Below are 144,179 nucleotides of genomic sequence, written 5' to 3'. Positions count from 1 at the left end.
CTTTACAGGGAGAGTGATTAGGCATTGGAACGGCTGCCCAGGGAGGTGGTGGACTCGCCGTCCCTGGAGGTTTTTAAAGTGAGGTTGGACATGGCACTTAGTGCCATGATCTAGTAAACAGACTAGAGTTGGACCAAGGGTTGGACTCGATGATCTCTGAGGTCTTTTCCAACCCAGTCGATTCTGTGATTCTGTGATTCTGTGATCTAGGGACATCTCTTGAAATGCAGCAAGAGGAGGCAAACCCTCTCACTCTGTTGCCCTTGTTTGCTCAGTCCTGTTGATTTCCTCCAGCAGGTTCCTGCAATGCCAGCAAGCAGTGAGTGAGCAGAGCAGGATGAGGTTTCTACAAACATGAGCAACAGACTGTGAGTGTGTCTTCCCTGCTTGGGAACATTTCCCCTTGGCCTAATTTTGAAGCACAAATTCAAGATCCTTCTTTGGACCAATATTTGTGGCTCCTCCAAGGTCTGACAGGTGGTGTCACTGGACACATATCTTGAACCAGATGAGTTGTTTCTAAAATGTTAAGTTTATGATAGTCGAATACTTCGCTGCTCCATGGTGTTTCACATGATGAATGAAGAGAACTAGGTCAGTTTCTTCTAGGAACAGGAGAAAATTATTGTGGTGCTTAGTCATTTCAGTGAGCGAGACTTGGTAGCGCAAGAGTCATTCTTGTCATTGTCCCAATTCTCCTCAGCTAACATGAACTCAAAAAAATATTCAAAACAGATGCAGACACAGGATTCATTTGCCAAACTTGCTGGAAAATTGGGAGATCTGGTTATATTGGCTATATCTGTCATAATAAAGTAGACGTCTTTGAAGACAATGTTTGTTACAGTTTGGTTCTAAAGTGTTTTTTTTTTTTACCCTTTTGTGTATGTGTGTGTGTGTGTGTGTTTGTTTTTAAGACTTCAATGAATCTTATTAATATGCATACTATTCTGAAGTAGATTAGTTCTTAGTTCCAAATATAGGATTTCATCTGGTACTCTTCAATATGTTTGTGTGGTAGTTTGAACTGGGACATATATAATTTCTTGCAGTAGGCTGCACGAGTATTTGTGTTCATCTCTCCGTGCATCTGTATTTGGAGGAATGTGTGAAGAACCAAGTTCTATCTTAGATCTCAAGGAAGTGAAAGTGTTGTTGTGTGGTTATGTGATCTGTGCAGTACCAGAGACTGAACCCTGCTTGTTTGCTTGATGAGAAGATGCATAGGTGGAGGGACACATAGTTGGCAGTGGATTGTTAATAAATTTGTACTGAATGTATGCTTTTTTCTTTTTTTTTTCTGAGTCAGAAGTACATCTGAGTAAAGCTTTAGGAATCATGTAGACTTTATAGGGCTTTGGGTGGATGGAAAACCCAAGGGAGAGGAAGAGGTCCTGGTCTGAGATGGAAACTCCTAGGGAAGGGTCAAAAATTAACTTCTGCAGAAGTCTTGTGAAAAGGAAGAGGTCTCTTTTGGCAAAAGCCTCACCATACATAATTTGTTATCAGGTTGATTCCAATGGGAAAGAGGGAAGACTATATGTCCCCAACAGATAGCAAACAAAAACAGCTGATCATCTGATAATTTAATTCATGCTTTGAATACAAATGTTAGAATAAATTTTGTAGGCAAACATTCAGTAAATGCCTTCGAAATAAATTTACCTTTCAATAATAAAATACAAAGATATTGCTCTGAAAGATGTAATGCTAAACATCTGTAAGAGTCTTCAAAGTTCTGATCATCCACTGTTTTTTCAGAAGAGGGCAGAATGTCAGTACGTCTGAACTTTGGTTAGCTTAAATAAGAAATATTTGCTAATGAGAGGAAAACATAATAAGATAAAAACATTATTTCTTTAAATCCAGCTCCTCTCTTTTCATTAAAATTTAATCAATCTACATTTAATCTCTTAAAAAAAAATAAAAGAAATACACTGCATTAGAAACATTGAATCTGAAATTTTCATTTAGAAAACCACCAATCCAGTAGCTTCTGTCAGTTTTACCTTTACAAAAAAGAGATCTGTTTTCCGATTAGGAATGGGTACAGGAAATATCTTTTAAAGGACAGCTGATCTAACCTCCAAAAAGCTAGTAATTTGAAAAATATGAACGGTCTCCTAAGGTTTCTTCCAAGAATGACAGAAGTCTAGGAAAGAACTTTCAGCATCCTGATGGTGGAATCTAATTTCAACTTGAAAGTTATCATTGTTTCCATTTAACTCACTTTTTTTGGGATATTTTCTATGCACAGCTTAATAAATGTCGATACTGAATGAGTTTTTATTCACTTAAAAAAAATAAACTTTATTTAAGCTTTTTAATGTGAAAACATGTCAAAATGAGAACAAAGAGTGTCCAGTGATTATTGGAGAGGATAAACCATTGGCTACATTTTATGAGAAAGACAAGAAATGCTAGTCATCATGAACCTTGAATTTAGAGTAGTTGTACTTTAACTTTGGTTTACCTTTCACTCCTATCCTTAAAGCTCATCCTCTGCCTTCTGTCTCATTAAACTCCTGGTTTTCCTTTCCTGCTGTCCTTTCCTTTCCTTTCCTCCTTTCCTGCCCTCATTGATGGGCAAACTATTTTAAGCTTCCATAAGGCTGGACACCCTAGTGTCCAGTAGCATATTAGACAGAAGTTATCACTATGTACACATTATGTACAAAAGAAGCTCTACCGACTCAAGGTATTCAAAGCTGTGGTTAATCTGGAAATAACCAGCCAAATTAAAAATACCATAAGACAGAGAATAAAATGCTACTGACATCTGAAATGAGCTGTTAGGGTGAAGAATCTTAGGAGGAACAAACCATACACTTCAAAGGCACTGGCCTTTTTCACATTGAAAATATAGTAATGTTTAAAGCTCTGATTAAACAAAGGTTATCTAGGAAGCCAACAACTGCTATATTTCATTTCTTGATGACACCATCATAGACATCTTTGTGTACTATCTGATGCATATTCGGGGTGAAGAGCAGTCTGAAACATGCTAGGAAAATTCTGTGCCCAAACTTTTCATATAACACGGTCAAACCATAAGGTCTGGATTGATCTGTCTTGAGCTGAGGCACTTGTCTAAGGCTTCTGCCCATAGGGAACGGTGTTTGGATTGTGCACGAGCAGCAGCCCTCCACCATAGCAGGATGGAGACCAGAGGAGGAAAGCAAACATGAATGGATGATCAAAAATATAGATCTAATTTATTGTCTTGCTCCAGGTTGCAGTGATCTGTCCCAGGACTGCTTGACAGATACCCCAAACAGCCCTCATTGCAGGTTTTTTTTTCATGCTGCAATGTCTCTCTTCTTATTTCTTTGCCTTCTTCAACTTTGCCCCAGTGTCCTTCTTGAGCAGAGGTGTCAAACTCATTTTCACCGCGTGCCACATCACCTTTGTGGTTGCTTTCAAAGGGCTGAATGTCATTTTAGAACTGTATCAATGTAACTACTATGGAAGGATTTGAAGGAGAACAGGAGAACAAAACTGGATCGTTTATTTTTCCCGCTTTTGTTTTAAAGTACTAAAGATAACTATTGAGGTCATAATTCTGAAAGATTTACTCATGGTGAGTTGTACTTTTTCACTCAGGTATTCCTTTGAGATTGACACTCATGATCAGTGAATTTACCTCAGAGCTGTAGGTGAACAAAAGACCCTCTGAATCCCCAAGTAGGATTTTGAGTGGTGAGCTTCATGTATCAATGATAAGATTTTTACAGTCTGTCTACATATGGAATCTTTTTCAAGTACTTCAGTACTTTGTGCTTGTAAATTATGTACAAAATACTTCTAAAATCTTTACATATGCAATATTTACATTGTAAAATGCCTTCTCAGTTTTTCCAAAAATAATTGTGTGATGACTTTGAAAGGATAAAACATGTCTTCTAGCCAAGAAGGTAGAAAAGAGTCAGTTGTTGCACTTCTACAAAAGAGCATATCTGAACTAAAGTATGTTACAACAGATGTATTTTCATTCATAGGTAGAAATCCAACATATATATAGCAGTATAGAGCTCATATAATATATGGAACAGCCCTGCCCAGTATCTTTCTAAGTTTTTTCAAGGAAAAAGACATCAGCTGAATGGAAGAGATCTATGCTATTTTATATGAGCAGAGTTTTCCTCTTATATCTGATAAGTAAGACTTGAAATAAGATTCTAATATTAAAAAGTCTTGAAAACTCATCCACTAAAGTGTGTCCTTTTGAGACATCAGCGGTAGCCCAGAGGCACTGTGATCTTTCTGTTAGATTCTCATCTCCCATCCATTGCCTCTCAATGGATTAACCCATGTAGGTAGGCACCAATGTGTGGCTCTGCTTCCACAGCTACTGTCATCTCACAGAATTCCTTCAGATACCTCATTTTTTTGTATTAATTGAGCAGCCATTATAATCACTTCTCAGGGGCAGTTAATTTTTCCTAATTTAGTTTCCACTTTCTTCTTTCTGCTTTTTCTTGTTTCAGGAGGCAGTGACTTTAAATGTAGCAACTCACCACACTGAACTTCTCCACTGTGTCTTCTGTAGGTTGAACAGAGCTGCTTTCTGACCAGTTCCTAATAAGTCATGCTTCTTCTTGAAGTTAATATTTAATTCAGTTTATATCTATTGACATTAACAATGCTAATATCCACTTACTACTCTTGAACATAATAAGACTTATTATGTATTTACTTGTTTTTCATGGGTCCTACTCAATTCCCTTAGGATGTCCTTGAAACAACCTAAATAAATCTATGCCAATAATGAAATTTTCACCATTTTGCTTTCTTCTCCCTTTCAATAAATGTATTAACAAAGAATCTTTATACTCATATTGTCACTGAGTATAGCTCATCAATCACTATATTCTGTAAGTTAATCTGGGATGCTCTGGTAAAAAGCTTGTTAGAATCCAAATTAAAAAAAAAAATAAAAAAAATCAATCTTTCTCTTCTTCATTATCCCTAAGCAGTTGAAGGATGTGACTCTAACTCAGAAATTGAAAAGTTAAATATGATATCCTGTAATAGGCTTGAAACACAAAGGTTGATGAAACGTAAAATACAGACAAGTTTGTAGAGCAGTTTGTAGTGGGTTTTTCTGATGCACAAATATATTGGAAGGATCTAATTAATTGACCTGACCTTGGCATAATGACTATATATTCAAAAATGAAGCCTGTTTCATATTACAAAAATATAGCTATATACAGCCCCTTCTTGAAAACCTAGTGTAGTTAGGGCAATACTCAGATGTCATTTTTTAGCATTAGAAACTGAAAAGAGAATCATTAGGATGAATATTATAGATTAACTATTTTTCTACATAGTGGCTTCAAATCTGGTGTGCTCATCATGGTTGTTGGAGTGAATTTCATGTGTCTTCTCCTTTTCTGGAACCTGCCATGAAAATCAGAGAAGAGTTCAGTTGATAAGCTATAGAATTCTTTTTGTCATAAAAGGACACTTAAGTGCACTGCAAATGTAATTCTGTTTGCATATATTTATTAACATTGACCCAACCTGACATGAACTACCAGTTCTGAATTCTGAGGGATGAATTCAGGGTTTTCTTAATAGAAGAATTCCTTAACACTAGTGTTAGCTATGAGGGTGCAAAATTAATACCTGGGATTTTCAAAGAGCTCTAAAGAAACAAGGTGACCATCTCTAATGAGTTACAAATGGTGTTTTATGCCATATGTCAATGTCTCTTCCCATTACCTGACAAAGCCCACATAGAACAGAGTATTTCTGAACAGTCCTACTGATACTACATGGCATTCAATAGAGCAGGCTGTGATTTCTTCAGCCACACTTTTAAATTTTCCTTTCCCTGGTACTTTTTATCATTTACATATGACAGCCTATTTCAGGTCTTGCTGAAGAACAGTGTTTTGACTTTCCTGAGGTCAAACAGTGAATGACTTGCAGAGCTGTCATTAAAAGTTGGGTTTTTTTTTTTTCTGGTTGTCATTGCTACAGCTGATCTTTTGGCTCAAAACTTCCCCTAAGATTGCAAACTTTCTCTTACCAAAAGCCAAATTGTGTGGTTCATACTGGAGTTTAATCTGATAAAAACCTAATAAAATCTCCTTTTGAATTCACAAATTTTATTTACAAGAAATGTGTATCATATATTTCTTCTTGTCTTGCCTTTTTGAATTTGTCCTGGCATAAATGTTAAAATTCACATTGTCTAAATTAAGAATCTGTCACCAGTCCCTAATGCAGGGAGGGGCAGAAAGCCTGCAAACAGTACAGGGAGATTCTTAGGTCAGCCAAGAGTAAAGGTACATCTGAGTTTCTGCTCTGCACTTAGAATCATAGAACCATTTTGGTTGGAAGAGACCCTTAAGATCATCGAGTCCAACCATAACCTAATACTGGCACTAAACCATGTCCCTAATACCCTCATTTATGCATCTATTAAATACGTCCAGGGTAGTGACTCCACCACTTCCCTGGGAAACCTATTCCAATGCCTGACAACCCTTTCCCTAAAGAATTTTTTCCTAATATCCAATCTGAACCTTTTCTGGTGCAACTTGAGGCCATTTCCTCTCATCATATCCCTTGCTACTTTAGATTGCAGGCATCCAACTCAGAGATGTATGTGGGACTCAGCTGATCAAATCTAGATCTCTACAGTATAGAGCTCCACATTTGAGGTAGGCAATGAAATGTCTTTCATAATCAGTGGGGAATACAGAGACTTTCAAGGTTTTAATTCATGTAACCTAACACAGATCTGGAAGGATTCAGATAAATGTCAGTATCTAGAGTAATTTCTTCATTGAGCAGAAAGGGAGTCTAGCAGGGCTATTTCAGATGTACTTGTTTCTCAGCCTTATTGTTTGTGCCTTCATGCATAAAACAATAGTGCCACGAGACCTGTCTTCTTCTGATAATCCCAGATCTTTGAACCAGATAGCAGAAGTGTTTCTGCTCAGCCTGAGAGAGACTCACCCTACAGATACCAAAGAAATTTCATTTAGTATGAAATTCTAGATGACACTAGAAAAGCAGAACCATTTAGCCAAAACCACAAATATAACGTGTTTAAATTACAGGAAGGAAGAGGGTGCCCAACACAGAGAGCACTGAAAAGAGAGATAAAGAGCTCCATTGAGGTCACAATTTGTTGTCTCAATTTCTGCTTTTTGTTCAAGGTTAGTCCAATGTATTATAAATGGCATGACTAGCTAGCAAGTCCAGAAAAGATCCTGAAGGTGCCCTTGATAAATTCATAGCCTGAGCAACATTTTTGGGAGCTGACTCTTGTGTGCAAACTACAAACCCCAGGAAAGCAGGACTGCAGTGTGGTGTGCATCTTCCAACATAATGAAAATAAAGGAAGGGTGTATATTACCTCCCAATAAACAGAGTCATCAAAGCAATTCTGGTCAGATGCTTGTCCCAAGAAGGGCAACTTTAGAATACCACCTGCAAGAAAAACAGCATCAGAGGTTAAAAAATGGACAAAATACCCAAATAAATCTTCCTCAGATATTCCCTGAGGAGTCATCTAAGTTTTCTGACTTGTTTTCTAGTTTGTCAAAATGCCCAACCATCTTGGGACATCAGACCACTCATAATGAGAGGTGATGCAGGTTTCTTCATGTGACATGAATAAAATCTTGTTTTTAATTGCTCAAACTTTTCCCAGATTTCAGACTGGAATTTTCTACTCCAGCTTGATTTTTTTGTTTGGAAAGTATCCACAATCACATGGAACATATGACACGTAAATGAATATGTCTCAATCTCAAACTAGTTTCTGTTCAGAATCCAGAGAAGAATTCCATCCAGAACATCATCTTTCCATTTCTATATATACAACCCAGTATCTTTGAAACAGGTATTCAGTAAGATATCTAGGCCTTCACTTGAAGAAAAAAATTATCAGAAAGCTGCTTTTCCATATTCAAGTTTCTGCCCATGTACTATCATGCGTTATTTCTATTTTTCTATTTTCGCATGATACACATGAAGTTCTTGATACATTGAAGTTCTCCATGGACGAACCTCTAAATTCACATTTATTTCAGTTGCTGTACTGACCTGTCAATGCTCCACCTGCCAGTGCAATTCCAAGTGAACTGCCCAGGGCAGCAGCCTGCATGCCAGGAGTAGAGGTGAAATGTTGCCTAAATCCAGCAGAAAAACAAACCATTAACAATCAAAAAACTGTTAAACTTTGAAAATGATAATTGGTCTTACAACACTGTAGTTGGTGTCTGCTGGACAAGATGGCTCACAGGAAAATATCCTGGCATTTTTGTGTACAAGACAGAAATCATGTGGGATTGATTTTTCTTTGGTTCTGTTTTAGACTACAGATGAAAATATGTTCTTTGAAAAGGTTATTAGTATCTTGTAAGCCTTTAGAAATTGCTCGCCTTTCTCAAAAAGACCACCATCGCATCTTCTTAGTCTTTTAAAATAGTGAAAATAGACCAAATTACTGACTTTCTTGGAAAACTTACAGTTACCAGCAGTATAACTGTAGAATCATAAAAATTATTCTTGTATGTTTGAATGTTTCTATATGTTGGTTTTTATGATGTTTTAAAATTTATTTATTTTTATTTGAGCTTTTAATTTGGAACAGCCTTGGGATATGAACAGTGTGTTAAAGGCAGGACATCAAGAAAGGTCCCATTTAAACCAGAACATGGTGTCTGACATCAAATCAAAGATGCATTTTCTGAAAAAAAATCATAATTAGATCCAAGGAAGGTGGAAATTCCCTTTCTGTTTTCTCTCTGTAACTCACCTATATTCCTCTTTTATTGCAGTTACCACGATGCCAGTGATGCCTCCCAGTATTCCAGGTAAACCATGTAAATTGTGAACTCCACAAGTGTCATGAATGTTCAGTTTGGATGCCAACAAAGGCTGAAATGAGGGGAAATACGAAGTTTATAGTGAGTGATAGTCTTCCATTATCTATAGAATGATATGCAAAAGAAAGCAGTTCAGAAGTTCAAGAAACAATTTAACTTATTTAATGTACAAAAGGTTTAGCTATAAAACCTGCCCTTTCACTCTGAAATTCTCTATATGCGGAGAAAACCAAGTAAGTACTTATAATGGTACAAATGTCCAAGCCTCCATCAGAAAAATAATGGTACAAAACATGACACTCCACTGATATTCCTAATATTTTCAGCCACTGCAGCAAAGGTTGAAAGGGGTGGCTAAGTAACATGTAAACACCTGTAATGAGACTAGTAGTCAGGTATTTTCTTCCAGAATGTTTCTCCATGAGGAAATGGCAGTTTAGACAGTTCTAGTCAGAATATTTTGCTTCTAAATTTTGCTCACAAAATGCTTCCATTTTATACTTCAAAAGTATTTTCAATTACAGATCTATTTAGAAATATTAGAAGACTGAAATTTAATTAATCTTATTTCACTGATCTGAAAGACAATTCTTATGGTGGAGGTTGTTCATGAAACGTGGGCTTGGAACAAAATTCTGGCAGTTGCTTGAAGAGAAATCCCAAATTTGATGAACGCTACTATCTTCATGATCCTTCTCTGTTTTTAGCTAGATGATAGAATGAAATTAGCTCATCAGCATATATTTAAATCACACTGATTTCAAAGTAACAGTTATCTAGAATTTATGCTCTATACTGTATCAGCCAGTAAACTCCCTGTCTAGCAAATGAAGGGAGCTCCAGTAAAGGCAATAAAGCAATAAGTCAATGAGAGCAGAGGCAGGTCCTCAATACTTACAGTGAGGAAGTGGAACCCAAGGACAGAAATGATTCCAGCGATGCTCCCAATGCACATGGCAGCAAAAGGGTGGATTGGCAAGTCAACACAGGTTCCAATTGCTACTCCTCCTGCCAGAGTGGCATTCTGAATGAGAACCTGTGAAGAGAATACAGAGGTGGAGATGATATATGTGGAACAGAGGACTATTTTAGAGCTGAATGACTTGTAAGACTTGCTTGCACACAGAAGTTTTCCTTTTCTTCAGGTGGGGTTTTTCCAATGGAGAAAGATCAGGAATTTTAGACAGTTTCCTGCCACACTATCAGAGTGTTTGTTCAAAGCTGGTCTAAGGCAGCAGAAAACTGGTGCCAGTTTAATGAATTCCAACTTTAGCAAAGTCACTAAAGCTCATCTGACCTCTTGAGAAGCCAGGCTGAGACAGCGAGACCTGTCTCCTACAATAGCAGCAAATGCTGCAAGCTCATTAAACTGTGCCTGCACACTGGACTTAAATAAACACTGCTGGAAAGAAGAGGTTGAAACTTGGGGTTGGACTTTAGGGTGAGGAGGTGAAAGGTTGGAAAGCTGGTCGCCTCAACCTTTATTGGCTTTGCCTGTTGTGTAGCTACACTGTGAGATTGGCAGGGAACAGGTTGTTGTCTTGAGAGAACTATTTTAGCTATCGCAATATGTTAACTTATGTAGGATCTTCTTTGGAATAAGACTCAGAAGCCCACCTGAATGTTGTAATAATGTCTCTATGATCCAGCAGGTTCTGTGGACAAGAAAGAACAAGGGAGCAGGACCATCACTGTAATGTCTGAGAGAACTTTACTCTCCAGATTCAGGGATCCCATTGAGAAACCACATCACCTACCTAAAGCAGGGTGGGTTGCCTCAGGACCCAATCTGACATTTTTAATTTTAGAAGTGTAATAGCTTTAGTTTTGCCCACAGTGTGAGCAAAATCTCCAGAGAGCTCACAGACACTGGGAATTTGCTTGTACATCCTTATTATAAAGTGATGAAGGTATTTAACAGAGGTAGTGATTTGATTCTTACTATGCTGAATTTGCCTCTTTGATCTAGCAGGCTGGAGAGGGCAAATGTTACGACAGTACATGCAGCCAAGGAATAGTAAGTGTTGACAACTGCTTGAATCTGGTCAGTTTGATTAGATGCAGTGGCAGAGTTAAAACTTGGCCAAAAAATCCAAAGGAACAGGGTACCTGGAAGAACATAAGACAAAACGAAACAAAGACTGTTCAGTCACAAGGGGTATTTCAATGTGAAAGATCCAGCACAACAGAACCAGCTACAAGAAATGCGGAAGGTGATCAATAAGAAGCATGTAATACCCCAAATGTTGGAAAGCATAATATAATATGCAGAAGTTTTTGACACTGGCAGCTGTCATTTTGACACATGGTATCTATAAAATCTTACTGGAAGATTTTAACACACTGTGACCCCTTGTCATGTCCCATTCACCGTTAGAGCTCACCACCACTGTGAAGACCATACCAGGATGAGATGCATTAACAAGACAATTCACATACAAATAATTAAACATCTATTGATACAACTGATAGTTCTGGCTGGTAAATTGATGTACGAATATCTCTCTTGAACAGATATATGCATGGTTTCTAAAACATTCATTAGCACAACTAATTTTTCTTTATGGTCATTTTCTATAAAAATGCTGCTCATAACAGAATATTTAACAAAAAGGTAGTCACTACTAATGCACAATGAAAACACGTCCTTAATTTAGTCTTTCCTGTCTTTAATCAGGGAAAAACTTAAAAAATATGTGTACTAAAAATATTTGGTATGCATCAGACAAATAAAGGAGTATGTCTCTAGGAGTATACTTAAAAAAAATGGATTCAGCATAATAATAAGCCACCATAAAAACATAGGGATAAAAAGGGATGAATTGATCAACACTCACTATTACTTCACTTACCAATCATGGCAAATATGTCCGAGTGATAGGTAGATTCTTCATTTGCATGTTTGTTTTTTAAACCAGGACGATACAAGACGAAGGTTACAGCCAAACCAAAATAAGCTCCAAAAGCATGGATAGTCATTGAGGCTCCAAGATCTGTTGCCTGTAATAGGGACCCAAAATAATGTCACAAATTTCATACAGCATAAAGATGAAGATTTGATGCAGGAGAAGTCTGGATGACTTTAATGGTTTATTTTCTATGGTAGAAACCAGAATTGAGAATATGTAAACTGGAACTATTACAAAGTGAAAGCATTTGTTAGAAACAAACAAATTGCTAAATAATTGTACCTGAAGTACTTCTGTGACTAGATATTCATTGCATGTGAAGATGGTGATCTCCAGAATTGTCAAGATCAGCATCTGAACAGGACTTGTTTTCCCCAGGACTGCTCCAAATGAAATCAAAGCAGCTGCTGTACTGAAGTCTGCATTTATCAAGCTGAAGTTAAGAAAACAAATGAAACCAAACAAAGCAAAACAAAAGCGCAGGAAAAAAGGAAATCAGTTTAAATGGACTTGAAATAAAGCTATGGTATATAGCCTGTCATATCATTAAAATGATAGAGCTTTAACTTTTCAGATATAAAATCATCAATATGCTATGAAAATTAAATTGAACCTTTCAGGATGGGTTTTGTGGGGATTTTACCAGCTACTGGGGAAAAAGTGCGGGGAGGTTACCTCCTGCTTATACCATGTATGTGCTTAGCTGGTTGAAATTATAGTGAAACATGAGATGTGCATTGCAGATGCTCAGGGATGTTTCCACCTCCTACTGTCCCTTGGACTCCAAAGAAGACAGGGAACTTTTAGCTTGAGTCAGATGATTTAGCTCATTTCAAAGGCCTTGAATGTCTTTCTGTCACTGTGTCATATTTGTACTAGTTGTCAGGAAGAACCAGTGTTAACAAGCTATGGCAAATGGCAAAGATAAATAAGAACAGAAATTTATCAAAATTTCTAGCACGGAGATGCACTAACTTGTGGATACTTCTGAAATGTCTGTCTGTAAGTATTAAGAAACTATTTATTTCTGCTTGCCCCTCAATGGTGTTTGGATGCTGTTTCTTTCAAAATTGTCTACTAATTGTCTCAGAAAACAGAACTGCAGATGTGGACCTTGGTAGAAGAAGAACAGATGAATGGGAGAGGAAGTATTACTGGAGCACAAGTCTGATGAGAAGCGGTTGAGTGAGCTGGGGCTGTTCAGCCTGGAGAAAAGGAGGCTGAGGGGAGACCTTATTGCTGTCTACAACTACTTGAAAGCAGGCTGTAGCATGGAGTGGGTTGATCTCTTCTCCCAAGCAACAAGTGATAGGACAAGAGGAAATAGTTTCTCCTGATATTGTAAGGGATAGAAATGTCAGTTTTGGTAAATTCACATGTACCTTCTGATATCAACACGAATTTTCCCTCTTTCCATGTGCCAAAATCCTTGCATCAGGGTTCCCCACTGGAGACCGAAGGCAGCAATGAGCATGTTGATACCAACACTGCTGAATCCATATTTCTTCAGGAAGATCATCAGGAAACCAAATCCAATGAATATCATCACCTGGACATCCTGAAAGACTGAGGGGAAAACATTTCTGTGTCGTGACTATGAAGAATGACTATGAAGGGAGGAAAGGTGGGAACAAATGAGGATTTAATAGAAAAGAGTTCCAAACTCATGTCATTAGTGTGATCCATCCTTCACCACTTCATGACCAGTCTGCTAGCGGAAGATTGAGTGTTTGGAATACGCAAGAGTCACTTATTGATTTTATCCCTTTCTGTGTCATTATGGAAAGAACACTAGATCTCTATACTAGAAAACTTAAGTTGTCTGGAAGTATTCTCTGGGTGTGAAGCTACCTGGAACATCACAGTTTCATGTTCTTACAGAGAAGTTCTCTTCTCCTCAAATAAAGGCTGACATATCCAGCATGTTCTTGCTAACTCCAAAATTGTACATGGGATTTGTTTTGTAGAGTGCTAGTTGGCCCAGCGCAAAGGTTCACTTGTGATCTCTATGAATTACTGTATAAGAGATTGATTTCTTTACCTGGGTAAAAGGAAAAGGCATTTAAAATAAGGTCTAAGCTAGTGAATTAATATTGCTAATCAGCATATACTTAGCCCTCCTTCAAATATACTTTCTTTTTTTTTTTCCAAATATGAATTTCGTTAAAAATATTGCTTTTTTATTTTTTTTTTTTTTAGGCTTTTTAAAACAAACTGAATTTATCAACATAACATGAGTATCTTATATTTTAAAATACTTTATTACTCTGCAGTGTTTTATATGTTTTAATGAACTCTATACCAAACAGGTTTGATTCCTGCATCTAAAGCTTTTTCTTTGATTTTATTAAGAACCTCAGTATAGACAAACTATTTCTTTTCATTTCTATTTCATTGCCTCCTACATGCAAATATGTGGGAAGAACTTGAGACATTGACCTGGTTAGTACAATATTTGGCTTAAAGTTACATTTCCTAATTACATAGTTTCAGCACTCCCATAGTTTTGACATATGCATTACCATGTTTAGCCACAAGAGGGTCCAAAAATCTAAGTTGTTACTGGAGGTTCCTAATAAACTCTATTACATTTGCACTGTCATAACTCCAACCCTAAAGTAGCACTGAAATACAAGCATGCATGTAGTAAGATCCTTTACACTGGGCTACACACCTCTGAAAATAGTGCGGAAATGCAGGTGGTTTCTAGAAATCCCCAATCCTTTTGCTTCCTCTTTAGTCTGGACATTTTCACATTTACTCCCTGACTTCAACAGCCAGCAATGGGATTTTTTAGGCCCCTGCAAGTGCTTTGGAAGCTTCCAATTTTCCTTTGTATTGCTCAGTTCCCAGAACTACTAACCAAAGTCTTATGCTGTGCTTTCCACTTATTTTAAAGACACGCAATTGGTTTAACTTTGTTTGAGCTTCTAATTTTGATATATTTACATATTTTATATTGCAATGCTGTGCGAAAATAACTGTCTCACTTAGAGATCAACCTACCCTCTTGCCACAGATGACTTAGCAAGAGATAAAAAAGGTATGTCTGGGGAAAGTATAAAAAAACACACTAATACAACCTTCCTAATCCTACCAACAGTGAAGTTTTTAGTGTCTTAGTGGATGCAGAACCCCAAATATTGCTTAAGTTGCCCATATTCCTGTGTCGGAGGCAATCAGCTGGGGCTGTTTAGGAAAAGGATTTAGCATGAAATCATTTGACAGGTACATCTGTTTGTCCATCCTCCCTCCTGTGCCATAGAAATGCAGAGTTGTGGCTTCGTGCCTGACTTGGTTGTGGTGATGAACTGCACATCTAGAGCAACTCTCCTCTAAATGCCTTGGAAAACAAAGCAGTGGTTAGTGCTGGTGAGAGCATATAGCCTTTCCAGCCTTCCTTGACCATCACCTGATGACCTTAGGTACAGATGATCACACAACTTTTTGTTTTTTAAGTAGGACAAAAATATGTTGGCAGGTCACATGAGGAATATCTCAAATAAGGGAAGAAGTAACCTTGTATCTCCCCCCCTGTTTTTTGAGGATGAGTGTAAACTGAATGTCTAACCAGCCTTTTCCCTCTGTTTTAAAAGTAATTTTCTATAATTAACCATTCACTGAGTAACCTGTGGGATCAGCATCTTCACATCTGAGAAGTGGCCCAGGTTATTTCTCTGACTTTTGTGAAACTACTTTATTAAAAGCTTGTTAATGTTCCAATGTAATACAGAACTAAGGGGAAATCCATTAAAGCTGCACTGTAACATGTAAAAAAGTAACCTTTTTTTTTACTTTAGCAGAAGAAAATGGAAATGTATTCAATAAACTCTTAGCACAGGAAATCAAAGTGATACACGACTCTGACAGTTTTCAGTTTACGTCAAACTTGAGCTTCATGCACAAAATGAGACGCACATTTGAAAATGAACCACTTCTGCTCTTTTCATTATTTAACCAGCCTATGCCATGGACTTTCTGATAAAGTTTTTGTTTTGCCCATTCAGAGTAGTCAGCTCCAGGTAAGAAAGTTTTCCCAGTCTTCTAGAGGAGCGGATGGTTTGTTAGCATTCAGTGTATTACTTGTTCTTGTTTGCAATCTCCTGTTTCAATCATTGCAGACAAAGCATATTAATTATTCTCATCAAAACAATCCCACTTGTGTAAAACTTCTCAGTAAATTGTGTCTAGATTAGTAAAAGGTGCTTTCCCACTGAAGTAACTTGACTCTACACTTGAGCAAAAGAACAGGTTTCAAAAGCACCTTGATGACTGAGGAGTTTAATTCTTAATGCCCATCAACAGGGCTTCTGCATGATCAGGTCTCTTTTGAAAGGTGTTTTTATTTATCGAAATCTTACCCCAGCCCTGAAGATCAGCAGCAGTTCTGTTTGAAACAAACAGCTGGTTGACATGTAATCGTGAGTCCTGCTAAGGGTTAGCCAGGGTACAAAAATGTTTTAAAGCTGTTTGGACTTAGACAAAATACTTAAAGTCTTGGCTAAAATTGATTAATTCATGGATGTTGAGGACAAATTCACAAGCTGACTGAAGACCCCCAACTAATCTATCCTATACATTGTGCTTTAATTACCTCTTATGTATCTTTTTAAAGAATAGGTCTGGACAAAACAGTACTAGCCATGGTAACTAGCCATGTTTAACAAAGCATGGTACCTCTATTCTGTGAGACAGGAAAATAAAGATTGGGGAAAATGCTCCAACAGATCCTGGACAAGATTCTAAAGGATTGTCCAAGACCAACATACTAATTCCACTGCAAGGTCTCCAAATGTAGTCACTCTCAGTGTAAAGATGCTTCTGACATCTAGGTTTATATTAAAACTATGATTTTGTGCTGCCTAAAGGAGTAAACTGCAGAACCGTGAACAAGAGTGGCACATAAGTTTTCCTAAGCCATAAGTCAATAACAGGACATTGTCTACAGGGTACCAGCAGTAAAGAAATCCTCTAGGAATGCTTGCAAAACTACCATGCACCCTTGTCCTCCCGTTCTACTGGCATGGCATACCTGAAGTTGTTCATCCAGTTTGCCATGCCTGTAATTGCATCCACCAGAAACAGATATATTACAAAGCTGTGCTTAGGGAATGATCTCAGCTCAGGCCCCCTTACCTGAGTGCAAAACTATGGTGATTCTCAATCGTTGTTTTCATCTTTCTTCAGCCCAAAAATACTGAAACAGCTTGGATTCATGCTGCTGAGGTATGTAAGGCATATAAAAGCAGTGCCTGCACTACAATTCTGAGAATATAAATTGATACCTGGGTGAAACAACCCAATCTATGAGGTACAGATGCGTTAACATCCCTGGGGACAGCATGGGAAGCAGTTTGAACCCATTGCTTTGTGAACTCAGGGGAAGTCCTGGCTCAGGATATGTACTAATACGTCTATACAACCATGGTATTAACTTTCTGCTGGGTCCTTGGGCAAAATGTGCTTTTGTATGCAATTTGTAGAAGGGAAGTTTGAGAGTAAGACGACCTAAAAGCGAAAACTCAGGTATTAGGAAATCCTGCTTTTTATTTCACTTGCTTTTCTCTGTTTTGTTGATGATATTTCTGCCCTCTCTCTGAGGCCTTTTTAAAATTGAGATAGTAAATTAAAAAAAACCAGGGCTCCACACAATAGCTGGGAGAGGATTTTGTTAAGTGTGAGAGCAGCTTATTTCAGGAGCTACCAAGGAAACACTGTACCTGTGGTGATGCGTGTGGCACAAGCAATCTCCATCCAGAAGACTCACAGTTTACAAAGAAATATGCTATGGTACTGTAAGGGCCACTGAAGATTATTAGATTACTGACATAAGCATGACGATCCCATGTACCTCTCTTCACTTTCCTTGGTTAGGGAGACTCCAAGAAAATGTAGAGCCAGCAAGCATGATATTCAAACTGGAAAAGGTCATTTTCTCTGTTTTTGAGGTGCAAATAGACCTTAATCTAAGTCTGAAGGACCCATGTCCTAGATAGCATCCCTCTGGCTTACCAAAGTATACGAAGATGCCCAAAACACTGTTCTGTGGCTGTATTTGTTGTTGTCATGTTGGTTTGGGGTACACCCAGATAAGAGGTAGGTGGACAGGTGTTTTAGGCAAGAGCTATGTTAATAACAGTGCCAGAGTAGAATTTTCTGTGCTGTCAAATTATTAGTGTGGTCTCTGGCCTAGTTTTTGCTTGGGCCAGCGATCACCTCCTGCATGATGGTGGAACAAAGGTCCTTTTCAATATATCCTCTAAATAAGGCCACCTAATTTAGGAGCTGGGATAGTTCAATATCATGGACATGGCCAAACTGTGTCTCAGAAAGAGAATGGGTTTGGGCATAGCCCTAGTTCCTCTGTCTTTAGGATACTGCTGCATCTCAGTGGAGTTAATCTAAATGTGAGCAATTAGACCCTGATGTTCTTCAGCTAACTTGCATCTGGACCTGAATAATGTTGTGTATTCACTGTTCTCGAGTGGACAGTGGTCTGTGTGAGAATACACAACACAAGACTACTAGGGAGTGAAATGACCCTAAGATCACATTCCTGTGTGACAGACACTGAAAGGCCAGTTGGAATGAGACAAAAAGAGGGATACATTCAAAATTACATAGGTACTACACACAGGCAAGTGGTTCTGTACCATTACGATCATCATTAAGAGGATTGCAATCAGGGCTACAAATCATTAAGATATCAGAGCCAAGAAAATGAACAACAGACCTTCAACACTGCGATCAAGACACAGGCTGCTCCTCTGCAGACTTATTTTTCTGTTTATTTACAACAGTCTGATCATTGCATGAAGTGGAGGAGGGTGGGAGAAGTCAGCAGCTACTTCTCAGGCCAAAAACTTTCTCCCTGAACTTCATAAAGCATTTGCAGAAAAACAAATCAACAGAAACATTTGCAGGCTGAACCATTACTGTCTGCAACTAAACCATGGCTTTGAAAGATAGGAGAGGGTTATCCACCTTGTGACAAAAACTATTCCCCTTCGTGCAGTCCAGTTTCTGCAAACACATTTTATAATGATGACATTTTTGTAGTGTAATGCTTTCTCACAAGACAACCTATTGAAACCTGGATCATAGTAATGAAATGTTCTGTTCATTTTCATTATTTGATACAATAATCAGGATAGAAGGTCCAGCAAGAAGCATTTACCATCCATCTCTGGAAAACACTAGAATTCTTCAAGGCAATTAATATTTCTCCAAGTTTTAACCTTCTATGCAAACACTAGAACTATTTTCAGGACTGTTCTCTCCCCAAACAGCTAACTCCTCAGCAGTTAACAACTTTCAGAATCTTAGATGCTCAACTTGAATTTGCCTTTGAAGCCTTTGAGGCTGCTTTCATATCTCATAAAAAGTTTATTTGCCTCAAAGCATGCCTTTCTTTTCTAGCTATATCACTAAGTCTCATAAGTTATTCAGAAATCCTGCTTAGGATTCATTTAAAGAAATTATAAATTCTATAAATCTTAGATGACACTTACATGGGTATAAAAGTAAAGAGTCAGCGCTGTTCTTGTATTCCACGAATATCCCAAACAAAACAATGACGATCACTTCCAGAAGAAGAGCCAGGATCGAGAACTTGAACCTCATGTTGGTGTCAAGGGCTGAAGACATTGCAGGAGAATGAGCGGCTGTCAGAGCCTGATAAAAGACACTTGCTTTCAGTAGAGCTGTCTAACTCAGTGGATCTGGGTGATATAGAAAAAAAAAGAGAGAGACTGGTGAACACACCGTCACACCCACTATGGGAGGGAAACAGTATGGGTCAATATAACAATTTCTAGTTCCCAGGCTATTTCTGCGCATGAAATGCTGGTTTACATGTTTTTTCAGTTTGTAATGCAAACCAGCTCATTTAGCTGGTTTTAGATGTGCTTCTCACTCTTATATGTATTTCATAAAGGAAATAGCCTAAGGAAAATCTCACATAAACTGGTTTGCTGCACATAGTAAGGAACACAGTGACAGTCAGTTGTGTTTCCTGTAGTCAATTATTTATTCCAATTATAGCTTTTCTTTTAAAAGGTAAATAATTTTTCATCTTGAATGAAACATAAACAGTGTCCTGTCTGTTCATATAGGATAGGTTAGGCAGAGAGAATCTCTTTCAGCAGGCTAAAGAAGTACTTGTTCTTATTTCACAGTGAATGAAGTACTTATAGTGAATAGGTTATCATTGTGAACTTATTTGTGAAATAATTATAGTTCTTCATAAGAAAAAAAAATATTGTTAGTTTTTAGAAAATAAAGCTCTAGATTATTAAAAATAATTTGAAAAGACCTTTTTTTAAAAAAAAAATATTATTGCTTTTTGCATTTTCCTTAGCTCAGACAATGAAAATAAGACAAAGACCTAACCTCTTAAGTGGCTTTAAACAGCTCAGTTTGTAAACTTTCAAATTAATAAAGAAGCAAACTAAATTTTACTAAGATTACTGTTGGATGATCACTTGTTCTTAAGATTCACTTTGCTTGTCAAAATTTGTCTTGACTCTGAAAACTTTTGTGTATAAAATATTTTATTGACGTGATACTGATTAACTTGGCCTCTGTTCATTCAATATTCAGAGGACGGGCCAAAATTGTATTCTAGAAGCCTTGATTTAATGAAAAATTCTATCTGTTAAGATAAAAAAGGAGACAATATTGCAGTAGAAAACAAATTGGTAACGAAGTGGTAGTGCTAGGATACAGCAATAAAATGATATTTAAGTATTTGGGTATAAAAATCAGCATAATCTATGGATGCTGGGAGGTGATGCTACATGATAGGGCTGCTGTCCTGGTGAGACTACTGTTGGAAAAGTGCTCACATGTCATTTAAAGAACTCTTTTTGCTCTATGGCCTTTTCTCTTGTTCTGAGGCCAATTTAGGTAGCTGGCAATCTTTAGCCTGCCCAGCAGAGTGGCTGACATCAGACACCTTTCAGGTTACCTGTTCATGGTAACTCCTGGACTAAGTCTACTTGCCCCTGTTGTTGTAACCTTAGGGAGGATAAAAGCCCTGGCACCACCCAGTTCTTCTAGTATAAGAGTAGAGTTAAACCATTGACCAAACAAAGTTTAAAATTATCTCAGCTTTTTCTCCATGAAAAAAGGTCTGTGGATTAGGAATGGAAACCAACCTATTTAGCAAGAACATAGCAGTCTATCACAGAATGAAATGTAAGAGTGGCAAAGCTGAAATAAGGATATACGTATTTTTCCTTTTGTAGTGATTGTATTTCATTTGAACAGCTCAATGAGAGGAAGCAGAGCTTTGTTCAAAAGCTATTGCTCAACCTTGCTGTACCACAGGATAAGACGGATGACAACATTTGAATGTAAGGACCTGTGAGCTCCTTTATTTACACAGAAAGAGACTAAAAAGGAATAAAATCATAAGTAAAGTTCATTGTTTTCTCACCACAGCTCAGCCATGAATAACTTGTGTTATTTGTTACATAATGTTTTCTCCAGTGAATCTCTCACATGATGTGTGCAATCCTTATATTAAGCCCTTTGAGAGGGGCAGAAAATGCTACCTTTTGATATTTTATTTGGGAAAGTGCCTTGTAATAAATGTTTAAATTCTAAAATCGGTTAAGTCAAGTTCATTCAATCAGGACTTTCTCTGAGATTACTACTTTATATCTTTATATCTTAAATTGCCCACAGGTACATACACACACAGATGGACACAGACACAAACATCTATAGTGAAAGACTATTCATGCGTATCTAAGTCAATCATGTTATATTGCCTTCATATTTAATGGGATATTATATGAAACTCAAGAAAATGATTAGTCTAAACTGTATTAAAAGTTGTCTTAGGAAAAGACGTTGAATGTTTTAAGGATTCTTATTTCCTTTCATTGGTTACAATGCAAGACTTTGGTGAGGAATTCAGATTTAAGCATCCAGACTTGTCTCTGGAAACCTGTCTGAAGATCAGACTTCTCAGCCAAGAGTTTCAACGATTTGCCAAATGTAGCCTAGTCTGCTCTGTTGTAGTTCATGTGGCCTTTGCCACGGATGAGACAGGGATCTGTTAACTGAGTGTACAAACAAAAGCTGTGTTCCAACACGTGTGTGTCAGAGAGCTGATGTACTAGTGTACCTCCCCCCTTTTTTTTTCTATTTTCTTTTCTTTTTTTTTCCCCAGAAAGAGCAACTCAGCTATTTTCCTGGTGAGGCGAACTGAGGCCACAGACAAAGGACCCCTATATATATATAGGTGATTTACATGTGATTAAGGACTCTGAAGAAATTGTATTCCAATACTTATGTACTCTAAATCTGTTTTTATAAATAAAGGAAACACTTCTCACCATTAACGAGGCTTAATTTGTCAACATTCAACTTCAGCTGTTACTAACTTTAAGCAAAAAGGATTGACAAGGAATTGACCCTTCCTTCCTGCCACAAGGAAGAGGATGATTTATCCAGAGGGTGGAGCTGGGCTACTGCATTAGCAAAACCATCATCATCAGAGATAAAGAAATCATTATCCTGCTCTGCTCAGTGATTGTCAGGCCATCCCTGGAATATTGTATTCAGTTTTGGTCCCCGCTATACAAAAAAGTGTGGACAGGCTGGAAAGGGGCTAGAGAAGGGCCACAAAGATGATCAAAGACTGGGAAGTCTATGTGAACTGGGCTTGTTCAGCCTTGAGAAGAAAAGGCTTAGAGGGGACCTCATCACCATGTTCCAGTGTTTAAAGGCTGGCTATGAAGAAGATGGAGCCTCTCTTTGTACAAGGATTGACATGGAAAAAATGAGGGACAATGGGTTGAGGTTACTCCTGGTGAGATTCTGATTGGACTCAAGAGGGAAATTTTTCACTATGAGAACAGTTAGCCCTTGGAAATAATCTCTCCAGGGAAGTGGTGGATTCCCCAACATTGGACGTTTTTGAGATTCAGGTGGACATATGCTATACTTTTCTCTACCTAATCTAATAAGTAACGCTTATCTTTTAAGTCAGGAGAGAGAAATAGAAACCCCCAAGAGCAATTGATTTAAAGGAAGATGACTAAAATGGACTAAATAGACCAAGTGAATGAATGCAAGGACTGGGTGCTCAATGACCCTTTGGTCATATTTGTTGGCTAGCCCAGACTCAAATCAGCTTCATTGTGCTTCCTAGAAGAGAACTGATGTCAGCTGATGATGTTATTTAAAACTCTGAGTTCAGTTCATAGAAGTCTGAGCTATGAGTATCCCTCAGTGAATAATGTGGACCCGAAAGCATGCCAATCTAAGCTACTTCTTGGTGTATGCTGTTATTGTGGACATAGCTACAGGGACCAGAAAAGTAGGATAAGGTGCAGCTTGCCTATGCACTGTGACAGAAATATTTCTTAGATCTCTTGAACTTTGAGCTGAGTCAGGTTTTTTTGAAAACATTGACATTTATCCTCTTTCTGTGGTGTCATGGTAGGAGAGTTTTTTCATTAAACATTAACTTCAATGCTTTGAGTCAGCAGACACCTACCCCATCTCAATTTGAAAACTTAACCGAGTAAATGCAGTTTGTCCATGCAGTCCTTAAATAGTCTCCTTCACCTTGAAGAGCAAGGTGACAGTAAGTGTGTTTTCTGACTCTTTGGTTAGCAACAATAAAATTGTCTTGACTGGATCCATATCAACCTCATGAGCCTCTTGCCTTATTTCTTACAAATGTGGGGAACATAAGGTCACTAATGCACCATTAAAAATTTATTACAGAGAACACTAAGATGTCCATCAGAACAGGGAGGCAACACAATGGAGAAATAGCAATTACAGCTTAAAATACGTTAGTTTATTTTACCTTGTTATTACAGGGTGTTTTGCTGAAGTAACTGTTTTGCTTTTCCATTTCAAAGCACACAAACTTTCTTCTCTATGGGAGACCTTACTTGAATACTATACAATGATTTTTCTCTCTCCAGTACACTAGCAATTGATAGAGACTAAGGCTAGAAGGAATTACTCAGTCTTTTTGTTCTCCCCTGTAAATGAAATGGGTCAGAGAATTACATCCAGTTAAGCTGTGTTTGACCAAAGCGTACCTTGTCGAAGAGCAGCATGATGGGCTTAAAGACTTCATGGTTTCATGTTCTGCTTTTATTGCATGACTGTTGTAAAGAAGGAATAAAACACAGAAGCATAAACGTTTGGTTGAGGTATATCCCAAAGTTGCAGGAAAGCTGTTTACAAGAGATAACGGGGTTTGTTCTCCCTTACACAAGGGCCAATTCGTACTGCTCTTATGATAAAAAAGGGACTACCCCAGGGAAAATGGATATTTTACACACACCTTGAAGTTGTCCTGAGAAAACAACAAGAAATAATCTAAACGAGATTAATGTTTCAAGTCTCCGATGCTTCTTGCAAAAGACTTTAATGGTAAATCATGTGTTTCTATTGTCCTTTCTCATGTTTCTCTTGCTCCTCATCAGTCCTCTGTTCTTAATTGTGTCTGTGCACTTGAGATGGCTCTTACAGAGGTGCTGTTCCTGCCAGTGTGAAGTCTGTTTCTTATGTCTTGCTCTAAAGGCAAGAAGGTTTCTGTAAAAGCACAAGGAGATGACTTCAGACAGGGCAATGTATCATCTCAGTTGTCCTTCCTTACTGAGCACTGTCTCTAGGTTTCAAAATCCAGTCCAGACCTGTGAATACACCTGTATTTGTGTTCACTCTTTTCTTCATATCTGTCCAGAAGAGCACTAGACAAGGGCACTGGTCAGGGAAACTGAGGGGAAGTCTTTTGTTCCCCATTGACTTTTTATGATACAACTCTCCTTACTGGTATCAGCAAATGCAAATGCACATCAATCTGGGCAATCTCCAAGTTTTCTTGCATTGCAGACATTCTACAACATCACTTGATTTATATTTGTTGCCTTCAACGTGTTCTTTTTATATTAATGTTAATAAAACCAAAAATATCCTAAAACATATGACAAGTTTTAAATGGAAACAGTTTTATTCTACCAAATCAAAGGCTTTGGCAGAAGATTGGTAGGAGGGATGCTGTTGAAAAAAAATAGTAATTTTTCAATGTTGCTTACAGAGTTCCTTAGCTGTGCTAGCTACAGAGTTATTGCCAGCATGGATTTTTGAGAATTGTTTTCCACTGGCAAGGAAGTTACATATTTTTCTGAATTACCTTTCACCTGGAGATCACGTTTTACACAAAGTCTTCCAAACAGTTTCTAGCAACCTCTTGTATGTTCATCTGTCTGTTGAGATAAAATTTAAGTTGACTTTCAGCTTCATCATCAGTGAATCTGCACAGATTCTGTAACATACTGATTTCACTCATTAGTTTCACCCTTCCTAGCAAGTAACGCGATTTTTCTCTACCAATTCTTTTCTTCTCTAACAGGTATTTTTCCTCCCTTGCTTCCCTTGCTACCAAATGCCACATTGTGGAAAGTATTTTCTAGACATACAAGACATTTTTAATGGTCTTATGCACAGATCGCATATACCACTTTTATCATTTAAGTGATCAACTTAAGTGCCTCAGTTTGCACATCAGTGGGGTTCTGTTTCCCTTTGAGAAAGGCAAAAAAACCCGTGTTTTTGAGAAATAGTGACTCTAGAGAGCTATGACATTAGGTGATGTAACTGTAATGGGAAGTGTATTCATCTATTTGCCTTGTTTGTGACAAGTTACTTACAATCCCTGTCTTGTGATCCAGGAACCTCTGTTGCTCATACCAAGTTTTTTACAGATATTTTTCAAGGTCAGGCTGGATAGGGCTCTGAGCAACCTGATCTGGGTGAAGAAGTTTCTGCTCATTGCAGGGGGGGTGAACTAGATGACCTTTGAAGGTCCCTTCCAAACCAAACTATTCTATGTTTCTATGATTCTGTGTTTCTCTCTCCACTAAACCTTGCAGAGTACACAAATTGTAGAGAAATCTTAACTAACCTACATAATGCTAAGTTTGCTACAATAATTGCAATGCATGCATGAAGAGTCAAAGAGGGTGGTTAGGGAATATTCCTCAATGACAAGGTATGTTGGCTTCACTTTTGTACAACAACCCACCTATTGCAGCCAGATCAGAGGGTGTCTGTAGACTGAGACTGTAGGAAACAGGCTCCAGGGAGCTGATCCCAGAAGACCTCCTGCTACATGTGGCACTTTTGTCATTTATATAAACATCACCCTCTCAGAGGCTGAGCTGTAATGTTCTCAGTGGCACAGCAGTAAGGTGTCGTTTAGTGGCAATGCATGAAGTGATTGGCCTGACCTACATGAAGACTTGTTAAGTCAGAGAGATAGTAAATATTTGATTTTGATGGCTCAATGAGCACTGTAAATTCTCAGACCACAAGTTAAAAACCAACATAAACTGTGCATTTTGTGCATGCTTTAAAAGTGATCCACAAGTTCTAATCATTATGACCTTGACAAAACTTACAAATGTAGGTAGAACAATCAACACATAAAAAAATTCCTACAAGAAATTCCCATATTTTTTTATTTTTCCTATATAAAACTGACACATCCTTCAATTGTCTGAATATTGGGCAAGTAGGGACTTCTTTGTAACTTGAACAATGACCTAATGTAAGACATGATTTGTGACCTTCAGAATTATATTACATTACTGTTTTTGAGTTACCAGGAAGTTGATATTAAATCACTGAATACCCAGAAGGAGTCCTGTGCTACTGAACTGACAGGATTTATTTATTATTTCCTTACAATGGGTCAAGCACAAATTCAAGGAGAAACAGCAACCCAACTTACTATCTAAAATGCAATACCCCTTCTGGAACAAGCCAACACTGGAGGCACTAAAATGAATTGAGAGCAAATGAGTATGGTCATGTGAGGAAAAATAATTTCAGTGGAAAAGTTCAGTCTCTGAAGTGTTCATACCCACTTGTGAAAGATACAAGTTTTTATGCCATAACTCATTAGATGCCACATTCTTAGACACTTTCCACATACACCTAAGACATGCTAACCAGCATTAAATAACTCATATAAGACTGGATAAAAATATTTCATACTAGTTTGTTCAACTGATCTGTCTGGATAAATCTGCCTGGCTCCATCCTCATGACACTGACTCTTTATATATTTATAAACATTAATGAGGTCAGCCCTCAGTCTCCTCTTCTCCGAGCTAAAGAGCCCCAGCTCCCTCAGCCTTTCCTCATAAGGGAGATGCTCCACTCCATCATCTTTGTTGCCCTGCGCTGGACTCTCTCCAGCAGTTCCCTGTCCTTCTGGAACTGAGGAGCCCAGAACTGGACACAATATTCCAGGTGTGGCCTCACCAGGGCAGAGTAGAGGGGCAGGAGAACCTCTCTGACCTACTGACCACCCCGCTTCTAATACACCCCAGGATGGCATTGACCTTCCTGGCCACAAGGGCCCAATGCTGGCTCATGGTCATCCTGTTGTCCACCAGGACCACCAGGTCTCTTTCCTCTATGCTGCTCTCTAACAGGTTGCTCCCAAACTTATACTGGAACCTGGGGTTGTTCCTGCCCAGATTCAAGACTCTACACTTGCCCTTGTTATACTTCATTAAACTTTTCCCCGCCCAACTCTCCAGCCTGTCCAGGTCTCTGGATGGCAGCACAGCCTCTGGCGTGTCAGCCACTCCTCCCAGCTTGGTGTCATGAGCAAACTTGTTGATAGTACACTCTACTCCCTCATCCAAGTCGTTGATGAATATATTGAATAATACTGGCCCCTGTACTGACCCTAGAGCCACTCCACTAGATATAGGCCTCCAACTAGATGGCCTCATTGACCACTCCACTGGGCAGTCTATTCCAATGCCTGACAAATGCAAAACAGAAAGAGAAAAACAGAAAAAGAAAAGTGTCATTTGATTTGAAATGATGATGTTATTCGATTTGAAATGCTAATTTCTGATCCTGTGGAAAAAATCTCAAAAATATTATTATAAGCATTTTAAAGAGCCATTTTCATTTGCATGTGTTGAGCAGTGAGTTGCCCATCAGTAACAAAATGGCAAGTTAATATGGGTCATTTCTGTGTCAATCTGTTACTTTGATTTTTCCTAAAAATTGTCTTTCTTCAAGACTTGTTATTAATGCAGGTTTCAGGACATCTTTGTTAGTCTTAGGAACCAGCCCCATGGCCCCATTGCACAGACCCTTGACCAAATGACTGAGCCCAGTGACCAGCCCATGAATGTTCAGACATTGTTGGTGGGTCAGCGTGGGTAGGAGTGTCATTTCCTCACTTGTATCTCCCAGTGCCCCACGTTCCTTTGACTTGTGGTTAAATTGAGATATTATTATATGGGAGGTGTGGCTACTAAATGTGATGTTATAATTAACAGGTCATAGTTCTTCATAGACTCTTTCTCAGCATTCACTAATTAATCTTCCTTGCCCTGACTACATTAGTTTATCTCTGTGATGCAGTCGGTGAGACTGAAGCACGGAGGCTGAGTGTCTTGTTTGCAGCCTGGAGCAGAGACAGCAGCTGTCGAGTATCTTCTGTTTTTCACAGTTTAACTGTGGCCTTTACACTAAGAGGAACCCAATTTTTGGCAGCTTAGCCAAGAAGAGGTGGGAGCAGCCCAGGGGTGGAGAACATCCTTGTCCTGTCCCTGCTCTGATGGCCATTTGCTGCTTCATCTTGCTCAAGCATCTTGCTATAGTTTTTTTTTCTTGGGCATTAACTGGATATTCTGACAACACAAATTTCCAATGGCATGTCAAGGTTTCCAAACTTTGCTTTCCATTTAGTATGAAGTCTTAGCTTTAGCTGCATAACCTGCTGTTTTGTAGGTGTGATATGTTAAGGACATGAGTGAGGCAAGGTTTATTGAAGAATTGTTCTATCATACTGATAGATGGAGAAAAACAGGGAAGAGATCCATGACTCTCAGCAAGACTTTGTAATACTGAAAGTGAAAAACCTTCTTTTTTGCTTAAGCTGGAGATTGATTTTTGGACAGCCAAATTAAATAATGTGATTACTGCAGTTGGTGCATTATAAATATCAAAAATGTTATTTCTTCACAAGCCATAAGACTGTTAGAGTTGCTCCATAACATTTGTTCAAAACTCTGTCTAAAGTACTTGTCATGTAAGTTAACTGAAGAGCTCTTACATCATTCTTCAAAGATAAGACTTAGACTTGTACCGTAGTAGTTGCTCTTATCATTACTCAGCATATGTGCTTCTTGTGAGTATATCTGGAACCAGAATAGAAATGGTAAGAAATTCTCAGTGTTACTAGCTTCTTGCCTGAACTACACCGAAAAAGTAGCACAATTCTGTAGATGTAACTCCAGCACATACCAAAAAGCACACACTCGTACGACAAAGGAAACATATCTCAGGGCATGAGTATAAAAAACAAGTTTGTGAAAATACAGAGAATGATGAAAAGTGTTATTTGACATGCTGTATTCCAGTGAATGTCATATTACTTTTACCTCACCTGTATGTGGGAAACTCATATTCAGAAACATCTCAGCCTTTCCAGGGATATGAATGACTAAGTGGAGTGACCCAAGCTCTCTTTGAAATCTGTACTGAGAAAAAGGATCATCCAGGTACCATTTTATTTCACCTGCTATTTCTTCTCTTCCACATCAATAGGGAAGTAGAATATTTTGAAATTCCCTATGAAAGTAAGAATGTTAATGCCTGGATACACTTCAGTAGCCCAGCAGGTTGCATGATGCTCCAGGGTGGCACCTCATGATGCAGAAGATCTCTTCCAGCTTCTGTTGCTGCCACCCTCAAACAGCATAGCTGGCTCTTTGGGGAGGGAGGTCTCTCAGAAATATCTGATAATAAAATAATTCCTCTCTAAATATTCATTGGGCCAGCAAGAGAGGGAGGAAAAATAAAGTGTGCGTGTGGAAGTTTTAACCCCCAACTCCTTGTATAATCAGAAATAAAATATTGGAAAATATCCCATAAAACACCTGTAAGAGAACTCTGGTTTTATAGAATAGTATTTTCTGAGGAAGACATACATTTCTCAGGAAATTTTCACCCAACTTGTGTTTGAATTTCACTTTCCATGAATATTGCTGTGGTTGTAGGAATCTTACATAGTGGCATACAGTCATGATACTGAAACTGAGCTGCAAGTAGAAAATAAAGGTTATAGAAATTACCATTGTTATAATAGAATATGAACATAGAATATGAAACAATGGAGGGAAAGAATCTGCTACCAAATTGTTTCTATATGTAATGATCATTTATTTATCCAGTATTAGCTAAGAAATTCTGCACAAGCAAGCATTAAAAACAGGTCAGGGCAGGTCCAGATCTTCAATTTCTAGTAAAAGACGCATCCCCTCATTCGGCTAGCAAAATGAAAAACGGTGCAGCTGAATGTCTGGATATAGTTTACCCTCCTGTGTTATAAACTAGAATTGCAGTCCTATGGAAAATGGATTTTTACTGGTCTAAAATAGCAAAAGAAGGTGGTTAAGTGGGATTAGTCCTGCTCAGGGCTGGTATATGTGACTCAAAACCTATGGGCATCCTGAGGAGCAGGTGGTGGTCTGGTAGGACACCCTAGTACATCCTTTATGGCACCAGGATGCGTCAATTGCTCTGCAGAGTTTTGGGATGAGTGTAATGAGGAACATCAGTGGGAAGGGCTCCTCTGTGCAGTGAGAAGATGCTGTTCCACATGTCTCCTTGGTTTTCAACATCTCTCAAAGTTTTGAACTGTCAGCATAGAGTTTCTGCTTCCTTTGTATCTACCTTTTTATTAAAGTTAGAAATTTAAAGATAAGATAAAAGCTATAATATGTAACTAAGAAATCTGTAGGATAATTCTATAACATAATTTTATCAATATAATAATATTGTCAGTCAGAGGAATGATTATGATAATGCCCCTCACTAAAAGAGTCAAAAAGTTTCTTCAAGTAACCAATACCACTGACAGGTAACAAATGCAAGTCCTCAGTTCTGGCTCTATACAAATACACGGTCCTTTGAAATCATCCCTTGCAGTGTAAAGAGCTTGGAAAGATATGAAATTAAAACCTTTACGATTTTTTAAACCCTTTACAAGAGCTGCCTGCAAATAGAGGTGAGAGAAGGCACATCTAAGGCCTTCACCTGAACTTAATCCTCTAGGAGAGATCACAGAGGTGTACAGTGCTAGGAAGTGGCACTGAGATGGTTGTTGGGAAGTTCTGGGGAAAATCAGATATTTTATAGGGATTTTTGGGAGATTTTTGGTAGCCATATTTTATTTTCTACATACTACAATACTAGTCCCAGGTGGGTGGCAGACTTACTCATAGAGAAGATGGGAAGGGATATCTCCACCTCTTTCTTTACAAGAATGTTTTTAAAAGGCTTCCTATTTCTTGACTATTGGTGCCATATGAAAAAAAGTCATTTATCACTTGTATACACAGATGTATGAGAAACTTTGTGTTTAGGCCACAGGGCAAAATTTGGCAGATTCAGTGTTTACCTCCTTATTTTGCTGTACAAAAATATGTATCACTTTTTGCTTTGTCTTTCTTTTCCAGTCTCATCCCCACTCACATAGAGTATCAGAGAGTCTTGAAATATCCATAAGGAATTTTCCAAATGAAAAAAAAAAGACATTATAAATAACTTCAATGAAAAGCTCTGTTTGTGAACTGGTGGTAAATCATGTATTTATTTAGCAAAAATGCATTGCATTTCTAATCAAAGAAAAGGTAACAGAAGAAAGTGGAATTTAACATATTTTGCAAAAAACCCTAAAGTGATATTAAAGTGTGTTTCCCATTACAAAGAAATGAATCAGTGGACGATCCACTGAAAGGAAAACCATGAAGTAAGACATTAGTAGCTTAAGCATGATTCCTACAAAGTCTGTAATAACATCAGAGGTTGTTTGAGCTACTAGACTTATATAGGACTGAAAGAGTGGTGAGATTTCATCAAAAAATGTTACCTATAGGTCAGACTGAGCTGATGCACTGAGAGTGAATACACTTCACAGTGAGTTCTACTCTTTCCTAGTAAGTCAGTGTCACGGCAGCTGTAATAACATCTGCCAGGACATTATATGATTTGAGTGGTGCATCTGCAGGTGGCGGGACACTTCTCTCTCACCAGTGGATGGCTACAGCTAAACAACATTTTCAGATTTCTGCAGTTTCCAAAGAAATCTTGATGCTTGCAAGGATTGGCTGAAATACAAGAGAGAGAAACAAAACCATGACATTTTAGTTGAAAACCAAGTCCTGGTCTGATACATCTGCATTTTCCAAAAATTTCATATTTCAGGTCTATATAGTCTTGGTACGATTGCTTTGCTGTAAAAAAATGCTTGAATATTATAGAAAAGGGAATGCAGGCAGAAAGGCAGTATCCTACTCGCCCCATCTACTCCTACACTTTCACTCACTCCACATAGAAATCTGCAGAACCCAGGGGCCTGTGCACATCTTCATGCACATACAGATGTGTGAAGCCTGACAGTCTTTTCCTGCCCTTAGATATAGATGTACATTAAGACATTTTATTTTGAGCTTTCCAGAAGAGGGCAGCAGAAGATTGACGGTGTGATAATGCACCTATTGCTCAGGAGCAACATAATTTACCCATTATCACAGGATGGTTGAAGTTGGAAGGGACGTCTGGAGGACATCTAGTCCAACCCCCCCAATCAAGATCGTGCCTGTTCTAGTGGGATTTTTAACCATTGCTATTTCTAGGGAGATTGGAAATGGGCAGTTTCAGGATCTTTCCTCCAAATTAGCAAGAAGTAGCTATGAAAAAGTAAAATGCTACAAAGGAATAACGTTACTATCTGAGGTAGCGTGATGTTTGCTGTAAGGATGACAATACATTCACTTACTGCAAAGCCCTCTGTCACAGTGGCCAGGACAGTCTGCACATTTTGGTCCATTTCTGTAAGGTGTAGCTATTTGCATTGCATTATTTCCTCTGAAATTTGAAAAAAATACAACACAAAACAAGATCAAAGTGCAGCTCTGAGCCATTGACAGGAATTTATGCTACTTATCACAGTGAGAGGAATTCAGAAGTTTTTGGATAAAATTATTTTCATAGGAAGTTGTATTTTAGTTTCAGATATTTGTAGAATACTAGACCTTTGATTGTAAATAGGAGGGACAATAAGGCTTGGAGAAAGAAAATTCATCAACTATTTACATTTATATACTATCATAAGTTTAAAAAAATCTTCTGTGCTTCCTAGTTCTGATTTTTCAATGGCTTTCAAGTGATTGTGGCTTACAAGCACATAACCTCTGCAGCTGCCTTCTGACATGCAGCTGTTTCAGATGTACTCTTTGCCTCTGTGAATATTCATTTGCTGTTGGCTTACACTTTACATCTGACTTTCTTGTTTGTAGTCCAAATTGCAGGATGACTTGTGTGTGATGCCTGATTCTAACAGAGGTGGAACTTTCTTTGTTCATAGGCTAAAGTTTCTCTAATATCTGTTTCATTGTGAAATAAAATAAATTTTGCTATTTAACCTGATGTTAAACCCACAATTCACGTTGGTATTTTCAAAACTATAAATGGTTAAAATGAAACATAATAATTTTATCCTACGCATGGCAAATAGACTGTGGGAGCTTTTGAAAGCTTATCTAGAATCATTGCACCTTAAATGAGTGAAAAAGCAGTACGTACGGAGGGCAGTATTGGCAAACATAAAAGTAGTTGAACTGGTTCTTAGGACAGTAGGCAACTGCACATCCAACCTGGTAGCTGCTGTACCATATTAGCTGTAGGAAAACAAACAAACAAACAAACAAAACACATTATTTCAGAGTCATGTTTTATTGAATTCTCATTGAGCAGGTCAGAAAATTGCAGAACCAGAATATAATATTTTGTTTCTTATTATTTTTAAATCTATTTAGCTTTTAAATTGTCAGTTAACTGAGAGAAAGAATAAATAGAAAAATTAGTTAACCATGTCCTCCAGTTTCCAAATGGTTTTGAACATAGTTTCTGGCAGGACAATGAAGTTTCAATTCAACTATTTTCATATTTCTTCATCACGTATTCCAATCCCTATACAGAAAATATTTATTTCTAAATTAAAGGTATTGAATAATTTTTTTTCCCTACAGAATAATATTTTTCTTCTGGATAGCTTTTCCAAAATACTGGTTCAATTGCCTCAAAATTAGATGAAAAACAATTGGAATTTATCATTCATCTCTGGATCAGAGTGTGAATTACAGATAATGATTTCATGAGTGTGACAATTTTTTTTCTGATTATAAATATCTCCCAGCTCACTTAAGTGTACTCGCGTAATTCCAGTGCATCATTGCAGTTTGTTTCAATTCTCCATACCTGAGTATAACTTGCAACATTGACATTTTTCGAGGTTGCTCCAAATCCATACTTGAAATTGGAGGACTGGCTGTACCAGACTCTAATTGCTTCAGCCCACGTTCTTGGATAAGATGAGAGTAATATATTCTCACCACAGGTGACACCTGAAGTAGAAGTAAGTGTATTGTGTTACTTAAGAGAGAAGTAAGATGTAGGGTGGGAGGTATGACAGAGGTGTTGTAGCTACTCCATAAGTAAAAGATCATAGAATCATAGAATAGAATCACAGAATAGTTTGGGACCTTCAAAGCTCATCCAGTGCCACCCCTGCCATGAGCAGGGACATCTCCACCCAGCTCAGGTTGCTCAGAGCCCCGTCCAGCCTGGCCTGGGATGTCTCCAGGGATGGATCATCCACCACCTCTCTGGGCAACCTGGGCCAGTGTTTCACCACCCTCAATGTAAAAAGTTTCTTCCTCATGCCTGGTCTGAATCTCCCCTCCTTTAGTTTAAAACATCACCCCTTGTCCTATCCAAACAGACTCTTCTAAATAGTCTGTCTCCATCTTTCTTGTAGGCAGGTTTTGGTGAGATTTCAGTCACAGATACTTATTTGACCACAAAATGGTACACAAAAACGTCTGTACAAAAATGTCATATCAACAGTCATCTATTGCACTGTCTTGTCTCCTGCAGTAGCCAAAAGTGGGCACTTAGAGAAAAGTACAAAAATAGGGCAAGTACATAACATCCCTCTCTCTCAAGTTCCAATAATTTGTCTTTCAGAGTATTTCTCTGGCAAAGATAGTGTTTCTGTGTTTAATAATCCTCAAAAGATATTTTACAATACATTAAAACTTATTTCTAGTTCACGTGCAGAGGGGTAATCTGCAATTTGCATTAACCCATCAGCTTAGCCTTGACATTTGTCACATACCATTCATGACTCTCTGATCTCTTGGACTGACTTTCATCTCACACTTATTTGCCCATTTCTGAGCATTTCTGGCAGTTTTCTCACTCCACACCTGAAAGACACAAAGGAAGAAGTATACAGGTCACAGGTAGGTTAGTGAACATCATGAAGGAGAAGAAAACAAATGGGAAGTGACTGAGATGTTGTGCACTGAATGGTCCTGTGGACCTCAACAGAAAGCAGAGGAGTTGTGCCAATTTACACTACTGGGGCATGTGCATCACATTTCTTTAGCACTGAAAGGTTGCAGAGCAGGTTATTCTGCACAGTATCACACAGTCCTGATCTCCAGACAGTCCTTATTAATAAGACTTCTATAACTTACTGTTGCTTTCTTTTGCCTATGTGAGTTAACTTTGAAGGCTGCAGTGTGCTGAATGATATAAAACTAATTTTAAGCCCAGGTGCAGCTGAGATGTAGTGATAGACAACAGCTGGACTTTGAGGATGTGGAATGTTTGCAAGACTTAACCATAAAGCACTGACCAACTCATCTGCCAATGGGATGGGGATAACAAAGAATATCAGGGGTGACAGGGATGGGGACAGTAATGGGCAAAGCAAGTTCATCTGAAGACAAATGGTTACGAAAATTTAGGTCTGTTTTTCCCCCCTGACAATGTGAAATTGAGAAACATATTGTTGCTGGTGCTCCTTCTCTTTGCTTTATCGACTGTTTCCTTCATCCAAGGAGTGTGTTTCTCTTCTAAGGGAGATGCCCATCCGACAGACTGAAGAGTCTTATCCATAATCTGAGAGCTATCACTGCATTTTGTACCTTATCCCTGGATTAAATGCTTTACCTGGAACGATTTGCAGTTGCTGTCTATTGCAATGAGGAAACATAAGGCAAGAACTTGTGATTCACTGTATGGGTTATGTTAATGTAGGTTTGACAGCAATAAACAGATACAGTTGGGGCAAACCTGTGTTCATGATTCCTGCAGACAAACAACTCTAAGCATGGAACAGTTCCTGAGGTTTTTTTAAGTGAAGAAACTAATACATATTGTTTAGGAGAAAGGTTTCAAATAGCACTTGTGGCACATCCTGAGACCTTTGCAATGATTTTACAAGTGCTTGCAGCATCATGATGTGCAAAATTAAGCATGAATCCTGCAGAAACTAAGGCATAAAATTCTGATCTCTCCATCTCAGTCCCAGAGCATGTTTCCTCCCATCTCTGTTCACTGAGTGTGGGTTTTTTAGAAGGGTAAAAATCTTCTGCTAGTGATGTGGAAAGCAGGTTAGTAGGAATGCATATCTTACCATCTTCAGCATGTTCCTGGCTGTGGGAAATACAGATCTCCGTATTTCATTGTGATGATTAAGGATCTGTTTTTGGTTTTGATACTTAGAATAAGGAAAGGAGGAGGACATGTCCATTTGTTTATACTGAAAACCCTGGAAAACAATAACAATGAAGGTTCCAGTTAACCAAAGTTTAATAAGCAAGATAAAACATGAGCTTCTCGTCAAAGTAAAGGTTCCTTCCTTCCTTCCTTCCTTCCTTCCTTCCTTCCTTCCTTCCTTCCTTCCTTCCTTCCTTCCTTCCTTCCTTCCTTCCTTCCTTCCTTCCTTCCCTGGTTTAAATGGTAGTTTTGACCCTACATGAAACTTGTAGCTAGAAATTCTTCCTTCAGATGTCTCCACATCAAACATGGAGAAAGCTTAGCTGTGGAACCAAATTTCAAGACTGACTTTGACCTCTTGTGTGCACTAAGAAAGTCCTTAGCTCTTACCACTTGTAAGCTTTGGAAGTATGTGAATCTGGATCAGAACTTAGGAATGTTTGCACACCATGTTCTGAAACACCTAAGGTCAAGAAAGCAATGAATGGCTTAGATTGTCTCTTACATAGTGATGTCAGATCATGAGTCTCTGCAGAGAAAAAGAGTTGTGATGCTTATCTTGGAGTTTTCAGACTAAAATATCCCTCAGGAAAGGATTCTTCCCACTTAGTGTCTGAGGATGAGACATCTCAGTCTAAGCTAGAGACCTTCACACTCTTCTTCATTACTGGGCAACTTAGGGCATAGTTTTCCCAAGATTTGTTGAAGAAATAGATGATCAGCATCCCTCAAATACTGTTTTTTTTGTTTTTTTTTTTTTCATTCATTCATTATTAAGCAGATATTGATAAATCACTCACATTCAAATATCTCCATAGTAGATATCTACACATACAAGATTAATCTTTTCTAAAGAGAGCTGAAGACTAAATTTCTAATACTTAGCTAAACTATTTTAGAATAGCATCAGTTCATATTTTTTAGGGAAATGTTCTTTAAAAATAATTCTTTGAAGGCAATAGTATTTTGATAGGTGGAAGAAATATTTTAATACGAAAATCTGAGAAAACAAAGAGTTCATTTTCATTGTGGAAAGAATGTGTTAACTATAATTTCAAGCCTTATTTGTAAAGCTCTAGAGATCACTAAACCACATTATGCCACCTCAGATATCTATACAATGTGCTCAGATATGGCTCTTTGAATAGGTGAATGCTCCTACCTGTCCATTAATTTGGTGTAGCAAAGCAGCCAGGAAAACGATTGCAGTTAGTAGATCCATTTCTACAAAGAAAAAACAAACAAGAAAATCCATTAATCTCTGTTGCATAAAGTTTGTTGTGTAATGTGGTGTGTGAGTAAGATACAAAATTGTTGCAAAGTCAAGCCTGCCACACAGAAGATTATATTAATTGCTACCTAGTACAGCTGGATGTACTGAAATTGTGCAAATGAGTGTATGATCATGTATGACGACCACTATCTAGTACAGAGAGACTTCATCTTGCATTGAAGAACGGATCATTAAGTAACATAAAAATTGTGTGTATTTTGTAACAGAAGGATCAACCCCCTCTTGACTTGTTTATTCAACATATCTTGAATTTGCAGCATTTCCTTCATCTTTGCCTCCTTGTATTAAAAAAATATAAAATAAAATAAAGCCCATTAATGTGTTTAGTAGGGTCACATCAGTGTCCTGCTCAAGCAAGCATCATCTGTATTGGGAATTGGTATTCTGGAGTGGAACAATGGGCACATCAATAGTTGTCTCCATCTCTTTCTTGCACCCTCTTTCCTCATTAAATCAGCATCATATTGGCTCAAGCAAATGGTGGTGATCATCCTAATGTTATATCTGACACCTAACAAACAAAACCTTCAGGAAACAATTTTGCCTATCGCCCTCTGGTCGCTAAGATACCTTAGAGAAGCAAATACCACAGTATGTACACAGACAGTCTGAAACCTACTCATACTCATGGCATGTTTTTCTGTACACACCAGAAACAGCAAAACTTATATACCTTTGTATTTTTAAAGATATATAGGAAATGAGTTTTTGGTAGGTAAGAGTAAAGGTGTGGCAAAATCCTGAGGAAGAGTAACTTTGATCTCAAATGGTTACCTTAAAACAGACTGAAGCAACCGAGGAAAATTAATGTAATAAAAACTGTCAAACACAATGAACCTTACAGCTGGCCCTTCAGAAAGATCTTCAACATGAGCAATACAGGTCAGTGGTAGAGATCTAGGAACCCTGCTTGACAGGGAAACTATTGTGATAACACCTGTTAAAACCATAAATATACAATGAAAATAAAAGCAATCCACCATCTCTGCTAAATGATTAAATTAACATGTTGATGTTAAATGAGTAGAATGAGTTAAGAAAGTCTACAGAGAACTTTTCCTTCTGGCAGGAACTGAAGGAGGGATTCACATCTCTAAGAATTAACAGCAAGTTACCAGGATCCTGGAAAAGCATTTTATTCTTCTTTCATTAAGTAGAATGAATATTTCTTGTTCCTGGAATGACGACTTGGAAGACAAGGCACTTATAGCATTATTTATATTCTGTTCATTGTTTAACACCTGAAATAGTATGTAAATTTTTGATCTGATCTCCCTTTTATTTGTGTTGGGTTTATGTTACTGAAGTCAGTGGATTTACTCACTATCTAGTTCTACCTGAGTGAATCAGTCTTCGTCTGTAGTGTCAGAAATTGCTGCTTATTATAAGGAAAATAATGATAATAACAAAAAGAATAGTGAAGGAGGTCCAGAAAGAGTGTTAGTTTTCTTTTCAGAAGCTTTGGTGTGACTCCTTCATCTACAAATAGTGCAGCAACTCCTGCACTCACTGAGGAACAAGTTCTATACAATGTGATCTCTCACTGGGTACAAGAAGGTCCACCTATAACCCTTGTTTGGAGCTACATTTCCAACCTAAATTCAACCCTGGACAGAAGGCATGGGAAAGTCCTGCCTGAACACTGGAAAACACAAAGTTTATCAAACATCTTTGTTGACGAGACCCCTTTTATGTTCACAACTTATGAGTATTCTGTACCAGTCTATGGTAGGAGTATTCCAACATATATGTCAGACGGTATAACATTGTGGTAAAGGACTTGATGTAACTATGCTCTTGCTGATATTTAGCTTTGAAGTTGAGAGTGACTTCCTTTGAATTTAGATGCTAATAACTGCAAGCATTGCTAGAAATATTCAACATTTTTACAACACAGGATAGATTTTCCACTAGGACTGGAGGACAATCAATCAGAGAACATAAATGTACCATGTGACTTTTACATACAGCCAAAAGATCTTAGGGCTAATAGTCACAGCAAAGTGTTCATGAGCAAATGTAAGACATGAGTCCATATATTAGAGGAAGGTAATCAAGCCACTGTTGGAACAAGGTAAGTTCTTTATTTTTTTAGATGCCAGCTCTGCAGAGTTTCAACCTACCTCTAAGGAAATTAAAACAAAGAAGAAAAGTGAAAACACTTGCATTAGCAATGCAAGACTAAGTTATTCTATGCAATGTGTTGTATTCTTTCAGGAGCTCACAAAATAATGAGCTTGGTGTATCCATTACCAAACTGATACTAACAAAAATGGCAGCACAACACTGCCATGTAGAGATGTGACTTTGAATCCAATGGGACTCATAGTTACATTATGGTAGCATTGTGCCTGGGCTAAGAAATCTTACTTCTTAGGAAGTCTATTCAACCGATGAAAACACCAAGAGAATGTGATCTGTTGACTATAATGCTCCTGGTACTAGACAGGATGCAGCTAAATTCATCATTTGCTTCAGTACTGTATTTTGTGTGATATTAATCATCAAGACATATTCTATCCCACTGAAGACTGCATGTCACTCAGATATTCAGTCTTAAGCTTGTTTTCCCATGACTGCATAAGAAAATCACTTGCATGAGGTAGAGGCAGGGTTCTCCCTGATATTAATGAAGAATAAATTCTTAAATTGAAGGACTAGCTTTGGCCACTGATGACTTGTCCTTACATGCAGAAACAAGATCTTTCTGGGACTCCCCTGTTAAGTGCTGCAGCTGGAAACATATAACATTCTTAGCTCCAGGATTAAACCTAATTAAAATATTACTGCACATCTTCAATTGTTAGATTGTACCATTAAATCTGTCCCTTGAAGTAATTGTATTTGGCTTTACTTTCAAAGTAAAAAGATACAGACCTCAGATCCTTCCCTGTCAATAGTATTCAATCCTCAAAATTGCTTCTATGCTTCTAAAGAAACAAATGCTAGCAATACACTTTTAGGTAGCTCTGCTTTAAAACTGGACCTTTCATGCAAATTTGATCAAATGTAAAAAAATAAATCTCTATCTAAAAAGCTAGAAATAAAGTTCAATTTGAAAAATATAGTCCAGACTTTTTGTGTTAGTCCTGGTGCTTCACTCCACAGCAAAGCCTTTTTCCTGCCACCTGGTAAAGCTTTCAGGTAATAGCTGGTTTAAAAGTTTGTAAAAGTGGGAATATTTGTCTTTTCAGTTCCTTTGATATGTTCTACCTTCTCTAAGTTATTTTCTTTAACTTTCATTTTGTAAAGAAATTTTCATTCAGCATTAAGAAAATACAATCAGTGTACTGCATGCTATGAGATTGAATAGACATTTTAATAGCTTTTATACCTGAAAGCCTGGACAGATAGTTAACATTTCTAGAGGGTAAAATCATGAGTTCAGCTGTACTAGTATATCCCAATACTCAAGTGAAAAAAATTCAACATGAAACTAATGAAAATGACATCAGAAAACATTTCCCGTGATTGACCACCCTCTACAAAGTGGATTAATGTATGTTCACATTTGAATAATGAAGAGAGTCAGTGTTTTGTTTTGATGCAAATCAATATGGGAATTAGACTTCACTGTAGCCCTTTCACACCAATACAGGTGGAAAGTGTGCTTTCTAAGCAAAATTTATTATTAATTTTTAAATTTTTCCTCTGGGATTATTATAAGCAGACATTTTCTGTTAATTATCACACTTCATACAACTTAGACATTAACTACATTAGCCTTTGTAGCACAGTGCTCAACCAATACTGATCAAGTGACCCTATAGATAAAAGCTCTAATACTGAAATTAAATTCTGCATACATTACCTTTGTGCAGCCAGAATCCTTCTGTATCTTAAGAAAAGTGGTAGGAGTGAGAGGCTCTCCTCACTCTAGGCTTGCATATATATATATGTGTTCCCCTCTATATCTTTGTCAATATTTATTGCTCTTAAATGACATCAGCTTTGGGGCTGCACATTTTAGAAGAAAGGACTTTTCTTAAGAAACAGGTGACTGGAAATGAACCAACCCAACTACATTGTTCTGGCATTTTTTGCTTATCTCCAGGGCCAGGAGAGACGCTAAAAGGCCTGTCCTTTAGCAGCACTTTGACTTGGCCAAAATACTTGTACTCTGATCACCACACTGCAGTGCTGATGTGTTAACAAAAGGAAAGATCAGGTTTAGGGATGGTTGCTTTGCTATTGTCTTCTTTGGCTCTGGTAAAAGAGTGAAATAAATCAACATAAGTCAACAACTCACTTCATAGCCACGCGTAATGGGCAACACAGCAGTGTCTCCTTCCAAGTGGTTGCTGAACTTGCATTTGCTACATAAAATTTATGTTGCATTAACCCACTGAGGCCAAGAGGCTATCTCATTAGGCATTATTATACACACGATTCATCCCATATGTCGCTGAAGAGTAACCTGCTTGCAGAATGGTTACAGGCATGTACATCTTCCCCTCTCAGTCTGAAGGGATCTGTGGCATGTTTGCATTTTCGCTCTGGTGCAGCATCATTCAGCTCATCTTCCCTTTTTTCAGAATTTATTTATACAGTAATATGATTTATAAGGTAATATCGCAAAGTCAGCTTCGACAGGTCCTCAATGCTCAGCTGCTCTACTTAAATACAACCTGTCTTCTTCCTTCCATGCTGCCTGCTGTCTTTCAAAAGTCATAAAGTATCTGCATATCTCCTCATTCTTTTCTTGCAGCTCCCTTCCTCACTGCTGCCTTTGCTGTGATGATTTCACACTGAGCATCATTTTCATTATGCTGAGTTGAAGTTGCTGTCCATACAACAACTCAAAATTGCTTCATTTTTTTCCCATTTTCTGCTGTATTTCTTCAGCTATAAGCTGTTGTTAGCATTTTAATATTGTATTATAATTCCTTTCTAATACAGCTGCTTTTTTTTCGTTATTTGTATAGCGGGCAGCACTACGGGAAGTCACGTGTGATAAGGTCTCCCACATCCTTCCGTGTTCTGAGATAAGAGTAAGAATGCTTTTTTTTTAATCTGAAGTGCTTGTGGCAACTTTGATGAGACCAGGGTTATCACCATCAGAAAGCCTAGCAAACTATCTACCATAGTTATTAGGACTGCACTTCTCTTAACTACGAAGGGAGACAGTCTAGCACCTCCAGATACTCAATATCCTGGGAGATAGTTTCATTATTTTACCCAATCCACTGTACTCAGTAATTTTTTTTAATTTGCTACAGTCACCTGAGCTTTATTTGTACTGTTAAAATGAAATAAAGCTACTGCAAGCATTTATTTAAAGCGTGCCACACCTGTTTAAACAGTGAAATTCATTTGTTCTATAAAGAATGTCTGTCAGATATGCTACAATTCATGGGCTATGGGTAAAATAATTGGGAAGAAAACAAAGATTAATAAAACTGACGTCCGGAACCCTGGTACAAGAGCAATTTAGTATATCACTTCCCTTTTCCTCATGTGGATTCCCTGAAGGGGTGGAGTAATTTAAATTAAAAAGAAAAAGTCCCGTGGACTTCTGCGAATGCATGTATTTCTTCAAAGATAAATCTATGTAAAGTGCTTAAAAAAATAAATCTTATTGAGATTGGACTGTGGAAGTTCTTCTTCCAGCCCTTAAGTATACCTGAACTACAAAATCTGATTTGCGGTCAAGCAATGAAGGCAAAATTGCAGTTTCTTCAGTTCTTCAGTTACACTGTAGTTAACGACAACTTAGCTAGTGACTTTAATTAAAATCCATGCTGATCTGTGTGCTTCAGGCTTTTCATAGGTCTTTTTCTTAACTGTACAAAACACCTTGCAAATCTCATCCTTTTAGCTAACTTTGTTTTGCAAAAAAGAGCATTATTAATTTCTACCACACAACTCACCTTCCACTCCAGATGTTGGTTAAAATTATCGTGAGGGAGATAACCAACAGGGTAATAATTTGAATAGTTACTGTCAGATGGGAGTAAATGACACACAAAAAAGTAAAAGCTAGCCCAGGCAAAGGCAAGGCACACAAACGCACAAGCTATGAGTGTCTTTGAAGGCTGTTGGATTACCAAGGGTTTGAGATGCTGGGCATAAGTGACTTGCAAATTATAAATTTTGTATACAGCACCATGATAATACTGTAGCATTCTTTTTGAACTTATGCTTATAAATATCTCAAGGGCAGGTTTCAAGAGGATGGGACTAGACTATTTTCAGTGGTGCCCAATGACAGGATGAGGGGCAACGGGCACAGACTGAAGCACAGGAGGTTTCATCTGTATATGAAGAGAAACTTCCTTACTCTGGGGGTGCCAGAGCCCTGGATCAGGCTGCCTGGAGAGGTTGTGAAGTCTCCTTCTCTGGAGACATTTAAACCCACCTGGACACATTCCTGTGTGATCTGCCCTGGTGAATCTGCTTTAGCAGGTGGGTTGGACAAGATGATCTTCAGAGGTCCCTTCCAACCCCAACCAGTCTGGGATTCTGTGATTCTGTGAATTGGAGGAGGGATGTGTTGAGCCAGCAGGGACGACAGATAGAGCGAATCCAAACTCCTCAGAGAAACACAATATCTGTCCTCAGTCTTTGGCGAGCAAAGCTCCTCATCATGGCTTTTCTCCACAGTCTTTCAGTCCAAGCAGGTGGACCAATTGGATTGCTGCCCACCGTGGCACAGCTGTAGTCTTCAAGGGTTGAAATTTGCTTTCACTTTACAAAGGTGACATTTCAGGCACTATTGCCTACAGGTGTTTTTTCAGGTCCACTGTTGGACGCAGATCTGCAGGTTGACAACGAAGCTACTCCTCGTTCACTGGGCTGCATTGACTTGTCTGGCTGAAGTTAAGCCTCTGATGAACATGGCTTAATCAGATCTGCAGTGCTGAGGGATGAGTAGCAGCTGGGAAAGACATAAACCATCGCCTATGAGCTATATTTGGAAAGGGACTTCTTCTCAATCCTGAGATTATTTTGGTCCTGTCCTAGTGGCTGCTACTGAGCTTTGTGTTAGGTTGTGCAAAAGTAATCATGGTTTTTGTGTTGTTGAAATTTGCCATTTGATATTGGAATACATTCTTAAAGAAATGTGGTTGTGTTATACATTATTTTAATGTGTTTTTCTCACTTTATGTCTTGTTTTGTTTTGTTTTGTTTTTGTTTTTTTTTTTGTTACTGACTTATTACTTGCTGTTTATTTTATATTTATGGAAATGATGTTAAACAAAAAACAAAGTCAAGTGATTTTCTTTTTTGAGTTCAAAATGGGTTGTAAAGCAGTGAAGACAACTTGAAACCTTAACGGCATATTTGGCCCAGGAACTGCTAATGAACGTAAAGTGCAGTGGTGGTTCAAGAAGTTTCACAAAAGAGACAAGAGCCTTGAAGATGAGGAGCATAGTGATCGGCCATCGAGAGTTGACAACAACCAAGAGCAGACATATGATGTGAATTTTGGGGTTGTCCCATGAAGAGACAAGAGTTGGACTTTATGATCCTTGTGGGTCCCTTCCAACTCAAGACATTCTATGAACTACTCATTTCTGCCAGAAACAAATCCTCTCATAAACAGATTTAATAGGCAAATATGTTTGTATATAGCCTACAAAATAGGAACGAGTTTCCTGATCTCTTGATTTGAAGTGAAAAGAGAGATTTTTAACTTATTGGGACTTGTAAACAGGAGTTCATTACTCTTATATTCTTCCGTAGAGAGATCGGCACCCCAGAAGCAGAGCACAAGAGAGGGATCACAGAAAGCAGTGGTGGTCTTGTTTGCTTTTGTTTTGGTTTTATGGTTTCTTTTTCTTTCTCCAAGAAGAGAGATCATCTTAGAAATCAATAAAATAAGAGATAAAATTGTCAGTATAATCATCTTAGTTATTCCCCCTACCCGCAAAGACTAGCCAGGTTAAACCTTTAATTTCCCATACAATTTGATTTATTTTTCTAAAGTACTAGCCTAGTCCTTAGTTATAAATAATATTTTTTTAAAAGAATTACAGCTTCACAAGTGAATTCAGAAACTTATAATAAACCCAGTATAATGTTACTTAAAAAAATCTTAATAAATACCATTTATTTGTTTTTAAATGGACAAATATTATTCTACCTTATTTGGCTAATCTATCACTTCTTATGATCACCACATTAAGAAATCCCACTGAGCATGAGTTAATTTGCTAGGTTTGTTGAATAAACACTTGGCCACCAGATTTGAAGTGAGATTGTTTTCCCTTAGCTTGCCTGACAAGAAGTGAAGCATCTACTCGAGACTCTTTGCCCAGGCTCTCAGCTGTCAGTGGACAAGGCAGATGTAACCAGAAGGTGGTTTCTCCCATTGGAAGTCAAGGATCTCAGACAAATGAGCTGAATTAAGAACATTTGAAGCAGGAACTAAGCACACTAAGAAGTGTGTTATAATAGAATAATTTAAGAAATTATCAACTAGAAAATCTGATAGGCCTATTCCCTCCTTTCTGCCCCCAGAACAGAGTCTGTTATAAATAGGCTGAGATTGACACAAGATTTCCATGTGATTCTTAGAAGTTTTCAGCAAGGAGAATTTGTGGTTTCCTTTGGTAATAAACTTCTTTCTTTTCTAGTCTTACCATTCAAACACTGCTTTGAAAATCTATTGTGTGAAATTGGCTAAAGAAAGCTTTTTGAGGAAGTCATTTGCATGAAGTCTAAAATGGATTAGAAAATTATTTAATTACTAAAATAATGCACTTTTCATATCCAAGCTCAATATATGCATGTATTCATTGTCTTTTCAGTCTTTTTGATTGAAATGTGGCAAAATTGAGCAATGTAAAAATGTAGCCTTGCTCATTTTTAACTGTATACAGATTGGCACTTCAGCTACAGTTTAGATCTAGTAATTAATTAGAAACACTTTCCAAATCTATACTACGGGATATCAAGGTTCTGCCTTCAGAAAAGAAATCTGGGGTAAAATTCATTCCAGCTCCTGGGACAACTCAATAATGAAAGCACTTGCATTTGAGCTAGACTTTTTCTTGTGGATAGCTTAAATCCTGCTTTTCAAGTCACCTTTAGGAAACAATATCTTTAATGTATTTAAAATGTTAGATTAGGATTAGAGAAACTATCAGATACAGGTCAATGAGACAGATAAGCTACGTCCCTTCAATCATATATCTTCCATAAAACAGATAAACTAATGTCTGTTTTAAGTGAATATTAACAGAAATATGGAAGGATACAAAGAAAGCAAACACAGAAGACTTCTGCATGGAAACCTCATGCGGAACAAGACTTTTTTTGCAGATATATCTTCCTTTGTGAGAATTTTGTCTAACCGAACAAAACATAGCTATGCCCAGTTGATGTTTTAGAACAAACCCGTTATTTGAAATAAATCTGGACAACAGGAAATAAAGTAAGGAAATAACAACAATATTTCTCAAAATTCAGATTGGCTTTGGATGTAGATGATTTACAGAATGAACTATTTTTGGAAAAAAAAAAAGGAAATGGAAAATACATCCCTTTACTTTCAACTAATAGAGAAAGACACAAAGCAATACAGAGTCCAAATTATAATAAATATGTCAAATATAATGGCAATCTGGAGATATTTGTTTCTAACTCATGAATAAAAATGGTTTTAAGAGCTCAGCTTCAGTTTACATTGGTTAATGACTTCAGCCATAACTATGTCTGACTAAAACAGGCTATACAAACAATTGAAGTTTTTAATGCATGCCTTTCTTATTTGCTACAGGTATTTGCTGGGAAAAGGTGTTTCTCTAAACTAACTATAGTGATGACGATGTGGGACTGCAGCCATGGATTCTTTAAAAAAGTGTCAGCCCTAAATTCTTTCCATATGTAAGCATTATAACCTTCCCATACACTTGAAGTAGGAGTGTACCAAAGACTCATTGTAAAGGGCACAGAAAGAATGTTGGTCTTGTATCAGTGACCACCTGGTAAAAAAATATCTTGAACTTACTGAGACTGAAAAGCATGTAAAAATGTAGAAGAAAACAGGAAAATCTGATTTGCAAGTCAGTGAGTCCTGCACAGACTCAACCTGTTGGACTGGTTGCAGGAAGGAAAAGAGAAACACTTGGAGCAGTGAGAGAAGTATGAAGATAATCTCAATTTAAAATCACAGTGTCCCAGCATGAAGAATCATTTGGAAATGATATTGCTGATTAATTGCAGTTTGACTCATAATAATTACTGAACTAACTGTATTTGCCTACAGCCAACCATGTTTGTGGAGCAGCTCCTCAACTTTTTTTGTGATAGCACAGAGGTTGATACTGTGAAATGGGAACTACTTGATAAAAGGTGGATCTAACCTACATAACCAGAGGGCATATTACATACCCATTCATGGTATATTTTGACTGAGAGGGCTCTCCACACACGTTGCTGAAGCTGAGCCATTCCACAGCTTGACATGCAGGAATCAGAGGGCTAGATGGAAAAAAAAGGCAAGAGGGAATATTTAATCGTATGAACAAGACCCTGAGAAAAAGTACTGTAAAGTGAGGTGTAGATTTCTGGCTTCTGCATCTTGTAATGTCATTCCCTTTTAGAGAGACTTGATCTGATAAAAATGTATACACAGTCCAGGAAGGAGAACCTGGAACACTCTGTTCTTTAATGAACTGCAGAAAAATAATTGGTAAGGAAAAAAATGTTTCCTGGCTGAAACTGATACACGTCTTTTACAGGTTTCTGATATTGGAAAGTATCCAGTTATTCACATTAGTATCAACGATATCTACGCACATGTGCTTACATTAGTGCTTTCCCATGGTCAAGGCGGGGAAAAGCAAATACATACATTTCTCCATAAATCAATGTATAGACTCTTTTGAAAGAAGTAATGAGATATGGTTTTGTATAACTAAATGAGAGTACCTAAAATGAAGGTTTCTGCATCTGAGCTAGTAATCCCAACACAGAGAAGGATATCTTCCAGGTTAGTGGAGACCTAAGTCTAAATGCAGCAGCCTATATGGAAGCACTTGGCACCATTTCATATAAAGCAAGATGTTCAAGACAATGCTGCAGTGGTGAAGATGTTACAAAGGACATACTGAAAACCCACACCCTTCCCAAGTGTACCTGGAGGACTGGCAGGACACTTTGAGTCATCTCAGCAGGTTCTGGACACCCAACTGTATTAAATGCTTAGATGAGTCAATGAGGGGTGTCTTGGGAGACACTTGCCTCATGTTAAGACATCTACATTGCAGCAGGCTTATTGTGTCTCAGGTTCTGTTGTCTTTGTTGACCGAGCTCCACCAATGAGAGGAACCCAGAGTAGTTTTTTAGAAAAGCTAACTTTGTAGATTCAGGTGAATCTCCAAATGAAAAGCATGTGAGATCTGTAGCACTCAAGGCATCCCTGTTTTTTAAGTGTGTATGTCTGTACCTTTTATTTCATGGCTTACAATACTGTTGTTGTGATTCAATGTACCCACTGTAGTCTTTTAAATCACTAGGATATATTTCAATTTACTAAATTGTATTTATCTATAGTGTAGCTGCCTTCATCTAAAATTAGTTCTCTTTACAACCACTGGAGAAAAACAGTCACTTCTGAGATGGGATGTGCATTGCCTTGAATGTCTCACCCCAAACCAGACCACACACATCTGGTATTAAAAACATTTATTTTTGTCAACTAACAATAAAAGTGATTTGGAGCAATTAGTATACATAACAGATATTTCAGTCCAAGAGAACTGAATCTTACCTCCGACTCTTCAGCAATGGAGGGTAACAAAATGTGAGTAGCTGTTACTTATGAGCAAGTTTAGTTTGGACCAGTCATCCCAAAATGAATCTGTAGAGAGAAGAAAAGGTTGCAAAACTGAACTTGCAGCAGCCAGAAATTATTTTAGAATCATAGTAAAAAAATACTCCCTGTCTTCTGTTTTCCTTGTGTGACCGATGTCCCATAAATCACGTTTATACTAGTAAATTTATCTTGTTCAGAACAATTATCTTCAGAGATGTGGGCCTGATGGTTTTGTTTCACCTACTATTCTAAATTCAGGTACATTTAGTAACTATGTTTCATTTAAGTTTCCAACTTTGACCCGTGTTCTTACATTCTCCAGTATCCTATTGGTATCAAAAATGGATCAAGGATGGACATGTCTATTCAGTTTGCCTGGTAGATATTGAGACATGGTAGAACCTTAATAAAAAACATAAGGAGCAGGAATTTCTGAGGAGAAGGGGAAAGAAATGGCATGTAAAAAGATAACCATGCAAAAGGAAGATACAGGTGTACTCTGAGCTGTGCAATGGGGCATCACAGGCCGTTGAAGGGCATAGGGACTGTTGAATTCACACTCCTCTGTAGTTCTGCTTTGTAGAGAACACCTGGCAGTGAGCTGCTTAGTTGGTTAGAGCTAAATTCTGCTCTCTTGTATCTATTGACCACACAATCAGCAGCTAAACATGCAATTTGGCAATCAGCTCCTAAAGCAGCAGACACGCTTTTCTCCTCACGTCCACTGCTGGCAAAAAGTCACCATGAAATGTTCCTGGTTATATGACCTGCAGGTGCAAAAAGAAGTAGGTACAAGCTCTCTTTTCCAGTCCTCAGCTCTTAACAGCTTAGTACCCTTGGCTAGTGTTTTGCTTACGCTTAGGATTTTGGGGATGGGAATCCTGTCCCTTGCTGTATCAGTACAGCTGCAGGGCACCAGGAGAGACTGGTTTTGTGGTAACACCTGTGGATGTGGATTTGCTGAGGCTGCAGCTGTGTGCAGAGAGGAAATGAGTAGGGTAAGGAACAGGGCTAGCAACTCATAAAACCCAAAGTATGAGGGCAGAAGTGTATGATCAGCATTATGAGAACAGTGCAGCAATAGCCTAGGGCCACCCGTTGCATGTTGAAGCTCTTCCAAGTTTGATTTCTTATCCATCCAGCTCAAACCAAGAAGTCAAAGGTTCTTGCCAGACAAAGAGCAAAATTGTGATCTAGAGAGGGGGAACACATCAGCTGGAGTCAACCTAGAGCTGGAAAAAAAAATCTCTGATGTTGGAAGCAGCAGATCTTTGATGTCCTGCCCCTGACATCAAAGGTGGAGATATTGAGAGTATGCCACTTTTTAATGTCAGCTTGGACTGTGAAGTCAACTAGGCTGACATTCACTGATGCTTAGAGAGTAGAGCCTACAGAGAGAGGGTAGATAGTGGTGTTGACAAGATGCACATTTAATCTTCACAAGGCATAACAAGCTCTCTGTCAACCTAGAAAATATATGAACTACATACTAGTGTCTTCTGAGGAAAAGGAATACCTTATCTGGGTGGTCTAACCTAAAGGAAATTCTGCTCTAGTATGTGACTGGATGTTTCAAATCTGTGTGTTTTTAGTCCTGTGAAAAATTGCAAGAAAAGAATTTCAGAAAAAGGGGCAAGATGACTTGGCACTCAGAGAGAGCAGAACTGTAGTTTGACTGAGGACATAGTGACAATCCAGTTTCTCAGAGTAGAAAGATTCCAGTCAGTCCACAGCTGTGAACAAATGTTTTACTGGTTTTGGCCCAGAATGTTCATTTCTAGAAGTAGGAGAGGGTTTATTTTCTATTCTCATTTGGAAGACTGTGAGCTATATGAAGAGCACTGTTTTAGTTACCCTGAAACTATTGAGAGTTTGGGTCACATTAGTCAATAAATTTTGTCTGGAAGTAATTTTTTAGAGCTGGATACACACTCTTCCTTTCTCCTACTGGAAAAGGATTAAAGTACCCAAGCAGGCTACGTGAAATGTGGCTTAATTCCCCCCATTTTAACAGAGAAGACACAGCAGCTCTTTAGAGAGCTCCCTAAAAGGTGTTAGTGCATTATTTTGAGGAGGCTGTTCTCTCTCGATATCAAGTCTGCAGCCTTGTGTTTCAGACACTCCCCTAGGAAGCAGTGTATGTGTATTCCAGCATTGCTTTAGAATAAGCAAACCCTGCACAGATACAGGTGCCCAGAGTGACTGTGGATGCCATGTAGGTCTTTCCTGGCCTCTTTCCTCTAGTGCTGAAGGTTATGGATCTCTCACAAACCATCTGCCAGCCCCACACAGAGGCACTATAGGTACTGAGTAATCTAATATGTCATTAGACACTTGTGTTTGAGCATCTTAAACACTTCCAGAAGTCATTGGGAAGAGGAACGAGAAGGGACAAAGAGGGTATGTTCAAGCCTCATGTCACTCGTAATCCCTAATGATATGAGGATTAGGGCACTCCTCCAGGAGGGACATGTTCTTCAGCATGCCCAGAGAGGGGAGGGATCCATTCAATTTTCCTTCACAACAAGTGAAGTATTTCATTCATGTAGCTACTAACTGTGAAGGAGCTGAAGATCCAAGGACTACTTGCACTTTGTCTCCAATTTTCCCATAAGTGACCGAAATTAAGCACCTTGTTCCCAACTGAATGGAGCATTGGAGAAAGTGGGAGAGAAATGTTTTATTTATTTATTTATTTCAAATGAAGTTCCACCTCTAGGTTCGTGGTTGGGCTGCAGGAAAAGAGCACAAGAAAAGTTAAAATTGTTTTAATCATCTTTACAGGATCAAACACTTCATTTCCAAATTCTGGGCCTTAATTTTGAATTTGTCTCTCTTAAAGACACTCTTCAATAGACATTTACATGTTTTACTTAGTTTTTACAGTCACAATTTGACACTGCAATTGCAAGGTTAGGGTATTGCCTGATAACAGGTTCTCGTGTTCTTTTTCAATAATGCTTCAGATTCATATTTCTCTTTGAGAACATTTTGTTCTAGTACAACTCTGGACAGTTTTCAATTCATCTGTGGTAAGAGAGGTTTGAGAATAGGATTGATTTAAACATTTGTATGGGTCTGGTAGGAGAAAGGAACAGTTTGTATACAGATCTAAAAAATAGCTACCAGACAATTATTTTAATCACTTTGTCAAAGAAGCGTCTCATAATCTTGGGCAAAATTGTACTGGGTACAAAATATAGAGAACATATTTTACTGCTTTTTGGGAGCACTTAAGAGCAGTTATGGGAGTCCCAAGATGGGGACTTTTCAGGCTTTTTGTTTAAAGTGCAATTAAAATTCTAAAACTGCCATTTAAAACATTTGGGTGAAAACTTAAATAGTTGGTTGTAGCTTTCTGCTAAAGAAGCTTGTTTTTTCACCTTTTTCTTACTTGTAATTTTTCAAGGGTTGTTGCTTTGTGGAGGAGAAATATTGATTTATGGATAATTTCTATTTTGAAATATGAACTACAGTGTAGGGGCCACCCAGAACTCTGTCTTTGATAGTGATGATGATGATGATGATGAAGATGATGATGATTGTTGTTGTTGTTGTTGTTGTTGTTATTATTATTATTATTATTATTATTATTATATTGCGTGTTGAATTTTATCCTGACCTAATCATGTTGGTCTGGTTACTCCTTCTCCTTCCCCCTCAAAAAGAAAGAAAAAGTAAATCTCTTAGTTCAAGTTACTCAGAACACTTCCTGCTTTTTATTTATTTTTTATTTTTTTATTTTTTTATTTATTATTATTTTTTTTCCCCTGAACAAAATCACCTTGAGAAGCTGAGGAAGGTCTTGACATATTGTATGGGCCAAGTGTATCCTCACTAAAACTCCCGTTGCCTGATGTAAAGTGCTGCTCTAGATGGAGAAATGATGCTACTGGGATTATCATAGAAAAAACCCTGAAAATTTCAGGTGTCTGCAAGAAAGAAGCCACTTTTTGCTTCCTGCAGCCATGTAATATTTTAAGTTTTCATGTAAATTACTTAGCCCAACATAAAGTTGAAGTTGCACGTCACTGTTCTAAAAAACTCTGCCAGGAATTTCCAGAAAATGCAGCATAGTTGTTACATACTGAGTCATCTGTGCACTAATATTTACATAATGATATATTATAAATTTATTTGGAATATCAGTACCTTAACTTAGGACTTACTAATGAATGAAATAATTAACTCACAGGTCTTGTTAATAGGATGGTGGTTAATACATGTCAGAGAAAAACTTGCCTTTTTTGATGTCTTATCCACAATTTTTGCCACATTTTGTTCTGTCTTGCTACCCTCCAATTCACGTTCATATACCTTGTTATTCTCATATACCTTGTTATCCTGTTGTCTTATCTTTTACTAACCCAGATAACATTTCCAATTTATTAGGCCTTCTTTTTGAATTCTAGTCCCATACCCTGAGTAATGTGGAACTTCAACCAGCTTGATGCCAGTAAAATTTTTGAGAATTGAACTCCTTGTTCAACTGTGCAAGTAAATAATAAAAAATAGTGATGGCCTCACACAACATGGGAGTCCTCAGAGCCCTTACCTGATATCAATCCTTCCTATCAAAGTGAGATGTGAATTTAAACTTTTCTGAGTTTCATCTAAGTGTGTGCTCCCTTCATGGAGATTTAATCTAAACCACTTTTTCTTTATGTGTCATGATACATAAGTCAATATCAAAAGTCTTATTAAAGTCAAAATATATCTTGTCTTTTGCTTTCAGTTTACTCATTTTGCCAGTTATCCATGTTACAGCTGAGGGATAATGCTGCCCCTTTGGATCAGACATTTGAGATGTAATTTAGACAAACTGATTGTGTTTATTGATTAGTAAACAGACTTTGAGGTAATAAGCAAAGTGGCCAACTATCTTGGTCAGTAATCTAAAAAAACCCCAAATAATCCATAATCCAAGTAACAAAAGGCCAAGCTACTGATAAGAGTTGACAGTTATACAGCTATGCAGATGTTTATGTGCAACTATGAAACTGTAATTTTAGCTCTTAAATCTAATTGAAGATCTAGACACAGTATTACAAGCCTATAAATACTGCAACACAACACTATCCCCCTACCACCCTGCCAGATGTTGACGTGATGTAAAGTACAATGGGTTGTCCAATAGGGGACCCTCAAGTGTCCTGGTGGCCTTAGGTCCACAGGTCGCCGTCAGTGATGTCTGTATGTGTCCATTCTCTTGCTGCCAGAAGATTCACTTACTATTGTTCTTTAATTTTTTTCCTTATTTTCTGAGTTTGAGTCCACCATTTCTCTGCCTTTACACCCCATTTTCTCTGCTTAAGCAAGTCTCAGATATGGAGTCATTCCCTAATGACATTTTCCTCTTTGCTCCTAGTTTTGCTTCTAGTATCCAAAACCTGATATTTCTGATAACGCTCCCGAGGCAATCTTGCCCTTACATGGTATTACTGATATGGTAGGTGTGGATGCCATTGCAACCCAAAGCACCCCTGTCATTTTCCAGTTTTACTGGTTGTATTTATTTTACCATATCCAGTCACATAATTATTCTGCTTTAATATTGATTATTCTGCCTCGCTCCAGTCGAACACAAGCAGGTTCTTATGTGTCAGTAGCCTGCACACCAGAACAGCAAGTAACTTGCTTCACATTTCTACTTGTGTACGTAAAGTGAAACGTAAAAGTTCCCTTATAAGGACTTAGCTACTGTGAGACCTCTTCATCTTTCTTGATGGAAATTTGAAATATTAGATGTCTTTTGTTCTCAATGAAGCCTTTATGGACTCATGCATTGCTTTTTCAATAATTTGATACAGAATTCTTCCCTGGATCAAACCAAGTCAACATGGTCCAAAGGTACAATGATTGAAAAGATCCTTTTGTTCCCTTTTTAGACAAAAATACCACATTCAGCTCTAAATTACTTCTTCTGTGAGGTGATTGCCTTCATGAAGATGGTTGTTCATGGTTCAAAGATTTGTTCAATTAGTTCCTTAAGTATCGGTGGTGAATTTCATCAGTCTCAAATACACCTCTGCCATCTCATTGCTATCTTTAATCTTACAGATAGATTCATCCTGTCTTGTATCGTAGTGAAGATGATTTGCATGGAGATTTATTGCATTGACCCTGTGCGTGACTAGGTGGTTAAATTCACTGCCTGGGGCATCCCCATATGTGTGTAGCTTTAGGAGAGAAATAGGAAAAAGCTTTTACATTGTGACATTCTCATATGACAGATCTACAGATTATAGTCTCCTGGACTTTTGTCTTGCTTGTCTTTTGCTCTGTGGAAAGCAAACACTTTGGGTCAGTGAAGTACCACTCCCACACAACCAGGAAGTGTTTACCAGGAAACTTTGTGTTTGCTGAAGTATTTTTTCTTGCCAAAGTAATTTTTCTTTCATATTTCTTGTTGTACAACCAGGGCATTTTTCATCTGCTCCAAGAATACTTTTACTGCCAAGCAACAAATCACAAGCTCTGTTCAGCTTATCAAATAAACAAGTTAATGTATATTTACTTTAAAAGAATGTCGTCATCTGAAAGCCTGGATTTAAGAACAAATTACAAGTCCTTCCCTTGATTTTCTTTCCTAAACCTGCATTTTCTTTCTTTGTCCCTGACTTCTCTGTGAAAGACCTGAGCAAACACAGGGAAAACCATGAATAGTGACAACCATATTGGTCAAATATGTGGGCCAGGATGAGGGTCATGTAGTTTGGAGGGAAGTTCAGTGGATGCCTCTAGCTTCCTAGTTCTCCGTTTGGTCTCATGTTACAATCTCTGTCTTGACTCCATTTGCTCTGGCATCTTTAGTCAGGCACAAACTGTTCAAGTAAGAGATACAAAATTTAAAGCAATTATTTGTTGATTTATATGATTTTTATCATATGCAAAGGTAGCTATGGTCTGACAAGCTTTGAGGCTAATGGGCTCATGATCGTGCAGAATCTTTGCTGGCAGAGTAGTCACCAAGGGGACTGTTTGGCCTCCTCACCTCCTAGAAGTGGTGCTGAGATATCAATTTCCACCATTTCTGTAGACACCTATGGCCCTGATGACTTGCCCTAAAACCTACTGATTCCCAACTAGCTCCTGACCTGCCTCCCTGGCTTTTTTCTCCCTTTTTTTCTTTTAGGACTTTATACATTTCCATGTTGATGTTTTCCTCTTGAACTGCTGAGCTACTAACAACCCTACCTGAGCCATCCTGCCTCTCTATTTTTAATTTTCTGTCTTTCTACAGACTTTTCCTCTGCTCTTTCCTAATGGTAGGAGTCAAAGGTATAGTAGGAGTCAAGGCTATGTACTTTGGCCATGGACACCAGGAATGCAGTCAGCTGAACCCTGGCATTGGGATTGCAGAACAGCGGGATCAGACTTATTGTCAGTGTAAAATTCAAAGCTCAAACTATTTACATATATATTTGTATATGTACCTTTCTATTGCAAGTCTGCAATGGTGGTGGCATCCAGTGGCAATAATTTTTATAGGTGAATGAAGCTTTTTAGACTGGTTTGCTCTTGCTGGCACCTTCATGTTTGCAGCAGGGACAGTTCATTGGTTGAGGGTGAGGATGCTCAGTTGTCAAATCTGTGCATCAATTTAGACACGCAAAGACAGTTAAGCCAGCTGAAGTTTCTTGTGCAGTGGAGGAGGAGGCTAATTCAGTAAACTTGTGTAGTCCAAATATTTTTTAAGGTGTCCCTTTTGTCTTGTCCTTGTTCCAATCAAAGGGATAAATGACAAAGGGTATTCGCATCACGTGTACATGACACACCCAGCGAGCCATGCCAGACTCCATCTGCATAGAGAAGCTTCTTTGCAGGGCACCATAGGGCAGCAGATCAGAGATCCTTCCCTGACTCATCCCATGGAGGACCGGGTTCAAAGTGCAGCAAGCTGTGGTATAAGCTTCAGTTCCATGTGGTGGATCCTCCAAAATGTCTCAGGGACCACTTCCAGCCTAAGTAGAGATTTGGCACTGACCATTATTTGTAGCATAGGTGAGGTGTTACCTTTGGGCAGTTGGCACAGAGAAGCACTTTGCTCACACAGCTTCACCTCCAGCCCACAGGAATGACCAAACATGGGGAATGAAACCCAGGTCAGACTTTTTAGGACAGAAAAAACAGAGCCCACCAAGAGCACTGTAGAGTATTCCTGCTAATAAGCAGTTCCAGACAGTAACTCTCCCATGAGCATGGTGTCCTGTTGCCCTCTAATGGAGAACAGCTGCCCATATCTCAAAGAAAAGGCCCTGATGAGACCTTATTAAGGGCTTTCAGTAGTTAAAAGAGCTTATAAGAAAGATGGGGACAAACTTTTTAGATATGATAGGACAAGGGGTGATGGTTTTAAACTAAAGGAGGGGAGGTTCAGGCCAGACATGAGGAAGAATTTTTTTACAATGAGGTTGGTGAAAAACTGTCCCAGGTTGCCCAGAAAGGTGGTGGATGCCTCATCCCTGGAGACATCCCAGGCCAGGCTGGACGGGGCTCTGAGCAACCTGATCTGGGTGAAGATGTCCCTGCTCATGGCAGGGGTTGGCCTGGATGATCTTTGAAGGTCCCTTCCAACCCAAACTATTCTATGATTCTGTGACTCTATGATTTTGTGATCCCTTTTCCGAGCAGAGTGGAATGGCCATAGACACATTTTGCACACACACACCAATTTTCTGTGTGCTTGTTAAGATGAGTTTAGTAGAAGTGCTCAGGGTGTGTCATCTGATTGCAATTTCAAATCTACACACATTGACATGCAGACAGAAAGGCTTTATACCTACACAGGTGTATTATATTAATACAGACCTGCTCCCCCTAGGGACAGCTGTATGACTGTTGGACAGTTTCGTGTCAGTACAACTGAACTAACAGTCTTGACTTGTGCTGCTTCATTTTTTCATGGAGTAACGACAGTATTTCTAGGAGTCCCTGCAAATGGGTCACTTTATTTTCAAGTATTTTTTCCTTAGAGAAGATGCTTTTAATTTTTCTTTTAAGGCTTATAAACCACTGCTGTGCTGAACAATGAAAAGTAACTTAAACGATAAACTTGGAAAAAACTTTGAAACTCCAAATGCAGAATCCACAGATGTAAAGAATTCCACACAGCTGTTTACCTAAATTGAATTTACACATATTAAATTTAGTCTCTGATGAAGTGGCTCTGGGAGCCAATCTCACCCCCTACCCCTTCACAGGAAACTGGTCTTTCAGAGTAAACAACAAAATAACAAAATCAAACTTTAAGCACAGTATTATATTTTAAATAAAAACAATGCAGATCCAGTCATTTGTATGTTGCAATATGATGAACTGTATGATATTTTATTTCTCAGTCATTATCCATGTAACCTTAAAGACATATGAGGCAAGAATTAACTTTTAAGATTCTGTTCCTTCAGAGATAAAAGTTCAAAAATTTTGTGGGGGAATGGAAATCACAACCATAAAACAGGCTCAGTGAAAGAAAAGAGAGTCCTAACACAAGATATTTATTTCTTTAATTGATCATTAACTTTTTTTTTTCCCTCTGTGGATGTTTACTGCATGTCATTAGTACTACTGGTGTTTGCCGATAATATAGAGTTATCTTATCCTATACAAACAGTGATTGTTTTGTAGCTGGGCTATGTTTCTCATGAAAAACCTTGACTCATGTCTTTCTTCTGAATTTCCTTGTCTTTAATTTCTTGTTATATTATTCTCTGTAAACATAAATCCGCACTGAACATGTGTTGCCTGCAGTTGTTTTTTATACTTTCTTGTCTGCTATTTGTAATAGCAAGTCTATTTATTGTCACAGAACCATAGAATCATAGCATCCACCACCTCTCTGGGCAACTCTGGGCCAGTGCTTCACCACACTCATTGTAAAAAATTTCTTCCTCATGTCTGGTCTGAATCTCCCCTCCTTTAGTTTAAAATCCTTACCCCTTGTCCTACTGTAACAGGCCCTGCTAGAAGTCTGTCCCCACCTTTCTTATAGGCCCCTCTTAAGTACTTAGCATCAGTCTTTCTTCCAGACTCTACACTAAGCTTCAGGTTTGCATTTAACTAATACTATCATTTCAGGTGGCCTCTGGGCTTTGATATAGTGTTTAGTGTCATTAAACAGACACAGAGTGTCCCCTATTCAAAAACCACCAGTAGGCGAGACTCTTCTACCCTGACATAGAGGTTTGTAAATTATGTATTTAGGTCTAAACACCCTTTATGACGATAGACATACTTGCACAGGATGTTCACCGAAGTCCAAAACATGGAGAGTTTACACCACTACCTACAAGACTAGTTTTGTGGCATATTGACAGTAAAGGATGCTCTTTTGGTAGTCCCCAGCTCTCCCATACCCATTGAGAAAGTTTAGTCATCTAAAACATAGCTCCATATGGTACAATCCCACCAAGATTATACATTCAACATAAAATGTGTTAACACTTGGTAACAGTTAAGCAGATAGTATTTTGAAGTTTCAGGAGATGAAACATCAATTTGTAGTACACCAAGATGAGCTGTGTCTGAAGGTTTTTTTAAAGTAAGAAAGAAGATGAAATCTAAACCAACCGTTTTTTTAAGAATTAAAAAATCCTCCAGGTTGTCTAACCACAGTAAACTCTTTTATTTCCAGGTGAAAACATCCAGTAAGATAACTAAGAACTGATCTGGGACCTGCAGTTTCCTTCAGTTTACCAGCACAAATTGCATGTATCTACAGCTGAAGAAAAGGTAATTTTTAGTGACACTAAAATTTCAACTTCAGATATGCGGTTTTCCACCAGAGGGCACTCCTATATTTTTGATGAACGCAAGTTTCTGAACAGCATCGGCGGGTTTGCATAGCGTGGTGTGTACGGTACAATTCTATTTGTGACATGGCAAGCAAAAAAATGCAGGATCTGATTCACCTCGTCTCACATCTGTCAGCACTTTGCATCATCTGGCACCCACAACTGTCAATTGGTCATGCACAACAAGGCTTCGGCATGCCAAATGTGTCACGTTTACACACATAAAATAAATAATCAGTTAATATACACCGTGTCTGCTATGGCAAGGATGTGGCCCGGTTTAACCCGTGATTGAAGGGATCTGTGTCTTCCTCCTGAGGAGGAAGGAGGCCACTTGTGTCATCCAGGGTTGCTACCAAATTTCATCATTTTCTATGGTATATTCCAACCCATGTGCTGCCCCGTGAATTATATCTTAGTTTGTGGAAATACACATTGTTATAAAAATTAAATCACTTTGAGAGTTGATGCTGCATGGGTTGTTTTTGTAGTTTTGATGCTTGAGAATGTATATCAATATACTATAAAACCCTAAATATATCAAATCTGTAGAGACTGAAGAACCTCTTCATTTAGCTGGACTCTCTCCCTGTCGAGAGTCATGTGTTACAAAGCTTTTTAAGTCCTTTTTATCTTTTTAATCCATTTTAAGAAAGATTTTATGGTAGTTAAGGTAACATCCTTAGATGAAGAAAATCCATGTAGTTTGGTTTTATGTGACAGAAGGGAAAGTGTAGCTTTTCCACATGAGGTAGCCAAAGCTTTTTAAAGAGCAATGCTACAGAAAATTAAAAGTTTGTTTTATCTACCCATACAGACGAGACTAAACCACAATTCTTAAGAGGCTCTGTCAAGCCTGAATTACTTCCTAAGGATTTATTAAAGATAGTCTTATTCTTTAGTTACTGAAGTAATTGGCAAAGGCAGTTTAAGGAGGAAATAAAGTCTTCTGGTAATTTTGCCAAAATATATATGAACAGAGTCAGTAGAGATTGAAAGTATAATACACCAAATAATTTACATGTTCTGGGACCATGTTAAAAATGTCAGATTCTCACAGCAACTCCTAAACTAAACAGGTGAATACTTTTCATTTCCTGTAAAGCCAGTGAGAAGGAACAGCTTGAAATCAGACTGTCACACTTGTCTCATCTCTGCACCGAAGAAGCATCTATGTTAACCTGAACCCAGTTGAGACAACAAGGGAGAGCCAGACTGAGCTTAGAGATGTAAGCATGCTTTTTTTTTTTTTTTAATACAGTTTTTTCCTCTCAGTTTTGTTTTTTTCTATAGACACTGTTTGCATGTTTTTTCTGTCATAACTTTTCCCAGCTGTTTATAGCTCTGGAAGAGGTGCTTACAACATCACCAGCCTTTACTGGACCTACAGATGTCTGGTGGTTGTGACCCGCCAGTCTCGTCAAAAGCTGAGAAAATGACATAGAGAAGCTGGGCAGCTTTTAGTTACAAACACACTTTATTACAATATGACTTCCTTGGCTACATCACTCTGTGGTGACGTCTCTCCACCCTGCTACCTCCTGTGCCCCAGCTAATGAGTCAACCACTGTCTGTTCTAGGCCAAACCTGTAGTCCATAATGTAATCAAAGGGACATCAAGAGTATAAGGTCTCCTATGGATTTGTAACATTGCTTCAGGAGGAGACGGATTCAGGATTTGAATATGGGGAATCTCTAGCTAGTTCATCTAATGGAACCAGTCACTTCACTTCTCTAGAGTGTTTCATAACTACGTATCTTAATGTGTTGCTTAAACTTCTTTGAACCCACTGCAGAAAATCTCTCCATGTTTAACCATCTGCCAATATCTCCACTATTCAGTCTCTGAATTTTCAGCCAGAACCCTTATGCTCTGCAGACCCCCCACCTCCCAACACTACCCCAGCCAAGCCTGCTGTCATAAAAGTTAGGCTCACTATAACTAGCTTCCACACAGTCTCTTGAGTTTTCAGATGATGATGGAGATCTGTCCCTGCAAGAGTGTGATCTGGACTGTTGGATCAGGATTCATCTTAACAGGCTCCATGAGCTAGGTCTTTTCTTCAGAGCAACTTTCCTTATGCTGCCTTTAGAGGTAATGGAGACACTTCAGGGCTGTACTTCATCTTCTCTTGTTACAGCAAGTGTCTGAGGTAGGCTTGGTAGGCAGCTAAGTTAAATGACTGCCTTGTCAACGTCAAGACCTTAAAAAAAAATACCATATGGCTCAAGTCATCAACTATTCTACATCTCTTTGAAGACAAGGTTGAGAAAACCAGCTGTTTCAGGAAGAGATGTAAGAGGGAGCTCTAAGGATAAAAATGCTATCTTTACAGTACAATTTGTCTAGGATAACCTTTTGGGCCTCAAGGTCAACTGGTTTGGTTCTGGTCAGGACAGCTGGACTCTTGAACTACTATGACCTCTTCCAAACTACTGTAATGAAGGACCTTTGGCTTTATTAATCTCTCAGCCATATCAAGGCATATTTGGAGGGTAATGCTAGTTGGACTAAGCCAAAATAGTGTCAAGGACTAAGATTATAAAGGTACAGAAAAATATATGTCAGTGCTCAAGCCTGCGTACTGCTCTCTGTAGCCTATCAATATAGATAAGCATGGGAAAAAGAATAGATTGCAAGGGTCTGGAGGAAGATTTAGAAAAGATCTAAAGTTAAGGTTATATCCAGGTCACATAATGGAGACAGAATTTACTCTTTTCATTGTAGAATACCATCAGTGACTGACTAACAGTGTGTGTGGATCCTCTAAAATTCACAGGGAATGTGTTAGACAGCAACAGATGCATATAAGGAAGATCTATCGGAGATAGTTCATGTTTATTGGAATCAGAAACACAAAGTCACTAGAAGGAAAAGCTACTCACAGTTGATTTATCTTCTTATTAGTGTGTTATCTCTGGAGCATGTTTGACAGTGTCTCTGCATGGTCTGCAGGAATGATTAAAATATGCTGTTTTCTCTGTGAGAAGCAATGCAAAATTGCACCTCTACTTCTTCAGCTGCCTAGCTAATCACAACTACCTTCAGAGCTCTGGTGTGTACATGTCACCCATTCCTGCCCTAGATCTGAGGTCTATTTTTAGTGTGAACAGCAGTCGTTGATGTGTTTTCCAGTTGCAGAGTCACACTAGGTCTGTTCATGAAGATGGGCAATACTACACATGTCATATTTACTCCATACATGTGGAATATCCAGTCATAGTGCACAACTGCTATTTTTGGAAGATGCCTCTTGTTTCCTCAGAATTGAGCTCATACACTTGTCCACCTGCATGGTGCACTTATGTGACACACTTGCTGGAAGCAGTGGCATGAAAAATATTTGCTCTTCATTTGAATACAATACATAGCATAGAGTCATGGAATGGTTTGGATTGGAAGACACCTTTAAAGATTATCTAGTTCTTACCTTCCTACCATGGCCAGGAACATCATGAGAGATAGCAAAGTTTTTATGGCTGTTGTGGTTTAGCACCAGTAGGGAGCTAAGCCCCATGCAGCCACTCACTAACTCCCCCTCAGTGGGATCGGGGAGAGACTCAGAAGGGAAAAAACATGAAAACTCATGGGTTGAAACAAAGAGACTTGAACAGGTAAAGCAAAAGCTGCACATGCAAACAAAACAAAACAAGGAATTAGTTCACTACTTCCCATTAGCAGGCAGGTGTTTAGCCATCTCAAGGAAAGCAGGGCTCCATCATACCTAACAGTGACTTGGGAAGACACTCCAGACCTTCCTCCATTCCTTCTTCTTTCCCACAACTTTTATTGCTGAGCTTAACATCATGTGGTGTGAGATATCCCTTTGGTTTGCTGGGGTCAGCTGTCCCAGCTGTGTCTCCTTTGAACTTCTTGTGCACACCCAGCGTACTCACTCGTGGGGCAGCGTGAGAAGCAGAGAAGATCTTGACATTATGTCAGCACTGCTCACTAACAGCGAAAACACCAGTGTGTTATCAACACTGTTTTGGTCACAAATCCAAATCAGTATCATAGGAGCTGCCATTAAGAAAACTAAATCTATCCCAGTTGAAACCAATATAATAGCAAACAACTTCACTGATTACAAAGATGAAAACTCATAGCAATTGCTTTGAGCTGCCTAAAACTATCCCTTCATTTTTCTGTAGATCCTGTTGAGTACTCATCAGTCCTGACATAATGCCTCTAAGAAACGATTTTGAGTTTCCTGTGAATTGTTCCACAGAATTACAAAGTTCTCTCCTGTCTCTACGTTAAAGGCTGTCAGCATGATTGAATTGGCTGTAGATGGCTAAAGTAATTCAAGATGAATTTCACCTCCCTGTATTGATGTTCCTGATGTTTTAACAGGCAAGCTCATTTGCTTTGGTTGACCCAGGAGCTGCAAAAACTTAAAATTGCGTATCACTTCCTGGTAGGACAAACCTCCTCCTACCACCTGCTCATGGCAAAACAGGTCTGATAATGCAGTTCATAAAGGCAACAAAGACAGCTTGGGCTCAAGGGAGATTCTTTATGCAGAAGATGAGATCAGGCTCAGACATCAAGCTGCTTGGGGCGATGTATTATTAAATGCTATCTACTGATATGTTACTTTTGTAGAAACTGATTAATGACATCCTGCTTTATTATTCCTTATCTTTTATCTTCACCTTGTTTCCAGATGTAGCTGGCAGTACACAGCACTAACCAAAGACACGTGGCACTCATTAGATGGCGGCTGCTCCTCACAAGTGCCATCAGGCATGCGATTCCTATTCACAATTTTGCTAACAATGCTGGTTAACATGTTGCTGTGTTGCTGCTCAAGCAACCTAAACAACATGGTCTTGTCAGTCTTGAACTAACTTATCTTTTACTGATCATTTTCTTTGACACAATCCTCTGATAAGCTGAGAGATAAATACATGACAGACTCTGCAATGTATCCCCCGGGCACTAAAATCTTAGCAGTAACATTGTAGAGGGGTTTCATCTAACGAGTTCTTCTTTTGACCTGTTTTCCATTTTGTTAGTGTGTGGCTGCTGCAGACCTTAAGGCACATTTAAACTAGAAACAAATTCTTGTATAGCCATTTCCCACACCTCGGGAAATTTTCTGTATTTGTGTGAATGTGGGTGTTTAATACTAGCAACTCAGGACTTAAGATCCTGTTTATTAGCTTTGATGCTGTGATTATAGGAGAGGAGCGAAGCCCTCTAAGAGAAAACTAACTAGAGGTGCAGTTTTCTGCTGTGTGAGTGTACTCATTTATCTTGGCAAAGGTCAATCAGGCACTGGGACACTTTCAATTGAAGGCAGCTATAACTATCTTAGTTGCTGCTTATAGCATCTAGATGTGGATTTGGTGGGGAAGGAGAAGAAGGGGTGAATTAAGGAAATGAAGCTCCTTGTTAGTGCTGGCCAGCCCAATGGTACTGGTGTCTGTTGTGTAACTGCACAGTGTCTCCTTCACCCTGAGACTGTGCCTGGTCCTGAGGGCAAACAAGACCTCTCGCAAAGGCTGTGAAACCCATGCAGGTCAGGAGATAAATAGCAGAGCAGCTACACTCCATGGAGGTGTGAAGCTGAGCTACCTGAGCTTACCTGAGCTACAGCCAGGATAAAATCAGTTCCAAAAATATCATAGAATCATTTTGATTGGAAGAGACTCTTGAGATCATCGAGTCCAACCATAACCCAACTCTAGCATCAAACCATGTCCTTAAGAACCTTACCTATGCAAATACTAAGAGCCACAGAGACTTCAGTCATTAAATTAACAACAGTAAGGGTACGATGTAGAGATTATGGCTTCTTTCTGGAGAGCATGTCATGGAAAGGGGATGCTGTGAGGCAAAAAGAAAGCAGAGAGAGAAGGAACTGAGCCACGGTGTCACAGCAGGCAAAAGCATAGGATTCCACACACTTTGCCAGTGCTTTATCTGTCTCCCACTCATAAACCTAAGTGGGTGACTAGTTCAGTTAAAGATCACAGTACTAGGACACAAACAATGTTTTCATTGGCATATCATCATGAGGAAAATGGTTCCGTTTATTAATTTCAGTGGTACACAGGAAGCATGATAATGGTGCTAAACTAAATTGCAGTAATATGTTCATTTCCTTTTTAGATCAGGACAATTTGTATACTTCTCTGCACACTTGCAATGGTTTGATGAATTATAAAGAATGAAAAACTTGAAAGAAAACATGTGGTAGATGAACTGGGTTTCAAACCATACTGAACATTACAGATTGCCAGGCACTGCAAGTCCACTCTTCTGCATGTCCTCACCTTAGCTGACCTCAAATGGGAAGAAGACTGATTTAATGAAGTGAAAATGAGTAAGATGCAGCTTTTTAAAAGTGTTATCTCTTTTATATGATTTTCCAAGTCAGAAGGGTAGGACCTTCAGTCACACCATACACCTTACTAGTCTAAGCTGGGCAAGGGGTTCAAATTTCTACTAGTCAGTCTCAGAAGAAAAGTTTCCCAAAGTCAGCCTCCTGGGAAGAAGCTAACAGAAAAGCTTGTATTTCATACCTTTTTGGACAAAAGCCTCACCAAAAAAAATAACACTGGGAAATTAAACCTTTCAAAGTGCATGTTTGCTTGATTTCAACAGCAGAGAGTGAGGGATTACGCTTTTTTTAGCTCCTGCACTTACACGTTTGTGCTCCTTAGTATATGACTAAGAAACATTTAGTGTCTTTTCCTGATCTTCCGTCCACATAGTCACTTGGTTAAGAAAGAACCATAACTTTTGTTCTACTTCTAGCCTGTGCAGTTCTGATGAAATCCTGAAAAACCTTGAGAAAGACCAGAGTAGAGCAGAGAGGAAAAAAAAAAACCCTTGACTGAATTATTTTTTCAAAGTCACGATTTTAAAATAAACCTGTATGTTTATGAACTACGGCTCATGATTTTTGATGTTGCAAAGCAGTCACAGAAGGCCTCATCAATGGAATTAATTATCGATAGCCAGAATGTACCATGGTTGACACAAAAAGGTCTTCGGTACAAACCATAAATATAAAAAAGTCAAAAAGGCAGAGGGCCCAAAAATAAACATTAAAAAAGTCTAAGTCCTAAGAGTGTAGGAATCTGAACCCGGTTATGGCAGGATAAGCTAGAGCTGGCAGTGAATAGCTGCCCACTATGGCTCCTCCAGTGTCAGTTCTCTCTCCACATTCCCAGTGAAAAAAAAGAGGTAATAGGTCTCCTTTTCATCGTGGGCTTTGTTACCTCCTGTTTGTTACAGGATAAGAGCACAAATATGGCAATTATTGCAGAATACTTGATGTTGCAAGACTTCTGCAACAGGCTTCCCTACCTTTATTTGCTCAGGTCTTTATTCATATTGAGAAGCACCTTTTTGTGTGAGTATATGATATCATGAGAAATGGCTCTCAAAAAATTAGAGGTTGACTAGGGAAAGAGATCCTCTCCATTAAAAGTTGTCAACCGTCTTCCAGAACTGATGCATCTAAGCATTTATGTTTAATATAAATATATTAAATATAAGTATATTTAGAATTTAGAATTTAATATACATATAAATAGAAGATACTTGCAGCCTCACAGTTGTAACAAAAAGATTTGACTGTTTTTTGATAAATGATTTTTTTATCGTAGACCAGCTCCCTGAAAAATGGCTCCCTGCAAAACAGCCAGAACAGCATTAACAGCAAAAGTTATGGAAAAATCGACAGAAATGTTTTGATATAATACTACTACTAAATAAAAACCTTAGGAAAACAGATTATAGGCAGAGTAATAAATATACTTACAGCAGTGAACAGTCCCTGCCATTTAAAGCTGAAAAAGTAAGAGGTTTATTCTTGACATATTACAGCAAGTGCTGATTTGTGGACAGGTTGAGACCCAGATTAAAGAATCCCTACAGATAGTGCTGGGAGAAATACATCTGCTTAAATCCAAAAGTGTGGTCCTCTGCTAGCTCTCTGTCATGCCAAGGGAAATCTGTAACCCTTATGTATTCCACAGCATGGAAAGAGCAGGAAGATTAAAACCTTGTTTCCTATTAAACTGAAATAGGGCACTCCTTGCTTGGTGTTTTGTTGCAATTTGCATCTAATTTGGAGACTTTTGCCTCTTGTGTAAGGCAGCATGTGGGCAGCCTGGTTGCTAAAAAGAGGATTGTGTGTGCCACAGCTGGATTTCAGGGTGTGAAACATCAGGTTCTGGAGCATTTCTTGGGCAAACTGTTCTCTAGCCCTGATAAGACCGGAACATGCATCTTCTGAGTATATACCTGTTATTTTCTTTTATGTCTCAAAATGATAAAATGATAACCTACAAATATGTAAAACTCTGTTGATTATTTCTGTTTCCTTTAAAATTTATCATTCTCACCTGTCCAGCAACTATGGCTATTACAGAGAAAATTAATGAGGATTCTCTCCATACAACTAAAAAATGCACCTTTCTGCTCAGATGATTAATATTTGAAGTACAACAGTCACAGTTCTTTTAAGGTCATTTTAAAGTCCATTGTATTTTTGTGATGTCTTTACTCTTGCAAAGCAGAATAAAAACCTGGCTGACGCAGAACAGTGTGAACAGTCTGCTACTGGATATAGCATAGTATGTAGCAGATGATGACTCAGCCTCAGAGGAAATCTGTTTGATAAAACCAATCTTACATATGATAGTTTAAAAGTTAGACAAACAGTATGGAAGGACAAACCAGCACTGTCAGGAATTAACTGGATGAAGAAAAACAAACCAAATATTTATTAGTCTTGTGTAAACTTACAATTCCAGTTAATTTTTCTGAGTTTATATAATTATGTCAGAGAAGATTAAGCAAAAAGCACGTGCTTCTGCAAATATGCAGGAAAAGATACACTAAAACTTAATGTACTTGTCTAATACAACAATCAAAATCAGAAGTGTGAAATGGAACTTCCTTATGGTAGTAGACTTCCAGTCGTTGTAGCCTCTCTCTTTTTAGTTATCATCCAGTTAGGTTTAGATAAGGAATGGAAAGTTTCATCTACCACGAAATTTAAGCTACTTGTGACATGCATTTCAAAAAGTCAAGCTGTCCATCCATTTCTTGCTTAGGACTTTCTTCAAGACTGGATTTGAATACTATGGAATTTTCCATGTTTGTACCAATGCATTCATGTATGCTTCCATAGCAGGATGTTGGTAGTGATTGCAGAGCATACATTTCTTAGCTTACTCAATTGTTAATAACTTATGTTTAGTGTAAAAAAGGAAAAAAAAAAAATAGATGAATTGAAAATACTATGCAGGATGTTAAACTTCATCAGCATGTTTTAAAACATTAATATTTGTTAACTGTATTATCTAATGTTGATGTCTCTTGCAGCAAGTACATTTTTGCCTTAGTGATACATGCCAGGCAATGCTTTGCTGAAAACTGACAGGCAGACTAAAAAAATACAGCTCCCTCTTCAAATCTCAGGAAAGTATAGAAATAAATTCACTGAAGACATTACATTACCAAAAGTCAATTTCCAATATTTTAGATTAATTTATGAGATTTATTGGTTTGTCATGCCTGCTCTCAAAGGTATCCTTGTATTTAGTTCACATTATTGTCTGATTGCCAGCTCTATCTTTTAGAAAATTGTGGGGTTTGCTCTTTGGATATTATTTAGAAATGAATAAAAATGTGAAAGCAAAATTAACTAAAAAATAAAAAGCCCGTGTGAAAATAGTCTTGAAAAGAGGCAACACAAGGTCATTTTTCTCCTACTGTTAATTACATGATATACAGTTTGGAAGTTATAATAGGTCTCACCAATTTTTGGAATGCATCTCCATTTACCTACAATTTGCTTCTCTTATAAAACTATTGGATGTACAGGTGCACCATTAAACAATATTTTCCTGCCACGTGTCAACCAATGCAAAACCTTTATTGCTTTAAGGAAAGTTAGCTCTGCAGTGAGGGTGTTATTTAAAAATTAGAGATCCTTCTTGCAGTTACTTTGTTCAGATGCTCACACACACTTTGCTTCTTTCAACTCCCTTTCACAAAGAACATTCTTTTTGAATTTTGGGAAATAGCTGTTTCATCATGCAGTCAGGAGAGTGTCTAAGTGAGAGGCAATCCACAGTTTCAGGAGGGATTTTTCAAACTCACTACACATAACAAGACTTCACCATTTTCCCATCCTCACCCTTGAAACCGTTGTAACACGTGAAAATGTCAAATCAGTCAAGGCTCTAGGCGCACATGTAAAAGTCTACTGAATATTTTTGCTTTGCAGGTTTCGAGAACATTTCTTCAAGTTCTGAGAAATAAGTGAATCAAGGCCTACAGCATGTGAGGAGTGTAAAATACACCCGTCTTACAGCTTTCAGAAGGCTGCATAAGTTCTAGCAATATCCAGAAGTTTCATGACTAATGATGATACATTTTCAAAATGGCATTCAAGTTTCTGTTTCAGCGTTAAAAGGATGTCGTGACTGTTGGATATCAGATCTGGGGAAAAAACCCACATGCAGTTCTGCCTGCCACAGGATTTTTCTACTTGCCATTAAAATACATTATTTTTGTAGTGGTGACAGACAAGATACTGCCTTAGGTGAACTCTGCATATGATAAAGTTTCGTTGTTCCTGCTGTACCATTGTACAAGTGAGAGAACTATTGCAGTTTAGGGGTGGAATGGGAAATGACCCCTTTCCACAGGTCCTCCCATGGCAGCTCCTTGTCAGCTCTGGATCCTTGCTAAAGGTAGGAAGGGTTTCAAGGGTTTCACCTTGAAAGGTGAAATGATCCAGGAACAGAATGTTCTAGGAGGAATGCATGCTCTGATGTGGGGACCCCAGTGACTACAGGGACCTATTTGGGACAAAGCACACTGCCTCACAATACGTTGTGAAGTATATCCTATAATGTCTTTAAGTCTTTTACCAGCATTGTCTGGTTGCAACGTGACTGTTTGGTACCAAAATCAGTCACTAAATGATTTTCATACCATAGAAACACCAGGACCTGGAACTCACGTAAAGCAGTGACCATAGCCAACTGCCTTCTAAAATACGCTTAAATGAAAAAAAAAGTGTTGCTGAAGGTTTACTTTTCACCAGTTTGCTTTGTAGTGAGAGAATGTGTCAGGGGAATAGGATACTTAATAGAATGCCAGACTGCAGTACTGCCAACATTTATGTAGAAGGTACCATAAACACTAAGTTAAACGTTATTTGGGATATTTGAGGAAAACATTCTTTGCTCCACCCATCAAAGGCATGTCCCTTTGGAGAGAAAAAGAATATAAAATTCCTTGAAGCAAAGAGGTACAGATTAATGTCTCCGTAGCACAGTGCAGGAGAGCTTGGGTTTCCTGCTCCAAAGGTTGTTTATAACATCATCAATCTATTAATTGTTATTACTCTCTCCAGATCTTGTCTCTCCTAAGTACCAGTTATTTATTTTATACTAAACTATAATGAATTCAAATTCTGGCAGATTTCTTAGAGCGTAATCGACTCTTGATGTTCATTGGATGTAATCTGGGAACACAGAACATGTTTTTGTCCAAGAAAGTGCCCTAAATGTGCTTGTGGCAAATGATAATGTGGATCTGACCCGCCTTTACTCAAGAAAAGCATTCAGTGAAGGCTTTCCATATCACTGGCAAAAGCTATCTTCAACCATGATTGCGACTTGTGTCTGGGGAAGGTCTTGGACATCACATGTGAGAATGGTGAAGGTAGCTCTGAATGTGAGTACTGCCTGCACAAACATCTAACCACATTGCCAAAGGTCTCTGTCTCTGCCCGTTACTCAGGAGCATCATGGAGCTAGATATCCCATTGCTGGTGACATCCAAGGCCAGGCTGGATGGGGCTCTGAGCAACCTGAGCTGGTGAAGATGTCCCTGCTCATGGCAGGGGTTGGACTGGATGAGCTTTGAAGGTCCTTCCAACCCAAACCATTCTATGATTCTGTAATCTGTGTGTTCAACAGTGTGTATACGCCATATGTTATTAGTTTCATCTGTACCACATCTCTCTAGTTTGCAAATGTCTTTTATGGCTTTGTCAAACAAACTACCCAAGCCAAAATGACATCCACTCATCCAAGTTACTCATTGAAGAAGAAAGTTTGTTTTGGCAAGATCAGTTCATGATGAAGCCATGCTGGTGTTTTATACTCTACTGATTACAAAATGACAGGTAAACAATTAGTTCCATTATCTTCTCAGATATCTAAATTAGGCTTATTGACCTTTAGTTCCCTGGGTCCTTGCAGGTGAGATATATGAGGGGCAATTTTTACCTCATTACACAACTTTTTTGCTTGTGTGAGTGACTGAGAAATCAGTTTCTGTGTTACGAGTTAGGATGAAAGGGAATAGACTTCTTGACACGTTACTCTTAGTAAATCGGCTGTTTTAGGAGTGGGGTGTGACAAGTCTACCCATTTCCTTAATGACAACACTGGATTAGTTATTACATTATCATCATTCTTACTTGGATCTGTGATAACTATTTAAGAATTCAATAAGTCATGTTCCGGAGCTCACATCTACAACCCGGCATTGCTTAATTTACTGGTAGAAATGTACCCAAATGAGAGGGCAGTATACCGTAGAGGGAAAAGGTAGTGGGAACAAGAAAAACCCAAAACAAATAATAAGCACTTTGAATTGTGAAACCGGGCTTTTAACTTAATGTTCATCTTTTATACTAGAAGAAATGCCACCAAAATGAATGAGTCAGAAACGTGTGTTGAAATTGCCACCGAAATGGATGAGTCAGAAGCATATGTTAAAATTATTCTGTGCCAAAGACACTGGGACTTGGAATTTTTAATTATGACAGCAGCTTTCTTACTAAACGAAGACTGGAATGTGAAATTGTAAGGTGAGACTAAAATAATTTTTAGTCCCACTGTTGACTGCATGGAAGAACATTTTCTTCCCAAAGGTCATAGAAGTGAACATTGCATGTTCTTTATGCTAATGGTCATGCTTTCTGAAAAACAGTATGAAGAAAATTTATTTGCCTGACATTTTTTTTTTTTTGCCTAGGAAACCTTCATTTTCTCACATGAACTGTTTCTGCTTATGCTGATAAAGAATCAAGCTTCCTTCAAGACCTAATGCTGATAAAGTCACAAAGTTGGTGGAAGTTAAGTAAGTGAAATGTATTTCATGGTAATAAGAAGGAACAGAAATTACAATGAATTGGCTCATGAAGAATAAGTAATTTAATGACAGATACAGCAAAAGCAGATATTAAAAAAATAATTTGTTATTAAAAGCAAAATTTCCAAATGCAGTGACCATTCCCCTTGGCTATCTATTCTTGTGAATTAAGCCCTTTTCTCATACAGTCCTTTTCCATTAGAGGACAGGTTTAGTGACCTATATGCATGCTAAGTGTAACCTTATAGTATAAGCAGAATCACTAATTTAAATGAAATAATTTTTTTTTTTTTTAACCTTTAAATACAAATTTGCACTTTACAATAGAACATGTATCAGCAAAAGATGTGGATTCTAAACCAGAATAGTTCTATTGCAAATTGTCCTAATTCCTTTTGAGAAGTACATATATCAGGTAATCTTGTTTATCTTCTCATTCTTTTAACAATACAATAACGTGAATGTTGGTCAAGTTAAGAATAATTCCATGACCAAGGACCATCCATCTATACTAAGAACATATGAAACATATAGAACCACAGAACTTTTAACAATGCTCCTTAGATAACATTTTGGGAAAAAGAAGGTGTGAGAAACTAACCATTAACTATATCTAGTACCCAAATCCCAAATTTCAGTTAAGATCTCCACTATGTTCTAGACGATTATACGAATAGAATCTATACACTGTCCTACAGCTTTTTGTCATCTGAATTACTGGACTGAAGTCAGTCCTCCTGCATATGTAGGAGAGGCAGAGTGAAATCTGTTTTTATGGAAGGAGGCACTAAGGTGATGTATGTCCAGGAAGGGGAAAGTTGAGCCTGTTATTTTATTTCAGTTTTGTATTGTCAGGATGCAAGGCAGTGAACTTGACGAAGCTATGGGTAAATCCAGGAGCATTTGTCAAGACAGTTGGAATAAATATCTTCAAACTTTCAAAGCTTGGCTGAAAATGAATCAAAACACAAAATTAATCATAGATGAGAAGCTGCAGCATTTCCTTTTGGCACTATTTTTTAATCAAGATTTCTTTTTTTCTGTAATTTTTTCCTCTTTGTTGCCATTTACTCCACAGCAGCATCCAAAACCTTTGACCACACATACAAAATTCGTAGCTCTTTCAAGGAGGTTTCTCACTGAAATTGCAAGGTGTTTTGAAGCTTTCTTCCTTCATACTACAGCTTATTATGAGAATTAGGTTAATTACATAACCGAAGTTAGACTTGAAGTTAAGATCGACTTTATGAGAGTCAGCCCATATGTTTTTATTTTCTGTTAGGATTCTTAAAACTCAGATTTTCTCCTTGCTCTTATCAAGTGTGTTGCTACTGCTACTGGATCAGCCTCCATTGTTCAAAGGAGGAAGAAGACAAAAAGGTAAATATTTCCCCTCCTTCCATCCATCTCATGTCCTAGATTCAAGGACAAGACTTGTCTCTTCTGGCTATGGAACAGCATATAATCTTCAGCTAGAAATATGGAGCTCAGATTTCTGTGCTACCGTTGGTATAAACATATCTTTGACCTCATCTGCAATCAGTGGATCTTCTTATACTAGGAACTACTAATGAGAGCTTCCATATGGAGACCCAGACATTGCCATCTTTAAAGAAGGTATCTAGGCCATATGAATATCTTGATCCATGAAGTGGAGAGTATCTGCATCCCATTGTACACCACCCACTGTCTAACATTTGCCCACCTTTCTCAGAGACTCCTTCTTTGGTGTCACTCCACAAGTTGCCCCACCTAGGTAAAGCACCTAGTGTGGGCCTGTAATAGCGCTTTTGACCCTGTGTTTGAACAAATAATTTCACAGCCTTGCCATTTACATAAATTAATTGGTATTTTTTTAAAGTATCAATTTTACCCAACTCACAATTAAAATGTTTAAAACTTACTGCATAATCCATTTTCACAAGCATGAGGACAATCACCACAGGGTTCTCCTTTTTTATAGGGTGTCTTCATTGAACTTCGTAGATTCCCCCTGAAACATCAACATTACCAACATATGCTATAAAGTCACTGTAACATATCTGAGAATAAAACTTAATTATATGGATGCATACATATATTCATCTACACTCAGTCTTTGGTTATATGTCAAAGAATTTTTATGTGTTTGTTGGGTTTATCTTGTGGTGCAGCCCATGATAAGGGTGTCTGGCCCCCTGCAGCCATGGAGATCCATGATGGAGCAGAATGAGGACTCCAGTGAGGACTCTATTGAGGACTCCACACCAGAGAGCTGGGTGTGCCCCGAGAAGGCTGTGTCCCTGAGGAGACCCTGCACTGGATCAGGCTCCTGGCAGGACCTGTGACCCTATGGGGAGCCCATGCTGGAGCAGTATGTTCCTGAAGGACCAGACCCCTTGAGAAGGACCCACCCTGGGACAGTTTGTGAAGAACTGCAGCCTGTGGAAAGGACCCACATAGAAGTTCATCAGCAATTGTCTCCTATGGGTGGGACCCCACGCTGGTGCAGGAGATGAACTGATGATGAGATGAACATGAACTGACCATAATCCCCCATTCCCTGTCACTCTGTGCCGCCCAAGGGGAGGAGGCGAGAATTCATGAGTGAAATTGAGCTTGGGAAGAAGGGAGGGGTGGGCAGAAGGTGTTTTTAGACTTGTTTCTATTCCTCATTATCCTATGCTGTTTGACTGGCAATAATTAATTTCCCCAAGTTGAGTCTGTTTTGCTCGTGACAGTAATTGGTGGATGATTTCCCTGTCCTTCCCATGACCCATGAGATTTTTCCATATTTTTTCTGGCATGTTGAGGAGGGGGAGTGATAGAGCAGCTTGGTGGGCTACTGGTGGTCAGCCAAGGTCAACCCACCACAATATATGGCAATGTGAATGTGAAAATTAATTTCAGGCAGTTTATGAAATCATCATTCTACCTTAAAATTCACACTATTTTTTCTTTGTATTAATTATAGTTTTCACTCTACTGTGCATATTTATATACCTTTCTGAACCAAGATTTCAAGTAGAATGTGCAAAATATTTGTTAATTATTATTATGAAAATTAGGATTTTTAAATAAATGACATTTAATCTGAAAATCAGCGTCACATTTATATTTTACATTTTGCTTGTTTGACAATTCTTTTAATGAGTATGTTTCTGTTTTTTCATATTCTTAATATAATCTGCAAAGCTGTTCTTCAGTTATGGGTGACGTGCCCTATTACAAATTTCACCATGTCCCAACTAATTTTGATAATGTAATAAGAAGGTCCAGAATAAAAATCAATACGTACATGGGGCAGTACTGGCAGACATAATAGTATTTGTATTGATGGTTGGGACAGTAAGCAACAGCACATCCGATTTCCTTAGAATTCCACCAAACCACCTGTAGGTGTAAGAATAAAAATCATAGGGGAATGAAAAATACACATTTGAAAATCATTTAAATACAATGTGCATTACAGAAACATTTGCATCCAAGATAAGTCATTTTATTTACCCTTTATAGTTGAATGTTCCACCTTTCTGGAAAAACTTTTTTTTCCTTTCCTTTTACCCCTAGGGCCAAAGAACATTAAGGATAGAATGATAATAATTTAGGATGTATAAATATGAAAGGTTTGAGTCAAATTGTCTCAGTGATATAAGTTTTCATTAAATTACAACTGTTGAAGGAGATGTAGGAATCATGATGTGAAATTTTGTATCCTGTGTTTCGTTCAGGTGAACAGAGGAGGTTGTCATAGGCCATTGTTCAACTGGAAAATCTCTGAGTCAATGGAACTCTGTAGACTGTAACAAATCCATTTATAATTCCTTCCTGATACATTAATAATCCTATTTTTCCAGTGTCTGAGCAATTTTCAGATGTTAAACAATCAAATAAGTTTCTTCCCTTTGTTTCTTCCTGAAGTTTGGAAATACCAGTATCTTTACACTTTACTCTGTAAATACACTTAGCCTATTATTTTCATTTTAATTCTGTTACTTTGAAAGTTTTTGTCTTGTTTTGTCAGAATAACTGTCATATTTCCATTGCACTTATTCCCTTTAAGGATAATGAGAGAGTAAAAGTTGCTTAGCTAACATATAGATTTTTTTTTTTTAATTTATTTTTTTTTTAATTCAGCCTGAAATATTAAAAAGTTGTATCTACCTGAGTGAAATGGCCAATCACAGCACCTTCTTTTTTTGCTCCAATTCCATATTCAAAATCTTTCTCTTCATCATACCAGGCCTGAACAACTTTTGCCCATGGGAAAGGGCCAGTGGACATGAAGATATTTTCACCACATTGTACATCTGAAAAGAGAAAGTTACTGAGAAATGCATAAAAGATACATGTGTGAGTAAAAACCAGCAAAAAGTGGTATGATTTGCACAGAAATTCTCATCCCAGATGGGACAGCAGGGTGGTATATTTTTCCAATTTGATGACATCACCCTTTGTCAATTCTGAAGTTGTCACTTGACCAGTTAGCAACATGGCCAACCTGTTTGACTGGTAGTTTGGTTGTTGACAGACCTTTTGCATGTCTATAGATACACCTGCAAATGTGCATCACAGACTCATGACTGTAATTTTATTATTTGAAAATTAGCAGCCTAGTCATTATTCAATTAACAACTCAGTAAGCTTGGCAGAAATCCCAATCTTTCAAAGCTTAGTTCTGGTAAACAAAAAGGTGTCTACACCATCTTCACCTACTGTTTTTACTCAGGTCCAGCCCTACTGTATGCTCATTAGTTCTCATTTAGGATTCACCTTAGTAAGAACCAGAGGATTTGTTTTTTAGGAAAAAATTGTGGGAACTGAAGAGCAGTCCACATCTTACATACACTATAAACAGGTCAGTCAACACCACACTGGGCATGGATCATGGCTATTGTTAACATATTATACTGTGACTAACAAAAACAGAAGTATTTAAATGAACCTCCAAGATAGTTATAGGTTACAAGTTGCCACAAGATTTTAAAACTGGGAGTCCTGTCTTAGAAATTACGCTTACCACCACCAGCTAGTTTTGGACCTTCAGCCTTTGCCCCTTCCTTCCTCCAGCACATAAAAGCTGGTTTCTGCAGTAAACTGGGTCTAAATTATTTTCTTTCTGATACATATTTGGAGAGAATAAGCTTTCTCACTATGATTTTTTTTCACCTATTGAAGAAAATATGATATACTTATGTAAAACTGATACAACTGAGATGTCAATGGGATTGAACTTTTCTCACTTGACAGATTTATATCTAGAATTTTGCCTTTGTCCCGTACACCAACAAAATCACATTGAATATAAATGGCATCTCAAAAACAATCTAACAAACATCCAAACCTCAAACTATTCACATCAATAACTGTATGACATCATGCAAATAACACTCATGTTTCTCTTACTGGTTGTCCGCAAGTTAGGAGGACTGTGACTTAAAGTACACTGATTGGCCCATTTCTGGGCATTCACTGCAGCCGGAATATTCCATACCTTAATGAAAGAAGAAAATATTAATCTTTCAGGCACACAGCAATTAATAACCCCTCATGAAGGAACAACATTTGGAAATTACACTTCAAATCAGAAAAAAATCATACAAAATCATTTTCTTTCCCTTTTTTGTGGGGTAGGGAATGTAGGAATGAAGTTACTATGCACCCAGGAGAATAGAAGGTGTGAAGAATGATGAAGAATGCATCAGAAAGAAATGAACAATGTTGTGGCTTCTCCTTTTCATTTTCTTTTTCCTCCAAAAGAAAGATGCATTATAGCTCATATACCACAAATTTTCCAGAACTGTTTTTCTACCTGCCCAGTCTTATGTTTCTCTTGGTGTGCGCCATACTCAGTCTTTAGGAAAGGTCTGGATGGTGAATTTGTGGCTAAATAAAATAATGTGAGCTTACAGTCCTGTATCTCTCATAGGGTCTTTTATTAGTTAAAAATAGATTTGCAGCATGCAACTTACCATCTTCAACATGTTGCTGGCAGTTGGCCTTACTCCTCTCCTGAGAGCATTATGTTTGTCAACAATCACCTTTTGCTGATCTGGTCTGCTTGTTGACAGAGCATGGAAACTTTCAGGTTCCTAAATTGAAATAACATGTTATATTTCTTTTTTATTTGAATGTAACTAAGTCCTGAATCCTGTCTAGGAAGTACTAAAATAGCAACATACTAATATCAGCCAAGGAGGTTATCCTTGTGATGGAGGATGTGCTGTGATATCATTTTTCTCCAATGTATCTATAGAGTTCTTCCATGTGGAACAGCACTTCCAGTGATTCCACAGTGTGGAGCTTAGCAGTAACAACATTGGTTCCTGTGTCATATCTGCCAACCCTCTATGGGTGGCTGAGATATCCTGAAAAACCTCATGTGCTTGTAGAATCTTAAATTTAGGCAAAAGAATCAGATTAAATTTACTATTAGAATTTCCTTTGTGAGGTTTTAAAGAAACAGGATCTAAAAATCAGCTGAAGACATGAATGTGTTTGTGATGTATTTCCCTTCTTCAGTACTTTAAACATGTCTAACAATGTTTTTGGTTTTGTGTTTGTCAAAGGAACCTGTTGTTTAACCACAGGATTGTCACAGACCTCTTGTGGTATTTCATTTTTCCTACTGAAAAAGAAAAAGGTGCCTATGTTTTTCATGCCAAATATTTTCTTCCACTCTTGCCATAACTGACAGCATTTCTCAAATTTTCATATGTTTCCTATTTAAAAAATACTCATGTACAGAACTCAGCCTCCCCTTTACAACCATTCTCACCAGTCTTCTAGACTGAAGCAAGGAGAGCAGAAAGGGAAAAATTAGGGGGAAAGCTAGTCAAGCCTTCAGTCACATTAGTGTTTCTGAAGCAGAAGGAGCAAACTTGAAACTTCAGACTAAGTATGGGCTGAAAGGAACCACTCGTAGTGTTTTAGTTCATTTAGTTTTTGAGGGAAATTAGTAATACATGAGAGAATAGGGCTGTAAAAATGTGGGGAATTAATAGGAAGAGAAATGCATCTTTGGGATATCGAGATTACTGGATATATATGTGAGATCTTCTGGAAAATATAGTTATTGCTGATCCAACTCATAAGTAACATTGAATCTATAGTTAAGTTTGCAAGTGTGGAACCAATGTACTGTTTTGGCATTAAAGAGACTTCAAGGATAAATGCTTTACAGATCCTAGATGTCTAATCAGACTCCTCCTGTAAATGATCAGTGAGCACAGGAAAAGCCATATTCAGTCAGACCATGAGAGTCTTGGAACCCACAAAGATTTTCTGAGTACGAAGTGTAGATCCTACCTCTGCAGCAGACAGAGGCAGCACAGCTGTGAGACACAGGAACACCACTGGCAGAATCATCTCTGAAAAGGGGAGAATGAGGATTTAATTTATTTTTTAAAGAACTTTAATTTCCCTGAATAAAAAAAATCACCTTCTGTGTATTTCCTGGATTTTCCTCAAGTAGCAAGGTAATGTGTTCTTTCCTCCTATTTTTAGATGTAAAAAAATAAAATATGCCTTTTGCACCTCCAAACTTCTGTGAATCAACTGCTTTATATGTCTCTTATTTCCTGCTGTAATCCTGGTTGAATGCCTCCACCTGAACTCACAGAACAGGAGGACATTTGTGCATCCCTTCCTGTAGGAAGCCTTCTGCTCATTGCTACACCATGGAACAGCTGAGGTGGAATGCTGCGTTTAGCTTGTTTCTGTGTCTTTATTAGTTTGAAACTTTCTGTTCTATCACCTGTTTTGAATGGACTGCATTGGTTGAAAGGGGTGTTTGACACTCAGCCCATGTGCAGACCTCTACACTTAGATGTCCGAGTCTAGATTCAAACTCCTTACTTAATGACCAGCATGGTGAAACCTTGCATGTGAACTGGGGCAGAACTGGCTGGACCAGAAATGGACCAGCACTGGTTTCCTGGGAAAGGCTTGTTTCAGAAACCATTTTTTGTTTTTATTTTTTTAAAGACAATTCTTGATTAAATTGCAGGTAGTGTGGAATAGCAACAGAAATTAGAGCCTCCTCTAACTGAAGAAGCAAACACCAGACTCCAAGACTCTACTTAGGGAGCTCAAAACTCTGTACTGTCCCACTACAGTGATCCAGGAGGTAACAGGTCACTTCAAAGTTCAGGTGTCTGATTGCAATCAGTCATAAGAGTCACATTCAGGTTGTTTCTGCTTAGGTACCTTAGGCAGGCAAGCAGGTGACTAGAGCAGAATTTACTTATTTTGGCATTTTTCCCAGCCTCCCATTCCAAGGGAGTTTATGAGCATGTTGCCAAAGAGGAGTATTGTTAGCTTAAATTCTTATTTGTTTTTGAGGGGCTGCTGGCTTCAGTTTTAATTTATTCTTGAGGAAAGGCCAATAAGATTTGCTGATCTTTCCGTATTCAGCAAAGCCCCTTTACCTCGAGGCAACCAGTTTATATAAAACAAAAGTGAGAACATATGGATAAGAAAAACTATCCTTTTCCAAATGGTACAGCAAGGCCCATTTTCCTCACCAGCTTACTGACGTTGCACTGGAGGTGATGCACAGTCAGCACGGATGCTGTTCCACCTCTGCCAAAGAGCAAAGCCCTTTGAAATGTTCTGAGAGTATGGACAGCTGTAGCTCAGGGGCCAAAAAAAATGAACTATTCTGCTAATTAACAGTATAAGTCATTGATTTCTTGTTCTTGGTATTGCCATATTTCACTTATTTTTAATTTTGACATCACCTATGCCTCCTTAAAGTGCTTTAGGATCACAGAAGATTTTTCTCTCTAACTTTTCTATCACTTATTCCTCAGGGCCATTGCAAAACTTTGTGATGTATATGACCTAGGTGTTTAGCAGTAAAATATTATACTCCAAATAACATGAAAAATTACTATTTTTACTTCGTTTCTGACTAGAAAGTAAATAGAGGTGGTGGTTGTTTTTAGCTGTGCTTAACTTATGGGCAAAAATATGTCTTTTGAGTGCAAGATGTGATGATGTGCAAATAGAAAACAACCTTTTCTTGCACCTAAATCGTGTAAAAATGAATTATCTGTTGCAGTGGAAAAATAACTCTTCAATGAAATTGTGAAGCTTTCTGTTTTACAAACCAAGCTGAAGAAACTAACTTAAAGACATGGGCAAAGTATTAATTCACTGCAATATTTTCTATGAATTAACTTACAATTAAATATAATCAGTAATTTAATACATGATGTAAGTTTCAAAATGCCATTTGAATGCTTTTTAAGACCCAGTGGGTTTCCTGCTCCAAGATATTAACATACTTTTGGCAATCCCACTTATTTCAACCAAATGCTTATAGTTTATGAGATGTAAATTTAATTACTCTGCATTAATTTCTAGGCACTGGTCCTAAAATCAGTCTCTCTGTCCCCCTCCCCTGTTCCCCCTCAATCAAACACAAATCAGGACATGTGCCAAGTCTTAGTGACTTTCCTGCAACTCCATCTGTGTACAGGGATCTGCCACTGAAAGATGGTGCTTTAGCATCCCTAGTTTAGCAAACTTGTGTGAATATGTTTTTCCCATTTCCCTCTTCCAAAAACAACCAAAAAAGCATCCTAAATTATTCATACATGTGAACATCTATTACAAAAGAACATTCCCATTATTTATATTCTACTTGAAAAACACCTAAAATGGAATAACACTAGCTGTGATTTCACCTGTATAGCTTTGTTTCACAAAGTCCTAATTAGCAGCCAACTTGCACAAGAGTGGCAAATTGCACAAGGTGGTAATTTCCCCACTCTGAAAATAAGTGGTGATGGCTACATATAGCAATAGAATACACTGAATTGAACATATATTCAGTTAAAAATGTTCTGTCTTTCTCAGTCTTTTTCTCTGTGTACACATAATCTGCCAAGACACCGCTTTCTTGCATACAGGCAGCTTTTCTTCTGGTTTTGATTGTTCATCAATTTTTTTACTTGTCTTACACTATTACCTATGTTATCCTTATTTTTCACTGAATAAAATCCTCTTTCTGTGGCTGTCCTAAATTTTTCAAGAAGCCTTCTGACAATAGGTTGCATTTGAATACATGAAAAAAATTACAATACTTTAAGTAAAGAAATCAATGTAAATCCTACCTTTTGTTTCCAGGAAGATTAGGAATTTCTTCTGTTCTTCTTCAGGTGGTTGTGGAAGTGACCAGGGTTCTTCACTGGAGGGTGATTTATAGCTCTTCTGTTTCCTGATAGGACAAGGTGACTCAGTGTCACAGGTATTATAAAATTCAAATAGTGACCAGATGGAACAGTGTGTTTCTCAAGTCCAGGTTCTTCCAAGACAGAGGCTGTTTGCTTGTGTTTTGTTTTTATTCTCTCTTACTTCTTGTACTGAAAGAGATGAAATACTCTGAAATGAGTTTTATATCTACTGCTTCTTATATGTAAAATTTGCAGTCAATGTGAATGCTGGGTACAAAGGCTCTCTGCTAATGATTGACACATCCAGTTGTAGTACGACTTGATCTTAATCTCCAGCAATGCAAATAAACTCAGCTGGCTACAGAGGTGTCTCCAGACTGACGTTGTTGAAACCAAGATGGAATTTTGCCCATCGATTTTTCCATGGGGGTAAAAATAGTCTTGGGCCAAGTTCCTCTTCATGCTATGGCTTCTTTATGTCAGTCCTACAGTGTAAAAGTCAAAGAAGGAGACAAAGATATTTCTGCAATTGATACTTTTACCCAGTATTGAATAAAGATTAAAAGATTATTGTGTGCACTACCATTAAAGCACATAATGTTTCGGCATATCCGGGTACATGTGGTAAGATGAGAATGGGTAGAAATACTGCCAGATCAGAAGGGTATTTGTGTTCATATTGACTGTTTCTGTCCACATTCAGTCTCAAGTAATTGCTGACCAGAGCAGCTGTCATTGACTTCTTTTATATAAAATACTGTTACTTTTTTTATTTTAATTCAGATCTTCCTTCCTCATAATCACTCAACTCCTACCTTAGTCCCTTGTGCCTTCACAAAAATCTTTTGCTTTTCATTAGCTGGGAAACCAGTATATTGTCTTTACCAGAAAAAATAGTGGTCAGCAAATTTGGGGTTGACACCAGATCACAGGGAACAGTCAATATGCTACATTATAAAGCTGCAGTTTAGATGAATCTCAAAAAGCTGAAGAAGTGACCTGACAAAAATGATCTGCAAGTGATCAACTGGGAGAGACCAATTGCTTGGGGAGCAGCTCCAACAAACACTTAAGGATTGTAGGTGGACAACAAGGTGCATAGGAGCAAGTAGTTCTCACAGGCAACAGAAAGGTTAACCCCATCCTGCCTTGCATTAGCCACTATGTAGTGAGAGTGCTCAGAACAGTGATTATATCCACTGTTACAGCACTTCCAACACCATATCTGGACTATTGTGTCCAGTTTTGCAGTTTCCAGTACAGGAAAGACATGAGCAAACTGGAGTAAGCCTAGCAAAAGGCCACTATGTTGGCAAAAAAAAGGCTGAGGTGGACTCATTTATAACATGAGGTAAGGGCCACAAATTGCAGCCCTGATCGGATATAAAGAAAAATAATTTTGACAGTGAGGCTTGTGAAACATTGAAGCAGATTGACTGGGGAGGTGGTAGATTTTGCGTACTTGGAGGTATTCAAAAATGCACAAGGCACTGAGCAACCTTATATAATTTTCAAATTAGTGATGCTTTAAACATTGTGCTAGACCAGATGAGCTTCAGAGGTCCTATACAACCAAAATTGTTCTAAGGTTGTGTGATTTTTATATTGTTTACACTGAAAAGGCAACAAATGAGATGTCTTACTTTACTTGTTGAGAAATATGACAATTTAATTAATTACACTGGGAACATCTAATTGTTATATGAGAAAGCAAGTGTTACTAGCATAATCATTATAACCATTACTAATTGAAAAGGTTGCATTCAGGTCATCAGTGAACCACAGATCTCAAGGTAAAACTAGATACTATTATGCTCATGTCATTCATCTCCCTGTCTAATATACACCAAGACCTCTTTAGTCAGCTCCCATTCAAGCATCCTATCCCTTAATAACATTTCTGTGAATAGACATTTTGTCATGACACTTCAAAAATTATTCCTATAGTTCACTATATAGAATCACAGAATCATAGAACAGCTCAGGTCAGAAGGGACCTTGAAAGATCATCTGGTCCAACCTTCCATGTGAAAGGAAACCTAAATGTGACTATATAGCACCATGTACCATTGTATTCTGAAATCCTCTAGTGATGGTGTCTACCATATCCTTGGGGATGTTGTTGAAGTGGATGATTGTTCTTACTGCAAAAAACTTATTCCTTAAGTTGAGATGAAACCTGTCCCAGGGCAGCTTGCCCCCTCTCTTCTGCACGTGGTTTCTTGTGAAGAGACAGCCTCCATTCTCTGTGGCCACCCTTTGAGTCCTGGTTTGCTGTGATGAGATCTCCTCTGAGCCTTCTCTTCCCCAGGAACAAAGGGTCTAACTCATTCAGTCCTTCTCCATAGGGCAGGTTCTGCAACCCACTTGTGGCCCTCCTTTAGACCATCTCCAGTGTGTCCATGTCTGTCTGGAATTCTGGAGACCAGAACTGGACACATTACTCAAAGTATGGCCTAACAAACACTGAATAGAGTGGTAGCCCCTAACAATGCAGGCAAGGATCTGATTTGCCTTTATTACTTCAAGGTTGCACTGCTGACTCATGTCCAGCTTGTTGTCCACCAGGATAACAGGTTTCTTTCAGCAAAGCTGCTCCCCACCCATCAAAACCTAGTCTGTACTGGTTATATCATCCCAGCTGGAGGATTTTACACTTTGTCAACCTTCATACCATTCATAACCTACTCTTGCACCCTTTCCAGGTCTCTTGGTAAGATGACTCTTCTTTCTGATATGTCCACCTCACCACTCAGTTTGGCGTCATCATCAAACTTGGTGAGGGTGCTTTCAATCCTATCCATATAATTTATGAAGATGTTGAATAGTGTGGGGCACCATCTCAATCCCTGGGGAACTCCACAGGTTGCCAACCTGAGTAAAACCCATTGACCTTCAGCCTCTGAGTGAGACTGCATAGCCAATTTCCTATACATCTTGCAACCTACCCATATAATTTCTATCTTGCTAGCTTGTCTAGGAAAAGGCTGTGGGAAACAGTATCAAATATTTTGCTGAAGTACAGGTAAACACCACCCACTGCTCTCCCTCTGTTGACAGAAGATGTTATTTTGTTGTAGAAGGTGATCAGGTTAGTCTGACATGATTTGCCTCAGGGAAATCCATGCTGGCTTTCCCCAGTCACCTTCATTTGGTAACAGCTTCTAGGAGGATGTGTGTCATTGCTTTGCCAGGAATCAAAGAAAGAACGATGGATCCGTAATTTCTCAGATCCTCTTTTGGGCCACTCCCAGGGCCACTATGAACTCTGTTTTACAAAAAAATGCAAGCCTTCCTGCTCTTCTTCCCTTCCTATCTTTTTGAAACTGTTTGCAGCCATCTGTGTCATGGATTACTCTTCCAGTCATGTGAATTTCCGATCAAGTTTCTGTGATTGTTACAACATCATAACTCTCAGACTGGGCATGGAGCTCCAGTTCCTCCTGTTTGTTTGCTTTAACTTGTATACAAAGGACTTCTACTACAGTTTTTCTAGTGGAAATAAATTTTTATATTGACTGTCACAAGCATGTATTGCATAAAAATAGGCTTAGAAATTGCCTCTCTGGCTTTTGAGTTCAATCTCTTATTAGATACCAATGATACTGTACATTTATTTTCACAAAGCACTTATAGTTTGAATTTCCACACCTTCCATTTCTAGACTTTGGATTTCATTTATCTTTGATTACATTTTGCACTCTCACAGGATTCTCTTCTTGATGGAGACCTTAGTTATGTTGCTTCCAGGGTCACAGAATAATTGAGGTTGGAATGGGACACCTGCAGATCACCTAGTTCAAACTTTCTGCTCAGATCAGGGTCACTTAGAGCAAGCTGCTCAAGGTTGTGTCCAGCTGGGTTTTGAATGTCTCTAAAGATGAAAACTCCAGTCTTTCTGAGTAAGCTGTTCAAGTGTTTGATCACCCTCACAGTAAAAAAAAAAGCTTTATCTCGTGTTTTTTATAGAATTTCCTGTACTTCAGTTTGTGCCAACAAACTCCCATCCTTTCCCTGGATATCACTGAGAAGTGTTTGTTTCCATCAAGTGTTTGTACATAATGATAAGATCCACATTGAGCCTTCTCCAAACTGAACAGACCCAGCTCTCTCAGCCTTTCTTCACACGAGAGATGCTCCAATCCCTTAGTTATTTTAGTGGCTCTTCTCAGGACGTGCTCCAGTATGTTCATTTCTCTCTTGTTCTGGGGAGTACAGAACTGGACACAGCACTCTAGATATTGCTGAGTAAAGTGGAAGGATCATCTCCTTTAACCTGTTGGCAACACTATCTTCAATGCTTAAAAAATATTTCACTGCAGTAAGATAGCTCTAGTCTGTGGATATTGTCTTACAAATAAGTCAATCCCCACCCCATCCCCCTCCTTTTTTTTTTTTTCCCTTAATATCTTCACTTATTATCCCTGTTTATCCACACCCTTCTTTTGTCTTGTCTGGCAGCTAGATACATATCTTCTACAAGGAAAAGCATGCATTCGTTCTCATTTTGTACAGTATCTTCTAAATGTTTTTATAGCCTGGAACAGGGTCTGAGAGGCTGTCATAGCAAGAACAAAAAGCACTATTAAACTATATAAAGAACCATACTTCAGATTTCTCTCACCTGTCTGAAGGTTTAGATTGCATATTAGGGAAAACTTCTTCATTGAAAGGGTTGTCAGACATCAGAACAGGCTGCACAAGGAAACTGTTGAGTAACCATTCCTGGCGATGTTTAAAAGATGTGTAGATGTGGCACTTAAGGACATTGTTTGGTGGAGGACTTGGCAATGTTAGATTAATAGTTGGACTCCGTGATCTTAAAGGTCTTTTCCAACCTAAAGAATTCTATGTTTCTCTGAGGACAGATCAGGATTCAACTCAGCTAAGTTTATCAATTTAAAAATTCATTTTTAGTCTTTAAAGTGGCAGTTAACTCCCAGGTTCATTCTACCTAGAGACTAACCGTGGGTGGCATTCCTATTCACTGTAAACCAGACACCTGGATAAGAGATGCTGAAACATTTGAGGGAAAAATTTCACCTTCCCATCCATATAATCACTTCTATTCAGCAGTCCTGCATTATTAATGGGTGGATCTGTTTCATTTTCTGCCCCACATAAACTGAAAGCACAAATTCTCATCTGGAGTTTCATGTATGTTACACAAACAGAACAGTCAATTAATGCTTTGCTTCTAAAGACCAAAGAGGCTTTCTGGCAGCTTCCCTACTGATATTTTACACATAATAGGCCACATTATTTTCTCATGCTCCATATGACAAAAATATTCTCAATTATTCGAGCATATAATTTTTTCATTACCCTGAACAAAAGTGTGCTCTCTTCTATGTATCATCTGCATTTATTTCAGAGAGTTAATTCCTTTGTGAACAGTGTAAACTCAGATCACTAGCTTGATAAATATTTTGAGTCCATTATTGAGATTCCAAACTATATTAATAATCCTGAAGGAAACTTGATGTCTCAGCTTTTCTTTCTACCTCACTTTTGTGTTTCCCAAGGTCCCAGTTTTACCTGTAAACTGATGGAAATTTTTTGCCGTTAAGCACCTTTGGAAGACAGCAGATTGAAGACTCCATTAAGTATCTCTGGGAATAGACTGGTTGCAAAGTTAGTCACTGAGGCACAGTGTTTCCATCCTAAATATAATACCGGTCCCTAGAAGAGTTAACATCTCTTTCTCTTCTCTCCATCATCCTTAACTTCTGCATGTAGAGCACAAACCCAAGGCTCTTGTGTAGCTCTTCCCAGAGTACTGAAGACAGCAACTTAAAACAAGCATGGCTTAGAAGAAAGTTAAACAACTCCTTTATTTAGTAACTTCAGCCTACTTTGAGAAGTATTTTCTTTTCCTTCTACAGGTTGAAAACACATCTTGTTTTCAAGTACCTGTACATGATTCCAAAGGGCTTCTGAAGTATTAAGTAAAGAATTGCTGTGCCAAAAGTAAGTCAAGTGTGACTGCAATATAAGAAAGAAATATAGACAATGCTACTGTGTTGTATATTTTGCTTCTTTTTAAGAAATAAGTATTTACAGTCTACACAACATGACAGCTGTGACTGTCTCCTGCATTAGTGGCCTGTCTAGTCACATCCTCTTTGAATTCACTTAAAAACAAGGTTTACTAGCAAAGATTATGAACATTTCTGAAGAAAAGAATATTTAAAAGACCATTAAGACCACATTCTCCAAGTCAGTTATGTACTTGAAATTGAATTAATTTAGTTAAACACAGGCCTCTACATTTGAGCAAGGATCCTTTCATAGACTTTGGAAATTAATATGCATCTTTGGGACATGTTTAATTTCATCCTGAAGTTAACATCTAAACCAAATTATACTGTGTCCTAGAAGTAGCTGGTTATCTTCTGATTATTGGATGGCCATATTAAAATGTCTTCTTTTTTTTTTTCTGTTTAAAAAAATAGTTTTATTTAACTAATTAATGAAACAGATGCTAAAAGTCTGTCTCATTGTTAGGATAATAAAGTGTAGTAGAAGCTGAGGGAAATGGGTGAAGGAAAAAATGGCATATTCAAAGCTGATGCACACCTCTGGAGAGTTAGTCTTTCCTGTTCTTCTCTTTACAGGGAATTTCTGTAGCTTCTCTCTGATTTATGTGTGATTTTCTATGGTTTCTTATGCTGGGGAAGACAGCTGAAGAAAAGGCAGAATCTAGTCAAAGTCAGGGCAAGTGGAAGAGAATGCCAAATGAGAAAATGTGTATTAGAAAGAGAATTGTTTGTCATTAGGGCTGAATTTTCTGAAGTTTTAGAGGGATTTTTCAGTGTTCATCAGAAAGATAAAAAGGACCAAAGAGTTTGAAGAGAAGTGGAAAATTTCAATATTTTCAGGATGTAACTATGATAGTTAACTCTCTGGCAAGAAGCCCTGGGGATTCTAAAAATTTCAGTAGTAAAGATATCTCTGGACATATTTGATAAGCATGAATGAATGTGTCCACCCAAGTTAACTCAGAAATGGGAAGTAATATTACTTGCATGATATGATAGGAGGAAACAAAAGGAAAACAGTTGCCTGTCAAATGCAGGAAGTTTGTGGCTCAGTCATAAATGAAACTTCATTTCTGTATACAAAGCCAGCCCTTCCTTCCTCCTCCTCTTACAAAAAATGTCATTAAGAGAGATCTGCATGATGCAGTTCTTACTCATATGCTGTACAACCACCAGAAGGTTCTGAGAGTTGTCTGTGGATATGTCCTCAGTAGCAAGTGTAGACAAGGTGAGCAAGATTGGATTATTTGCAAGAAGGAACAAATATCTCCATTCATGGAAACACAAGCACTGCCTGAAGATGAGGGTTATTTGCCTTGGATTGCACACCATACTGGATGGATGTTACTGTATTGCTCTGTGCCTTAACTGGTTGATACTTGCAGTTTTGTACTACATATGTGATGACTTGCAGGGTTGAATCTCCACATGCTTGGGGAAGCTTGAAGTGCAGACATACAAGAGGGGATTTTGTTGCTGAAACCTGAATGTCCATTTCCAATTTTGTTGTAGTATATTTGAGACATGTTAATGATACTGACAGGTATTACACAGCACTTATGGGAGATATTCTTCCTTGATTGCCAGATGGAGGTTAGGTAGGACATCCTGCAGTGCTCAAAATAACCTTAAATTTATATATATATAGGCAGATGAATCACATCCCTACTGTTTGAGGCATCATTGGGTTGTCTTGCTTTCCTCAGCTATGCTTCCACACTCTGGGGATATTCCAGAAATTGCTTGTCATATCTACATGGCTTCTAAAATGACTCTAAAGATTAATACCAAATTTTGGGCAGCTGAATATAGTCCACTGTCTGCATCAATTGCTTTCCTTTTAGATGTTGAATTCAGCTACCTCAGCTTCAGTGTCTGGCACTGTCTTGAGAAGTTGTAAGATATTTTATCTTAACATTAGCTACTGGTTCAGAAAATTTGAGCTTCTCATTGATTTTTTTGTAATATCTGAGAGCCCTGGGTGGCTGTCTCAGATTTGCCAGGGCATCTTACACACCCTCTACTGGTGCCTATTTCTCTCCAGTGACTAAGAATGAGCTTATGGAATGATTCAAGTTTTCACACCTAATTGTAGGTGTCTATACTTGATCTGAATGTCCTTCCTGACTTTTGTTGTAATCACTGACAGTAAGACTCAGTTGTCCACAGGCATCCAGAGACATCAGTAATACCTTGGAATATTAGAGATATTCATGTGGGTCACGTTGCTTGTTTAGATTTACAGATTACAGTAAAAGACTCATGGATCTCAAATAAATCTCTCAGAGTCACAAAGAATCAATAAGTTTCTTGTGTTGATTGTGTACTCCAGCCCAGACATTGTATTTTGTGAGATCTTGCACCAACAAGGCTTCTCAAGACCTCATATCAGACCAGATCCAGCTGAGATGCATCCTTGGATTTCCCTGCATGCTTCATTTTGTTTACAGGCAGGATTCAGTTGGTGCTGTAAGACAATGCATCACCTTTTGGTTATGATACAATAGCCAAAGAGGATATTTCACTCAGGGCCATAGCACGTTGGATAAACGCTGTGACCTTACTGCAATGTACCTTAGACTGACGTGCTAAGGTTACAGCATCCTAACAGTATGTCCCTAATCCTGTCAGTCTTACGAAAATGCATTGCCAGGTGCCAAGTATGTACCCAAATGCAGGTGGATTGCGATGGGGTGATTTATAGTTCACAGTCTGTGAGTCAACATGGGCCATACATCCACTCACAGATTTCTCACTGAATCTTTTTCCCTTATATGTGTCTTGACAATGACATTCATGGAAACAGCTTCCGAAGTGGAGATCTCCTCCAGTAAACGCTGTCACAAATGAATTTTGGGTATAGAATGAAGATGTTACTAACCCTGCAGTTAGAGTTTAAGAAACATCATTTTGAGTTTAAATCTTATGTGTCTGATTTTAACTAAACCATTAAATACGTCTTCTTTGTTTGTAAAATCTTACATAGGAGCACTCTCTTCCTTGGAGTATTTTTTGTGTATTTTGGTTTTGTTTTCCTGCTCGGACCTGAACAATAGCCAGCAATGGCTGTTTCTCTGTGTGTGTGTGTGTACATGTGAGCCCAATGCCATATTTGAAGTCTTTCACCTCGTGCTTGTCTGACAGCTGACCAAGTACCGCAAGTGTCTGTCACAGACAGATTTTTCACTGCAGTTCACAGCTAACATAACAGAGGGAGAGGGGAGGGGAAAGACGGTTCACACGATGTACGAAGAAACGTGTCGGGAAGATGCAGGGATCTCTGCGCAGACAGAGTGCCTTTGTCTCTTGGGCAGAATGCCTCCCTGGCTCAGAGCCCACAACAGAGCAAATAACAGAGCAGATTCATTATGCCCTAACGCTGCTACATGACAGTACATCTGGGAATTAAATTATAGACAAAGGTGGACTCTCTATTTTTTTTTTTTTGTAATCTCAAGAAGTTGCCATTGTCTCACCATTCAATAGCTTCTTTGTGTTCACTAGATCTGCACATGAAGCCCAAAATTACCTTACTTGAACCGAGTTGCACTTGCGCTGCAAATGTTTCTTCATATTAGTTTTCACTCAATTTCTAAAAGAACAAGGGCCCATTATGGATCAGAGTTATACAAAACAGATGGTATTTTTCTTTTTTATATCAGAGAATAACATAACCATATTTAGGTACGAATGGTGAGACTATTTTTTAACAAAGTTTTCATATGTTAGAGTCTGATGTCTGGTCTAAGCTAATCATATAGTTGTCCTACAGTGATTAGGCTGGAAAAGACATCAATGGAGCGTGTTTTACTCTACTTGAACAACTTAAGACAAGATGTATTGCATTCTGGAAATGCTTGCACTGCTGCATTGATTAAAGAGATCTCTAACACAGATTTCTGTCTTACAGATCACTAAAAAAAAAGGATCACAATTTCTTCTGAATAGCCAAAAAAATTTGACTTTTTAATTAATATCTTGATTTTTCTTTCTACTTAGATTTTTTGTTTGTTTGTTTCTGTGTGGCTTTGTTGTTGTTTGTTCATTTGGTTTTGTTTTGCTTTTGCAAGCCAGGTATAGTTGGTTTGGGTTTTTTTTTGTTTGTGTTTTTTGTTTCGTTTTAATTTTCTGAGTAATTAATTAAAACTTTAAACAAGGTTGTATAAGAATCTGGAAACAAAGAAACCCCCACCTGACCCCATATTAAATATTCACACCAGCTATTTTTATAGTTATTTACAGGTGGTATTTTACACTTTCACCCTTTGGCTAATCACTGCCTTCACCCACCTCCATGAACTGCCATGAGGGACAAATATATTACTTTCTTCTGAGGTCCTTATAATTTTCTTCTGTGCTTTGGTAGTTGCATATTCTTGTCTCATTTAGCTGTGATGTCAATGCTTCATCTTTAGAAGCAGTGGCTCTGCTCAGAAATAGTTTATTGTTTCAGTAAGATAAATCTCCATGAGCTTTGATATGTCAAGAGGAACTCATTTGGCATCATACCTCTTCCAGATGAGTAATTTCTTAAATATCCAGCCAAATCTCAGGAACTGCCACTGATTCTGTATTGATTCCCCTAGCACTTGGGATTCTTGCAGGTATACAGATTTCTCATAAAGGATCCTGTTGGCACCCCAAATGGAGCCTGGAAAGAAGAGTCTGGAGAAAGAACCAATAATATAGTTGGTAGACTTGTGAGCTACATATTAGCTCCATTTGCAGAATTTTTCTCTTCTCAAACAGCTAGTTTGGGTTTAGAAGCATAGAGTTTATCCTATTGTGTAAAATGAACAGTTATTTTCTGATTTTAAATGTGCACAGTAAGCCCAGAAAAAGGCACAGCATGTAAAAACAGTAAACACATAAATACAAGCCTAAATGCTGCCAAATTAATTATGCTGTCACACGTTTAGTGTGCAAGAAACACAAGGTAAACAAATTTTTAAATTGAAATACTGGAGTTAAGGCCTTATCTGTCTATGCTCTGAGGCTTTATCTATTTCATATGTATATATTTTTATATACATTTATAAATATGTGTGTATATTTGTATATATACATAGACTCTATCCTTGACCCTTTCTCTGTATATACATGCATAAATATAGACATATAAGTGTAGCAAATAAATCCATGTCAGGGACTGTTCTCTATCTCTGGAACAAGTTGGTGACTCTCTCAGTCTTCACACTGAATGACTGCATGAAAATTACCTATTGGGGATGGTCTCTGACCCATGCTGATTCTTGACCCATGCTTAGATGTTATTTGGGAAAGGGTTAGATACATAGGTATTCTTCTATTGGTTATGGTCCTGAGTGAATCAATAGTCTGCAGAGCTATTGTTAGTAATTTTGGTGATGTTCACTCAATCTCTGCTGGCTGTAATAGGAGTCTAGGTACCTAACTAGAAAATAGACACCTCTGTCTACATGCCCAAAGGCAGGTAAGCTGAATTCCACCTTATTGCTCTCAAGACAACTTTGAAAGTGAAAACTCATGGTGATGTTGATTTGCTCAGGCAGACATGTAAAGAGCTTTCTAAATGACTCTTTTTCTTCTGTATCTTATTTTTGAAAAAATAGAAGCTTTAATGTACCATTTTAATGTTCTCTAACAACAGAACAATATTACAGAATAATAGATAAACTCCCAAAACAAAATAAGCAGATTCTTCCAAAGCCCAAAACTAAGGCAGCACATTAAAAATCACTACCTTTTCACTCTTCCTGGTACTCATCCTGTACCAGTGAAGTCTGTTGTTCATTTTAGTACACACAGAATAACAGCTATGTGTTACTCTACTATATATCAATATGAATGTGGGGTCATATGCTGACTACACACTACAGGTACCTAGCCTGGATACTGTAAACTTAATTATTAATAATATAAACAGTATTTAGACCACTTAATGATTTCTCTCTATCTATTGGATTTTCTCAATATGGGTGTTGTTTGCTTGGTGTACACATTACAAGCAAGATACTTGCAAATTGCAGCAAGTCCAGCAGAAGACCATGAAGATGACTGGGGGATAGAGTTAATGACATAAGTGGAGATATGGATTTGCATTTGTTCAACCCGGAGAAGGCCAGCAAGGAATATCTAATTTATATTTCAGCAGGGGCTGCAGAGATTATAGATTCAGATTCTTCTCAGAAACGCACAACAAAAATACAGAAGGGAGCAAGAATGGGTTGGAAACCAAAGTAGGATGAAGAGGTGAGACCAAGAGAAAATCCCATTTCATGGTTCTTCTATTGTGAGAAACTTGTGAGAAAGGAAAATGAGAACTTAATCAACATTAATTAATTAATTAATTAATGCTGGAGAAGATAGAAGTTTCCAACACTGATAAGAAGGGAAATGTTCAATAATGGCAGAAATATATTGGCCATGTGTCCTGAGGAAACCAGACCACCATGACAATCATAGAGATCCCATAGATTAATATGGATGATTTGGGTCCTTCTGCCTTTTCTCCTTCCTTCCTCTTTCCCCTGACTATCTTGAGGTCTTGAGAAGGGGTGGATTCTTTTGCAGTCTACCAGCTTAGAGATGCACATGGAGGATGACACTTACTACTTTTTCTGCCTTCTATTTTGAATCCATATCTGCTTGAATAGCTGCTGTATTTCTCCTCAATACTCCCTCCTCACTGTTTTTCTGACTTGCTTGCTGACGGTATGAAATAGCTTTAGTTATACAGGATAACCTATTTAGCAATGCCCGCTAGTGGCACACATATGGTCCATGATGGAAATCTCAGGTTTACGCTCTTGAAAATTTCCATACTCTGCTAACTCTTCCAAGCTGTCCCCACCTCTCTTCTATGTAAATGTATGTCCTAAATCTTGTCATTTCCAGATCAATGGAGCAAATGACTTACTGAAAATCCTATTCTGCCAGTTGTTAAAGTGTTGCTACTGACTTAAAACAGAGGTTAATTTTCTGGGGACTACTCAAACCTTAATGTTAAATATTCCTTGCTGAGTCAGTTGACATTGACTATGGCTGTAGGCAATTAATATGAATTTCCCAAATGACAGCCATATTCTCTCGGTAATTTCCCTTTTATTTTTGTCTCAGAAACAATTTCACATGGGCAGACTATGACAGGTTGCTATTGTGAATCTGCTGCAATGCTTCCAGGTATTCATAATATTGTTTGTATTGCTAAGCGCTACGAGGAAAAAAAATCAAACTTAAGAGATTATGCTCTGCTGAAGCTGATTAAACAGTTCCTTCAGTTTACAGACCTATGACAAATGAAAACCTCTTACACACAAAGCCAAGTTATCCAGGTTGTCTGTTAATGAAACAGATGTCAATTTGCTTAAATGTCAGGCTTCCTTTTTTCTGTACTTCAAATCCTTGAATTTCTGCTGGAGCAAAAGTTAGAGGTGTTTTCCTGCATAAGATTTGCCTATATGGTAAGAAAAAGCTTTAAGTTGGGTCTTCCAGAATTAAATAAGGGGTCTTATATAAAAAAAATATTGGAGAAATTGGATCTCATTCCTTTGTTCTGGTTTTCATTTTATTCATAATTATTCCAAAGGAGTGTTAGAGTTAGGTTAGGTTATGTTTGGACTCGATGATCCTGAGAGTCTCTTCCAACTGAAATGATTCTATGATTCTATGAAATAGTGTCATATTCACAGACACTGATGCACCGACTCAGTGCTCTCACCAGGTCGGCTGAGTGAACGGCTGCAGTCCTCTTCTGCAGCTGCACTTTGAGACCAGTGAGAATAGCCTCACAATGATAATACTAAAGATATAAGAATAAGTTGCTCCTTTGGCATGGATGTCACCTACAGAAGTAGGATAGCATGATTTATTTGCATGTATTTCTTATAGATGGCTGGATGTTTCATCTGGTTAGCCCTATGCTTCCTTTACAGGTAACAGAGAAAAATAGGGGCTGGAGGGGAGGGAACTCATTTCAAGGTGTAGCTAAAACAGGTGAGATGTTCATATTCTTCTTCAATGGCTTTAGCCACAGTTAAGAGTATCTCAGGTGAAGAAGTCAACACTGTGCACATAGGGGCTTACCCCATACATAGGCATCTAGAGCAACTTCAGGTGCTCCAGGGCATCCAAGAAACTCATTACATGGGTCTGACATGGAAGGGAGATATACAGAAGATCCACAGCCTTCTGAAGCAAAACAGAAGCTGGATGCTAGATAGAACATCTCTGAGAGTTTAGAATGACATTAGATGACATAAAATTACATGTATATGTTTAATTCCATCCTATTTTTGAAATGCTAACCACAGTAACTTGGTCACCTTGCTGAGATGTACACACTACGTTGAGATACGCGAATCTAAAATAAATAGTGATGAATACTACCCTTAAAGTTAGATGGCCTCAGTCTCACCCTTTCAAGCGTATCCAAATTCAAGAGATTAAGATCATGGTAATATGTACTGAAAATAACTATTAGCAAAGGTTGCAAGACTCAATGTTCTTCTTTACTCTGAAACTGAGGTAGGAATTTTTATTCTTCTATGTGTGTAACATAGATATTATGTTCTTTTGACTTATTTGATCCACAATAAAGTAGTCATGGATAATATACACACTGATTTACTCATATTTGTTCTGAATTTAAAAGACTATAACAGTTAATCCCATTTTGGTTGACATGGCAGGTAGTCCGTTATGTACTGGTTATGAAGACATTCAGTAATAAAAACATGTATTGTTTAAAGCAAACAGGCAAGTCAAATCCCCTTGACTGAACTTGGAACAGATTAACGAAACTCAGCATTACCAAATCCACATCAAATCTTCACACAAGTTAGTCAGCTATTCACTTACTACTCAGTCCATTGTTGCAAACATGAGGGGATTCTTTCATTGTAAGGTGTGTAAGTAGAGCTCACTGGATTTCCTCTGAAATTTTCAAATGACATAGAATGAAACAAAATATTTTTTATTATATCTATCGAAAAGAAGAAACTGCTCCCTAGTGTTGCAGCTGCTAACCAAAGGGAGAAACAAGTATCTAGTATATATCTAATTTTCTGGCTACTGAATTCCAAGTTAAAATTCTAGGACTGGCAGGGAAATGCTGGTCTTTCTCATTCCCATAGACTTATCTGTTGTAGGGAGAACTTAACGGTAGCATAATTCAATGGATTCTGAAACTCTGTGCATGTACTAATAGCACTACTGAGCAATTCCTAGTTGTTGCAAAATAGTACAAGCCTGGCAAAATTTTGGGAAATATTGCTGCCATTTTAACTGCTAGCAACAGTAAAAGGTTAGTTCTTCTAATGCAGCAAAATTTTTATAGTTTAAGTAATACCTGGGATTGATTTCCTGCCATTGTCATGGATCTTGGTGGTCCATTAAACATGACAGTTTGGGTTTCAAGTTACTCCTGGATCAAGGATGATCACGAGAGGTGCACACTTGTATAATAGGGACTTTTAACCATAGAACAAATGTAGATAATACACAGTATGAGACTTTGCTTGCTTTTGTCAAGAAAAAGTTATTAAACCATTCAGGAATCTCCAGAATTAAAGACACCGGCATACAAATGAGACAGAGCTAGTGCTTCAAAATAGAATTTTGGACACCTCTCAGATATCCTTATCAACATTAAGCTCATCATGCTTACATGCCTATGTGTACTTTAAACACTTTGACATGACTTTCTTAATACCAAAGTTTCTTTGGTCTGTTATGACAAACTAAAGGGAACTTCAAATGTGAGCAAGTTATTGCTATTATTGCATCTCACCTGCTTATGTTGCCAAAATCACACTTATATACACAAAGACTTTGCATATGTAGAGAATCCGACTCTGTACTTGAAGCTGATTCAGCTGTAAATTGTTTAGTGTGAAACAGTCAAATTTGACCCTCTTCTCGATTATCAGTGCTTTTTCTGATTCGTGCTTTGCCTGAATGTCCCACTTCTATCTTAGCCGAGGAGAGTAAAAATTCTTGCTGGCAGCTGATATAGACAATTGGCCTTCATAACTGGTCAGTGACATCAGATTCAGATTTTCACTTTCCTAGTGTAGACATTACCAGCCTGGTTAGCTATCTGCCGCTTCTCCATTCCAGTACATCAGATGATTCAAAAATCTTGTGCTTTTGGAAATAATGTTGTTATACTTCTGCTCCTCTTTTCCTTATATACAAAAGAATGCCAAGAAGGTTAGACCAATTAGAGAGTACTTGGATAAACAAGCAAATAATCTTTTGCATTGTCATCTATAATTAGAACTATAAGGTAAAGTGTACTTTTTTGTCTAAGGTTTAGCGTTCTTTGCAGCTTCATCATTTCACAGATTAAGAAAATACAGGATAAGCAACACAATTAATTCGAAGCATAAAACAAACTACTGAGGGGGTTTTACCTGCTTTGGTGACTTTACGTAAAGTTGAATATATAAGCTGTTATTTCTAATACCAGTTACTGAGAACTATGTGTTTACACTCTCAGGACGTGTGGCATTTCTCAGCCCAGTGTGCACAGGTATTTCAACTGCCTGCAAAGCAAGTGTTTAAGATTGCTTACATCTCTCATGGACACTGTGTATTTCTCTGACTATAAAAACTGGCCACGTAATCAGGTTTCTCCCTAAGGAATTAGATCCCCAAATATAGAGATCTAATCTTTTAAAGGAAACTTGTTCTCATTTACTTAGTGTACCAAATGTCTCATGAGATACAATGATAAACTTTTACCTTTAGCTAAGTGAATTTTTAGTTAATAAATACTAAGCTAAAGCCATGTTCTTCAGTTACTTGTCAAACTGGTAACTGATTTCAATTCAGAACTGTGTACTGAATAAAGAAAACTTCCATCCTAGCACAAATTTCCAACATTATTGGCTAATTAAGGCTTTGTCTACACTGGCAGCTGGGGACTTAAGGCAATCTCATGCCCATATGCACTAACCATTTACATTGTAAATCTTTTGGCTGGGTCTTAAGTGACAGTCTTGCCTGATGCTGCAAAAAATGTTGGCACAAGACTGATCTGACCCCTTCATGTCATGTGCTTTGGAACTATCTGGGCACACAATCTGTAAGCACTATAAATCTATCTGCTGCAATCCCACAAGTCACTGTTTTTGACTTCTTGCAGTTCCTGCAAATCCTTTCTTTTCTTTTTGCCACCCATAAGTACCAACAATCTCAGAAAATGACAGACAATGCGCAATTGATTACTATTGATAAAAGAGTTCAATTTCATTCAGCATAAGGGAAACTGTGATTCACCTTAACCATTATTCAGGTAATATGGGAATGGGGACCCAGTTAAGTTCACTGTGGACATTTCAAAGATGGTCATAAATCTCAGATTAGATTTCATATGTACAACATCATGTGGGCAATACTTCAAGGTAGCTCATGGCAGAGGCATAACATTTAGTGGGATAAAATAAAACTTATCTCACAAACTTTTATATGCACAGATTTTTCCAATTCTTATATTTTTACAAAGCTCTTACTTTCATTACATGAGCACCTAAGAACAAATTGAGCCTTTAACTTATATACATGTGCAATATATACTGAAGAAAAATGTTTTCAAGACTAGTACTCTTGAAAACACAAGGAATGTTAGAATATCTCAGACCACTCAGAAAGCAGCTTGTTTTTCTTGAGTCCAAAACTGGGTATTTTTTTGCCGCTCAACATTTTGTTCAGTGGCTAGCAGTAGTTTTGGCATTTATTCTCTACAGTTCCTCCCAGGGAAGTGGGGAATTCTCCAACACTGGACATTTTTAAGCTTCATCTGGACCATCTTGTTTAGACTGTGTTTTTGCCAAGAAAGGTTGGACCAGATGATCCCTGTGGTCCCTTCTAACTTGGTATTCTATGATTCTCCTTTTTCCCTCCAGATTTTCTGCATTTCTCGTCATCATCATCAGTACTACTTGTTCTTCTGATTAAAAGGATGAGTGCCCATTTATAATATCTGCCTTTGTGTTGTCTTTCAGCATAATGTATACAATTTAGTACTATCCAGCCTAAATCTTACCTGAATTAGAAATAGATTTTAGATTTTTTTAATTTTTTTTTTTTTTTGCATGAAGTCTCCCTTTTCTTAGGCAGAAATAAAGGTGGTCAGCAGTGTGGGATACAGAGATTTATTAATATATGAAGAGAACAGGTTCCTTTTCAGGAATGTTTGAAGTTCCATCTGGGAAAGTGAAGTATGTCAGACAAGCAGACTGGATCTTCCTCTGGAGAGGCCACAGTATGAGCGGCATTAAAGGTGGCCTGGTTAGAAGGAGAAAATTACTGAACAGAAGGAAATGTCTGATCAAAAACACCAACAGAGAAGTTGCCTGCCAGCCCAGCAGATGTGAGCCTGGGAACTAAGGCTTCAAACTAGAAACATCCTTGAAAAGTGCAGCTGTCCTCTTTGAAGTATAGCTGGGGTGCCCAGAAGCCAGAGACATCCTGAGATACCATTGATATGCACAAGACACTGTAATAGCAATTTATCATCTGAAAAAGTGGAAACAGTCCTGGAAAGTAACATTGACACCATTGTACTCAAGCAAAGCCACCCAAACCCTGTTTCCCAGGACCATGTCGAGATGAATGTGAATAACTCCAAGGAGGGAGATACTCTGCAAGTCACAGTTCCTGCAGTACTTGGTAACAAGGATGAAGTGTTGAGACATTTCAACCAGATGGTTGCAACCTTTTTCTTGTCTCCACCAGAAGAGCAGTGAAAATTAAGTCTGTGAGGTTTCTGGTTTTTAAACACTTGAGAGCCACTGCTCCAGGAACATGAACTTTACTACAAATGCCATCATCAGCGTGTTGCTAGCTGTTGGAATTATTCATCAAAGTAGACCAGTGTGCTTGCCAGTTACCTCATCTCATGTCTCTGGCAAGTATATAAAGCAGTATAAACTGCAGTAGAGTCCTAAAACGCAAGTAAAGATTTAAGGACAAGCATTTATTTAAATTGATATTTATTTGCATTTTCAGATTTTACATTGTATTAATTTAGGTGCCAGTCTAAACTGGATGTTTGCCAGCAATAGTGGAGGTCTTCTAGAGCTGCAAGAAATGTTTATAGTGACCACATGTTAGGTCTTCTCAAAAGGTTTCTAAGGAAACACAACAGCTGTATTGGGGTACCTAAAATTTCAAGTTCATACCTGTCTGAGTTAGAGGAGATCCAGCAACTGGTTAGATGAGCACAGTTGGTAAACTCATCTCTGAAAAGGAAAAAAATGTTTCTGAATTCTCTGAACTGCTCCACCTGGAGAGTTCCTGTAAAACCATCTCACAAAGGACATACAATGAATGCATCAGTGTTGCTTTATTGAATGACTAATAACAAAACATATGCAAATATAGGAAGGGATTGTGTTAATCTGGGCAGTAAGTGTTGATTGTGAATGTTCATTCTGGAATGCTCCAGTCAAAGATATAATATGGCTTATCGGAATTGAATAGAAAATCTGAGTTTTGACAGCTTTTGCTCCGGTAAGGAAAGTTAAAATATCTGTGGGATACTGACTAGGGAAGTCTGCTTGGTAAGTCTTTCAGCCCATCTACACATGAATTCCATGGTACTGGGATGTTCTATGATAATTTCCATTAACTCCAAGTTTTGCAGCTTTCCAGCTAATGGGTTAGCCTGCATATTTATACTCATATATTATCTAGGGCATGGTACCTTTGCAATGCAAAACCTATTGCTTAAATTGTTATCACAGGCCACAACTGGAGCTCAGGCTGATCAACAGTCTCTAGACTATCCCAGGGTAAATTTCAGGAGTTATTGTGGACCAAGGGCCACCCGTGACTAGTTGTTCAGGATTCGGCCACACTGTCTGGAGTGTAGCAGCTGTACCTGGGCCCAATGACTTGACCTCAGGGTCAGAAAACAGGCCTGGCAAAGCCATCACTTGTAGTCCCAGTTGTAGAATGGAAGGACTATATATTGTTGCCTGTATGGATAAACAGAGCTGCTTCACCTTACAGTATAGTCAATTTGGGCTCTCTATATCACATAGACAGTAGAGGTAAGTGATTGAAGAGGATATATGGAAGTTAGTAGCAGTTTATAGGCTAAAATAATAGTTATTTATGAGTTTATAAGCCACAAGTTGAAAAACATCCCAAAAATTTGAATTATTGCAGCCTCCTATAATGGCCACATCTGCACCTGAATTCACCATGTTGGAAAGTATACAAAGGCTCAAGCTGAAAAGAAAATTTAGTATTCGTTTATAGTTTATTAGCAGTTACAAGACAACTAAAGTCCAGGACAAGTTCCTTGAGCTTTTTCCTAGCACGAGCTGTCTGTCATAGGACAGGAGTCTAAATGGCCTTCACGTTTTTCAAGCTTGGCTTCCATGACTAGCTCTCCCACTTTGCCAGCCTGAAAGGTAGGTTGTTGCTCTAGAAATAGGAGGAAGTCGCTGCTCATAACACATTGTGATACCTTAGGTTTATATATTTGTCTTGGCAAACACCTGTGGAAAATTTCAATGTATGCTGATGAAAGGATCTTCTTCCCACCAGCCTGTGAATCTGATCTGAATGCAGATCTGACTTGAGACACAGTGGGGCTGCTACATTTCAGAAGATATTTCTCACAACTGTCACTACCATTTTGGGTCACTTCTGACCTAATATTCTTATTTATTTCATTTTTTTTAGCAAAAAACACAAAGCCATATTTATAGTTCAGCAAAGTACTGAAATGTGTGCTATAGTTCATTCTCATTCATGACAAGGTGGGAAAATAAATACTTTTAGCATTTTTACTGACATTCCTTTGATCACAACGAGCTTTTAGTACATTCATTGTATTAGGCAATTATTTAAATGCTGTTTTGAAAATTAATCACTTACACAGTCCTCTGTGTAAGGATTCAGACTCTAGCCCAGTTACACACTGGAAAACCACATGGTTGTTACCTTTGCTCATCTAGTGCTGGGAAACACGGGCTTACATAGACACAAAGACACACTTATTTAAACAGGAAAGTAAGTTCAGCTTCTGCAATTTTGTGTGTGTAACAGATAAATGGCTTGACGTATATTGGACTTCTGGTGGTTTTGCTGTTGCAAATTATTCACGATAGCCAAGATAATGTAATTATATTAATTTATTACGTCATACATTACAACAGTGAAAGACACATTCATAACATTTTCTCATTGGGAACTGATATGGAGAAACATTTCTTGCCATCATTTTGGCAAGGAAACAAACCTTTCTTTGTGATGTCCATTTTCAGAAATTAAAAGCCATGGACTTTTAATGAAAGGAGTGAGAATTCATCTTTAGACTCTCAAGGAAGACTGCAGAAATTAATGGTATCAAGATATGAAGCAATTAGAGATACTTGTCTTTCTTTTTAACTCTTTGGACATCATATCTTTAGCAATATCTGACCACATCTAAGCTGATAAATCTTTTCTGTCTTTGTCATGCATGTTTCTGAGCGGTATAAGCAATATTCAAATTTTCACTTGGCTTAAGAGTCCAGTAGCATGCAACGGGAGTAGTACAGTCAGTCTATGAAGTTGTCTCTGGGTTAATTTACCTTCTGATATTACCATAAATTAGTCTGACACTCATGGAACCACAGGTTTCAGGATCTGTAGAGCTCCATATATATTCTGAAGGTACTCCTCATAATAGGTATTCCTCAGCTATTTAATTGTATCACACCTGTTGCAAGTGTCAGCTAATCCCTGCCATTTACTTAGGAACTATCTGTCATTTAAAATCAAATGCACTCTTACAAGAATTTCACAATCAGTTCAGCCTGGATTAACACAGAATGACTTTCAGCAACTCCCAAGGAAGTGTCATATTTAAATAATCTTGATATTTAACGTCTATTTTAATGGACAAATAAAACCAGATTAAAAGTAGCTTTACTCATATTTTTATGGTATTAAAAATAAATGAAGCTTTACATTGTCCTTGAAAAAAAAAAATCCATAATACAGTACTGATAAGAGGGTTGCAGAACAAGCAGAAACAATCCAGTTCTTGATGCTGGTACCTGTCTGTGCCAGTGCTTCACCCAGTGTTATGGCAGATTTGCATGCATTTGATATGCATGAAAATGTAGAAAATTGCTTTTAGCTATCATTGCACTCTCTCTAATACTATATGTATATCATAGAGTAGACAGTTTTGGGCTGTGTTGACCACTGAGCAGCAGAGGAATCACTCCTAGTACAGCCATTCCCACCTAGCTTTGAGGAATTCACTTGTGTTCTCCAGTTTGTCTCAATGAGCATTTCAGGCAATTTGTTCTATAATGGGCCTCAGTAATATTTAATATAGTTTTGTAAATGTCAGCAGTAATGATCAGACACCATCTGAAAAGCAGGTTGGGAAAATGGTGGGAATAAGCAATTAGGTCATTTAAAGATTTTAGCCTGAACATCAAATCATGTTCTCAAAACATAATGTAGGATAGATGTTTGCTACACTTATGGTTCCATATTAGAAGAAGTCTAGGATGCAAGACTAGAAGAGACTTCCTGAGCTGTTTAGTCCCACTGATGTTGCAAATTACTGAATCTGATAGCTTCCTTTTGATTCGTAAAGTATCTTCTCAAAACCAGTTTATATTTCTTGTCACAATATGTTGTTTCCAAACTTTGGCCAAGAACTGATGGGTTCCTAATGAAACATGGATTATCTTTTGCTACATAAAAATCAATATTGTCTCTTTCTATGAGCACAGATAAGGATTCCTCATTGCAATTTGCATCATACACACACTGAGAGTCTACAAACAGGAAGACCTCTCCCAACTGGCCTTCTTGTATGAGGGAAAGCAGAACGAGAAAAGCAACATTTTAGACATTAAAAATGCAGATAAAATTATAATCTTTTATTCTCTCTTTAATCACACCATGTTTAATTACTTTTTTTTTTTATAACCAGTTGAAGTAGTACAGAGACCTTGTGGTGCCATGGACCACAAGCTGAAAGCCATATCAGAATAAGACGGCCATAACTTAGCCAAAAATCGGTAAATTCAAAGCTCAGTCAAGGGGGCTGGGGGATGAATCACATATTCTCTGCTTCTTTATTTCAAAGGAACCTTTTTTTCTTGAATGTGTGCAAGGCACCATCTGGGAAGCAATAAGTTCATAGCAAGCGGGATAGAAACCACGAGATCATGAGACTGAGATCATGTGCACATAGTCTAAACACAAGGTCAGTTTGTTGCCTTTGCTGAATCACAAGCACTCAACATTCACCTTTTGCATTTTAATAGCATGATTTGTAGTTTCAGTCTTGCAATTTAACAGGATAAAGGAAGAATGCAAATATTTGCATTCTTTAAGAGGTACTGATATTTAATATTTAAGAGTAACCATAAAAATAGCCTCATGCACTCATAACATCAATAGTGAAGGATAGTATTCTATCTGCCTATCCATCCTAGCCCTAAATAAATGGGTAATATATAAAGCATAATGAAACATCATTCCAAGGCTCGTGGTTAGCTGGTCTATATTTTGAAGAGGAGGTATCCTCTTTTGCTTCGTTTCAGTTAGATCCCTAGAAATAAGTAAAAACATCTAGTTTAGTCATTCACTTGCAGTTATGAAAATATTTGCAGACATTTGCCATTGGACCATTATTATTTAAAAAATAGAATATGGAACTAGAATGTTTCACAATATAACCTTAAACTTCATAGTAATTGCTTCACATATTCTGCTTGCACAGTTGCTATGTGTCATTTCATCCACCTGAAAGAAGTCCTTTCCATGAAATCTCAGTGTTGGTTTATAACCAGTTCTTCCAAAAGTGGGTGGTAATAATCTCATATTTGCATTTCCTTCTGAATGATCAGGGAGATGAATCAAGGTTGACAAAGTCTGATCCCGAGCCATGTCAAATGAATCTTCAGGGTAGCTAGAGTAAACTTTTCTTGTTGCTTTAGAAGACCAAAATATTTGATATTTTCTTATTTTTATTCAGCCTGTTCTCTGATGTAAAGTGATAAAAAATTCTCCTCCAAAATGGAGGTATGGCTTTTCCAGTACTGTATGTATTACTATATACTTTATCTGATAATCAAGATACATATTTTCCTGTTACTTAACTTCCTCCTGGTTTAGATGTGATACAAAACACAGGTATTTATCAGCCATATCATCTCTGAGAGTGTTTCGGAAACCTTCTAACTGCTCACAGTATTAAAATATTACTCTAGTGATTCATGAAGAATTTCCTTTAGCTGGCACCAAATGCACTGAATGATGATTATACAATATGTGACCTTTTCTTTTCAATGCTTATAAATATTATACATGCTTTTACAGAAGTCAGTTTCAACACTGTGTCAAAATATTTACTTACTTATTGTGGATGTGGGCTTATAATGAGCTGAAGGATCCTGCCTCATGCATCCAAAGTAATTGAAGGCATAATTGACTGAAAGCAACTCCTACCAACCACCTGCATGAAGGAGCAGTTGTTGAAATTGCCTTTTCCCTGTAAGCAATTATCAGATTCGTTACTGACAGTATCACATTGAGCTTCATTAACCAACAGCTCTTGAATCCTGTGAAACTGAATGTGCTTAATTACAATTCCTGCCTACTAAGCTTATTATTGCAAATGCATCCTAACCATAATAATTAAAGCTATTAATAGCAGCTTTGTTGATGAATGAAGCCCTAACTGAGCTAGATTTTTTCTAGTTTGTGTTTGGCATGGAGACTGTGTGGTTGGACAGAGAAACAATATAATTATTGACAACTGAAGGGAATTTTTTTCACCTTTCTAATATCTCTAAAAATTTAGATTAAATATTGTGCTGGTTGATGTGTTAGCACAACTTTCTGTTGCAGCATTCTCACTACTAAACAACAGTTTTGTGAGCGGTAGAACTACAGAAACTGCAGACAGGATTTAGCTGGTAGAATAAGACTTGTGTATTTAAGTGTCTACATGTACGTGTACACTGGGTGTTCAAATCACATTGCACTCAACAGAGCTCAGTCAGTACAAGGAAATCTACAGCTCTTCAGCTGACTGAGTGTCTGAATAGCTCCAAGATTATCACTGCCTTTCTCTTGTTAGGGGCACAAATTTCCATTTCTCTATCTAGCCATTAATTTTAATGTAATTTGTAGTTTATAAATTACAAATATGTAAATTTTACCTTTATAAATTAAATTACCTGCAACAAGTTTGGTGCCACTAAGTGAAACAACACCAGGAAATAACCCTCAGCACTGGCTCCTGGTTGCTGTGTTTGCACAGGTCCTGACCTGCTGTTGGCCTGGGACAATTTGCACTGTCCCAAACAATTCCTGGGTATGATCTGAGAGCTAACACGGACCAAAGACCATTTTTAAGAGACAATTTGGATGCGGCTTCCTGGTTTTGGATGTTAAAAAATGTCAATAGTATGGCATGGCTTGACACTTACAGGCACAGTGTTAGTTATAGTTATAGACAGTGAAATCCTGCTTCTTTACTGAACATAGGAGATTGAAGAGTGCGTTCAAATATTCTTATGGTAAATAGTGACCTCCAAAGATAAGTGAAAGGTGGTTAGATATCACGATAGCATTTAAACCCACTGACTGAGACAAGCATGACTTGATGAAACTAGCCTGAAATCATTAGTAAAATGTGGGGTACAAACTCCACTGCACGTTGACATAAAAGTGGATTATCATGGCTGCTGCTTGAAGGTCATACCTGAGACATTCCAGCCACACTTCTGCACTGAGACTTGTGCATTTGCAATGGCAAGTATTTTTTGCTTTCTGATGGAAATTACATGCCAGCAGACCTCTCATTATTTTAAGACTGCCTGGGTAAGATAAGCATTGTCAGCTCCTATTCTACCATAATGAGTTCAACTACCACAGTCTGCCAAGTTCATTGTCTGATAGAGGGAGTCTGCATCTCACTGCCTGCTCAGACCAGGTCTGGTGTAGCTCCTGAAGCCTGCCTAGGATCTGTATGCGATAGTGCTTAAGGGTTCAAGGCCAAACCACTTCAAGGACCATTATAACACTTCAGCAGTATAGACAAAAATCAAATTCCAGTGCAAAGCCACGTGCCTCAGCACTCTTGAATTCACTAATACAAGTGCAGCTTTTGAGCTTTTGGGTTCATTCACGCAGAAGTCACAATCTTTCACTAGCTCTCTGCACATGAAATGTAGTTTCAATGACTACATGACAACATGTAATGCCCCACTGAGTTGGGACAGTACGTTGTATAGGTGGAGTTCTGAACTGAAATGTTTGCTAAAGCTCTTACAGTATTAGGAAATTACCTTGGGTTTGATGACTTATAATAAATAATTTTATTCTGTAAGAAAAATTGCAACTTAAAAAATTCTGACTATCTTAGAGATTAATATGCTCTCATATTATGTCCATACTACAAAGACATGCCAGCAGGTTTAGTGAGAGCTAACCCAGAGCCCGAAGTGCTGAAGGTAAATTACATGAGTGTCCAAGTTAACATGTCTGTGCTGGGAAGGACTAAACAGTATATTCTTGCTATCTCAAGTTGTCTCCAGTCTGATGATCCTCCATTCCATCTCATTCCATTCCATTCCATTCCATTCCATTCCATTCCATTCCATTCCATTCCATTCCATTCCATTCCATTTGATATATAAGACAATCCTTGCTTTACTTTGTAGATCATTCATCAAATTCAACAGCCTTGTCTTTCAAGCAATGTAGTTTTGAGGATAAACCAGGAATACTCCCTCATAGCTCAGATTTGAATTGATTTTTTTCCTTTGGCTACAGATCACAAAGAAAAAAAAAAAATATCTCTCTATCACTCTGGACTGATTTACAAAACAGATACAGAGGAAACCCCTTAAATCATGGTGTTCTATTTGAAGTATAGAAGTCATGCAGAGTAAATCTCTTTGCTACTGTGTAACATGACTTTTTTATTTTTTTTGAGTTGCAAAGCTTGTTGTTCCTTTCACATGTTGCCTTCTTATGGCTCATCAAACAAATTATTCCTATCCCGAAACTTCTTCTTGCATGCTTCTGAAATTCTCTAAAGTAACTGATAGGTGAAGACTGTGGGTCTAACAAATCATTATTCTGGAGGTTTCTCACTTTCTATTCCTGAAACTCTGCTTAGGGTCTTCATGAATACTGAAATAACATTATAAAATCTTGGGAAAAAAAAAAAAAAAGATGACAAATCCCTTTGTGAAAAATCCTGTTGTAAATCATGATGGACACAAAAAAGAGTTTAATCCAACTGTCTTTAGTACTGCCTAGGAATACTGCTCTGCCTACATTGCAAATATTACATTATTCTTCATGGGTGTGAATTTGTTTGATAGAGGATCATCACAAAATTAAAGTCAATATCTTCAAAGCTACCTCCTGAAAACTTGCTTTCATTATGGATATATTTATGATGCCATGTTAAGCCTATTGTTACGGAAGCCTGGTGTTGAAAATAAACATTTTGCAAGAAATCTTTATAACCTTAGAAATCTTTCCTATTGAGTCAGATGCTCCCTTTCCATTCGCACACAAAACAATTTCCAAACATGTTCGTCTGTAATTTTTGCAAAGGGGAATCAGAAGAAACATAGATATATTCAGAGCTGAAATGCCTCAGTCTGCCGATATTGACATATCTACATTCAATTTTTTGACAATCCTCTAGAACTGCAGTTGAGAAACAAAATATAGCCTGAAACTACATTTTCCCCAATATTAGGGATATTCAGAATCGAGTTTTGACTTTAATGTATTTTGTCAGTTATGTTAATGACATTTGATGGGATTTATATTTAGGATACATTGATGTTTGGGTATTTTTTTGTGGGACAATTTGTTTAATTAGAAAAAAAAAAGCCTCCAAATCTAAAGGCAGATGAAAATATTCATTTAACTGCTAGTTCACCTTTTAATTAGAAACAGTAAAGTATCTTTGAAAGAATCTTAGTCTAAGGGAAAATAAATTCAACAACCCTTTTTATTTTCTCATTTGGTTATCGACTAAATAATTGTAACATATGATTTGGCTACTTATAAATTAGGGGAAAATATTTTATGCTGGAAATTGTCTCTAAGAAAAATTCCACCAAAAACCTATTTTATTTTAATTTGTTGAAGGCTGCAATAAAAATCGATAAACTGATAGATGATCGATGTAATCCAGCTTGACTTCTCTAAGGCCTTTGACGTGATTGCACACAACATTCAGGCTGCTAAATTGGAGAGATATGGTTTTGACAGAAGAGCTGTTAGACAGATAAGGAGCTGGCTGGATTGCCACATACAAAGAGTTAAAGTCAATGTCTTAGTGTCCAAGTGGAAACTAGTAACGAGTGGTGTGTCTCAAGGGTCTGGACTGGGATCAATGCTATTTAATATCTTCATCAGCAACATAGTGGGATTGAGTGCACCCTCAACAAGTTTGCAGGTGACACTAATCTGAGTGGCTCAGTTGATTGGCTGGAGGGAAGGGTTGCCGTCCAGAGAAACTTTGATTGCTAAAGGAGTTGGCCTTTGCAAACCTCATGAAGTTCAACAAGGACAACTGTGAAGTCCTGCACATGGGTCAGGGCAATCCTCAATATCATCACAGACTGGGGGAGCCTGTCATTCTACTTTGCTCTCTTAAGACCACACCCGAAGTTCTGCATTCAGCTCTGGGGTCCTCAGCACAAGACAGACATGGACCTGTTAGAGCAGGACCAGAGAAAGCCACAAAAATGATCAGAACTGGAACCGCTTTGCTGGGAGGACAGGCTGAGAGAGTTGGGGTTGTTCAGCCTGGAGAAGAGAAGATTCTGAGGAGACCTTACTGGGTCCTTTCAATATATAAAGGGGCCTTATAAGAAAGACTTTTATCAGAGCCTGTAATTGCAGGACAAAGGACAATGTTTTTAAACTAAAAGAGGGTAAAGTTAGATATGAAGAATTTTATATTTTTTTTTACAATGAGGGTGGTGAGACACTGGAACAGACTGCCTAGAGAAGTTGTGGATACCCCGTCATTGGAAGTGTTCAAGGCCAGGCTGGGCAGGGCTTTCAGAAACCTGACCTAGTGAAAGAAGTTCCTGTCCATGGCAGAGGGTTCGGAATTAGGTGACCTTTCAAGGTCCTTTCCAGCCCAAACCATTTGACGATTCTAAATGAAAAATGATGTAAATACTTACATTCAGGCAAAGAATCAGTGTCACTCATCCATTAATCAATCAATCAACCAGTTGATAAGCAGTGTAGAAAAAGCTGTATAAATGCATACAGATTCCTAAGGCACTTTTTAAATGTTTTTGAAAGGTATCTAATGCTTAGTTACTAAGCAAAACTTCTGTCCTAATTTCTTTGTCCTTTGACTCTAAAAAATCATAATAAAAGTTTTCAGTATCAAAAGAAAACAATATATGCTGTTGGTCATCAGCTATAATATTTTTTTTTCCATAATTAATTTCATCCAGGGAAATGAGAAAATGATTTAAAACTGATTTAACCATAGTTAAAGGAAAATGAAGCATATAAATGTAGCCTACATTTGCAGATTCTAATTCAACACTACTGTCAGCATTCCCTAGAGTCATTATCTGTCCATTATAGCAAATTGTATTGAAGATAGGATTTGAGATGCTTGGCATTTTCTATGGAAGCCAAAAAAACATGTCTTCTAGCAAAACCCATGAGTTAGATTACAAAGCTGCTAGTCACAATTTACATCAACTGACCTGTTTGAAAACTGCCAGATTTATGTAAAGCTTCAAATAATTTTTAAAATATTTAAGTAAGTTTATAAATGGAAACAAGACCTTTGGTCAGATAGATAATGAACTCTCTTCAACTTCTGAAAAAGACAATGTATGTATAGAGGAGAAATAGTACTTGTAACTGGCTATTAGATTAAAAGAGGTTATTATAATGTATTTATTCTGCTGTATACTCCAGTCTCACCCAGCAGAAAAGTCACCTTATCTCAACACTTAAAGATGAAATGGGGTGTATAAAGTCTTTAGACAAAATAAATATAAATGATAGTGAACTTGTATTTGTTAATATGGTAACTAAAGCAGAAAAAGTTCTGATTCACAAAAATCAAGGAGCAGAAGAATTGTTTGTCAATTTGTATCTTTCAAAGAACCAATTTAACTGAAAAAATACCTATAATAAAAATGTTTTTCAAATTTGAATTTCATTCAGAAATGTTGATAGAAAGAAGATCCATAGAGAAAAATGAACTATTAAGTTATTTTATAAGTTTCATTAGAAAAGAGTAATTTTTAGTTTTCAAAATGCTGAAGTAAAATCAATAAACAGACAATCAATGAAAAATTTGTCATATTAGATTTGCTGGCAGGACACTCCATGTAGTCCTAGTTTTACGGATCCTAAACATATGATCCAGACTTTTTACATTAGTTTCTGAAATGCCTCTCTGTAGAGCAGCAATAATTTTCCCAAATTCATTTTGCCAGTGTGACACACATTAGATCTAAAATCGTCCTTTCCAGATATGAGTTAATGCCTTAGTTCAGCTTCAGGCCGATTTTGTTTGTTTGTTTGTTTGATTGGTTTATTTGGGGTTTTATTTGTTTGTTCATTTTTTGCTTTGTTCTGCTCCTTATTGAGGTTATTAAGAAGTCTGCTGTGATTTTTTTAAAATGTTGACTCCTGTTTGCACAGAGACAAAAAATACTTCAACCTGTGTCAAGAGACAGGTGATGTTTTCAACTATGTGTTTCCAGTTTTTAGCTTCCTTTTCCTGTTTAGGTGTACCTTTATCTAAACGCAAAGAAGGCAGCAACCCATGAGATATAAATCTCAATGTGTCTGTGATGAGTTTGATCATAAGGACCTGGTTTCCAAAGTGATGTAGGGAGGATAAAAAGATTTACTGTCATTCAGAAACGTCTTCATAAATCATATCAGGTATCCATAAAACATTCAGCAAAGCATAAGCCACCTAAGGCACTGGTACCATAGATATCCTCCTCATGGTATTTGCAGAGCTTCTCACTGTTTGCCTGGGTTTTTCTGCTTGTTGCATCAGCATGTTCTGTTGAAATACACCATTCATGAACTCTTTGGAGGTGATGTTGCTTTATTCTGCCTACAGACCCTGCATGATTGGGCCATAATTAATCATTAATGCCTTTGGAAACTATTACCACATAACCCCTATTGCCATTACTACATAAAAAAGGATGCCTGTGGAGTCTCAGATATGTGATTCAGAAGTAAATAGCCCACTACTTCACAATATTATCATGAAAAGAATGTTAGATAACATTTTCTCATGTCAAAAATATGACTTATATAGATAGAATGTGAGCTTCACAATTTTTATGGGGTTTTATCTGTGTAATATGTTAAAGTTTTTTATTTTGATACTACAGACCAAGATGAAACAACAGTGGTAACAGAGTGTTACTGCCAGTTTATCTGTCTAAAAAACAAGGACATGATCACAGATAAAGGGAATGGGTAAAATTACTTGGAGTGGAACAGGGCACAGCAACAGAATTTATACCTGAAGTATTATTATAGCATTCCTGTAAATATAAATGTCTACATCTGAGGTAGTTACTTGATTTCTTTTTGAAGGGAATAAGAAGATGGCCTTTTAATGACACAATTCATACTAGAGATTTTAGTATTTGCTGTAAGATGAGATGAACTGAAATCTGGAAACACCCATTCCACTTTTTGACAACAATAAAGAGACTTTCAAAGGGATTTTCAATTAATTGTTTGCCAGAACTGGAGGAACTGTACCTTACTTCAGTGGTCTACTTTGCAAACAAATAACCTGAAGAGCAGTATCTAAGTAGAGAACAATTATTCTCTTGTGCTTCCCTCTGAATCACCTAGGAAAAGAACAAACTTTTAAAGAACAAGTTGTTTTTTTATCTGTGACAGAAATTTCATTGAACATCAGTATATGACTAACTATAAATTAAATAGAGAGAATAGGGAGAATGAAGAACCTGCCACTTTAAGGTCCATGGAACATGATGAGATGCATCTATGGGTCTTGAGGGAACTGGCAGATGAAGTTGCTAGGCCACCATCTATCATATTTGAGAAGTCATGGCAGTCCAGTGAAGTTCCCACTGACTTTTCTCACAAAATTTAACCAAAAAAGTTGACCAAAAAAACCACAGAACACATTTTGAAGAGTATCATTGAAGAGGTTCTTCTTCCCTTCCAGGTTTGCCATCATCCTTAACTGACTTAATGTGGAGAATAGTTCCTTCCAAAATGTGTTCATTTTGGAACTGGACAGAGCTCACTGCAATGTTATGTGCAGCAAAAAAGATACACCCTCATGACAAGAAACTTTTTCCTCATGTAGGAAACTTCTGAATGAACAAATGCCATGATTTAGACTCTTCATTTTTCCTTTTTTATTCTCCAGCTAAGAATAAGGAAAAATCACTAAAAAGAAAATCACTCTACCAATATACTCTACAACTGACAGTGTCATTGTTTCTGAAAAACAAACAAAACAAAAGTTAAAAGGAGATATCATCACCAGTTTCAGTAATGTGGTGCTTCCAAGACATGGGCATAGATGTAAAGTAGGAACAGTGACTAAATCAGCAGTGTAATCACTAACGTGGAAAAGGAACATCAAATATCGTGGCTGACATCTTAATTGTTTGGATGAATTAGCTTCTCAGAAGAAGACTGGATTCATACAGTTGAACACACATTCATTGTGCGATTGAGCAGGGTTTTTTTCAATGAAAAAAATCCATTTGTGACGCAGCTCTAGCCATGCTTGGAGTTCTTGACTATAATAAGGTTTTTATAAGGTATTATTATAATTATTATAATATGGGATGACCATTGCCTAAAAAGTATTTAGCAAGATATATATCTATCTATATATACAGAAATCTCATCAACATACTTGGTCTCTGAAGCTGTTCAAAGATATTTAATGTTTTCATTTTATGTAGGCATGTAAATATAGTGAAAATAAGGATTTGATAACCAGAATATCAATGTTTACAGCTAATGGCCTCTACTTACTGGATAAGGGTGTTCAAACCTTCAATTAATAAAATTTGTACAACTCTTCTTACTCTGGTCATTGTTTTTAGCTGAACTCAGTGCTGAGCGTGTTTTCAAGCTTTGATCAGCTGATGATTGAGAGACGAGTACACAATTTACTTCTATTTTTAAGTACAAACTTTGTATCTACAATCCTTGCTTAATCAGCTAAGAAAAATGTTTGGGTAAGACCCTACAGTTTCAAACTGTTATACGATTAGAATTAGGAGCTGTTTTAATGGATTGGTCCATTATAACATATTAGTCCATATGGGCCACGAATAATAAAGTGACATCTGTGTTTTAAGTGAAGTAAGTGGATGTTGGCACACACATTGTTAAATTTTGAAAATATTTTGCAAATATTAATCAGAACTTGTATGGAATTAGGCAGTTTATTTTAAATGTTCAGTTGTGCAACTCCTGCAGTTAACTGTTCAGTCATTTCAAAGCTGAAGCTGTCTCTTTTTTTGCGACAATAAAATTCCTTAGAGCTTGGTACACCATAAATTTTTACAAATGAGTACATAGGCATTTATTTCCTGCCTAGGTTCAGCTTTGACTCACAAGGATGTCATTCGTTGTCTGTGTCACTTGAGGAAGGAGACCTCATTGGCATCCTCTGAACGTGCTTTATGTGTGTCATGGAAACTGGACTCCATCATGAAGCCTGGTTGTTGTTTGATGTAATAAAATGAAACAACAGCAGCATAAGCTCCTGGATGCCTCTGGTAATGTTCCTCTTCCCTACGACACTTCAGTGGCTAAAATTTGTGCACAAATTGTGGAAGGAAAGGCCTGAGTTTCTTTTATTCCTAAATGGAAGTTAAAATGTTTGGTCTTGTCAGACAAGACCCCAACATGAACAACTTTCCACTTTCAACTTCTGATTTCATTTCCATCTCTATGTCTCTTTATAAGCCTGTCCCCTTTTTATTATACTTGCTCAGTCCCTGACTGAAATAAATGAGATTCAACATTGCAGTGAGGAAAATAAATTAATATCAACAACGTGCTCAACAGAGTGATGATGGATTTTAGGAAAGAAACTGAAATATGGATCATTAACCAGGGCTTCCCCTTTAATTGTCAAGTTTGGTTAATCTTTAACAATCTTCTCCTTTCTGGAAGAGGTGTTCTTTTTTATGTCATTTTAGGTTTTACCTCCAAGTAGCCATAATATACTATATACCTATATACTATTTTATCTACTTATAATTAAATTATAAAATACCATATGATAGAAAATCCTGTTTATCCTCTGTAGCTACATATTTTACTACTGGAAGACACTTAACTAGCTTATATATCTAATTTTAAGAGAGTGGCTGTTATGAAAGTGCACTGTAAATTTATCTATGGGCTGCAGGGCTACCGTTAGCTCTAGCGTCTCGCCACAGACTCCACTGACTTTGCAAATCTCACCCTTAAGTGACATCTGCATGGTATTAGGGCATGGGTAACTAATCTAAAATTGGAAATCTTCTCTAGAGAAGGAAGTTTAAAATTAGATTCTGCAAAGTCTCAAGATCCTTTATTCATTTAGAGCTTTAGTCCAAGGTCCCAATTTTGAGGAGGCATTAGGACAGCTTCTGAATGTCTGTCGTCTGAGAATAATTAGAGGGAGAAAATAAAACAGAAAACAAATAAACAGATAGATGAAACCATACACATCAACTGTGTCTGAGGACATTATAATTATTTTAGATCTGGTGGAACTCTATTTAAGCGACGCCAGTGGTGTCTGCAAATCCAGCTCATGAAGAAAGGCAAAACTTTAAAAAATATCTGGCAAGTGCCCCTAAAAGAAAGATATAGGGTAACAGCAGAATGGTGACACTTCTCTATAATTTCACTGTATATCTTTAACATCTCAATGGGCAAGTAAAAACCCTAGCTTGTTCAAAGAATTTATAATGACACACTCTGATCATTCCTCCTGTTATGAAATTATGGCTTTCAGGGTGAATCTAACTTGCTGTGAACCTGAGAACTTTTGCAGCTAGTATTCAACTGCTAATCAGTCTAATTATCAGATAGCATAGTGATTGAAAAGAAGAAAAAAAAGTAGACAATGGCCAATACATACTCACTGAAGACTTAAAAACTTTAGAACTAAGGTGTTGAATAAGTGTGTTTGCTTTTTTCTTTTTATTTAGCTTTTAAGCACATGAAGTTCCCTGTCTATGCTTAATTGAAGCCTTTCACAATAAGACAAAATCTAAATACAACAGAGGTATGACGATAAAATTCCACTAATTGTGGACTGAAGTTATTACAGTAATTTAAATTTACTTTCTGTTTTGGTTCAATCCGTGTTCAAAAAAGAGCTACTGTAGACTGGCTGCCGTTTCCCAGCAGAATAAATATTTCCTGATTATTTTTTTTTCTGAATTTTTTTCTCTGTATTTCTCTTTCCACTTGTAGAAAATACCTCTAGAAGATTGAAAAAACAAAAAAAAGGTTCCTACTAAAGGGGACTGAGAAAAGCATGATTTTCCCACATCTAAAGTGAAGAATTCAGATCTCCTGAACCTCTATCAGGTAGGAGTAAAGCCTCACAGATTCATATCCCCAGAAAAACTACATTTTATTCCAACCTGAGATCAGTCTCTTTTTCATTGAATTGAACATATAAGTACACATGTAGAAATCTGTTTTTTGTCATAAACAGAAATGTCAAACAGCTGTAAAAGCCATTTTAAGTTAATTCTTTTACTATTCAATACTTAATTAGAAAGGAAAGACAAGCATTCGAGCACTATTGATCTTTACCATGTAGGCTATATCATTCACCCCACTGAGCATGCACGCACACAAATACAGATGTTCATAACCACATGCATTCATTTGAAATAGCAAGTTTGCAACTGTTAGTGATTTCTCTAAGGCTGTCATGACATCTTAAATCTTTTCCTATGTCTCGTAGCAGAGCTGATTTCAGACATCAGAGGCAAAATTGTGTTTTGTGGCTGTGACAGAAGAAGTGTGAAGGTTTTTACGGAGATAGATGTGATGATGAGTGACAAGAGGAAGCAGTGGGGTTCTGGAGGGTGAAGAGGTGGGTTTGAAGGTTGCTCCAGAGATGTCAAGGGGGGATTAGGGACGAAATTAAGAAGGATCAATGAGGACTTGAAGAGCTGTGAATGATTTCAGGAAGTTATTCCTGGGACAAAACATTCTTTCCCCCTTTTTAACCTTTTATCAACCTCCTCTAGACAGCTGATCAGACTGTGAGGTTGCAGTGGGACTCTAGCATGCTCTTACACTGACAGTCTCCTTCTCCACAAAAGACAACCTTCTATTACACACATTCCCTTATATAGAATTGTAGAATCACAGAATGGTTTGGGCCCTTAAAAGATCATCTAGCTCCAAAACACCTGCCATGGACATGGTCACTTTCCACTAGATCAAGTTGCCAAAGTCCCATCCAACCTGACCCTGAACACTTCCAGCAATGAGGAATCCACAACTTCTCTGGACAACCAGTTTCAGTGTTTCACCACCCTCCTTGTAAAAACTGTCTTTTTCATACCTAATCTAACTCTGCCCTCTTTCAGATTAAAACCACTGCCCCTTGTTCTGTCCTTACAGACCCTAGTAAAAAGTCTCTCTCTGCCCTTCATATAAAAGGTCCCATGTAAAGGGACCTCTGGAATCACTCTAACAGGTCCATGTCTTTCCTGTACTGGAGGACCCAGAGCTGGATACAGTACTCCCAGTGGGGTCTCACCAGAGTAGAGTAGAGGGGCAGCATCATCTCAGCCTGCTGACCACCCTTCTTTTTATGCAGCTCAGAAGACTATTTGCCATGGTGGGCTCCCCGGAGAAAGAATGGGAAAGACAATGGCAGTGTTGAGAGGGACTCTTTTCCCATCTTCACCATTCTCCGCTACTCAGAAACAGATTTATCACAGTGGCAAGAGCAGTCAGGCTGTCTGTGTCAAGCTGTGCAGGCGGGAGACAGAAGGGGGCATTACACATGGTGCAGCTTGCACAAATAACCAGGCCTTGTAACCCCTAGTATAGAAAAGGTAGTACAACCATGTTGTTTCAGCAGACCACTTTCCAAGGTAAATCCTTACTTTGCTGGCTATAAAAGCTCGACAATTCTGTTAAGAGAAAACACAAGCCATAGAAATGTGTCTCCAGTCACTCACTCTACTGTAATGCAGCAGAAAGGGAAGGACACATTTGGCTCAGAGTTCAAATTCCGTATTTTTTATTAATAATCTCTACCTTGAAACAATTCAGGAAGCTGAAAACCTGCTTGGACCTGATGAACTTAAAATCTACCACAGTTTGGCCGTTATTCAGTGGGATTTGATCAATTATATAATAAGAAAAAATGGCTCTGTGAAGGTTTGCAGTGTTCAGGGTCACAGCCTGGAACTGATTGCTCCAGGCTCCTCGTCTGACCTTGAGAAATAGGTGAGCTCAGCCCTGTGATTGTCCTCTGAGGTGAATCTTGCCAACAGTAAACACGTGGCCAAAAGGGAAAGATGGTTGTGTTAGAATTTTCCCATTGTGCCTCAAAGTATAAGATGAGGAAAACTTGGAATAAGGAATACGAGGAGACAAGTAAGGCCAGAAGGTCACTCCTGTAGTTCAGCCAAAGTTAAATACAACAAAAAAAGTTAACATCTGGAACTATTTCATGTCTGATTCTTTTAGATGGAGGAAGCTGATCTCCTAGCCTCAGTAAATCACATACCCAAACATTCGCATACCCAGCTATATATCATGGTGAAGATATGTATGTATACTCAGATACGTGGACAATTTGTTAATGGAAGCTTCAGCATCTCCAGCCCATTCATTTGTTTTTACAAGAGACAGATTACTCAGCAGTTGCTCAGCCAGCACAAATCCATGGTTGGCTATGAGATGTTTTCATCATTCCATGCTGCTCTGGGACAGTTCACAAACTGCGCAGAAGCCACAGGATGACAAATCAGACAGCTGATGAGTTCCCCTTAGAAAGATATATAAAGATCTGTTGTAACACCCACATTTAAAACTATTTCTCTCCAGCGATGTCTTCAAGTCTCAGTCCACCTTCTTGCCTGACCATGCTTCCTTGGCCATTGACAACCAGAACTCAGCTATCTGACATTGAAAACTGAAGTTCTGGAAGCAGAATTGAAATGTACAGCTTAAATAAGAAACAAATCCAAACAAAGGCAGAAGATCCACTATGGAATGTCCCATTCATTATTGTCTGTTTCATACAAAAGGTCTCCATTTCTTCTTGGAATCAAATTCTGATTAAATACAGACAAAGTATTCAATGAAGACTCATTACTGTCTTCATGAAAAGTGCAGAGGTTAAGGCCTCTGATACACAGAGACACCCTGGACAGAGGACTTGAAAACCCACAGGGTTTTTAAACTCCTTAAAGTCACTTTTAGGACTCTAAAAGTAATGTCCAAGAAACCTCTGAGATGAACTCATTCTTAATGATTTATTTCTCAAAGAATTCTGGGCTAAGAGCAACAGTGTGGAATAAGACAATGTGTATAGAGCATACACATATATGTACATACATTGGTTTATGTTACACCACTGTGCTTAATCCTCCTTTCTCTAAACTGTGTTGTAAAAATAAATTGGCACAAAATGAAATACATTCTGGAAAGAAGTAGGAACTTCCTCCTGACTGACAGTGGATTTCGTTGCCAGGACTTGTTCTATATTCATACTTATAAAATACAGATTATATTCTTCTCATGCTGGCAAGACTGCTTCACTGCTCCTGGCATTCACTAGATTTTTGTCATACCTCCCTAATATGCCTTAAGGGTACTTGTTGATACCAAGAATTGAAACAAAGCTTATGCTTTTGGTTGCCAAGTCACTTCAGCCAGATGGAAACATTAATCTGGAGCCAGAAAATATTGTTACTGTTATTTGAATTTGGAATGTACAATGGTGGCTTTGTCTTTACCATGTAAATGTTTTTTCCTTATCATGGAAAAATCTAACATAAGAAAAGATGTATCTCATTAAGGCTTCCTTTGTTGCTGTCCTAACAAGCTGGCTTGAGTATGTTGTGAGGTCTATAACCCAGTTGTGGCAAATAAATGTACCATGTTCCTGTAGAGAATTTTCTTTCTCTTCAACTGAGGAAGGAATAACAATGAGTAATGGTTGTAAGATGAAGCCAAGCAAATCACAGCAGAGCAGGGCACCTGTACTTAACAGAGGTGACTAGATATTGAAATCAACTACCAGGGATGTAATATTTTAGTGCCTTTAAATCAAGACTCGATGTCCTTCTGGAACATCTATTCTCATGCAACTTGAGTATAATACAGTTATGTCTGCACAGGATATGACTGATGTATTGTACAAAAGATGTATAGGAGTTGTAACCATTACAGTTAGCTTGCTGAATCTAGGAAATTTCAAAATCAATAGCAAATGTCTTAATTTTCTGCGATTGTGCTCAGATCATCTTTAAAATAGCAGCACATTTTCTATTTATGTTTTTATAAATAACTATTTTCTTCATAATTTGTCTGAGAAGATTTAGGAGAAAAGTTATGTGAAATACAGAGCGAAGTATCTTCTTCAGTAAAAGGAGGAGTTTCCCTGTATGAAATATAACAGATACTGAGGTACTGTTCTGAAAATCAACAATTTTATTAGACTCAAAATTATAATGATCTTCAGAAGATGACAATAAAATAAGCTGATTGTATTATTTAGTGGAAGCTACCTGGATTTACAAGAGGTTGTCTGGGACTACACAGTGTCACCTGCGACTGAAGAAGGCTTTAGCAGCTGCTCTTACATCACCATAGTCAATGTAGCTCCATACTGTTGTATCAGATGCTCCTTGTTCTCTCCAGGAGACACTAATTGAATTGAGATGACACTTCCAGCCATCTGGACTTTAATATTGGCTTCAGCTGTTCTACAGTTGTGGCATTTGCACATCCCCTGATGAGATGCTTCAACAGGGCAGTTGATGGCTCTTTAGCACCTTTTGTGCCCCACTGTGTCTGTCCCCACATAAACACCTCAGGTAGTGCTGACAGTCTCACCCACCCCAGGGCAGGGTGACTCCACCTTCCCCAGGGCTGGGGGGCAGGAGAGGTGGGACCCTCGGTCAGTTCACAGGCTCTCAGCAAAGGAAGTGCCCAGAGAAGCTGAGAAGCTTCTGGACTATGTTGTAATGCCCACAGCCAGATCTGACCAGGCTATAAAACAGGGTCCCTGCTGAAGACCCCTTTGAGTGGTCTTCTTGGAGCAGTGGTTCTGTGAACTGGAGACCTCTCCTTAGACTGGGATGCTGTCTAAGGAGACTTCCCAGGATTGAGTGCATCTCACCTCCTTGTTTGGGTGAGTGGCTGTTTTTCTCTGATGGATATATCCTTGAATGAGTCCTTACCTAACATCAGAAAGTGATTATTTCTTATGGGTACCCTTGAGTGAAAGAGAGCTGTAGATCTGGGGGTTTTTTTGTGAGTGTATGCATACACATTGTGGATCCTTATTATTCTCATGTTGTCGTATCCAGTGACCTCCTCAACTGATATCTGAATATGTATTTTATGTTGTCAGAGTGCTAAATAATTGCACAAAACCTGTTTCTAGTTGGTTTATTTGCTATACTTTTCCAGATAGAATAAAGTCTGTTTTGGAACTTGTTGTGCACCTAAAATTGACTTTTGGGGTGCCTCTGTGACAACAATCAACAGCAGCAACATAATGGGGTTCATCAAACTTTCCCAAATGGTGGCACAGGCCAGATTTCTGTCGAAGGCTGCAGAGAGATGATTTTCAAAAGAGGTGCTGTATTTTCTTCAAATGTGATACTGCCCATGCAAACAAAAAATGATAGGCCTACACTGTAGGAAACATCAGCCATGTGGTTTAAACTTTGTGATTTTTATCTTCTCCTCAGTCCGGAGTGACTGGAGAGAAGAAGCATCAGCTGACCAGAACAAAACCTTAGAGAAAAGGTGAGAGTTGAGCAGAAAGCTGTGATGCTTTTAGGTATTATTTGCCTTATACCAAATGACAGCAGAACCTAAGTCTTTTCTTAATACAGCTGAAGAGATGGCTGTGCTGCTCAGGATATGTGGGGTTGGTGGCTTCAGTGAAGTGCTGGATCCCCAGAGCTGCCTGACACACAGGCCAGCTCTCTCACCAGGCTGCCCAGGCACCTGCATCCCACTGGCTGGTGTCCGAGCCAGGAGCCAGATGGTCTGGGAGTCTGGAACCATGGGGACGGACACTTTCAGGGCAATCTGCATATGTGCAGCTTTTCCAGGGATGCTCCAGAGCTCTGAGTCCTCCAGCCTGTGCAGCCCTGATGGAGCCTGGCCAGTGACACCCTTCAAAGGCACTGCTGTTACAGACCAGATTGTCCCTTACTGTCAGCAGCTGTCAGGGTATCTAGGGAATGCATTTTGCTGCAGGATCACAAGTGTACCAATATTGCTGAAGGAAGGCAGTGCAGAATTTAATTTCTTACTGATATATCCGTGTTTCTGGCTGGCTGTTCTCATGCAGGATAAGTTTCCTCTTTTGCAAAAATCCGTTTTCCCCCAGACTCCAGAGTTCCTGTACAACGAAAAAACCCGTGCCTGCGAGCACTGCGGATTTTACCAGAGATTAAAAGCACCATCTAGTGGCGTCAGGGTGAGTTTACAGGGAACAGGGAAATTTGGCTCATTTACAGTCGATAAACCGAGTCACAGACAGTAGAGGAGCCAGGGCCTTCCTTTGCTGTTTCTTTCCATGACATCTTAGTGAAAGATGCTTTCTGCATGAAAGATAAGCTTGCAGGTTGCACAGAGCAAACTCTGCTTCACCACAGGTTCAGTATCTCACTGTTTCCCATGCCACTCTGTCGCCTACTCATTTTCCCAAAACATGCGTCTGTCCTGTCAAGAAGTCTCACTGTGTTACTGTGTAGGATTTCCCACATGTCTAAGCCATAATGATGATAAAATGATGCAGGCCTAAAGCACTGAGAGATTAACTACTGGAGCTATGAATGGGGCAAGTGGGAGCTAAACATCTTGCTAATAAACTAATGAGTTGGGTGCCTAACATCTAAGGATTAAAAAAGAGTCTGCACAAGAGAGCTGATGCATTCCAGGAAATCTGAGAAAGTCCAAATATGGCTCTTCAGAGCCATAGACTGAAGAGACCATGCTATCAGTGACTGGAGCTAGTACAGGTAATTAACCTTTTCATATTGACACATAGAGGGACAAAATGTTCTGGGAGCATTCAGTGAAGGTAAGGAAGGGGAAGGACAGAAACCAGATCCCAGGGCTTAAATATCAGCATTTATACATGCTGCTTTGTCATGCTTGAAGGCAAGTTAAATTAAAATTTCTCTTTCCCATTAAGCAGGGACCCCCATCATTATAACCAATCTGCTTTATTCACTTTCCTATGTATTGTACTATGCATTTTCCTTATAACATTTTTATTACCAGCCTTACTTCCAGCTGCTGAAAACACCAAGGGTCAGCCTCAAATTTTAGGATTATTGATAAACTTGCAGTGGGGATCATTAATACACTTGCAAGTTCTCATGATCTACTCTTTCAGCCCCTGTTCTCTAATGCAGCTTCTGTTCTGTGTCCAATGCTGAGAGTAGTCAAATAGTTCATCCCCTAACATAGATATTGGTTGTGGGATGGTTCCAGCTTTTCATTAGTCATTATCAGTCTCAATAAGGGCTTCAAGAACTTTCTCATCTGAGCTGATAACACAGAACAGTTTGGAGTTTGCCTCAGTTCCATGGCAAAAGCTTGATTTCTTCGGAAATCACTAATCTCACCAGTGTATGAAACTTTTACTGGGGAAATTGTTTATTTTCTGTAATCTCTGTTCACATACTGGCCTAAGAGGAGTTAACAAGGATTAGTGATGCCCTCCTTAGGCCTGGATAACCCATGAACTTTGGTTCTTGCCTGTTGGCTGCCTCAGCTGTAGGTCAGTGCCCTCATGGATGTGAGATGTGAAACTGTGATAATGGAATCAATTGGAATAAGTGATGTGTTAAGGACATAAACAGTCCTTATTTTTTATATAAAATAAAGGAGTAAGATATCTTGCCTGCTAAATACAAAAGGAATATTGAGACCTGTCCTAAATCTAAAAATATTTTTAAAATTACTATCACATAATTACAACAGCCTATACAGGACAGTTTGACAGATTAAGTTAAACAAGTACTAGGCACATATTTCTGAAAGACTGCATTTGCCCAAACCTAGAGAAAAGACTTCCATTCTTCTTCTGTAATGCTCTGTATCTGTTAGCTAGGTTTTGTTCAGTTAAAAACAGTTTTTAGCTAGCTAAATCTAAGCAGCAGTCTAAAAATCAGGAAAAAAACAAGCAAGTTGTCCTTTAATGTACTGAGTTACACACACTATTTAGTGATATAGGATTGACCAAATGGCATCTCTTGAGTTTCTTGTAACTCTTCCGAGGTGAAAAAGCAGCTCTTGGAGCATAAACAACAACATGAGTAACAATAATTAATGATCGTGGTCTCAAAGCTCAGCTGGAAGTGTGAACTGGGGGCTCACACGGAGGCGAAATGTGTGTGGAGCAGCAGCTCCTGCCTTCTGCTGAGTTACAAAATTGGCTTGAGCCAGGGAATGAAAGGAGGTTGAAGGCATAAGGATGAGTGCTTAAAGAGGAGGAAGGGAAGGGACACAAAAGCATTTTGGTGGCAGGAGTGGAAGGGCAGTTCAAAGTCATTCAGGTTAGTAATGTTCTTGATATGATATATTTTCCTGACTTTCTCCTGGGAAATATTGGTTACGTCTTGGCTAAATCATTCTCAATCGTCCAGGAAAACAGTGTCCTTGATCCTAAACCTGCTATAACAATTCAAGAGCGGGTGCAAGAAGCAAACACTTTATGCAGGAAAACAACCTATTCTGAATTTGTATTTATCTTTAAGCTGCTGAACTTAATAGCAGTTAAGCACGTTTAATTGGAAAGGTACACACGTGGTCAGAAGCACACATAGATTTAAGATTTTGTTTTATTTTTTTCCTGAATCCAAGGTTTTTTATTAATAATGTTATCACATATGTGTATAGCTTTACAAAGCAAAGATGAACCCAGCATAAAGAGAAAAAAGAGGCAGAAAAATCAGAACAAAGAATATGAAGATCATCAGTTCATGCTGACGACTTCTGTGCAATTTTATTATCTACTTAAATGAAATTAGATTAATCCTTATCCTGGGGATGTTTTATTCTTGAGATACTTTCCTTATTATTTTTTTTTTATTTCCTTTTGCCTTCTGCTTTCACATTTTAATGAGGGACATGCAAGTTCTGATACAGAGCAATCTCATTTCTTGTGCCTTTGAAACATTAAACTGTTCTGACAAGACAGGTTAATGTTGATTCGTCAATAGTTCATATTTGATGCACCAGAAAAAATGCAGATATAAGATAAAAGTGTGATGGCTTTAGAGAGAGATTGGACTTAATCTGTTCTTTCTGGCCATACAAACATTAGAAGTTTCAAAGTGGTCTCTCAAAAACATTTCTCTAGACAACACAAAATCTTTAGCGGAGTTAAATCAAGGCAAATATTGGAAGGTAAAATGCGAACAGTATTTTAATACTCCAATCACAGGCCACAGAATAGTATGAAGGAAGCAGGGAATCCTTCCACAAAGAACATTATTCAGGAGTATGTGGATCCTCTCTGGGATGTGTTAGCATCAGAAATATTTAAACTACAGGCAAAAATTTTTCAGACAGATAGTCTATCTAAACATGCAGGACAGAGTAGAAAAGTTCCTTTGCATCCTAAATGAGCAAAATGCAGAATTATAGTAACAGAGGGAAAAGAGAATTTAACCTCTCTTTCCATCATCACTGTCCAGCACCATGTGTATTCCTACATCACATCACATCACATCACATCACATCACATCACATCACATCACATCACATCACATCACATCACATCACATACTTGTCATTGAAAACACAGAAACCTTCCATATACTACACCTTTCCCACTTTTTCTGGAGCTGTGTCTATTCTGGTGAAGATCATGAGTAACCTATATAGCCACTTTTTACATAAAAAGTGTAAAGCACAACCATAGGTTCCTTTAAGTTTTGCTCTCTTAGATAATATCTTGGGCATGTCGATTTGATCTCCAGACATGTAATGTCTTTCCAACAACTACAGGGACATATAATGTGTTTAGCAGTCCAGGATAACTAACTGTACTGTTCAGTACATTCACATTAACAAATTAAACAGGACCTTGTCTTTGTACAGGTGTGAGTTAGCAATGTGTAGGGACTGTTTCCAACAGGTCACTTGCATACAACCTCATTTTTTTTCTACGAATAAGAGAGTGTCATAGTATAGACAAGGCAGACTACTCATGGGCTCTGTGGACAAAGAATGGTCCTTGACCACTGCTTAGTTTAATATTATAGTTATAACCACAAAGCAAAATTTTTCTTTGGAAAGATGAAGAGTGTGCGGACATAACTGTTGGGTTTCACCACCAGAGATCACGGACAAGGAAGTTCTTCTGCAAAAAGATTGCGGTGGTCTGATAGATAAATTAACTGGTCAACTATGCATTTTATCTAAGGCTTCATTAATAACAGCAAATGCTTTGTTCTGTCAGCATGCAATTTAAGATGAAGTTTCCTAGAGGTTTTAGGCACTTAACTCTTCTACAGCTGTTGTGTTCCATCTGTAGAAACCTGAGTGCTAAACACTCATAAGTATTTGGTACTCTCATACTTTAGGGGAGGAATCTGGGCAGAAAAGCCCCGTTTCAAGAAGGAGCCACCAAGGAAGTTGAATACTATTTTATTGGGAAGGAGCTATCTGACTTGGCTTCATTACAGATTCACACATTCAATCACACCAACATCACTTTTCAAATACCATCTCTTACAAATGGATGTTGTTAACTTTCCCCGACAGTAAAGGCACAGCATGTGATTTTCATCCATCAGAGGAAGCTTAATAAATCAACCAGTACATTACAGCTTCACGCCAAGTTAGCACCTTCATCATGGAATGAAATTAGCAAAGCAAATACACTGGCTAATTGTGAAATATGCTAATTACCAGCTCAACCCGTGAAATAAGGCATGAGTGATGTGTGACGAGCTTTGTACAGAGTCGTGAACACTTGGAAATGCGACACTTAAATAAAGTCTAAAACTGCTTATGCAGAGAGAAGGGAGAACAGACAGGGCTAGGGAACAGGCATGGTGGAAAAATATTTTCATAAGAAGTTTGAAACCTTTTCACTTCTGCTACTCTCATGGGATTAAAGGCTGGGAGTAGGGAAATGCGCTGATAGCAGGCTACAGACCATTTTTCATCTATTTCACACCAATCTAAATCAATTCAAGGTCATTACCAAAGAGAATCAAGCTAGCAGTTTTGTATAAATTCACAAGTTGGCACAGTTTGATTTGAAATCTACAGGGTTGTGGTTTTCCATCAGTAGAGAATTTGTCTTTTCATTCGATGAATTCAGACTCTTTTGCTCACAAGCTAGGTACTGACAGTTGGTCTTTGTAAATGTCTTAATTATTGAGAATGAGAAGATGATGCATGGGAGGACATCCCAACCTAAGGGTTTCTCTGCCATTCACCTTGGCTGTTTTGTAGATTCTTACTTGTGTTTCCACACAAATTTCCTACTAGCATTTCTCTATGGATAATCTAAACTATGTAGTGTTTTCTCTACTTAAACTCTCCCCTCCCAATTTTTCATCCTGTTAGTGGCGGGGGGGGGAACAGGGCATTGAGAGAAGGATAAAATCTTACTGTGGTTCAGCAACAGGGGAATACAGCACAGATGCAGAGAATGAGTCCTCTTTTTATAGAGTTGTCCATTTGATGCCCAACTGTTATCTGTTCAGCTCTCTGTGGAATCTAACAAGGTCTACTCAAATGCAGCCTTGGATAAGAGGAGCAGGAATGAAACCTTCAGAGACTTTGAAAAGTGGTACCAATGTCCAAAAATTGTTTGATACTTTCATTTGTGAAAATAGAATTAACCCAATAGTTTATTCCATAATAAACAAACAAACAAATAGCTACCTGGAGCATTCCCAACTCTCCATTGGACTGGCATAAATTCAACTTTGCTGTAAAACAACTGATAGAATGAAATGTCTCCCAGATTAAGCATTTGCAGAAGTGCTCGAAGAAACTCAAGAATGAAACTGAATAGAAAGTTTGACTTTTTCTATCTCACCAGACTGAAAAAAATGCAATTCAATAACACAAAATTATTTCATGATTTGATTAATATTAAATGTTGAATGATCTGCATCTGACTGTGTGTTAGTAAACGAGAAATTGTGATGACCAGCAGCTTTTCAACCTTTCCAGGATATGTGGTCCCTAATATTTCTTGACAAAGATGAAGACCTTGTCTAGCTGATACGAGGTTTTTATAGTAAGCTTGCTTAAGAAAAATGAGTAACTGAGATAACTTTAGTTAACACAGCTCAACACTCTTGCCAGAACATCCCACCCCTCAGCTCTTTACTCTCGCACCCTCCCTCGTGCCAGCAGAGGTGTTTGTGTGGCCACACTGGGGGTTGGATCAGGGAACTGATCCAGCTGAAAACTATTATAGTAGATTTCTAAAAATACCAAATTTCATTTGTTGCATGCATGGGTGAGTCTTACAGAAGATCTGCCTACTTCAACACCGTGTCCAGTTGTAACTGACAACACATAGTTTGGGAAGAAAAGAGCATGCAACTCTACAGAACAGACTGTGTCCAAAATACTTTCCAGATCTCTACATAATTTGTAGCTCAGGGAATATGTACATCTGATATGTACTGAAGTCAAAATGCAGCAGCTCTTCACCTCCAGTCACTACAAAACGAGTTCATGGGTGCCCAGGGTAAGTGAATAGTAGCTTGGAAAGGGTTAACATGCAGATTTTTAATAAGTTCTTCTAATTATCAGCTACTTGTTAAAAACAAAACCTCAGCAAAAGCAAATAAGGATTAATGTGTTTCTGTAAATTTGATATAACTCTATCTACTTGTCCTTCTGTCTACATTTAGTTTTTTTAAAAAAGTTATGAACATTCAAAAATTAAAAATGAGTATTCATTGGTTTGTAACTGGTAAGCTTGTCTTGGCTCTGCTGGACAAAATACTAATCTGCCTGTTGTGTTTCTAGCTAGTATAAGGATCCCCTTTCAAGACAGACTGGAAGGCAGCACCTAGATGCTGGCTTATCCCGTGAGCTTGTTTCCATTCTTTCAAATTTTGCCTCTTAAAGGATTAAATAGCTGAGCTGGTTTATCAAAAGTTTTTTACCGGACCCTTGTAAGAGTAAGGAGATGAGGAAAATGCAACCTGTAGGCAGTGCCTGTTCATTTTGCCTCTAACAGATGTGCAGAGAAGAAGAGGTGGGAAGGGGTAGGTAAGACCACCAAGAACATTTGTCATTGTGACTCTGGAAGCAGATGATGGAGACGCTGGTGGCAGTAAGGCCATACTTTGAGGCAAGGACAGAAGAATAAATGCTATAAGTCAGATATACATAGTATGGCCAAGATGAGCGATCTAGAGCAGAAGTGCCAAAGATGTATACAGGCTCACAACATTTCAGTTCCAGGCTGGGTGGTGGACCATGGCATTTTAACAGTCATCTGTGGAAGACAAAATATCTCTAGGTGATGGCTTACACTACATGCTGAACTTAGAGCCTCCTGCCTCACACAAAGTCAAGGTGCCACCAGACACCTCATCAACAGGAACAGGCCCATGGCAGAAGGGGACATGCCTCAATCTTACATGAAAGGCAGGCTAGGTCTTGTTTCTGTCATAGTGCAAAGAAAATAAGATTTCAGATTCTGATAAATTGTGGGATTAGACTTTATTAACCTCATTTTCTTCTCCCTTACTGCTGTTCTGAGTCAGTCACTAAAGTCATGACCACATACGGCTGATAAGTCTGACAGGAGAATCAGGTGTGAGATTTTAGCATTTGGAATATTAGGTGTATAGAGGATGTGGTGGGGAGAAAGATGATGTGAATAAACAAGAGGAACTTACGTGTTCCTCAGTTAATTTCCCTTGACAGTTTGCAGAAATACAGTGAGTTAGCTGTCATCATATAATATATTAGTATAAAACAGTGTAAAAAGAGACAATATGCTTAGGCACTGATTAAAGAGAAAAGGGGAAGAAAAAAACCGAAGCCATATAACCAAGGTCTTTGTTAGGGAAAGGGAATTTTGAGAAAGTTTGGAAATGTGCCTCCATTTAACTTCAGGAATTAGTTTTGAATTAGTTGGAAGTATTTTCATTCAGGCTGCAAACCAGCCCAAAGACCACCTGCTGTGAAATAAAGGAGCACAGACCAACGGTTATTATAGCAATAGCCATAAGTTTATTGCTTATTGGTACTAAACTTAAATCTTAGTAATTTTGAATTACTGAGTTAGCTTAGATTTATGGAGATGCAGGATCATTTAGAACTGCAGTCATTCCAGAAGGGTATATTATCTAAACCAATTTTCTCATAGTCATGCAATTGCAATACCATAGTTACGGTTGTATCAGCGTTTCCATTATAAACTCCTATTTTCAGGGGTTTATAATTTGACCATAAAAATTCAGTCCTTGTTGAAACTTGGCATACAAGGTCTGAGATGAACAACCTTGTTCTTTTTCAAAATTTGTAGAAAAAAAAAAAATCTGATCTGTTCAGCCATTTCTAATGTTCTAGCTCTGCAAAGAAAAAAACAACAAAGCAGAAGTTGGCTGTTTGACATCCTTCACTGTCCATTTACCATAACTTAGATGAGACCTTTCTTGGTAAGTAGAAGATTGCAAATTGTTCCTGTATTGTGATGGGGAGGAAAGCAAATAATACACATAGTGAAAAACACTTGAGGGAAGATTTGCACTTCTGTGTAGCTTTTCTAAGGTGCATGGATGTGATTTTGAGTGTTCATAAAACAGTTAAGAACAACTTTTTAAGATGCAAAAAGAGGGCTCAATTTTTGGAAAGCTGAGTGGTTCAGATAATGACATAGGCCTTATGTAAACACCTCTGATTTGTTTTTACTCTTTTAAAAATTTGCTTGGAAACATTATTGACCTCATTCTGCTAAAGTATTCCCACAAATATATTTGAGCTAAAATATTCATATTAACCCATATTAATTCAACATTGATTTAATTTGTTAATTTGAATTTTGAATTACTTATTAACTTTGTGTTCATAGGTCACTTATGCTGATACATTAACTCATCCTGCTTGTTTCAAATGCACCTCTCTATCCACTAGAAGGCACACCTTACATTCAGATTAATGTGTCTACGACTGGTGGAGTCTTATTCAGAATCATGTTTAAAAGCACATTTTTTCCATCTGAGCTTAGAATAATGCAGATAAGTCTGACATTTCAACCAACAGAAAATATACAAGTTTTAAGTTTTAGCATTAAATGAAACTAGCAATGATTATTTTGCCTCCGGCTGCTGATTATTACTGTACAGTACTTCAGAAATACTTAGAGCCATGGAGTGTGTAAACCTACAGCAAAGTTCACAAAGTCACACTTGGATGAAGTACCAGGAAAACAATTGCTCTGGCAAAGCCTTCTTTTAATCTCATGGTTAACTTAGCCGAAACTGAGATTCTGTAAAATCACCCCTATTTAAGTAGTTCTTTGAACTGTGAGATGGACTTGCATTTTTGTTTATTTCTCTTGTGGTTAATAAGCCTTTGAAATGGAAGGTTCAGTTTAACCTCAGAAAGAACACTAGATATTACTGTTGCTTGAGGGTTTGATCCTATGCTCTAGGAAGTGAATTACAAAACGACTATTGATTGAAAAGAATTGAGATTAAACCAAAACCAGCAATAATAAGAAAACCTCATAGTTTATTGTATCCCAAATAATCTGAAGCTTGATATAATTTTCAAAGTGGGAATGATATGATTCTACATTAGACACACATTTCGCACATACCTAAAATGAAACATTTGCTGATGTTTCTGATAAGGAATAGGAATAGGTGCCAGCCACAAGGTTTAAGGTACAAATCCCTGCCTCATTCATACAAATAAGTGTTTGTTAATGTAGAAAACAGTGAAAATTCTTTTGGTATTATTGAAATGGTTAGTTTTTTAAAGCTCTAAAACTGCCTCTTGCTTCTTCCTGTAATTATGAAGAAAGTTGGTAAAATGTTGAAGTTGCATTAAAAGCTTGGGATACTGTCAAAATTGATTTCTGCCAGCATTTGGGTCTTTAACCTCAAACATTTAAGCTTATATGCTAGAGAAAAAATTTACAGTACTTACAGTTTACTGTATACAGCCACCATATCTCAAAACCAAGCTAAGATGTAAACCAAAATGGAAGTGTTGCAAGGAAAACAATTTGCCTTGCATGCAGTCCTGAAAAGCACTGATAAATTGTGTGATGTTTTGAAAGCTCTTGTTGACAAAACCTCCACTTACTGACATATATTTTGCCATGGTTAAAAGTGTGTACATTTTCAATATGGCTACTCATAAGAAATTTTTCTGTAGACTTAAACATGTGTCTTTAGTCAACCAAACTTGGTAATTTTGGCCTAATACTAAGCTGTTGAAATATCATACTGTTGACATTATGAGGTTATATTATTGACTTTCTCATAACTAAACACTCCTGTGATTTGATTTATATTGGTGTCCTTGAGACTGGGGAATTATCAGAACAGAAGCACGGAAAGAGTCAGCTCCTGTCATTATAAACTTTTTCTTAAAATAGGAAAGATGAACACTGGGTGAGACCAAGGAACTCTCAACCTTTCTATTTTATATATCCAAAATCAAGGCACAGAAGAATTACAAGTTGGAGGGCACCCTTCAGATATGAAAAATAAATTTTACATCCCACACAAATCCATAGGAGAAAAAAATAAATTAGAAATTCAAAACAGTGAGTTGGTCTTTTTAGATATCCCAACACCCTGACGTAGCAATTCAGGATTACTTGTGTCCCTTATTCTGGGTATATTTTGATGATGACATGGATGGAGCTTCAGCAGTGGACTCTGCCTTCACTCTTTTATGTGACACCTCTACGGAAACCCAAAACCAATTGTCCTAAGCAGGTAGAATTGTTCTGCACTATCCTAAATCCATATAAAATGTATCAAATATTAAAGACTTCATGGGGTTTCTCTCTGAAGGCTGTGAGACAGTGGTGAATGACTCAAAATCAGAAATGGCAGAAAAAAGTCTCTAAACCATGATAATTTTAAATTTTCTTTTTTTTTTTTTCCAGTTCTTGTATGAGATGAGAGAGTCAAATAGCAAATACTTTCCCTAGACAAAATAAAACAAATAGACATTATTTTGATCAGGTCAAAACCAATGTTTGCTATCATTACTTTTTTAATTTTTATTTTTTTTTCAGAACTAGTTTTTTATGCATTCTTAAGTGGCAAATTAACTCACAGTTTGGAATGCTCTTGAGATAGAAAAATCCTTGAAAACTATCCTTTCTCACACACTGAAAGATTTATTCTGGAAAACTGGCATATTCTAATACTCTGATGAGGGAGAAAAAGGAAAAGCTTCAGTTATTAAATTCCTGAGCAATATGATTAAAAATATGTAGTGATTAGGAAAGGTAAAGGGAAAAGGTATGGATCTCAGGGGGTATTTTTCATTCTGTTGTACCTAGTTTTGGTTTTGCCACTGTCAGAAAGGAAAATTTGCTTTTTCGGGAGTTAATTTAGTTTTTGTTTGCAGGAATTTCATCTTCATTTTTAGAACTGACTGCTGCTTGCTTCCCACATAGAAGATATATTCACATACATTTCTTGTTTCCTCAGTAAAATTGGGGGATGAATTCTTATGGGATCTCACCTTATAGATCCAAAGTCTTTCATTCTTGCTTTCCACACGGGACAAGAAAAGTGGTTTATAGTTTATTTTCTTTCTTCTTAAAGTAGAGTTCCTATACTCAAATTCATTAATTTGGATTAAAATCTGACTTAATGAAACATGTGAGAGCATTGGCAAAGTCAGTCACGTTTATCAAACATCTATCGATTAGAGAGTTGCTAGATGTCTAATATTTATTTCACAAGAAAAAAAAGATTGCATTTATTATGTATAGAATTAAGGTGTCCTTATAAGGAGAGGCATTGATTTGCATTAAGGGATGAGACTGTGCTAGCAAATAAAAACCACAATAGCTTTCACTAGAGGGAAATGACATTATGGAGTGATGTTTAACACCAGCCAAAGCTGTGTTGAGGAACCTTCTAACAAATGATGCAAAGACTGTGGCACCCAGCTCAAATCTATGCCTTGGAGCTGGCTTGTTTGTTTGTATAGATGTAGTATGGGAAACTGAATTCTGTTATTTTTTTCAGTTTTTGGATTTTAGAAAGAAGTAAAACCTCAGTAAACACACTTCACCCGTTTATGTCTGTTCCCCCATTTGTTAACGGACACAAGAATACTGACCTCTTTTGCAAAGATCCTTGAGATCTCTGGATGAAAAATGTGATATGTCAGCAAGGTTTTTTTCATCAGCATTATGCACATCATAATTTAGAAGGACAATGAAATTAAATCACATGGTCATTGCAAAGGAGTGAAATGAACTTGAATGACTTTGGCACCAGTCACTACATTGTAGAAGTATTGGTGTGCTTAGGGCCAATGAAGTTGGAACAACTCTATTTCTTCCAGCCAAAAATGTGGCTTACTGGCAAGTGGAAAAGTAGCCAGACCTTTGCCAGATACTGCATGCACAGCTGTATAGATTATGGGCCATTGCTCTTCCATCTGTAAAACAGGCCCACGAATCCAATGCTTCGTGCCTGGATTGAGGTTGAAAGGGAATTCATTAGGAAGAAGAAAATAAATAAAATTTAAAACCCACAACAAACAAACAAACAAAATCCAAAGAAAACAAAACAAGCAAACAAAAAAACCCACCAAAAACCAGAAAGGAATGACCCATATCTCAGAACAAGAACTTTAATATTCTTTTTGTCAGATTATCTTCATTCCTCTTCCCTTCCATATGTACAAATCCATTAAAGTACAAACTGCTAGTATTAGTTTATTTATTACTATGGGGATCAGCAACCCTTGTTCTGATCCAGAACTCTACTGAGACATGGATAGAAAATGTCCCAAAGACAGAGAATCGGCTAGGCTGTGTTCAATCATCTGAGGAGCTGAGACAAAGTACTCTCAGGCAGTGATATATCCAGGGAGCAATATATGCCTTAGATAACTATTTTAGGAAAACATCAAATATTTATGTAGAAATATTCTCTTTCTCTCTTGCTCCTGTTAACTAGAGAAGATGTCTAAATGGCCATGGACACACAGGTAGAATCTACTGGTATTTCCCCCTTCATCTGCTGAGACCTGGGGTCTGAAGTTAAAAGTCTTCTAAAAATAATGTTAAAGGAAAATTTAGAGGGATTGCAGGAAACTGGGGAAAAAAATAATTACAGAAAATAAAGAGGGAGTAACATGGTTTCAAGAAAACTGGTTTGCATTTTGTTGGTCAACTTTACAGAAAGAGACTGGGTTCTCTGGGAAACTGGTTCTGAGATATAAATAAAGAGGATAGTATTAAGAGCTGAATTCATTTAATGGATCGTTTAGGAGACAATTCTGAAAGGTCCAGTATGGAAGAGTAGAAAATGAACTTCATTATTTATGAAACCAAGTGTGATATAACTTTACACTGAGTGATCAGATGTATTAATAACATGTTCCATCTTGTTAATTTAATATTTTTTGAATAAAGGTCTGAATTTGGAATGCTAAATAACTCAGCAGTCTGAATTAGAGAAAGACTAACCTTCCCCATAGTTGTACTCTGGAAGAGTAAGTTTAGGGTTTTTCCAAGAAGAGACAGATGTCAACTTTAAAAAAAACCCCTCAAATCTGATTATTAGCTTTCTCCTTTGTTCACCTGTTAAGTTCAGAAAGCAGTGAAACTGGCTTTGTATGGAAACAAAAGGCACTTGAATTAAGAGGGAACAACATAGAAAACAAAATGTAAGAAATGGCCATCTCAGCTATCCCAGTACCTAAATACACAGTTCAACTGCTCCAAAATCTTATGCTTCCATGCCATGATACACTTCCCAACTCATTTTCTAAAGAAATCTTCCCCTTTTCTGTAGCGGATCCTTCTCAAAGACAAATATTTCATCTTCACATCTTCCAGAAAAAATGCTAACATTTATAGCTAAGACTTTGAATAGAGTCTTGTTTTGAATAAATGCTGAGCTCAGATATGATCCTTAGTGACCTTCAAGACAGGCCAGCACTGGTGTCTTGAATCATTATGACCACGTACTCTTACCTTATCTAAATCATTGTCTACATTAAGTGTAACCAAGTAGACCAAAAGGCAAACTAATGAACATACAAGAAATGCAAAGTGGAGTTAAGGTTGCTCTCTTCTTTGAATTCATAAATAAATAAAATCTGTTTTTCTTGTAGGGAAAACTGAACTTTCTTGTTAAGCTCAGTCCATTTCACCAGTTTACTGTTGTAAAATCATGTGCTTTTACCCATAACTGTAAATTAAGTTTTATTTCGAAGATCTAGCACTATTATGACTTAGTTGTTAATTTTCCTCTAATTCAGTGACCTCCTGTCCTGTCCACTAATTCTGCCTATCTAAGCTGAAACATTTCTTTACTAGGACCAGTATGCATGTCCCTGTTTGGTTTTTTTTTGTTTTGTTTTGTTTTTCCTTTCCTGAAACGAATACCCAGCCAAATACACTGCAGTCTCATGGTTTGAGAGTCACTTTATTCTGATTCTCTGGTTTTTTCCACTGTAAATTTAGATTCAGAATTCCCTGCCCAGTAGGAGAGGGAGGAAAGATGTGTGCTGGTCATTTGCATATTTTAACAGACGGAGCTGCTTTTACTGTGCAGCTGTCGATGCAGAAGAAATATTCTTTGGGGTAAAGCACTAGGCTAGGCAAAAAAAGTCTGTGAAGACTTCCATCTCTTCCAACCCTGCTTTTCCATCAGTTGGAAGAGAAGATATTGTCATTTTATAAGATTATCTACTCTCCTGTAGTCAAAAGGACAGATATCCCTGGTGGTTTCTGGAAAGCTCAGCTCCCCCAGACACTAAAATACTTTCTATTTTAATAACTCCAAGAACAGATGAGTACGCTTTGCAAATGCTTGGACTTTGCTAATGAAACAGATTGGATTAAATTTTGCAGTAGACCCATAAAGTAGGAGGTTTCTAGCTCAATGGTCAGTGATGGCATCTGCTGCAGCAAAACTCAATGTATGCTTTCTGGGAGAAATCAAGGCTTAGGATTACATTAAATTCTGCTTCTTTTCAAAAGCAGGCATTTGCTCTCATAAACAACAATAGAAAGTGATAAAGAAACAAACAGAAATTATAGATTTGTTACTGAAGATGGTAGATGAGTAGGACTAATCTACATTTTTTAATTGACTAAAAATCAGATACACCAGAATGTATGACCTAATTCAAAGTACATAATATTGGAGGTCTAAAAGTTAAGTTGAATATGCAAGGCATTTCTTTAGGTGAGGAAATACTGATTATTAGCTTAAACTGAGCACACAAATTTTAGAAGGATAAACATGGACGTGAAAATTCAAGCGTGGCTGGATTTACTGAGCTGAAGTGACAACAATTTTTCTGGTCTTGTGGTAATGGTTCTTAAATATCTCTGGTTTTCAGAAATTTTCCTTGTCTTTAAGTTTTCCAGGTTTCAGCTTCTGAGCAGAGGGCTTCAATATGTCTTTGTCCATTCAATTAAACCAACTGTGACCAAAATTGCTATCAGGATGGAGGTAGTCTCTGGGTCAAAGGCAGTAGCACCTACAGATTGACATAACAATGGGAACAAAAGACGCAGAGGGAAAATAGCAGTATTTTATATATGATGGACTGCAGGGAAATATCAAGGAGTCATCAGTTTCTTCTTTCTACATCCAGTCTTTCACTCTGACCACTGCTGGCATCCGTGTGATTCAGAGCATTTATCTATCTAGGAACTCCTAATTTAACTTTAATTTCAGTTCCCCTGATGAATTTGAAGAGCTATATTTTCTACCATGTTTATTGTTACAGCATAACACAGTAACTTTATATGTTTCACTCCCCAATGCAAAATACCATGTCTTCTTTTTTTTATTTTTTTTTCCATTTATTTTGTGTTTGTGAGTTGTGTTCAACAATACTGCCCACATATTTTAAAAGTGGCAACATAAGGAGTTATTTGCAAGAAGTCTTGAAGCACCATCAAGGACACCTGCTTGCAGGATTGTATTAAATTGAGATCAGCCAACATTACAGTGTATTTCAGCACTGGAATCAGCCAAAAATATGTCCCTAGCAGTGCTATTTTCATTATTCAGACCTTCACCCAAAATCTGTGTAACCGCCTCCTAAATTAATTTTCACACTTGCCTGTCTCTATAACTAGCTTCAGCAGTGTGTTGTATATTTTAACTACAAGGAAATATTGCAGGTAGAAAAGTTCTCCCTGAAGTCACTAGCATCCTCCTTAAATTCAATCCACGGTCTCTCAGTCCCACGCTTGCAGTGGGGGGCACCTGTCATCTTTTTCATCACGGCAAGCTGTGCCCTAGATTCTGCACCACCCCCCCCTTTCCCACCATACAGGTATCTGTGAGTGTATGTTCTTTTCCCACTGAATTTTTTATTCAATAAATAAATAAAACTTTCCCGAAGTTGCTAAGGTCTCAAAGGTGCAGGAACTTGTAATATGAAAAAAAAGAAAAAAGAAAAAAAAAGAGTTCAAAGACAACCAGGCAATGTAGAAAGGAAAAGATCGGTTCAGTGGGATATAACAGGAAAATGGAATTATTCTAGACTAACACCAGTGGAAGGGATGGGAAATATTAACAAAGTCCTAATAAATATCGTGTTGATCTTATGCATTTGGGCCAAAGTCATGTGAGTTAGCTGCAGAACCTAGAATGAGCACCAGAATTCATAGGGGGTGTAACAAACTTTCACTGGTAACAAAATATAAATTTTCCAGGAAGGCAATAATTACTGATACTATAATGAAAGTGTCACTTCCTCCCAGGAAGATGTAGCTGTACTGGACTCTTCTTCCTCTTAGGTGTTGTGTAGACTAGGCTTTACTAATACATTAGGCATAATATATAGATCAACATAACCTTTTCCTAAAATCAGACTAAATCTCAAAGTTTCCTGAAGTGCTTTGCACATCATTTACCTAATCTCATATGTTGAAACCATTGCATAACCCCCTTATTACATTGGACGTCACATTAAAAGTTTCAGGATTCCATCTCAAACATAGTACTACCCTGTTTGTATCTACAGCTCTCATGTTTCTATCACAGCAGCCATTTAAGTGTCTTAGAGGTAGAGAAAAATAAGTTTTAGATTACTTTCACCAAATAATTTTCACCCTTAGGCTTCAGGCTCCATCTAAATAACAGGCAACAAACAAAAGCAATTTATCCCTACCCTGCTTTGAGCAGCTTTTCCTTTCCAACTTTCTGTCTGCAGCACAGACATCAGTTTTCTTCACAAAATGCTCATTCATTGAAGCCAAATACTACACTCCAAACTCTTTGATTTTGGTGAGGGAGCAACAGAAAACAGAGAGGTTCCCATTCAGGTAACCTGGAATACTCAGCAATGATTTTCTGAAATATCAGAATGTCCCATATATTAAAATTTCCAGTTTTATCCAAGAACAGTACTGCTGCTGAAATAACTTTTGTTCTGTCTATAGACTGATCAAAAATCAAACACGTTTGTTGATATATTTTTGATTGTGGGCCAAAAGTGAGCATCTGAAATGTGTTTGTGAAATGTCTCGAACTGATGTTGGTGGGCAATCAATGTCAAAGAGCTTCTTGAATTTTGTTTTGGATCCCTAAAGAATTCCAGTAATAGAACAGTACCTGAATTAAATTATAACTATTTTTTTTCTATAAATAACTTAAATTAGAAATATTTTTTCTCTGAATTAAATTGTAAATAATTTCCTTGGACAGGGGATCCATCCAAAATGGACAAGACCTTCATCTTGCTACTTTTAATTGGAGTTATAAAAAAACTGTGCCTGGACAGAAATCTTTAGTAATGTTTTCCAAATCTTCCTTAGGATGCCAAATGCAGGCAACTTGGTGAAACCCTGCAACGTGATTCAGAAGGATAGTTTAAAGATTGTGGTTTACAATGGCCCCATTCATGAGATGCAGCTTTTGTTTCTCACTTGTTTGTAGCTTTAGCTACTATATATCACCTCACGGGTTTCTTCACATGCTGATTTATTGATTAAAAAGGCAGAGTCCTTGGGATATGAGCTTTTTGGGTAATGATGAATACAGTAGGGCCTGAGTTCATAACCTCTGAATGCTTTCATAGCACACATAATAAGTGATAGCAGGCTAATGGTGTGCAAAGTTTATCCTTGACTTTTGCAAATGGGGAATTTCATCTATAAGAAAAACCCCACCTGAAATCAAAGGAACCTCTGCAACCCAAATCTACCATCACACCTCCAGCTCACACTAAATTATCCTTTCCACCCTCCATAAGACAATTTCCCCATAGGGATTTCAAACACCATTGCTTTTGCCAGATATTTAATTTTTTTGAATGATTCTTTCGCATCCATCTTAATTCTGCTCATCTCATGGGAGAACAGAAGATAAAAAAAAAAAAAAGAAAAAAGAAGAGAGCAAGACAAAGAAAGAAGTTAGAAAAAATACAAACAAACTCATCAAAATGATAATTGCTAAGTTATCATTTGGTTGCTCTTTTCCAGTCTAGCTGCTGCAGCAGCTCCTCTCTCGTCTTCCACTCTGCCTTAGCTCCCAAATGGTATCAATTATCCACAAATCTCACAGGGCCTGCACCATCTGAATAACAATTCATTAACCTTCACTTTCCTCCTGCTGATTAACTCACCCCCACCACCTCCCCAATGTAGGAGACAGTGTGTCGGAAATTCAGCCAAACTTTTTAATTATGCAAATAATACAATACCCTGAGATAATTATTTAGCCCAGGACTCAGGCTGCATAGTCTATGCTCTGCTCTGTTCTCATAGGCTTTTCGACACTTATTCTTTTCTTTACATCATCTTAGTTGTGTCAAGGAGAATGAAGGATTTTCAGTTTCTCTCAATGCAGGTGATCACTCAGAGAAGCTGTGCACAGACGTGCCATGGTTTCGGGAAGAATAGGTTTCTGCAAGGCTGGCCAGGGAGCACAAAGAGCCAGTTTAAGTTTTCAATATCTATCTTTCAGTTCACCAGTTTCCAAGCAGCCTCCAGATAAATCCTGTGTGGATCCAAATGATTTCATTGCAGGGCTGAATTTTGCATCCTACATCTGATAGGACCCAATCTGGGTAGTTCAGGCTTTTTCATTGCTTGTGTCTGGTGTGGAATTGCTGAGCACTGCCTACTTTTTGTCAGCCAAACCCCTTTCTTATT

At 37.9% G+C, this 144,179-nt stretch overlaps 2 protein-coding genes across 2 annotated transcripts; both read right to left on the bottom strand.

Moving 5' to 3' along the window:
* Positions 1-3,967: 3,967 nt before the first annotated feature.
* On the bottom strand, positions 3,968-19,467 carry RHAG (Rh associated glycoprotein). The gene is made up of 10 exons (XM_080341799.1): positions 19,273-19,467; positions 13,144-13,327; positions 12,044-12,194; positions 11,705-11,852; positions 10,795-10,961; positions 9,751-9,888; positions 8,783-8,904; positions 8,068-8,153; positions 7,376-7,449; positions 3,968-5,403 (listed from the first exon to the last, which is right to left on the bottom strand). The coding sequence occupies exons 1-10, from the start codon at positions 19,406-19,408 to the stop codon at positions 5,326-5,328; spliced, it is 1,284 nt and encodes a 427-aa protein (XP_080197925.1). The 5' UTR covers positions 19,409-19,467; the 3' UTR covers positions 3,968-5,325.
* Positions 19,468-31,816: 12,349 nt separating this feature from the next.
* Positions 31,817-124,894, bottom strand: CRISP2 (cysteine rich secretory protein 2; the record flags this gene model as incomplete). The annotated part of the gene is made up of 15 exons (XM_080342886.1): positions 31,817-31,944; positions 32,616-32,704; positions 33,422-33,516; positions 34,097-34,242; positions 35,016-35,106; positions 36,324-36,458; positions 37,569-37,630; positions 75,306-75,394; positions 76,679-76,773; positions 77,545-77,690; positions 78,787-78,874; positions 79,353-79,472; positions 80,689-80,750; positions 83,502-83,678; positions 124,819-124,894. 15 exons carry the CDS (start codon positions 124,892-124,894, stop codon positions 31,817-31,819), a joined length of 1,599 nt encoding a protein of 532 aa, XP_080199012.1.
* Positions 124,895-144,179: the final 19,285 nt, after the last annotated feature.

The sequence above is a fragment of the Nesoenas mayeri genome (genome assembly GCF_963082525.1).
Source record: "Nesoenas mayeri genome assembly, chromosome: 3".
Lineage (NCBI taxonomy): Eukaryota > Metazoa > Chordata > Aves > Columbiformes > Columbidae > Nesoenas > Nesoenas mayeri.
The sequence above is the reverse complement of the archived record's forward strand: the minus strand, read 5'-3'. Positions and strand labels throughout refer to the sequence as shown.

What these genes read in the sequence shown, in the direction of transcription:
- RHAG (XM_080341799.1), bottom strand. Translation starts at nt 19,408, where the DNA reads ATGTCTTCAGCCCTTGACACCAACATGAGGTTCAAGTTCTCGATCCTG. An exon ending in GGCAGGTGGAGCATTGACAG is followed by an intron (nt 7,450 to 8,067) that starts GTCAGTACAGCA and finishes TTTTTCTTGCAG; the next exon opens with GTGGTATTCTAAAGTTGCCC. An exon ending in ATGACTCTGTTTATTGGGAG is followed by an intron (nt 5,404 to 7,375) that starts GTAATATACACC and finishes TTTTCATGGCAG; the next exon opens with GTTCCAGAAAAGGAGAAGAC.